Below are 144,179 nucleotides of genomic sequence, written 5' to 3'. Positions count from 1 at the left end.
AGGGTCACATCCCATAAGAGATGATATAAATTATATCGTGGAGCTCTCTGGGTAGGGAGAGATCCTCCTTCTAGGTGACTTCAATGCATGTACATGGAACAAATAGGTAGGCTTACAAACAAGTAACTAGACTTTGGCTTAGACCCCCTCAACATACCAGCGATGGGCCTAATAGAGCTTGGGATAGTGAGGCACTCAGAGGATGCATCGTATCTGGTAGGGTATGGGTGACATTTACTAAAGATGGGAGCAGTATACAACCTAATAATATATAAAGAGCTTCAGATATGGTTGTATTTCATAATATCTAGTTTCTTGGATCCTTAGTGCTTTAACAATGCACTTGGCAATGAGGCATTGTTACATGTACGAATAGAAATCATAAATAATACAAAGTGTTGTTTCATTTATCGTTAAGATTTTTTAAATTAAGTCTGCACCTCTAGATTGATGGCTCTCTATGGTCTATGAATGATAAAGTGATAAATATTTGTAATTTTAAATCTGTGTGGATATTTGTATATCTCTATTGTGCAGAGAGAGAGTGTGTGAGAGAGGATAGCAATTAGAGCGTGTAAGAGAGACTGAGAGAGAGAGAGAGAGAGAGAGAGAGAGAGAGAGAGAGAGAGAGAGTGCAATAAGTGACACAAATAATGCACCTGGTCATGAGACAGAGTTAGATCTATGAAGAGAGAGAGAGAGAGAGAGAGAGAGAGAGAGAGAGCAATTAGGGACACAAATAATGCACCTGGCTACCATGAGACATTGTTAGATGTATGAATAGAGAGAGAGATATATTATGAGAGAGAGAGAGAGAGAGAGAGAGAGAGAGAGAGAGTAGTCAGGGACACAAAGGGAGGGAAAGAGACAGAGGGAGGGGGAGGGGCACAAAGGGAGACAGAGAGAGTTAAGATTGCATTTATTCATTTGCACCTCTAAGTTGAGAAATAGAAAAATACAAAAGTTAATTAAGGTCTTTGAGAGACTATGAGATTGAAAAAAAAAACCAAATACAATTGATCCAAAGGGTGGATCTGCTAACAAAATACAAAAAGTGTATATGTAAAATCAATGTCCATGACAATGGAGACAGGAACAGAAAGAGGGAGATGGAGAGTGGGATAGAGAGAGAGAGAGGTAGAGAATGGGAAGAGAGAGAGAGTTAAGATTGCATTTATTCATTTGCACCTCTAAGTTGAGAAAGAGAAAAATAAGAAAGTTAAATAAGGTCTTTGAGAGACTATGAGATTGAAAAAAAACCGAGATACAACTGATCCAAAGGGTGGAGCCACTAACAAAATACAAAAAGTGTATATGTAAAATCAATGTCCATGACATAGATAGCTAAGGGCAACATGGCAACAAGATGACCATCGGGTGTTAGAGAGAGAGAGAGAGAGAGAGAGAGAGAGAGAGCAAGGGAGAGAGGGGGAGCAAGAGAGGGAGAGAGAGAGAGAGAGAGAGAGAGAGAGAGAGAGAGAGAGAGAGAGAGCAATGAGGGACACAAAGGAAGGGAAAGAAAGAAAGATATATTAACATCCTTGAAAGACCTTGTGGGTCTATGAGAGAGAGAGAGAGAGAGAGAGAGAGAGAGGGAGATAGCCAAGGGCAACGAGATAGAGAGAGAGAGAGAGAGAGAGAGAGAGAGAGAGAACCTTTCCAAAGAAAAAATAATAAATATAAAAATATTGTAATTAAGAGCATTTTTAAGGGCAATGCCCATTTATAAAGTACACTTCTAAGTTCATTTTCACATTTTCAGTTTCCCACTCTTGAGTAACCTTGCATCTCATAGCCTCCTCTTTCGTCTTCTGGAGCATCCTCCTACACTCATGGCTTCCCCTAGAGAGGCTTTTGACTAGTGGATTTCATCCACTAATTCCCATGCCTTTGCAGATCAAGTTTATCCTATCTTCTACAAGGCATTCCATCTTTAGTCACACTTGGGAGCTCTCCTTCTTGCTGATAATCCCTCTCTTCAATTTTTTGATAAAGTTATCCATGGGCAATCTATTGCGATTGCTAACTCCCCTCACCAATGGGTTTCATTGGATATTTTGAGATCTTTTGACCAGAGTGCTAACTTCAAGTAGACACTAGGTAGGGCCATGGATAATGTCCCTATCTCTCTCCGTGAGTACGCTATTCCCATCGGGGATGATTCATCTTCCCCAATTCATTTGATCGAGAGAGATGCAACCCTTACCATTCTCCTTGCAACTAGCAAGTTTGAGGAGGATGTTGGCGAGTAGCCCAAGGGTCCTGCATCCACAAGTGGTGGAGCAGATCCATCAACAAGTGGTGGAGGAGATGACCTAAACCTAGACCTGGAGCCTGAGGAGCATACTATTAGCCTAGCTAAGGAGCAAGTTGAAAGCGAGTTCATCTTATCTTCATATTTGACTCGTGCATATCCATCCTCTACCTATAATCCAAATGAGGAAGCAACCAAGCCACACCTTGCCTCAGTTGATCCAATCAGGATTGAGGATGAGGAATACCTTACCCTATTGGAAGTGATGGAAAAAACCAGTCTTTGAGAGGATGAGGTGCTATGTCGACTCTCGAATGACACTTTTGATGTGTCATTGACTTTGATGCTCCAGTCAATCCAACAATCGATGAGATTGCACACTTTGATGACTCGAGCCTCACCGATCTAGTCAATCCAACAATCCAACTAACACAGAAGGCAATCAAAGATGCCGCACCAGTCAATCCAACAATCCAACTAACACAGAAGGCAATCAAAGATGCTCCAGTCAATCCAACAATCCAACTAACACAGAAGGCAATCAAAGATGCCGCACCAGAGTACGACATGTCTGATGAGCAGTTCATGAATTTGCAGAGGGAATTGTTCGGGGAGAGAGATGACGAATCTAGCACCTCAAGCCAACATGAAGTTCAAGACCAACCACAAAAGGGAGTCTAGTTGGACACTATAGCTAATGCACTCTGTGATGAGGCAGAAAAGGTATGTAGCTTTGCTAGCTTCATCATGTGATTCAAAATCATCGGTATAATTCTAGGTTCCATTTTCGCAACAAAAATCATTACTTTTTCTTCAATTGGTAGGGAATAAAAAATAGGGTTTAGGGTTTAGAGGAGAAAACCCAACCAAATTTTATGATTTTAAACCCAGGACATCTTGCCCCTACCACTCCATCTCTGGAAATACTTGGGGTTATGGTTTTGTAATTTAGGAAAAAAATATTTTAAAAAAAAACAATTTGGGAGGCTACTGACACCCTAGCAACCATGTGCATCATTTTCAAGCAAAAAAACCCCCTGAAAACCCTAAATTTGACATCATGCGACCAGAGCTAGTTTAAGGGTTTAGGGTACAAAACCTAACCAAATGTTATGATTTTAAGCCCAAGACATCCTGCCATTCTCACTTGCCCCTGCCACTTGCCCTTGCCACTCCATTTGTGGAAAAAATTAGGGTTATGGTTTTGTAACATAGGGAAAGTAACAGGTTTGTGTTTTTTATTCAGGCCACATGAAATACAATTAGTTTTAGGGAATAAAAATTAGGGTTTAGGGTACAAAACCCAACAAAATTTTATGATTTTAAACCTAGGACATCTTGCCAATGCCACTTGCCCCTTACACATGCCCTTGCCACTCCATTTGTGTAAACAATTAGGGTTATGGTTTTTTCACAGATGAAAAATACTATCTTTAAAAAATCATATTTGGGAGGCCACTGAGACCCTAGCAACCAGAAACTGCAGAAACTGGGCTCTGGTTATATGATGTCGGATTTTGGGCTTGCAGGGGATTTGTTTGCATAAAATTGATGCACATGGTTGCTAGGGCCTCAGTGGCCTCCCAAATATGATTTTTTAAAGAGATTATTTTTCATTTGTGAAAACCCTTATTCTTATTAATTCTTGAAAAATGATATTTTATTAGTTTATATAACCTTTGGGTTTTGATGTAATATGTTGGTTGCAGGATATCTTATGGGTTGATGAGTATACCGAATGAAGGGGTGGAACCAGAGGGTCTTTTGGTGGGGGATGGCTTTGATCGGCCACTACATCAACAAAGTGGCTCAACACATTTTGGTGTTCCATCGACAATTATCACTGGATGGAAAGATGAACATCATGAAGTTCAGGGTCCTTAGTCGGATGGTGAAGATGAGGCCCATCCATCTTACTGCAGATCGTGTTGTTCTGATTAGGCATAGTGTAGCTTTATTTTTGTTCTCGAACACGCGATCCGGTCCTCTCCATAGTATTATAGCTATTGTAGGGCTAGCTGGCATTACAGATCCCTAGGCTATAGAGAATGAAATTGTGCAGCCCTCTCTACTTTAGCAAGCAAAAAAGGGATCTGAGCCAAGCAGGAAGAAGCATAGACTAGAGTAGCTTATGCATTCAAGCTTTGATAATCTTTGTGATACTTCTCTATGTCAACAAATACCATTTTCAAATTATTTTATCTTCCCAATATAGAACATTGTTTCCTTTTCTATGTTAAGTAAAATTGAGTATTATTTCCTTTTGCATGTTCTATTGAGATTTGATGTTTATTATTTCATTTTGCTATTGTATATGTCATTAGAAAGTCTATCGTAAGTAAATTGAGATTGCATGTAACTCAATTAATAGATTGCAAATACACTAAAAATAAATTTGAGATTGCACATGCAAAGACAATTCTAAAAAAGACATTTTATTATATTGATGCTCGTAGGTAGAGTACAAGGTCGATGCCCATAGGTAGAGTACAAGATAGATGCCCGTAGGCAAAGTACAAGGCAGAGCATACAAAATCCCTAAGTGCCCTTGGGCTTCCTATGGATGGCAGCGAGCTGGGTGTCATCCATGAGGTCTACTAGGTGGCCTCAGCTGCATGCTGCATGGCAAGCAAGGCATCTCTAGAAATACACTAGGGAGCCTCCACAACTCCGTGCCTATAAAATCGGGATGTTGGGCTAAGGTTGAGGTCCTGCATGACCTCGCATACCACCCTTGCGAAGCTCGCCATCGAGATGAGCAGATTGATGGACTTCTGAAACTTTTTTATCTCCCGAAGTGCCACCGTCCTCTAAATCTATACCGCCTCACTGGAGGAGGGCTTCTTTGCCCTTGATGTGGAGGGCCTCTTCCTGGATGTTATGGGCCTCTTTGCCATGTACTTGGAGCTCGGGCACCTCTCCCCCGTTGGTGGACCCTGATTGTCTATTCTCACCTTGGTCCTCTGTTCTGTCCTTCATTGTTCCTCTTCCTCATGCTCCTCCTCTGTGCTTTATGATTCATCCATCTCTACATAAGGATCTTCTTGTGCCTTCCTCTATCCCTCCTCTTGTGCCTTCCTCTATCCCTCTTGCTCCCTATCTGGCTTCCAGATTGGCAATTTCTCCCTTCGACAAGGATCATTGGGGGGAGAGGGGGGGAGGCTATCACTCTCTGTCTCTGAGTCTGGAGGTGGGCTGGCTTTGCCAATCTCCATGATGCCTTGATCTTGGGCCTGGCCATGGGGGATGGAGAGAATGCACGAGAGAAAGGGTGAGGGTGCGAGAGATAGGGTGGAAATGAGGTGGAAATGTCAGGGGCAACTGGGAGGTGGTGTGGGAGTGGAGAGCTCTTTAAACAATGAAATAAAAATGAGGGCGCATTCTTTTATATAGGGCCCAAAACCCTAAATTTTAAAAATACTTGTTTCAATAAAAACCCTAAAAAAGTAAAATTAGTGCAATCTTGAGCTAAATACTTATAATTAACATCCAATAACACAAAATTTCTCATTTATACTGCAACTCATGTCCATTATATGTCCGCTTTACTACAAATTGCATAACTAAAATTACAAAGAAATTTTGAAACTTATGCATGGGCATCCACATTGGAAGAGTCAACACCATCATTTTCATCTATCTCCACCCAAATGTGCCCTTATCTATGATGATGGGTTGCATGCCACCTTGCATGATTCTGTCTTGCATTCGATGACTTGTATATTCTTCTTCGACGTTCCACGTTAACATCTTGCACTGCATGGGACACTAAGGACTCTTTGAATGCTAGTGTTGTAGCTGCTCTTATTTCCATATGCCTGTACCACCATTGAACCAATTGAACCATTGGGCTTGAATTAGTTCTACCACCCTTGTGTTGGGTCGCTCTATTATATGCACAATGTATTTGCCAAGCAATCTTTCCATGCCCTGAGTGGACCACACTCCAATGCTTCCATAATTCCATGCCATGTATGGTGCATGAGCATATAAAATGTGCTTCCAAATAGAAAAACAAATCAATAAATATAGGACCATTCAATATGCACATCTCAATGTCCAAGTTAAAGATTACCATGTACTGTGTGAAATGATTCTTTCCCCAAGCTATCTCCATATTCCAGCTAAAGTCATTCATAGCATTAATGAAACACTATGCATCATCTTCTTTGAATCTTTTCTTTTGTAGTAAAGGTACCAAGCTATCAAGAGCTAACCACACTCGCATCTTTTCCAGTCTTTTTTGTCTGTTCCCCCCTCGTTCACAACAAGCATTGTGTAACTTTCTCCTTACAACAAACTCATTAGCACGTTTGAGCTTGTCATTCTTCTTCTTTGTAGAAAGGAATTTTAAAGCCTTGACACCACCAAAGCTTGGCTTACAAGGAACATTGCCTGTTTTTCCAGATCTTTTCTCATCTTTTGTAATCTTTACTTGCCCAGAGTGTAGTCCCATATTTGAAAGAACCTTTTCAATTCTTGCAATCATCCTCTCACTCTCTTGTTGGGGCTTTAAGTTATATGCATCAATGATGTACAGATACACCAACTTTTCAATTATTCTCACAATAGCATGAAGCGCACAAATGTGTACTTGCTCAAGAGGAATTTCAAGAATTGGGCTCCATGATGGACCTTTCCCTGGAGCATCCCTATCTGGTGCCTTAGTTTGATCTATCTCTACAAGTTCAGAGGCCCATTGCTTTCGATTCTTTTTACCACCCTTTGCAGATACTCTCATTTGCATGCACAGTGGACAAGGATGGCTTGTATTTGCTCATGTGCCACATTAAACTTGTATTTGCTCATGTGCCACATTAAACATACATTTAATAGTCTTGAGGTTAGCAGCTAGATGCCATTCTACATAGTAGGATCCATAGCCCTCAACTTCAAGTAGCTCACCATTGTTATGACCTTTGATCACACTTGGGATATCAGTTTGGTCAAAAAACCACTTGAGTATTGAATGTGACTCTTTCGGCACCTGGAAAAAAAACTCACATGTTATGTCAAAATATTCTAAGTGTTTTTGCATTATTGCATTAAAATTCAAATTTCCATCATACCTCAAAGGCAGCCAACCACCAAATCTACTGTTTTGATTGCACACTGAATTGTCTTGCATCATTAAGCTCAACTTCAAGGTCCAGTATTCTATTCATCATTGTCAAACTAACTCTTTCTAATTTTTGACCTTTGACCACCTCACTTTCATCAAGTTTTAGTATAATCTTTGGAGTACCATTGCATTCCTCCATAGGCATATCATAAAACTTCACCATGGCTTGCAGAACTCTTCGAACATCCATCATAAAGTTATTGTTGACTGTCAATTCCATTTCTTTAGACTCTCTAGCCTTTGTTTTCAAAGTTAGTGTACTACATACATGTTGGGGCTCACCGACTAAATCAAGTATGCCTAAATTGAGTGCATGCCTGGCCTTATCAACATTAGTCGATTTAGGAACCGAGGCTTTAACTTTTTCTCCCACAGAAAGACAAGTTGTTTTTAAGCTCTTAAATATGAGCCGATGTGCCCCTGTAGTATCACAAACTCCTTGTGCACTAGTTGCATTGAAATGCTCCACAACTTTGTTCATTGACTCAGATGTTATCTCTGATTTTAGACTTTTGAATTTTGGATGTTGTATAACAGACTCCAACATTTTTTTTGTAAACACTTCACCCATAGCACCATAGTGTTCATCATGGATAGACATGAGTTCTGAAACACTCCTACAAGCTCTCACTCGACACTTCCAGTGACCACTTTTCTTGGATATTTCATCCATTGGATGCAATTTCCTCTTACATGCATGCGTCTTTCCATTTTTTACCATGCATCATGCATAAGTGTTAAAAAAAATGCATTGGTGTTCTTCTATCATATATGTATCTATCTTACAGGTATGCTACTTTGTAAAGTAATTAATGAGAAAAAGATAAAAGGTTCACATATTCTCATGTGGGTCGAATATCATCTGCATGGTTGGGCATGCATATTTCCTTGTTTATGCATATTTCAAAAATATGTATTAGTGTGCTTCTACCATATATGTGTGTGTCTGATGGGCATGATACTTCGAAGAGGAATTGAATTGATTAATTTCCATACACTCAAAAAATTGATACTCAAAAAAATTTCCATTATACTTTGAAGAGGAATTAAATTGATTAATTTCCATACACTCAAAAAATGTTATGTGGGTTGGATATCATTGACATTGTATTAGCAAAAAGGAATCAAATTCATGGAGCTACTTTAAGTGTGAGGATGCTCCATCGCTCTAGAAACACTGTGTAAGGAAGGATGTGTGAATGTGTTTCCAAAGAAAAAAGTTTGGAAAGAAACCCAAAATTGTGAATGTGTTAGCAAGTAGAAAATAAGTCAAGCATGTGCAAAGTATAAGTGAACATACCTATTCTACTTCTGTCTCAGTAATCTTTGTTTGGCCTTGGAAAGATAGTGTTTGGGGAGTTTGGGATGATCCTAGATACAATCGAGGACAACAATTTGATGTAGAGAGGGGGAGTCCCCTGACAGGCCTTGGAAGTAATACATAGTGAGAGGATTATCAATTAGGGGTATAGGAGTGGTAACAGACTGGTGGTAGGACTAAGTGAATTTTGATTGAGTGAAGGCTTAAAATGACGAGAGCACAAGTGAAATGAGCCTAGTTTTTTCCACAAGAGCATCAACATAAATGCGCCCAAAAAAATAAAGAAATAAAAAAGCATTTAAAAAGTTTGAGTCTAGATTTGTAACTTATATTGACACTTTGTATATCTTTTTTAAACTCTTATTTTGACATTGTTACCTTTGTTTTGAACATTTTCATCAATGTTTATATCAACATTTATAAGTAAATAACCTATATGTTTGATTTCATTCTGAATTGGACGTTAATACCTTAGTCTGTCTCAAGGACACGACTATCTCTGGCATCTTACCCCCATTTTGGTTTTATTTTGATTTGTAGAGACATACATTTTAAGAAATGTCATCATTTTTAAAACTTGACCCCGCCTAAGTAATAAATTCAGGTGCATCATTGGCATGTCAAGCTACATTGACCCGAATGGAAGAAAACTTACTAGTAAGAATTTAGAAGATAGTGAAACCAAGCAACCTACTAATTCTCTTCCCATCTATAATTACAAAGTCTCATATTTTAGTACACGTCATCATTTTCAAATCCATACCCCACCTAGGCACAAGATTGGGGTGTACAAGGGCAAGTTAGCCTAAGTTAATCCAAATGGAACAAAAGATGGTAACTATTTGTAGGATATCTCAACCAAGAATCGTATGCAACAAGTTTCTATTCTTGGTTTTGTCTCTAATTAGGCATTTATTTCCATCAAAGATAACTCTAAAACTTTTATCTATCCTTTTCCAAGCTGATGATAAGAGATTCTTAATAAATTTGGGGAAAAAGAGTACATCCTATACTAATTCTAAACCAATCCTCTCTATCTTGTAACATATGGATAGCTACTATTTATTTTCCTTAGATAGTAATTGGTGTATTTTTAGGTATATGAATCACATTCTTGGATCCTTCCAAAGGTCTGATGTATATAAACCATACTTTATGTTCTATCATATGACATGATACACCACTGTCAATATACCATGGGTCCTAACCTTTTTTTAATACACTGCTGACTGTGTGAAAACATTCACCTTTTGATTATATAATGCCTACATTTGTCCATCCATATTTTCAGTAATGATGTAAATGTGTTGGCCTTTCTTAGCTTAGGAGTACAATTAAAAAGATAATGAGGGTTGTCCCTCCTTACTAGTAGAGACATAATAATTGAGATAGTGTCCTTTGAAACAGTAGTCAAAATGGTATCTTGAGAACAAAAAAAACTCAAAATAACAACATATTAAAACCTCCATACTAGTAGATACACAGTAATTAAGAGAGTGCCTTCTGAGGAGCTTCTGAGACAATAGTAGTCAAAATGGCATCTTGAGAACCAAACAATGGTATCTCAATCGTAGAGTTGATAGTACAAAACTGCTAACGAGTTGCATGTTTGTTTGTATCAACTAACTGAATTGCATGTCCAGACTCCTTGAATCTAGTCCTTTATTTGTCTTCTTCCTACTAGAATACTAAGAAATGAGCATACCCTAAGGATTAGAACAACCATTGTTACAATGGCACCACATCACCACAAAATGGTCTAGATAATATTTTCCAAATAAATTCCAAGGCACCACCTTTATTACTTATCAGGACTACTATGTGTGTGTGTGTGTAGATTTAATAATCTCATCAATAAATGAGCCATACAATCGATTTAGTCATAGAATAGCTTAACAACATGAACTAGAGACAATTCAGATATTGAGAATAAATACTTGAAGAACTCAAATTAAGTTTAATTTCAAATGTATTATTACAACCAAACCCCGGTAGGGTTATAAAAAATGAGTAACACTACAAGGCATAGGACCTTTTCTGACGAAAATACCGATGCCTTTTACATTAAAAATTTTTTTCTTTATGGCGCAAACGTCGTTATTAAAGTCGTTAAAAGCGTCAAAAAAGAACCGTCGCTATATAGCGATGTGTTAAACGTCGCTATATAGCGACACTGATAATCATCGCTTTATAACGACATTGGTAAACGTCACTATATAGCGACGATTAACAAAACTAAAAAAAAGAATTAGTGGGGCTAAATAGGGCTTGCTATGGCCCTGTTTAGCCCCACTAATCCTTTTTTTTGTAATTACAAAAAAAAAAAAATTTATAACAAAATTTCCCTTGCGAAAAGGGTGATACAAAATCGCTCAAATGAAATGATCGAGCAACAAAAGCATATACATGTTGAACATATACAACACTATTTGTTACAAAATTACCCTTTCGAAAGGGTGATACAAAATTGCTCAAACGAGCGGATATACAAAATGACATACATGGCGAAGAAAATGCAAACTGCTACTACTACTACTACTACTCATCCAAATCGTCCTCGTCCTCATCCTCGTCCTCATCTTATTGGCCTGATCCTTGGTCCTAGTGAGCTGCGCCTTCTTCCTGGTCCTCGTCATGTGCGTCTGATCCCTGGCCTTGGTGATTGCTCGCCTCCGATGATGGGACACTTGAGCTTTGACCCTAAGAGTGAACCATATAAATTGAAAATTAGATTGGAACTTAAAGAATAAAACAATTTAAAAAGTGAGATTACAAGTAGGAGTAGACTTATACCGTGCGAGCAGCCACCTTAGCCCAATCGATCATCGCTCCCATTGCCTCTTGCTCAATAAACCACGGCTTTATTCCTATGCGAAATGCGCGTCGCACCTCTGCATCTGTAGGAAGACGACCCATTGCAGCTTGCTGTGGATCCAATTTATGAGAGTTAAAGTTAGCTAAAGTGCATGTAATATGTAGTAAAACAAATAGAATAATACATTAAATGAGAAGAAGCAGAATAGGGACCATCCCAAAATCTTCGAGGGTCAGAGGAGGGCTACTACTACTACTCATCCAAATCGTCCTCGTCCTCATCCTCATCCTCATCTTGTTGGCCTGATCCTTGGTCTTAGTGAGCTGCGCCTTCTTCCTGATCCTCGTCATGTGCGTTTGATCCCTGGCCTTGGTGATCGCTCGCCTCCGATGATGGGACACTTGAGCTTTGACCCTAAGAGTGAACCATATAAATTGAAAATTAGATTGAAACTTAAAGAATAAAACAATTTAAAAAGTGAGATTACAAGTAGCAGTAGACTTATACTGTGCGAGCAGCCACCTTAGCCCAATCGATCATCGCTCCCATTGCCTCTTGCTCAATAAACCACGGCTTTATTCCTATGCAAAATGCGCATCCCACCTTTGCATCTGTAGGAAGACGACCCATCGCAGCTTGCTGTGGATCCAATTTATGAGAGTTAAAGTTAGCTAAAGTGCATGTAATATGTAGTAAAACAAATAGAACAATACATTCAATGAGAAGAAGTAGACTTACCATGGTTGCCTCGAATGCCAACCATCTGCCTGCAGCAAAGTGCGAAGTACCTACGATGTCCAGCCATCTCTTTGCAGCCCTCCTCTGACCCTCGAAGATTTCGGGATGGTCCCTATTCTGCTTCTTGAAGAACTTCCAATCAGCTTTATCTGCCCAGCTGGGTTTAGCCAACCCCTTTGTGATGGAAGTATGCAAGGTTGATCTACGATGCTTCAAGACCAAACCCATGCGCTCTCGCATATAATCCTCATTAAACTCCCAATTTGGCGGGTTAGGGTATTTTTGTTTTAATTCATTGATGACCGCCTACTTCTTTTAGTCATCTTGATACCGCCAATTGGTAGCAATGCCGCTCTTGAAGTGATGGCTCATCAACCGCCTCATGGTGGCCATCATTGCTTTGCCCTTTCTATCTTCTATTATCTCTCCGACAGCTGTGATTTGATAGGAGAGATCCCCTGATGAGTAAGGAGGACTGATGGTAGCAGAGTCAGGAGTGGAAGCTATGCGAGCACTTCTGGAGCGAGGAGTAGCAATGGGAGTAGGAGAGGGCAAGGGACCTGACTGATACTGTGTCTCCGGACCAAGTGGAGACTCGTAGGAATATGAGTGTGCTGACTCGTCTACATCTCCCGAGTCAGCACAACATAAGCTGCCCTTCCTACTCTTCCTTCCCTTACGAGAGGCATGCATAGGTGATGACCCCTCGATCGAAGGGGCATGAGGGACGGCTGGGCAATACGTCCAGCCGTCAGTGTAGGGGAGGGAATTGCTGAGGTCCTCTGAGATAGCAGAGAGAAGAATCTCGCTGCCTCCTCATTGCTCATTTGCGCTACAAACTCGTCGGGACTCTCGACAAAGCCATGCACAACTAGCAAAAAAGTTCCCCGAGGGGTAGTCGCAGTGCTACGTCCGAGAAGAGTCGGACCAGGGGTAGTTACAGTGCTAGGTCCGAGAGGAGTCAGTCCTCGGCATAGTCTCCTGAGAGGAATCAAAGTCCTCTGGAGCATATAGATCGTGAGCTCTCCTCTTGCGAGGCTGTCCGTACTCGTCGGATGTGCGACGTGATCCCATGTCTAACATAGACACAAACACGAAAACAAAAAACAAAAAACAAACATAAGCATAGGCATAGGCATAGGCATAGGCAAAGGAAAAGAGGAAGAAGAGGGAAAGGAAAGGAGGAGACATATGCATGATAAGCATAAGCATAAGAGACGGAGACATATGCTCATGCTATGCTTATGCATGAGCATAAGAGAAGGGGGAAAGGAAAGAGAGATTGGAAAAGGGGAAAGAGGGAAAGAAAGAGAGAAGAAGAGGGAAAGGAAAGAGGGAAAAAGAGACATATGCTCATGCTTATGCATGAGCACATGTCTACTTCTCTTATGCTCATCTCATGCTCATGCATAAGCATAAGCATGAGCATATGCTCATGCTTATGCTTATGCATGAGTATAAGAGAAGGGGGAAAGAGAGAAGAAGAGGGAAAGGAAAGAGGGAAAAAGAGGGAAAGAATGAGAGAAGAAGAGGGAAAGGAAAGAGGGAAAGAAGAGGAAGAAGAGGGAGAGACGAGGAAGAAGAGAGAAAGAAGAGGAAGAAGAAAAGAGGAAGAAGAGGAGCATATGTCTGCTTCTCTTACACATATGCTCATGCTTATGCTTATGCATGAGCATAAGAACATGAGCATGAAAGAGGGAAAAGAGGGGGAAAAGAGGAGAAGAGAGAAGAAAAGGGAAAGGAAAGAGAGATTGGAAAAGAGGAAAGAGGGAAAGAACGAGAGAAGAAGAGGGAAAGTAAAGAGGAAAAAGAGACATATGCTCATGCTTATGCATGAGCATATGTCTACTTCTCTTATGCTCATGCATAAGCATAAACATGAGCATATGCTCATGCTCATGCTCATGCTTATGCATGAGCATAAGAGAAGGGGGAAAGAGAGAAGAAGAGGGAAAGGAAAGAGGGAAAGAGGGAAAGGAAAGAGGGAAAGGAAAGAGGGAAAGGAGGGAAAGAAAGAGAGAAGGAGAGGGAAAGGAAAGAGGGAAAGAGAGAAGAAGAGGGAAAGGAAAGAGGGAAAAAGAGGAAAAGAGAGAAGAAGAGGGAAAGGAAAGAGAGATTGAAAAATGAGAAAGAGGGAAAGAAAGAGAGAAGAAGAGGGAAAGTAAAGAGGGAAAAAGAGACATATGTCTACTTCTCTTATGCTCATGCATAAGCATAAGCATGAGCATATGCTCATACTTATGCTTATGCATGAGCATAAGAGAAGGGGGAAAGAAAGAAGAAGAGGGAAAGGAAAGAGGGAAAAAGAGGGAAAGAAAGAGAGAAGAAGAGGGAAAGAGGGAAAGTAAAGAGGGAAAAAGAGACATATGCTCATGCTTATGCATGAGCATATGTCTACTTCTCTTATGCTCATGCATAAGCATAAGCATGAGCATATGCTCATGATTATGCTTATGTGTGAGCATAAGAGAAGGGGGAAAGAGAGAAGAAGAGGGAAAGGAAAGAGGGAAAAAGAGGGAAAGAAAGAGAGAAGAAGAGGGAAAGGAAAGAGGGAAAGAGAGAAGAAGAGGGAAAGGAAAGAGGGAAAAAGAGGAAAAGAGAGAAGAAGAGGGAAAGGAAAGAGAGATTGAAAAATGAGAAAGAGGGAAAGAAAGAGAGAAGAAGAGGGAAAGTAAAGAGGGAAAAAGAGACATATGCTCATGCTTATGCATGAGCATATGTCTACTTCTCTTATGCTTATGCATGAGCATAAGAGAAGGGGGAAAGAGAGAAGAAGAGGGAAAGGAAAGAGGGAAAAAGAGGGAAAGAAAGAGAGAAGAAGAGGGAAAATAAAGAGGGAAAAAGAGACATGCTCATGCTTATGCATGAGCATATGTCTACTTCTCTTATGCATGATCATAAGAGAAGGGGGAAAGAGAGAAGAAGAGAAAAAGGAAAGAGGGAAAAAGAGGAAAAGAAAGAGAGAAGAAGAGGGAAAGGAAAGAGGGAAAGAGAGAAGAAGAGGGAAAGGAAAGAGGGAAAAAGAGGAAAAGAGAGAAGAAGAGGGAAAGGAAAGAGAGATTGAAAAATGAGAAAGAGGGAAAGAAAGAGAGAAGAAGAGGGAAAGTAAAGAGGGAAAAAGAGACATATGCTCAGCATATGTCTACTTCTCTTATGCTCATGCATAAGCATAAGCATGAGCATATGCTCATGCTTATGCTTATGCATGAGCATAAGAGAAGGGGGAAAGAGAGAAGAAGAGGGAAAGGAAAGAGGGAAAAAGAGGGAAAGAAAGAGAGAAGAAGAGGGAAAGGAAAGAGGGAAAGAGAGAAGAAGAGGGAAAGGAAAGAGGGAAAAAGAGGAAAAGAGAGAAGAAGAGGGAAAGAAAGAGAGAAGAAGAGGGAAAGAAAAGAGGGAAAAAGAGGAGGAAAGAGATTGAAAGATTGAAGGAGAGAAGAAGGAAAGGAGGGAAAGAAGAGGAGAGAAGAGGGAAAGAAGAGGAAACAGAGGGGAAGAGAGGGTTCCTACAATGCTAGCTGCAGGCCAATGCAAATAACAAAAATAACAAATGGAAAAAAGAGGAAGCATTTACCTGAAATAGTACGTCCTGCTCGGTGTTGTGGACTAGCCCTACAAAAGAGAGGAAACATACCATTTTTTAAATAAGATGTTAGAGGAAGGAGGAGATTACAAAAGTAACTTCTTGAAAGGAGGAGATTGAGGAGACAAGGAGAAAGAGAAGGAAGAGAAATACAAAAAAGGGAAAGAGGAGGTGAGTCTTCTTTCTTTCTTTCTTGAAATCTCGTTTTTTGTTTCAATCCTTTGAAAACAAGCATGAAAACTAGTTTATAGGTTTAGCTATACAAGGAGAAGCACTCACAAAACTAAAGCTAACAAACAAATAACCTACATTGTTGAAATAGACTCACCTCTTGAAAAACTTCCTTTCAAGAAACCAAAGAGTGAGAAGGGTAGAGAGGGAGCACAAGAGCTAGGAGAAGGGTGAGGAGTGGAGAATAGAGTGGGAGGTTGTCGAAAATAGGTGGGAGGTCATTGGAAATAGGTGGGAGGAGAGATTGCCTTGTTTACTTGAAAGATTAGAGAGTGCTAAAGAAAGCACCGCGCATAGCTTTGGGTTTCGGTTTTAACCCACAGCGTCGCTATATAGCGACATTTTTAATTTAAAGTGTCGCTATATAGCGACAAAAACAGAGCAAAACATCGCTATATAGCGACGCTTTAAGACACTTTTTGTTCTAAGTTGAAGGGAAGCTCATAGATGCTATTTTATAATTGTTAATATATTTTCTTGCAACTTATGTTGTGATTTTATAAGTGTAGATGGAAGGGACGAGTGGAAGCTCGTCCGATGATGCGCCAACGCTCGGGAGCACAAAGTGGCTTACGGAGAGGTTATACTGTCATTACACTCATTGCAAGCGAGAAGTACGACATCAACGTCATATTATCATGCACCACTTGCGGATGTATGGGGAGGAGCCCGAACCAGTATCCATCATTGGTGTTGCACGTGTTGATGGACTATCAGTAAGTCAAAGCTATTTAAGTTCGCAGTCTTATTGGATACCAGGAAATACAAGATCTTATATTTACATGAAATCTTAAAATAGGATGAGGAGGCTGATGAGGGTATGCATATACCTTCACACTTTGAGCAAGACTATAGTCTCCCAGATGATGACGAGGGTATGGTCGACATGATGGATTTTATTTTTAGGGGCACTACATCCCATGTACATGTGATGTCAGAGTCTGAGGTCAAAATGCGAGAGTTACAATCAACACAATTGTACGAGGGCGCTAGGATGTCTAAACTACATGCTTGTCTCTCAATCTTGAATCTGCAAGTAAAGTATGGGTGGTCGGATACAAGTGTCTCGGGCTTAATGAGGTTAGCTCTTGCATTAATTTGACTCATTATTTGGATATTGTTTGTTTTGAGAATCATCATGTTTGTTTTGAATTTGGATAGTGTATACTAAATCATCATTGTTCAAAGCCTATGTATGTTTAAATTGTCATAGGTTGCTCCAAAAGATGTTGCCTGCACCAAATACCATGCCTGCATCAAGAGATGAAGCGAAAAAGATGCTAACAACGGTGGGTATGGATTATGATACCATCCATGCTTGCCATAATGATTGTATTCTCTTTCGTCGTGAGCATGGAGATTTGGCTAGTTGTCCAAAGTGTGGGGAACAATGATATAGAGATGACTTGCAGGGTGAGCAGATACCAGTAAAGGTCTTGAGACACTTTCCCATCATTGCAAGAATACAACACATGTTTCGATGCAAATCCATAGCAGAGTTGATGACATGGCATGCATCTCATCGGTCCAACAATGACACATTGAGGATTCCCACAGATTGTGCAACTTGGAAGCACATAGATAATCAGTGGCTGGACTTTGCGAGGGAGCCACGCAACTTACATCTTGGGCTTGCCATGGACGGCGTGAATCCTTTCGGGTTACGCTCGACATCTTGGTCGACATGGCCTATAGTCATGGTGAATTACAATATCCCACCATGGCTAACAATAAAAAAGGGACACCTCATGCTTGCACTACTTGTGCCAGGAAAGTACAAGGCAAAAAATATGGACGTGTACATGGCACCTTTGATAGAGGAGTTACATATATTATGGAGAGGAGTGCAGGTCTTTGATATTTCCAGAGCTCATAGACATACCAATGATATTTTGGTCAGGGGTATCTTGATGTGGACCATGCATGACTACCCAGGATATTGAGAGTGCGCAGGTACGTGGTTGTGTCTCTACATGTATAATGAGGGATTATACTTTTATGACTCTCTTTCGCACGCATGTCTTATACTAACACATTCATGCACGCATGCAGGACTTGTTACAAGTGGGTACATGCTTGTCCTGTTTGTGGACCGGGTTTGGAATCGCTTGCAAGCTACTGCAAACATATGAGGAAGAAGGTCATGCTCGATACCTTCCGCTCGACCATCTCGCACGTGGAGGTCAGCTTGATCCACCACCATCATATTTGAAGGCAAGTGACTGGATTCAAGCTTGGAGGGCGAATGGAGAGGAACCTCCTCCTGGTATGAAGAGGCTATCGATCATCACGAGCTTCCTTATTGGGGTCAGTTACAAATCAATCATCTCTTGGATCCCATGCATATCTTCAAGAATGTGGGGGCTACTATTTGGGCACACTTGGTTGGTTCCAAAGACTCGAGAGGAGTGCGAGAAGACTTGCATGCTATGAATAGGATGTCTCGTTTATGGCCCCAAGTGCATGCTTCGGGAAAAGTTGTCCTCCCGAAAGCAACGTGGATCCTCTCTACGAGGGAGGAGGCAGCGATCAAGGTAGACATTGCCTCTTTTCAAACACCGACAGGGTACATGCGTTGCTTGAAAGGAGTATTTTCAAAGGACAATAACCTTAGTGGGCTCAAGTCCCATGATTGGCACAAGGTCTTACAGGTATTCTAAGCAGAATTAGTGTACCGATAATCGTGATGCATTAGCGTAATTATGATTATGTTATATTGTTGACATGACTTCTTTGTTGCTTTGATAGTTCATCCTCCCAATTACAATAAACGGGTGCTTACAAGAAGATGTTAGAAATGCTATATTCAAGATCTGTGGTATTGTGAGGTATGCTTACTATCAAATCGCATTGATTGCATTTTCTTCAATTTAAGTTGATTAATCTGTAGACTGATTATGAAAATATCTTACATGGACATGTGAAATAGGTGGATATCTCAAAAAGAGATCTCCATATCGAGCATCGAGAAGGCTAGGTTGGAATCCATCGAAGCCGTATGCTTGCTTGAGAAGCACTTTCCCTCGAGCATTATGACAACTCAAGTCCACTTGCTTGTGCACATAGTTGATGAGGTGGCTATTGCAGGTACCGTTCATAGTCGATGAATGTTTTTTCTCAAGCAGTTTATGAAAACTTTAAAGGGATTTGTAAGACAAAGAGCAAGACCAGAAGCAAGCATGGCAGAGTGATGGCTTGTGCAAGAGTCATTAGTTTATATCACAGAGTTTCTTGCATCCACAGATCCCGATATGCCGCAAGCTTGGCATGACAAGGATGATGATCGCATCGTTGGCGAGGTTCCCCAAGGAAAAGAGATTGAAAGAAAGATGAGCAAAGAGCAAATGGAGAAATTCAATAAGTTCTGTATCCTCAATAGCCCTGAGATGCAGAAGTGGATTGAGAGATATGAAGTGGCCAAAGCAGAAAGAATAAATGCAAGGATGAGATTCAGAGTAATGTACAGGTGATCGCAACCATATCCATGGGATCTGGCTCTTCTCCCCACTCACATGTCACTTGATTGGCTACAACTGGCTCTATGTAAAGCCGAACGCGACGGAGAGATAATAAACGAGCGCGAGTGAGAGTTATCATCTGGATGTATGGTGCATGTAAGTTTCTTACCTCTTGACATAATTAAGTAATTATTTGTGGCAATATACGCTATAAAATAGATGCATCTTCATTGTTTTAATGATGCTCTTTTACAGTACAAAAAGTACAGTGCATTATTATCATATGGACGACATTTTCACGTGGAACGCATCGATTCAAAGAGAGTCACGTATGAATGTGGAGTCATGGCTAACTTCACACAAGATAGCCGAGCAAGTGCTTCGGATACCAATCTTCTCTCCTCACAGTTGGATTATTGTGGAACCATATGCGACATCTATGAAGTTGATTTCAGACAATTTAGTATGTTCATTCTTGATGTAAAATGGTTTAGAACTTTTTACAACGGTCCCCATGCGACAGTGAGAAAAGATAGTAGCGGTTTCTTTGCAATAGACTCCACCAAACATTGGACCGATGAAAGTGATACTTTTTTCTTCCCGAGCAGTGTGAGTAGGTGCATACTAATGATTTAATTAATCGAAGCTTTCGCTTTTAAAGATCCATTGATACATGTACTTGAGCATAATTTCATATATATAATTGACGACATTTGGCACCCATCTTCAATATAGGTGGTTTTTCATCCGGATCGTTCTGATCCAAGATGGTGGTACGTGATCCAAGTTGCACCACAAAGTAAGCAAATTTTTGAAGATAGAGATGTGGATATGGAGATGCCACTACCAATGCCGGATCCAATTGATCCTAATGAATCTAGTGAAGAAGATGAAAATCGCAATATGAGCCAAGAGGAAGATGCGCATAATGACATCGCACGGGAGGAAGATGGAGATCATGATATTGAGGAAGAAGACAACGATCATCAAGAATCACCACACTTTATTGAAGAAGATGATCAAGTACTTTTAGGTGAATGTACGATGCTAGAGTATGATGATGATATAGGAGATCAACTCGGTATAGAGTTGGAGATAGACTTGTTTGGCACCTTAGACTTGGCTCAAGATGAAACAGTTGATGTAAATGCTCTTCATTGATTTTTTTCATCTCAAACTTGGACATGAATATATGAGCTTCAAAGGCTTGATGTACATGCTCTCATATTTTTATTCTCTATGAGATCAAACATGTATGAAAATTAAAAAAATTGTCATTGGAAAAAACTAACTTTTAAGGCCTACTCATATAAACCTCTCTGGAAAACATCACTATAAAATAGTATCTCAGTGTCGCTATATAGCGACACTCATAAGTTGCTATATAGCAACTTTTGTAATAGTCACTATATAGCTACGTTTATCTAATGTCACTATATAGCGACGCTTTACAGGACGCACTTTTCATACTGACGATTAGCACCCCGCTCGTGCTAAACGTCGGTACGTAAACGTCGCAATAGGGTCCGTGTGTAGTAGTGTAAATAAGTGTCAAATCCGTCAGGTAGTCCAAGCTCCAAGTCCTAGTCCTGGTCCACTTACCGGCTACTACCATTTAAATAAAACAATATGTTAGAACAGTATAGCTTAATTTGGGTAGACAGGTAATGCATGTTTCCCCTAGCTTGTTATCGCTTTACCTAGGAACCAAAACATCCCTCCAGATTCTAGCATATAAAAGTATACTGATTTCACAAAGGAAAGCACTAATAAATAATGCATTAACTCAATTTTAAAGGAAATTTACCAATAGATTAAAGGTGCATTTAAAGGAATAAATTAATTAAAGAAGATATTAATTTAAAAAAATTTGTGTGTGTGTGTGTATATTTTTACTTATCCAAATGTGTGTGTGTGTGTATGTGTGTGTGTGTGTGTGTGTGGCCCACCCCCAACCCAGAGGGCAAGACCACATGGACCAAGTGGGGAGTAAGCTCACCATGTGGAACTTACTCCCCACCTAATAGAATGCTAAGTGACTTTTGTACAGTAGAAATGGATAAGTATGATCAGTGGAAAAGTGTTTTTATAAGTGTTGGATACTCCAAATTCACAAGAGGTTCGATCCAATGTTTTTGCACAAGAAATCAATAGTTAGAAATCAAAGGAAAGTGTAGCCATTACTAAACTGAAAGCTGATTGTATGGTACTAGCTCGACTAAGGGCTAGTTGGGAGATCAATGTGTGTGTGTACATTTAATAATCCCATCTATAAATGAACCATACAATCAACTCAGTCATAGAATAGCTTAATAACATTGACTAGAAATAATTCAGATATGGAGAATAAATACTTGAAGAACTCAAATTAAGTTTAATTTCAAATGTATTATTACAATCAAACCCTACTAAAATACAAAAATGGAGTAAATAAGTGTCTAATCTATCAGGTAGTTGAGGCTCCAAGGTCAAGGTCCATTTACTTGCCACCATCCAAATAAACCATATATTAGAACAATATAGCTTAATTTGGGTAGACAAGTAATGCATGTTTCCCCTAGCTTGTTATCACTTTACCTAGAAACCAGAACATCCCTCCAGATTCTAGCATATAAAATATAATGATTTCACAAAGGAAAGCACTAATAAATAATGCATTAACTCAGTTTTAATGGAAATGTACCAATAGATTAAAGTTGCATTTGAAGGAGTATATTAATTAAAGAAGAAATTAATTTATAAAGTTTTTATATAAGTGTGTGTGTGTGTGTGTGTGAGTACAAATCTTTCTTTAAATGATATAAATCATTGTCATTAAAAAATAATGAAACTAATGTTTTTATAAAAAAAAGAAACGGACAAATGCATTAAGAGACAAAAGAAGGAGGGGTTACAAAATTTGGTCCAAAGGGGATCTGGATGCTTGGGACTTGCACTTCGTGCAGCATTACACTAGGAGACGATGGATTTCTAGGAGGTGTGACTAACCACTAGATCCTACCTATGGTGGCTAAGATGCTAAAGTCACATAGGTAGAGGGCCACCCCTGTAGAGATCACCAAGCCCTTATACCCTTCCACTATTGGATGTTTGAAAATGGACCGATTCCTTGCCTCCCATGCCGCCAAGAAGACAGCATCTCTAATCAGAGGCCACGCAGTTGCAAGCATGGAGGGCAACTTGAATAGCTCGCCCAGTAGTGCCGATCTCCAATGCAGGCCTATGGTAAATTTGTGCATCAATCTCGAGGCCCGAATCGCCTTCTCAAGCTTAAACCATCTCTCCTTCACAATAGGACACCCCTAAAAGAGGTGGTGGACCCTGTCTCTAGATCTTTGTTACTGAAGGTGCATGTGGGATTGGCATGTAGTCTGCAGAACCATGTGTCACTTGAAATGCAAATACAAATACTCGAAATATTTGCCTTGTCATAGAAACTAGATGTTGAGTTAGCTTTAGTATTCTAACATCCTTGGGACTTGTCATGGGTAGTGAATGTGTGTGGTTACACACAATGACAATACAAAATCATATATAAAAGAGACAATGCCTTCGTTGCTTAGCTGTGTCTTCTTTAGTCTTCTTTAATATAGTCACTTTATGACACTAATAAATATAAAGTCCCTTAAGGTACTATTTTTTGCCTGACCCATGGGAAGGTCTAATTGGGGGTTCCACTTTGAGAAGTAAAAAATGTTCATTTTTAGAAATTCTCATTTGGATTTTTATGATTGGGCTAACTTTCACTTGCTATTTGTATCCCTGTCTCTCTCCCCCCCCCCCTTCTCTCTCTCTCTCTCTCTCTCTCTCTCTCTCTCTCTCTCTCTCCTTCTTTCTCCCCCCCTCTCTCTCTCTTTTCTTCTTCTTCTCCCCCCCTCTCTCTCTCTCTCTCTCTCTCCCCTTCTTCTTCTTCTTCTTCTTCTTTCTTCTCTCTCTCTCTCTCTCTCTCTCTCTCTCTCTCTCTCTCTCTTAGCTTTCAATTCGCCCCTTTTTCGCACTACATCTAAGGCAAGCCACATGAATGAAATTCATCTTGTTTAATATTGGCCTTTTGCACAAAAATAAATAAAGATATAGGCATTTACCTCAATTTTTGGAGGTCATGTAAAACATACGCATGCTCATGTGATGTAAAATATCTAGTAAGGTTGAGTTGGCTTGAGAGGGAGCAATAGGTATGCCGTCCTCCTTTCAACTTTTAAAGAGAGTGCATGATCTAAGAGATATCTAGTGAGGTTGAGTTGGCTTGAGAAATAGGCATGATGTCCTCCTTTAAACTCTTAAAGAGAGTGCATGATGGTTGTGAACTTTGTTGGGAGCTCCTTTGGAGTGTGCTCCAATGAGAGTTCTTTGGGGGAATTGAAGGAGATAGAGTCTCATTGGGAGAATTAAATCCAAGCTTTGGTATTTGTGTTGATGAGCAAGAGATTCAAGCTTCCCTTAAAGCATTGGCATTTGTGTAACTCGATGAGCAAGAGATTCAAGCTCCCTTAAAGCATTTGAATTTCAATTTAAGCATAGGCAAGAGAGGATCATCACCTTGTACTCTCTCTCACACGGAGATCGAATCTCTCTTAAGCATTTGAATCTCAATTTAAGCAAAGGCTAGAGAGGAGCATCAGCTTGTACTCTCTCTCACGCACACAGATCCCATGGGTGATGAAGGAAGCGTCATTGTCAATGGTCATCCACACAAATTGGGCAACGAAGGGCAACGAAGTTGAGAAATTTTATTGTAGAAGCAAAGCCACCGTCTTCGTCTTGGGCTCTTGGCTGGCCGCTTGAATGGCATTCACGCACCCTTCTACGCTCCTGATGAGTCCTCACGGCGATGGCCTCTCGCCCTTTAGCACCGCCGCCGACCACGAAATAACCCTTGTCTTCGAGACCCAGAATCAATTCAAACTTCCCGGCACGAGATGCTAGCTCTCGCGTGTACCTCACGGCAGATTCCTGTTTCCCCAGTCAGTCCGGTCGTCCGGTTCTATATTGCTGCGACCCAAATCTCCTCAGAACGATTAAAAATCCTTTAGGATTCGTCGGGAAGTCTTTTCGGAAGGGCCCTCCTGTTCGGCAACTTAAAGGCACAGGCCGGACGTTCTTTAAGATCCTGGACGGCCGCTTCCAGGCCCCAGCAGATTGAGCAGAATACGCTCCGGAATCCTAGTCAGGAGAGTACGAAACTACGAATAAAACACTCGCAATGGCACCGCCAGAGCGATTAAATGCGGGGCTTCTCCTGCGGTACAAAATGAGCTAGAGAAGCCAAAATATGAATGCTGCATCCGAGATGGACAGATTACGAAGCGCTCGAGCTAAGTACGGAGGCTGCAGATCAGAAGAAGAAGCATAGTTTCAAGTTTCAACTTTCAAATTTTAACTTTAACTGGATGAAGGATCAGAACTGCAACAGTGCAACTTCACTGCCAACGCAGAAGAATGAATGAAAGCTGGGGAGATTGGAATGTGGCCGTTGAACGTTGAAAACGGAACGAGGAAAGGCCAAAGGAGATTAATGGCGATGCCGGGCGTGCTACCGGGCGTGCTATTGTCGTTACAGATGGCGTGATTAGAGAGATAATAGGAGGCTTAAAACAGGCATGTTTAAGTGTTAATCCAGACGGCGTGTCTTTGGCTGTCATGTACAAAAGTGGCCGGGAATATAGCGGCGGCGAGCGTTTACTGGCCAATTTGGCCCCCCTTCCCCCCGAAGTTGCTGGATTCGTGCGCCGCTAAATCTGGCCATGCATCGCCACAAATTTAGATTTCAACAGCGTGGCTTCAACCTTCCGTGGTATTCTACATTGCCACGTGGCATACCTATTAGAGGTGGTTCTCGCGTTCGCATATTTGCCAAGATATATATGTTTGTGTAGAGCAGGCTCCCCTTCATTTACCCAGGACAAAAAACGGGCATATATGTGCTCGGTTCTTGTAGAGCCAAAACTTCGCTCTTCGAGTCAGCATTATGGGGCTACACTTGACTGTAGCTCTCTGATTTGGTGTTGGATTACCCAACCGCCAAAATTTATTACTATTGCCGTCCCTCATAGCATTTTCTCTGGCCTGGCCCATCGTGGGAACCACCTCTTACAAACTCACTTTAACCTTGCTCTAACTAAGAGCATGATGACACGTAGATCAAGATAACCCATAGGAGCTTGAAAAATGGCTTGGCTTCTAAGGCCACGCATGCAATAAGGGTGGGCTAAGCACTCTCAAGACATGCCTATCCCTCATCAATCAATTCGATCTTTCACCTTCAGGTCAACACGCTCTAACGTTGCTAAGATGATATGCACCGATTCTCCCTCCCCTTTCCGAAGCATGGGCATGATGTGCAACCATTCTAAGCTCTAGATGATCATGCTCTAATCTTGCACTTGGCCTCATGAATGTTTTGTCCTTTTCCACCTTGTGGGGCAAGATTGGAGTCTAGCCTCATGAATTCTTCTGCTCATTCCACCTTCTTGCCAAGAGTTGCATTCCTTGCATACGCATAGATATATGTCTCAATGTTTTAGTTTTCTTTAACAAATCTCATTTTTTGACGGAAAAACCATTTTGCCTTTAACATTTAGAGGATTATTCTCATGTATTGTGCAAGGAGCCTCACCTAGCAATTAGCATTAGCATTAGCATTGGTCTTTTAAAGAATGTTCTCCCACACTAAGCAAGAAGCCTCACCTACAAAAAAGCGATATCCAACGATTATTGGCTCGTTATTCTTAGTCATAGCTATATGGGGTGCTATCATGTCAAAATCCTATTGCACCGATCTTTTGCAAACATGGAACAAAATCACTCTAAGATAGCGAGCCTTCTCATTATTCGCACTTCGAGTTATGGGGCACTATCATGCCACAATCCTATTGCGACGATTTTCTCGCAAAAATGGAGCAAAATCACTCTACGATAGCCCTTCCTGTTGAGTAAAGGGTGGCAACTGCAATGTGGTTGCTATGTGTTCTCAAGCCGTCGAGCTAACCAAGATTTTCCATGTAGCTTCAAGCAAAGTGATGCTTTTCCTCTAATGCAATTTTTTAAAGCCCCAATTGATCATGCTCTTAGCAACTGCTTTGGCAGACGGGTGACGATAGTGAGATCTTTTGTTTGTGAAGTTGTTTTACAAGATTTTGGTAGCCTATTTTCGAGAAATTACCATAATATAGTGGACAGAGGCATTTTTTGGGGATGTGTTTCAAAGGAATGTGCCATGGAGAAAGGCTTTTGGCTAGAATGGCCTTATTGTATGCTTTTTGGTGGTTTTTTTTTAAATTCAAGGAAATTTCATCGTGTGCCTTTTTGGGAGTTGTATGAACACATCAATGCATGGGAATTGGAAATGCAACTTGTGTGTGGGAGTGTGTTCGATAGAAGGTGTACTTGGGTGAGGTGACATGTCACATAGCTTGATTGGGGCTTGATTTTGTTTCGTGTCTTATGGTTCAAGGCTACTTGAACTAAGCGTAAGGTAACTATAATAAAGTACAATGAGGGAAACCTTGCCTGAATTGCATGTAGATGTATTACAATCTTAGTGATGGATGTTGGATGGATGATTGGTAGTTACTTGTGAATGATCAATGGGAGGACGTTTGTATATTTTGCTACGTAAAGGCTATTTGAAATTTGATGCTTTAGGGGTTGAAGCAAAATAATATGAATGCTTATGGGCATCCTTGACATAGAGAGAGAGAGAGAGAGAGAGAGAGAGAGAGAGAGAGAGATGATGAAGATCATGATGAGACCAAATTCTACCTCTGGGATCATCAAGTATTGATTCTAGTGTGAGAGTAGAAGCCTTTTTGGTTATTAGTGTTACCTTGTGGGCATTCTTTATAAGAGAGAGAGAGAGAGAGAGATGAGAAGATAATGAAGATGATGATGAGACAAATTCTACCTATGGAACCATCAAGAATTGATTGTAGTGTGAGAGTAGAAGCCTTTTTGGTTATTAGTGTTGCCATGAAGTCTGGTAGTTTCCATAAGTGGGGAAATAGATGCAGCCTTCGCATTTCCTTAGTGATTGAAATCAATGCTGTTAGGGGGGGGTGTCTATAAAGTAGCAACTAACAAAAAAAAGCAAGGAAAAATACTTTGAGAACATAGAAAACACACTTGGGAAAATCACACGAGACATTTCCAACTAGAGAATCTCCTTTCCCCAAGAGGGAGAGGGCTAAAAGACGAGTAGTGGCACCATGTCTCAAGACTTAGTGAAACACAAGGGGAGTGAGAATGAAAGCAAAGCATTCAAGGGCACACGAGGAGAGCTACAAGGACCTTGAATGTCTAAACAGGTGGCAACTTCTACATCAAAGAGTGTAAAAAACAAGGCGTGAAGGGGCCAAGGAAGGCAACCAACCAACCAACCAACCAAACGCGTCATGGGGACCGTGAGAAAATATATATAGAAAGGGCCATTTATCTATCCAGAACTAGTGCTTCCGGGGCAGAAACTCTGCTATAAAGAAAACAGAAAAGGGATGGATTGCTCCTGGGTTCTAGTGATGGGAATCAAAGAGTGCCCCCATGATCCATCTATCTCTCTCATTCTTGTGTGTGTGTGCAGTCACTTGTTGGCATTCAATAATCCTGTTGGGCTCAACAGTCTGTGCCGTTGCAATTGGCCCCCTCATCAGCATCGTCTCCTGACACGGCAAGTGCTCCTTCTCTGCCAGATTTTCACTTCCGAGGATGGAGATGATGAGCTAAAACGAGCTCAGCCCACTATACTAGTACTTCATTAGAAGGAGCTTAGTTTACTTGACAGTTCATTGTTCACAGCGTTCACACTTAAATTCCAAGCGTAACTAAGTGTTGACAGTGTCCACACTTAAATCCAATGTCCCTGGCAGCAACGTTCACACTTAAATTCCAAGCTGCAGCTCCCCCCTCCATAGCCACTCGAAGTCTCAAGCAACCTCCAAGCATAGCCACTTGAGCTGAACTGAGCTAGAGCTTTATCTAGCGGCCATAGTCTCTTTGAGATAGAGCTTCATCTAGCTGCTCCTCCATAGCCACTCGAGCTGAGCTATAGAGCATCATCTAGCTGCAGAGGAGCTAGAGCTTCATCTATATAGCTGCTCCTCCATAGCCTCTTGAGCTTCATCTAGCTGCTCCGCCATAGCCACTTGAGCTCAGCTCAGTTCAGCTACACTTCATCTCGCCAGTTACAGCTAACTCCTCCATCCATCCTCCTTTTTCCCTGTCATTATTAACTCCTCCTAAAACTAACTTCTCCTCTCTCAAAGTTGTTCCTCCCCATCATCCTTCTCTCAGTACCCACGTAGTTGCCTTCCCATTCATTGCTTCCCCACCCCCTCCTCCTATATACCCCTCCCTCCACCTCCCCTCCCCTTGCTTAGCCTCCCTCCCCTCCCCTAGGCCTTCACACCTTTCCTCCCCATCACCTCCCTCGAATTAAGAAGGTTTCTCTCACCTGCTCCTTCCCTTCCACCCCTCTCCAGCCGCACCTCTCCTTTACTCCCCATGGATCTTCTTTGCGGAGAGGAAATCAGTTGGAGCCCCTGGAGAATCCTTCGGCCGCCCTGCGATGAAAGCCCTTCCCCTAATGAATCTCCCAGTAATTGCAGCCACGATTTCTTCACTAACTCCTTTGTAACTATCGAGGAGGATGAAGTAGATCTTCTGCTAGAGAAAGAAGCCCAATACTTGCCGCACGACCATTACTTAGCTGAGTTGCGATTATCAAGCTCCATATGCGATGCAAGGTCTAGAGCAATCCGGTGGCTAGTAGAGGTAAGAAGATTCCAGCTTTAAATTAACCATGGGTGCTACATTCAGATGATTAGTACCCCGAACATTCTTGCATCTCGCACATCATTGTTGATACGCCAATTAATTCCAACCTTGTGCCCTGTCTCCTCAGACTCAAAGCAGCTTCAATTTTAGCAGCGTGACGATTGCATTGGCTGTTAATTACCTCGATCGCTACCTGGCCAGGAATCTTTCCAAGGTAGTACCATCGTGCCGTGCAGAATGTTACATGTCAATCCTCTACTGTAGTCGGAATATACATGTAATAACGATTCCACGTTCATTACTTTGCAGGTATGGACAACGTGGATGCTTGAATTACTATCGGTCGCTTGCCTTTCCATAGCTGCAAAAATGGAGGAGGTTGTGGTTCCCCAGCTTGTTGATTTACAGGTATAAACGTTAATTTCAAACATCTCAAGCCAGCTGAAGGCTCTAGGTTTTTTCCGGATGCTAACATGCAATTTCATTTTACTGCAGATTGGTGCTATGGAGAACGCGTTTGACTCAGCAACCGTCCAACGGATGGAAATGATAGTCCTGAGCACGCTGGAGTGGAAGCTCAGATCGGTCACAGCCTTCTCGTTTGTAGAATTGGCATTGTACGGATTGAACGTAAACGAGAATCTGCAACGAACTCTATTCGCGCGAACATCCGAGCTGATTATCGGAGCTCTTATAGGTTAGGAATATTGCACCAATGCTCCTTGCTGGTGTATCGCATCGATGACCTTGCTCCAACGCGCGCTGTGCCAGTCCATCCTGAATTGAAAATTTTAAATTTTTCCTTTCACAGAAGCCAAGTTTCTCGACTTTCGTCCGTCCGTGCTTGCCGCCACGGCAATGTACTGTGCGTTGGAAGAATTCGTTCCCTCGCAGGTGGAGAATCTAAAAGCAACTGCAGCGAAAACTATATTTCAAAATGACGTGAGTCTTACCCAAGCATGTTACTAGTGATCACAGTTCAAGGTAGTCTTGTGCCCGTCGACTGAAATAACATTGCACTAAATTGTTTTGGTGTTCCACTACTACAGGAGAGGTTTTCGTGCTGTCATAAGTTGTTGGAGGAACTGGTTATAGATCCGATGCCCGGTACCTCAACCCCATCATCAAAATTGCCACTCAGTCCCGTCACTACGGTTGAAGCTACGACGCCGGAGGAGAAATCAGACGATATCTGCGGAGGTTTCACGAGATATGTCGTGGATTCTATGTACCAATCAAGTAGCGGCAGCGACTCAGACGCTAGCTATCTCTGTGTTTGCACGTACACAGCTGCAAGGAAAAGAAAATGGGAAATGGAGATTTAGATCATGTTACCAACGGGAGCGCTTGCACCTCGATGAGGCTGATGGGCAAATTTTGTGCATAGGGAGATCAAACAGTGATGCTTCAAAAGTCTAATTGGAACAGAACGGGACCCATTCCGAACTCCCTAAACCCATGTAAAAAGTATGTCGGATCTGGGATGCAGATCGCGCTAGCATCTGCATACGATAAACCCGAATTCTGTCGAATGCGTCACAGAAATATCTGCGAAGTTTTCCTGCGCTTAAATGGCAGGAAGCCTGTCATACAACTTAGTTTTGCATCAATGCAGTCTTTTTACTTAAGCGGCACGCTGATTAATTAAGCGAAGAGCTAGTAAGCTACCCGGCTTGTTGACTGCATGAAGCGATGGTAGAAAGCTTGTAAACGAGCTGCGGTGGTAGCTAATTCGGGGACTTCCTTCTTTGAGGAAAGATTTCATGTATTGTCGTTACGACAAGTATTCAAAATGGAGTCCAAATTCTTTCGTCTGAGTCTTCTGTTCGCAGCGTCGTTAACGCGTCGTTGAAGTGCTTATGATAATCGCAGCTGTTTTAAACGAAAGTATAAATGTATGTATATCCATGGAGGACATATATGGATGTGCAAAATTCAACTAATCCAAACTATTCCATAGCCAAAACGAGTTGGAAACAGGTTGTCAATTGCGAGTGCCGAGTTCGCAAACTTTTGAAGGGACAGGAAAGAAAGGGAAGCAGGAGCGGACTGACCTCAGTGGCAAGTACAGGCTTGGGCACGTATTTTAAGGGAGGATCCGTGAGCAGCGAAGAATTCTAGATAAGATTTTGCCGGTGAGCAGGAAAACCAACAAAGCCGATGATGTAGACCATCGTTTCTCACATTGAATTTGCGATGCGCGAATGGGAAGCGTTAATACTGAGACTGAGAAGATCTGAATCCTCGTTGGGCGCAGCACTGCGCATTGAATTGGTCTAATCTTTGGGAGAAGAGCGGAAATGAAGTACTGGTGATTCTTGATTACAGTAATGTCTCTCTGAACTTTGAAGGTGTTGGATCGCGATGAGCGCTGTTATTAATACTCCAAAACTGAAGCCCCGTTCGTTGTCAACTTCGAAGCCTTCTTTCCGGCATCATTTTTATCAACCCATTGGAACTTGGCACTAGGAAAACACATTATTGTTCACAAAACAACACATCACAACACTTGGATTTCAAATTTTTTGAAGTACAGCATTTGTAGATTTTTTGCCTAAATTTAAAAGATTTTACACACTTCACGAAATATTTTTACTTGTGAAAATGAAGATTCTTGCCTCCTCCTTCCCTCTAGTGAGCAAGTCTAAAGAGTGCGGCCACATGCAATGCCAAAATGAGAGAACGTAGATTCTGAGTTCAGGAGTCTCGCCACATGCACTGATCATCCTTTTAAATTTTGCCTTGATGGCCATCTAGTTTGGGAATAGCAATATGGAGGGTGAACAGAGGTGGCATAAACCCCCCGTTATGAGACCTTGTAAGTTGCATCGATCAGTATGCCTTGCAAGTTTCCTTCCCACACCCACAGCCGTTTCTTGATCATGTGGCCAGGAGCTCAAATTCTTTGTCAATTTGAAAACGGAGCTGCTCGAGCTATTACTAAAGGTTTTGGTGGATTTTAGCGGTCCATGTGGTCGTGCTCTAAGCATGTTGCTAGATTTATAGGGTACGTCCTTATATTTTTCCACAAACATATAAGCTTATATGATTCAACCACAATTGAAATCATATTTATTTTAAACTTGATATGACGATGGTGACTTTGTTGCTTGAACCAAATCTCACCATTGCACATTTTTCGAAGATTCTTTGGTATGTGTTTTTACTTTCTTCCAAAGTCTAAGCTTGGTCTAATTACTCTCTAATTATGACATTTTCTTCTTAACTATTAAGCCATGCATTGAGTCTTAAATAGCGCTTGACAATCTAGATTGAGTAACCCCCATGGTTGCACATAGTTTTGGCCTCAATCAATTTGGATTCTCTTATAGGGGCCACTCTCAACTTAATAACTCTCCTAATGGTATGCTATCAATGTTGAATTCCTAGTGATAACTTTTGAATATCAAGTTGGGAGGAAGGGGGATTTATCCTGTAGCACTTGGTGAAGGAAAATGATATAATTGACCAAATAATGGCGGCAACCAAGTCAATTGATTTATATTCTTCCATAGTGAGGCTTCCTAATATACCCTCCAAGAATAGATCATTGTTCCACTTGACACAAGTTGTCCCGGCAACCAAGTCAATTGATTTATATTCTTCCATAGTGAGGCTTCCTAATATACCCTCCAAGAATAGATCATTGTTCCACTTGACACAAGTTGTCCCTCATAAGTAGTCAAAATTGCATGTCTAAGTATGGAATTGCAACAAAAATGGATCTTATATCTGCTCATTTTCACGTGGCTATAAAGTTTTGTGTGCATTGGATACCAATTGGAATAGTGGGAGGAAGGGGGATTTATCACATAGCACTTGGTGAAGTGGCATCAACCAAGTCAATTGATTTATATTCTTCGATAGTGAGGCTTCCTAATATACCCTCTAAGAATCAATCATTGTTCCACTTGACGAATTATTGCTAGTAAGTAGTCAAAATTGCATGTTTGAGTATGGAATTGGAACAAAAATGGATCTTATATTTGGTCATTTTCATGTGACTATAAAGTTTCATGTGCATTGGACACCAATTGGAATAGTGGGCAATCAAAATGGTCCATTTTTGTACATGTGGGTGCCTCTATGTAGAAAAGATAAGCATAGGTGGATCATTCCTGCATGTCTAAATGTAATTTGAATCACACGTTGCACAACTCATTCATTGGTCATTTGAATGTATTTGTAAGGTCTCATGCACATTAGACACCGATTGGAAGGGGACAGGGAATCAAAGTGGCCCATTTTTCTATGTGCGGGTGCCTCCATATAAGAAAAAGGTAGAATGTTGCCAAACATCCAAGTATCTGATTATTACCAAACTTGCAAACTCTTATTTCTAATGATTTAGATTCTCTTGCAAAGTTTCATGTGCATAAAAAAATGGAACGGTGGGAAATCAGAATGGCCCATTTTGTACGTGTCAACACCACCATGCAGGAAACACATGCATCTGTAGACCATAACCACAATGTCAAAGTATCCAACTGGATGTAAATTTGTATGGCTCTTATTGATAGTAAATTTCATGAGTTTTCAAAGTTTCACGTATATTAAACAATGATTGGAAGGAAAGGAAACCAAAATGCCCAATTCTTGCACATGCAGGTGCATATATGTACAAAAATTATGCATTGGTCAACCGTTGTTGCATATTAAAGCATCAGCTTGGTACCAAAGTTCATAAAAATATTATTCATAATCACTTACATTTGCTTACATAGTCTCATTGGCATTAGACATCGATTGGAAGGGTGGGAAGTCAAAATGCCCAACTTTTTTATGTAGCAGGGAGAGAGGAGGCCCTAGGTGTAAGAAAAATACACATTGGTCAATTATTGCTGCATATCCTAGTTGTTAGAATTATTAATATATTCTAGGAAGTGGCCAATGTAATGTAATAAGTGAGTTAGGGGCACTTTTCCCTCTTAGAGGTTTTCCCCCTAACCACAGTCTAATCTCTAACACGGTTAGTGATTAGATAGGGTCTTGTCACTCAGACAAAACCCTTATCTCTATCCTTGTACACACACTTCATTCACTTTAGTTCAGTTAACATTTGGGAGTGAACTATGTTCAGCTCACTCCATCTTGCTTTCAGGTCATTTGCCCTCTTTTGTATGCAATTTCCCACAAGAAATTGGGGGATTTGCATTTGGGTTGCAATTTTGCAGGAAAAAGAGCATTTTGGAAGTTTGTAGTTCTGGACTCGGTACGAGTCAATTTGCAAACTTTTGCCACTTTTTGCAGATTCTATTTGCAGATTTTTAGGCATTCAACAGAGCATTGAAGTGCATTTTGAGCCTTTGATAGTTGTGGACAGTATTTGTCACTGTGGGCAGATTTTCTTTGCAGATTTTACTTGTGCATTTTACATCCCACGAAGGGATTTTACTTGGTCAGTTTGCTGTGTTTTTTAGATTATTTGGTGAAAATGGTTCAGAACAACCCCCAGGAGGATAAGCTGGATGGCACCAACTACTCCTTGTGGAGTTTCATGGTTCGCAATATCTTGGTTGGCAGACATCTTTGGGATTATGTCAATGGAGATGAAGCAAGACCAGATACAATGGCTACACCTATCACTCCTACAGCTGCAAGCAGGGGTAGAGGTACAAATGCAGCACAAGTAGTTAGAGCACCTGCTCTAGGAGCTCCCACAGTAGAACAGAATAGATGGGACTCTAGAGATGCACAAGCTCTTTCAGTAATTTCTCTTTCTGTCAAGAGGTTCATTATACCTCACATTCAGTCATGCAAGACATCTATGGTAGCTTGGGAGATACTAGAGAGTATGTTTGCAGCAAGAAATGATAAGATAAGCAGAAAAAGAAGGGCATCTGCTATTATTGCAAGAAGCTAGGTCATTATATAGGAGAATGCAAGAAGCGCATAGCCAAAGAGAAGAAAAGGGATTCCAGTATGGCTGTGTCAGATGCATCAACTCCACATTCTCATGATGGGGGAGATGTTGCAACCAACTTTGTGGAAGAGCACTATGCCTTTCTATCTTGCACTTCAGATGTTTCAGTGGTTAGTTTAGATGCTACAGCCACTAATGATGATGACCCATATGCTTTTTTGACTTGCAACTATGATCCTTCAAAGGATGCATGCTCGTTCAGTGTCAGTGAGACACTGAATACTTGGTATTTTGATAGCGGTGCTTCAAAGCACATCACTTCCAAGAAGAGTCTGTTTGTATCTCTGCATCCTCCACTCACCAAAAAGAAGGTGACTTATGCGAATAATTCTTCTTATTCAGTGTGTGATATCTACGGTCCAAACTATCCAATAATATTAGTAAAAAAATGTGCATACCTATTCATCATGATGAGGTAGCACAAATATATCTAATAAGGTCATCCCAAAATTTGGCTGATAAGTTGAATCTATGGCCAAAAAACCATTCGAATCTTTGTTTAATCCCCTCCACTCAAAACTTTGAACCATTTCACATCCACAAATGTGTTCGCTTCTAAAAAGCTCACTTTCATAATAGCTTCTAATGGTTCCACCATAACTTAGCTCACTTTTCAATAAAAACATGTTCAATTATCAAAAGCTCAATTTCATGATAGCTTGTATGGTTCCTACATAATCCAACTCACTTTCCACTATTTGGGTATCCCTTGCACTAGCTCCCTCTCTTGGGAGAAGCTTGCCACGACTCCTCTGGGTTAAAGTGGCACTCATGTGACACATTACATTGAATAAAATATATTGAACATGAAATCAAAATAATAGTTAGTGTTTCAAAGAAATCAATGCTATTTTCAACTTCTCATCATTAGAACCATAAAAGGAGGAGACCATAATTTTTGTGAAGATCACAGCCCTTGATAATCTATCATTCCCTACTAGTCACAATTTGTCTCTTCTAATAGGCCTCTATAATTGCATTTTGGAGGCATGCAGTTTTGCATTTCTGGGTAATAGATATAAATCTTCTAGGTATGTAGCATCTCTATTGCTTCTTGTAAAAGCTTTTCTTCCTTTCATTTTCTTTTTGCCTCTTCGTATCTTTTGATCCATTCCTCCATCTACTCGTAGTTTTAAAGAAAAAATGTGTTCACCTTTAACTCCATTACAACACTCACTTTCTTCACATGCATTTCCCTTGCGCCATGTTTCCTTCAACTTTTCAATCATCCCTATCAACCCAAAGTTGAGCTACTAAGGGATTCCATTGCATGAGGCACTCTGTGACATGAAACATTGATTCTTGTACCAACAAACCTTTTAACATTGTACCTTCTAGGTATGCCTTTTGCTTCACAAACCCTTTCAACACTTTCATGAAATGCTCAAGAAGAACATCTATCGACTCTACACATTTTTTGTGTATGCCAAGCGATCCACTAGATGGACAACTAGATGTGGCTGGGTAACTTTAGGCATCATTGGGTGGTACCATTTTTTTGTTTTTTAGGTGGAAATAAGAAAACTACTTGTAGGATAATTATTGTTTTAAACTTGTGTGACTTAAAGTCTTAAAACTACTTTATGGATAGAACTCTTAAAAAGTCCTAAGTATATTTAATAACAATTTATCTACTACTCTTACAATTAATGATATTGTTTGCCACCAAAAGTAGAGTCTATGACTCTAATTTTTGGTACCACCTAATCATGCTTTTACCTAGCTGAATATTCAGGATGCCTATTGCAAATGCTTCCTCCATCAAACATACTACTCCGATGTCTTGCATTGACATGATTGATGGATTTGCAATAATGTTTGATGACATGCACCTAAAATATCCTCAAGATATTCAAAAATGCAATTATGTATATGGAAGGAAACAAATTCACTTCAATGGTGGAGCATGATTTTTGGATGCACACCTCACAAAATTGCAAAGCTTGTTGATGGCACTCTTCCTCTCTTAAGCAACCTTGAAGTGCTATTGGAAACACATATTGTTGCAAAGACAATGTATTAATATATATACAATGGATATTATTTAGATGTGCTTATGCCATGATAATATGAAATGCACCAAGTAGATTATAACTGGCCAGAGTTTAAAGATGAATCTCACCATTTACATCTTGGAATGGCTATGGATTGTGTAAATCCCTTTGGATGCCAATCCACATCTCGGTCTACATGGCCAGTGATAGTTGTAAACTGCAATATTCCTTTGTGGCTTACTATAAAGAAAGGACATCTCATGCCAACCCTAATAGTTCCAAGCAAGCATAAGGTGAAGATTGCACCATTGGTGGATTAGCTTCAAACTTTATGGCATGGCACTCAAGTGTATGTTATCTCATGACCCATCGATGAAAGAGACCAATAATATAGGGGAATTTGTTGTGGACCATAAACTCTCCTAGGTTGCATGATTGTATAGATCTAAAAGTGCAAAGACACTATGCTTGCCTATTTTGTGAACATAGTTTGCAGAGTTTCTAATCTGCACATCTTGGAACATTGGTGTACAAAATCCTAAAAATATCTTCATATGGATCATCCCTACCATGTCCATGGTTCATTTGATGAGCTTGATATGATAGAAGCACCTTCAATGATGAATGTAGAGGATTGGTGGCATGATCCCAACATGCCAACACCTTCACATGGCATGGAAAGGATTTCTATTTTCTACACCCCTCCTTATTGGAAACATTTAAAAGTAAAATATCTTTTGGATCTGATATACTTATTAAAAAATGTTTCTAAAAGCCTATAATAGCATACGGTAGGAGAAACTGAGAATTGGAAGCAAGAGCGGACTTGGGGTCATTGGAGTAAAGAGGATAATGTGGCCAATAGAGGTGAATGGAAAAGTGAAGTTGCCAAAGGCACCATGCGTATTTACTCCAATCGAAGATAGGTGTGATTGTGAGCATGAAAAACCCAACAAGGTACATGCATTCTTTAAAAGATGCTCCTAGTATTGGCAAAAGACTAACTAGTCTAAAGTCAGAAGAGTAACTGCTCTAAAGTCAGAAGATGCTTTTACTATTGAAAAAAGACTAACTAGTCTAAAGTCACACGATTGACACAAGATGTGATCCATCAATAATCAATAGTTATATAAATGCTTGCAAGTATAACATCTCTTTTTAAAGAGTCTAATGACTTCACTTGCCTTTGAATTTTTATGTTAGAGCATGGTTGGGCATGCTCTTTACAATAATCATGTGCTTAGTCAAATGAGCTTTAAATATAATCACCTTAGTTTATCATCATTATCATGTGTTGTTGGATGTGGTTTGCACCCCTAGGAGCTATAACTTTTCTTTAAGTTATGGATATACAATGGGCTAAGAAATTGAGTTAGACCATAGAAATTCCTATCTCTATTAGTTTCTATGATTAAAATATATACAAGGGCCCATTATTATCAAAGACATTTTAGAACTAGACACATTATTATCCTATGGTTCCATGTGCCATTAGTCACTTAAACCTCACAAGCTTTGCATAGGGAAGTAACCATATAGAGTGGACTAAGTTTTTGCCTCATGAATGCCACACACATTGTGGCATGTGCAATGCCCCACCATTGGAATTCATTTAGCCATTAAAAACCTTTTACTGATTATGCCATATTACAAGTGAAGCATGAAAATTTTTATAGGTAAGATTTTAAGATGGCTTAATGAGGATTAGTCGATGATTAGTAAGGATACAACTCTGCATGGAGGAGGATCAATGGATCTTTCTTGCAATGACACCCTTGGATTGAATTTTTTTTCAACCCAACATGTGCCTTTCAAAGTATATTCAAATACCCTAAGCATTGATATAACCACTGTGGCACAGTAACCAAATACCCTAAGCATATTCAAATACCCTAAGTATATTCAAATACCCTAAGCATTGATATAACTGCCATGGCACAATAATCATTGATATGGCTCTAGTATAATTGTCAATAATACCATCACGAAAGCCATCAAGAGACATTCTAGATTATATTTTTGATGCTTATATTGATGCTATTAAGTTTCTTATTCTTGCATTGAAGTAATTATCGTCAATGGTATTGTCCTAAAAGGTGTAACTAAACCACCGCAATGTCATGGTGCTTTGTTTGCTCTCCCTTTAACTCCCATTTGGGAAACTAGTTGTTTCCTACCCACACTCCATCCTCTCCATGCTTAATCTAGGAAAATGCATTTAAGGTCGGGCTCTTACACTCCAAAGAACACAAGAGGTAAGCTTGTTTTGTGTGGATTTTTTTTTCATTCCTTGTTTTCGCATCCACCTTCCTTCTCTTCCTTATACTCTTCTTTCTCCCCTCCTTTTTTTTTCTTTTGTTTCTTGTGTACCCATCCACCTTCCTTCTCCGTTGTTCTCTTCTTTCTCCCCTTCTTTTTTCCTCCTTCTCCCCCCTCTTCCTTCCTTTTTTCTCCTCCTTTCTCCTTCTTTCTCCCCTCTTTCTCTTGCTTGCTCAGCTCTCCTTCTCCCCCCCCTTTTTCACCTCCCTCTTTCTCTCCCTCCTTTGTCATCCCTTTTTCCCTCTTTTCCCCCCCTCTCTCTCCTTCTTTCTCCCCCTTCTAATTTTCCCATTTCCCCTATCTTGCTTTTAAATTTCTCTCACATTACCTTTTCCTCTCTTCCTCCCCCCTTCCTCCCCTCTTTCTTTCTCCCCCTTCTAAATTTCCAATTGCCCCCCATCTCCCTTCTAAACTTCCCATTTTCCCCTATTATCTCCTGCTTTCTTTCCCCTTTGTCCCCTCCTTTTGTCCCATCCCTTTCCTCCCTCTTTTTCCCCCCTTTGATCCCCCCTTCTTTCTCCCCCTTCTAAATCTCCCATTTTCTTCCATCCCCCTTCTAAGTTCCATTTTCTCTCATCCCTCCCATTCCCTTCTAAATTCCCCTCATGTCCATTTCCCGCCTCTTTCCCCCCATTTTCTCCCCTATTTCTTTCTCCCCATTCTAAAATTTCCCATTTCCTCCTCTTTCATTTGTCACCCCTTTTTCCATTAGGGGAGAATTGGGGTTTCAAAAGGACCTCATCAGGAATGGATTAGGGAATGCTTAGTGGGCTAATGCAAGGGGCTTGGAGGGTCCCAAAGAGGCCTAACCAGCCCAACCTAGGTGGGTTAAGCCCACATTTGAGCCCACCTCTCCCCCCATCAATGAGGGGAGGGGGCCACTTTTTGAAATTTGAATTTCAAATTTCGAATCTCCCTCCCTCCCTCTCTCTCCCTCCCTCCCTCCTCCCTCCTCCCTCCTCCCTCCCTCCCTCCCTCTCTCCCTCCCTCCCTCCTCCTCCTCCCTCTCCCTCTCCCTCCCTCCCCCTCCCTCCTCCTCTCCCCTCCTCCGTCTTGCTCCTCCTCCTCCCTCCTCCCTCTCCCCTCCTCCTCCTCCTTCTGGCTCCTCCTCCCTCCTTCCTCTCCCCTCCTTCTCCAGTTGCCTAGGCTCCCTCTCCTCTGCTCCTCCCTCCTATAGAATCTCTCCCCTCCTCCTCCCTCCTGTAGCATCTCTCCCCTCCTCCTCCCTTCTATAGCAGCTCCTTCCCTCCCTTCTACACCTATCGCCCTACTTCCTCCTCCTCTTCCTCTTGGCCTCATCTGCTTCTCCTCCTCCCTCTTCCTTACTACTCTCTCCCTCTCACTGCTCTATCTTTTCTAGCTCTCCCCTACATTTTAGCATGCATCACTGATACCTCTCTTTGAGTACTCATGGCACCATTCGAGGACATATCCAACAAGTACCATGTGAACCTACAACTGGAGGTAGAATATGCAAGCACACGCTCTTTGGGATATAGTGGAACTCCTCAAAGTGTGCTCCACAGTCTTCGATTGCAAGGGAAGAAGCATCTTGACCTTTGGGTGGATGGAAACTTGTATCCTTTAGACCTTGCCACCCAAAAGAGTCCTCATTTTCATACAGTGCATGATGTTGTTCGGTTTGTTGGCAAGGGACATGCTGGATTGCTCGGTTATTGCAATCGATTGAATCAGACATTGGCTATGCAAGCAAGCGAGGTGCAGAGAGCCCAAGCAGAAGAACTTGCACATTTGGGAAATATTACTATTGTGGCAATGCATAATAGTATGTAGGATCTCCAATTGCAAATCAAAGAACTCAGTGACAAAGCACATGCACTGGACTTGGAGCGACATGAATTGGAAGAATCAATCTAGAAGCTCGCTGAAAGCAAACACGATTTGGAAAGATCTATCTATGGCCAAGTTCAACATGCTGTGGAGAAGGAACGAGAAAAGTCCATAGAACGAGTACAGAAGTTGAAGGGAACACATTTGGGACTGAAGGAGAGGAAAAGACAATTGCAATCTATGGATGCATTGTCAACCAATTGTGGTGCCCGAAAGAGGAGAATACAGATTGCAAGGTTAGTTCCCCAAATTTTCAATGCAATATCTTACTCCAAAATATTTGTGGTGTTACATTCTTTCCACTAAGACTCATTTGTACTCTACTTTAGGAATTTCATGGAGGATGTGATGGGAACAATGGAAATGGATGATAGTGATCCTTCATATATTCTAAGAAGTTTAATAAAGCCAAGTGATGTCATGGAAGTGTTGAAGGACCCTAGACAAAAAGGGCTACATAAACAAGTTGCTAGAGAGGTAATGAAGGATTTCAAGGGCTTCATCCAAGCAAAGGAGTGCTTGGAGCTTGTGATGTTGATGGCATAAGTCATGAAGCCTTACTACTCTGTTTTTAAAATTTTCAAGTCTGCTATGGAGGAAAAGTATAAGATATCTACAATGCCATTGCCAACACCGTGGTCTGTAAGGCTTGCACGTCAAGAAACAAACCAATGTGCTAGAGAAAAGCTTAGAGGATACCATTGTGTAAGTGGTACAATGACTTGGAAGAGTAAAAAGAAATCTGGCAAGTGTTCTTTGAGATGACTACTTTCAATAATGTTTACGTAGATGTAGAGAATTTGCAGAGAGCCATGGTCAAATTCTATGGGATGAGAGAAGGTAAGAGAAATTCCCTCTTTGCATTCAACTTTATTTCTTCTGATTTCTATATCCTTACTGTATTTCTCTTTCATTGTACAAATGGCACGCTAGTATTTGTTATAAAAATGGATGAAGCTCAGTTGGTAAAAGAGCACAAGCTAGAGAGGGTGAGCATTTGTATTATGAACGACATCTTGCATTTTGCTCAAGGGGATGAGGAAGTTGAGCATGGTTTCTCAGTCCAATCTAAGAAGGACATATGGTGGCTTGCAACCTTTGAGACCCCAAAGGAGTGCCACGAGACATTAAAGTGGGTTTTGGAGAGAACCGGCATCTCGTCGATTATTCGAAGACAAGAGGCAAGGCAAACATTAATAGTGGATGGGCATGGAACGTTTCAAGTTGAGTCGCATCTAGCTGGTGATTTGAAGACCCTCAAGTGCTTGTACGGTTGTGATACAAGTGCAGATGCAAAATGGACATGCTTGTATTGCACCCTCTCAAAAGATGCAAAAGGGAAGCCTACATTGGGAAAATGGCATCCTTTCTTGCAACCAAAGTGCAGCCCCTAATCATCACAAAAAGGATCCTAAGTGGGACCCCATTATACCAATTCCATTGGATCGGGTACACGTGTGTACTTTGCATGCTGAACTGCGTATACTTGATAAGTTACTCTATCTCCATCTAGTTTATGCTTGGAATTTGAGGCCATAGCAAGTATCTGCACAATGCATTGCAAAAGCTGAAGAACTACTCTCACTAATGGGACTTCACAGAGGCAATGTGAAGCTTAAGCAGGACAAGAAACAATCAGGAAAGACACAAAATCTTCCTGCTAAAGTCTCCATGGGTGGAGGAAAGGCAAGGAGGTACTTGTCCAACCACAATGCTGATAAAGAAAAGCATACATTGGCTCAAAGTACCCTAGGTTGGGAGTACTGGAAAGCTTTGTGTGAGTGCACCACAAATCAAGCTTCACATCCACGAATTGCTACTTTGAGAGCAAAACTGTGGACAAAGCTTGATGCATTTATAAAGTTGCTTAGACAAGGTCAAATAGATGAGCTTTATTATGAGAGATTTAGGACAGCATTGGAAGAATTCATATCATTGATGGCAGAAGCATGGGGGGAGTCACATATTACACATTACATGGTAATCCTCCTTAGGTTGAAATTTTGTGCTTTAAACTTGAGTCAGTTCATGTTTCTAATACAATGTTTTTCTTTACAGCATATTCTTTACGCACATGCACCATGGTTTATGGAGCAATGGGACTCTCTGTCCATTTGGAATACTCAAGGAATGGAGAAATCACACTACAAAGCAAAGGCAACATACTTCAAGAATACAAGGCATGGGGGTGGTATTGCGCAAAGCAATGCACTACACGAAATGTTCGATTGGTTTTATAGATGTCTAGAGGCCAGGACTCTCAAGCGTGATAAGGTAGAGATCTCAAGTCTCGCAAAAGCAGTTCAACATGTCAAGAAGACAAGGAGATGTGCTGCTTGGAAGTCCTCAATAGGGAGCCAAGGGGTTGCACTTTGGTTGCAACATAGAGTCAAACATTAGAGGCGCTAGGTCCTAAAAGAGCCCCAAATGTAAAATGTTTGATGAATAAAGTTAACACTATTTTGAGTCAATTATAGATTCCAAAATTCACAAATTTGTTTGGAAATTGCAGAATTGCATGTGCGACATGGCAAGGCGAAGGGGTGAGTGGGTTGGGAGGGAGGGTGGTGAAGATTAAGTATTACCGAACTGGCAACAAAAGACTGGACGGGAGGGGGTGCACTCAGAAAACCCTAATTTAAAAGAAAAACCCTGAAGTGCTTTAAAAAAGACTATATAAAGCACTTCAAAACCCTAAATTCCCTCATTTCTATGGCACGAGTTAAACAAACTGCTAGACCCAGTGGATGCCATTTAGATGCTACCCGTTGTCCTCCAACACACTACAAGCCCCAATGGCCAAGAGGGCAATGATCAATAGGGATCTGAAGGTGGTTCTCATCATTAGGAGTCCAAGCAATGCGAATCCCCACCATCCGACTCTCATGGGGGATCCCAGGGATCTCAGCACCATGAGGAATCCCAGCATCATGAAGGATCCAAGCATGATTAGGGGTCCTCTCAGTCCTTCCACACAACTAACCATGGAAGTAGAGAGGTCTCCCAAGAGGGGCAAAATAGCCCAATCAATCCTGATCAACTGCCCCTTCCTCCTCCTGGGGTCCTGGCATGGAGCATCTAGACCAACAAGGGGAGCAAGAAAGACAAAGAGAGGAGATGGGAAGATTACAGGGGCCACAACAAGAGGAAGTATTTGGTGGGCTCACACATATAATGAACCTTGGCCCCAATCCTCCAACCAAGCAAACCGCACGGAAGAGCACCATCAACCCTCTGTGCCTTGATATTATCAGATATGAGGAGCCTCTAGTACGAGCTGAGTAAGAGCCTCAGCCTGCTATCTCACAGCCTCATGAAAAGGAAAAGAGATCAAGGACAAAGCAGACCCCTAGGCACAACAAGCCACCTCAAAGGACCCACCAGACACAAGAAGAGGAGTCTGAAGAGGTGGTTGCAAGGGAGGAGAGGCAAAAGAAGTTCAAAGCGAACAAGCGACCATGGAGCCATGTCCAAAGGCCAGTGCAGGGTCCCCCAAAGATTAAGAGGTGCAAAAAATTAGGCATGAAGGCACTTCAAGAGATCCGCAAGTTCCAAACCACTGTGGACAATCTCATTCCCTATGCACCCTTCCAACATGTTGTACGTGAAATAGCACAGCATTACAAGGGTGATGTGCATTTCACTTCAGGCACTATGGGAGCAATTTAGGAGGCAACGGAGCAGATGACAGTAGGTCTTTTTAAAGACGTGGACTTATGTGCTATCCATGCCAAAAGAGTAACAGTGATGGACAAGGACCTTGCACTCGCCAAGCGCATCCACTCTGATCCCTCCCTTAGGCCCTAGATGTTGTTTAAGTTCATTTGGTGTAACTTGAATCATTTTGTAAATCTCTGCCCTTTGAGGCCAATGAATAAAAGATATTTTTATGTTCTATTACTGCTCCCATGTTATTATACATGTTACATGATGCTTTCCATCAGTTTATGCAAGTTCAGTGTGAATTTGAGTGGTCAAATGATATTTTTTCACCATGGTGCAGAAGGCAAATTTGTTCGGCATTGCACGGGGAGCTTAGAAATGCTAGGATCAAATAGGCCCCATACGTGCCATAGCGGGTTTTAGCATTTCTGGGCTCCTCGCGTGATGCCGAACACATATGCCTCTGGCCCTTTTGCTTGGCTAAAGTAATGTGCCAATGAGTGATCTCGGCCGAAGCTACTGCGAACAAGGCATTGCCGAGATGAGAATAGGTCGACCTCAAATGCCTCCTGTAACAGTCCAACATTACATTAGAATTCCATTAAAGAAAAAGTATACCAAGAGAGAAGAGACTCATAGTTTCTTACCACTATGGAGTCGTCATGCTCAATCCCTTCCTCTTTGTCAATGAGGATGGATCCAAAGGCCTCCTGTTGTCTGGATGAGATGTGGAGGCTTCTTCTGGAACATCAGGTAGGTTGGAGTAGATTGATGTCTTTGCATCTTTGATTTGGGCCAATGTTAAAGCAAGAACCTCTTCTATTGAATCATCTACTCTCAAAAACCGAGGTTCTTGCATAGTCGTGTCCACCTCGTATATCCACACAGGACACTAAGAGCTTCATCTTTCCGGAAACCAAACATAACCTCTATGTCATGGAGAAAGAGGTATTGTTCTCCATCGAGAAGAAGGGAAGCAAGAAACCATATCATTGTTGCGGGGTCAACAGAGGTGGTGCCCAAGGTGGATGGAATTTGAGAAGTTCAGGAGGTCGCTGGAGCACTTCCAGGGGCCAATGCAGCTTCTTGCTCCTCAGCTTCTTCATCTATGGCTCTTCATTGTAGATGTTGGGCTCATCTACAGAAATAAGAGGATCAGGCAAAGGCAGGGTCAACAAGGCTTGAGGTCAAAGCCTCCTCTTCCATTTGTCCCTCCTGAAGAAGGAAAATAAAGGTCATTTCCTAGGATAGGAACCTCTTTCTTGTGTTTCCAACAACTCCACATGCTAGGAGGTCATCAGTGTCCACCTCCCTAAACCCTAGGGGTGTGAGATGGGCTTAAAAGCGATCTAAACGCTTCAAAAACCTGGGTTATTGATTGAACAAGTACTTCAAATAATTAATTGGGACCCATCTTTTTGTAGACTCATCAAGTTGATATGCAAAACTCACGATGTAGTCATGCATGTACTTTGATGAGGTCTTCAAAATCATCTCGGGCTCCGAACTAGGTGCCTAGGACATCTATGCTCTTATCAAAGACTGGAAATAACTCCTCCTCTCTATCAATTAATGGAGTACGGGAGATGAAATCATGGAAGGCAGACCTAGCAAAATCCACGGTAGTTTAGTAGCTAGGAGAACTATGGCTATGATAGTGAAACTTTGAAACTAAAGTAACTTTATAACCTATATATACCCAAATGTTCTAAATATAAAAAATAAAAAGAATTATAAATTTTTGGGGAAAAAATTGACATTGACATGAAAGAAAACCATTCAAAACATCAAAATTAATTGCACCACTGTTAATTGGAAAATGTCAAAATCCATAATTGTTCCATCCCACATTGTTTACAATCTTCAATATTGCAGGAGGGATAAAAGTGGCACTATACACGAGCTTCTCTGCACGCTTTCCTACCTTTTCACCATTTAAGGTAAAGTGAAAGGACTCATACATGCCATCCTCCATGACCAATAGGTGTTCCCGCACGTCCCTGAGAGTCCACTGTGATGCGACAGTCACATTCTTGACATCTCCTAAATGAGAACCAATACATAAACTTACCCCTGTATTATCATCGTTGTTAGAGTCAAGGGGGAGCCAATTGCCACCTATTTTCTTCCAGTGCCTATATTGGAAAGCAAAATATAACATTTGGCAGGAGATGTGGTACTTGACAACCACATTGTCCCTACATACATGGCATTGAAACAGATCACCCTTTTGTTCACCTGACCTGCTTCCCCAATTCACCCCAAGCAACTCCTCAAGGGCATTCTCATGTAGGCACTTGCATGACCACATGGTTTTTGTTCTATGCATCTAAAAACAAGAAGCAAAAATGTGCAGAGGCATAAACCAAGACAACCTTACCCATTTAGAGCCAAATGTAAACTTCATGGCCATGCCCACATCCTTTGCAATCTTTTCCTTGTATGATTGCATTGTTCTTGTGTCCACCATGCTGCAATCCATGTCTTCAAGTTGTGGTGTTGCAATGCATTGAACATGGCCATAGCCTAATGAGTAATGTACTTGGCATTAAACCAATAGATATTTCTTTGTTTCAAAGCAGAGGACTTCTCTTTAGCATGCATTTGCCTTCCTAAATCCTCATGAATGACAGTAAACTTACCTAAGAAGCACTCGACTAGTTCCCACTCCTCAAAGTCTGAAGGAAATACATCTGCTATGCACAAGTGCTATTTCAAAATACAATTTCAAACTGACTTTAAAAAAAATACAATTTCAAACTGACTCATTACACTTCAAAATCTTACACAAAATGCAGACTTACAATGCGATGGTATTGTCGATTGATTGCTTGATGGAGGAAGGCACATGTCCTTCCCCATGTAGATGTGTTGCACCTTTGCAAGCAATCCTTTCTTCCCAAGCTTGAACTTCATGATGCGGCCCTTTCATTCATGCAAAAGATCACCTCTTTTGCTCTTCGGAAGCTTATGTGGACACTTGGCAGATCCTCTCATGACTATCCAATCATTCAAGCTGTAGGTGCAAGGCACCCATTCACCCAGTGCATTTTTGCTAATGTGGGACACAGAGTACATGTATGGTCTCCTCACCATGCTTGCACAGAGGTCACAACAGTAATAGTGGACTAGAAAGTGCAGCTTGGAGGGAGAGAGTAGCTCCGATAGAGGGAGAGAGAGGAAGGTATAGAGGGTGTAACTAAAGGTTGAGAGAAGCTCCAAGAGGTGCTGTAGCTAGGAATGGAGGGAGAAAGAGTAGAGGGGGATGAGCACCTGCTTCAGGAGGTGTTGTAGCTAGGAATGGAGGGAGAAAGAGCACAGGGGGATGAGCAGCCACTACAGGAGGTACTGTAGCTAGGAATGGAGGAAGAAAGAGCAGAGGGGAATGAGCAGCTACTACTATAGGAGGTGCTGTAGCTAGGAATGGAGAGAGAATGAGCAGCTACTACAAGAGATGCTAGAGAGGGAGAAACATAGTGGACCAGAGCAGGAGGGGGTAGAGAAGATGCCAAATGAGTTCCCACGTTTGAAAAATGGAGGGAGAATGGAGCTGGACCAGAGAAGAGGAGGGGGCAGGCCTGTAACAAGCTGAGAGGGGGGGGAAAGTCACCCAAAAGGGCCCACCACCTCTTGAATGACTTGTAGGTTTGTTTGGGGGAGGTGCATATGGGAGAAGGGTCAAGCATGGGTTGAGGGGGGGGGATGGTTTGAGTGGTCCTCGGTGTAAGAGGAGTAGCCAATAGGGGCTGTTTGTAGGTCTGCCCACCCTCCACCTCAACATGGCATTGCCCCACAAGGAGCACTCCCATTGGTACACCTCAAATACCTCACTAATCCCTTGAAATTAGGAAACACTAATTGGGGGCCCTTTGGAGACCCCAATTCTCCCCTAATGACTACTAAATTTCCCTCCCCTTGCCTCTCCCATTTCCCTTTTCTTGCATCCCCCCCCCAAATCCCCTTTCCCTTTCCTAACCCCCCATTTTCCTCTCTTCCCTATCCCACCCATTTCCCTCTCATTCCCATCCCATCCCTCCCATTGCATCATCGGTTGTAGCTCTCTTCTTCTCAATGGCAGTTTTTTTTTAATGTTGAAATGGGAGATAGTATTTTTTAGAATATCTATTTCTCACTAGGATTGCCTTTGTTTCTGAATCATATCTTCAAGATGGCATCTAGTCGGAGTTGCACAAGTAGGAGTGATTGTGGTGGTAAGCATCTATCTAGTGGGACCAATGGATTATCAAAGAAAACATTTTTGCTTTTTGATAGAGTGACAAAGCTATGTTGCAATCTCAACCCCCGTCAGAAAGAACAAATCATATGGGAGATATATTAAGAGCATGAGAGGTCTAAGAGCATGTGGTTTCAATATCTACCATAGCTAAGGCATCACAAGCATTAGGTGTAGGAGTCACATCTCCTATCATACTAGCACCACTTCTTCACATGGATTAGGTGCTATCCAACAGTCATATGATGGTGTTGTCCCTCGTAATAACGATGATGCCTCTATTCATTGTTCCACTGATGGTGATGGAGGACTCATTATGGATTCAAGTGGGAATATCATACTTTCACAAATGTGACGATTATGCTATATGGAATTATAAGAAGTCATGATGGAGTCTAGGTCACAAGAGAGGGGAAAAAGGAATAATATCCTCTAATGTTACATGAGGAGTTTTTTATGCTTGAGTATCTCACATTTGACTCGGGGTGGATGCTAAACAACTAGTTAGATTGCTTGAAAGATTGGAAGGAGGTGAATTAAAAGGCCACAAGAGAGTCACAACTAGTAAAGCCTACTCATTGTCATAAGAATAGTTGGAATAAGGTTAGGGATGAAGTAAGGAACACCCTTGACAAGCACCAATAGAATCGTGAAGCTGCAAATGCTTGCATCAAAAAAGTGGGGCAACCTTACTTTGGATTGGGGGGCAAAGCACAATTTATGGACAACTTGTAAGAGTATCTTTTCTTCCTTCTTTGTACATCTTTTTCCACTTTCTTTTTCTTACAACAAGGATGCTAAAACCACTCACAATTAGAATGCTTCATCTATTCCACTAAGACTCTCTTGTTGAAGCACTACTATGATACCATTAAGATGACTCTCTCTTCAAGCTAGCTACCATGATAATCTCCATCAAACCAAAGAACCGCCATCTAAAGCTCAATACTTGAGCATACATAGGTCATAGGAAAATTCTATGGCCCCGCTAGATATGTGCATCCCATACCATGGTCCTTAAGAGAGGCATTAGAGTAGCTTGTTAGTCTACCATGCCTATGGCCAAGATCCACAATCTAGGTATTGATTAATGGATTCACATGTCCCAGGCACTCATGCCAATATGTAGCCTAGGCCATGGCTAAATACAACATGAATTCTTTTCAACTCTTAGACGTTTAATCCATATGGTATTCCTTAACCTCTAGGGAATCCTAATAGCCTTGCCTGCTAAGGTCTCTCCTAACCCAAGGGCTAGCTAAGGTCTCTCCTATCCCTAGGGCTAGCTATTAGCAAAAGGCATACCAAAGGTGGGGGATGGGGTTGAGAAGAAGATGATGGTGATGGTGCAATCATGTTGATGAGAGTGGGAATGATCTGATGGTGCTAGAGAAGGTGGCCATGTTGGTGGTGGTAGTGGCGGGTGATGGCATTCTAGGTGGAGCTCTAGGTATAGGACAAGGAAAAGGTAGAGGTGGAGCTGGAGCTGGAGCTAGAGGTGGAGGTGGAGGAGCTCTAGGTATAGGACAAGGAAAAGGTAGAGGTGGAGCTGGAGGTGGAGGTGGAGGAGCCTCATATAGTATGTGTTGTGCCATGTCAAGAATGTCAATTATTTTGCATAGGACATGTTGAGATCTTGCACATTTCAAGGACATCGAGCTATGCATATCTTTGATTGCATAAGAAAATCAAACCATCATATTTGAATAGTGGCTTGAGGTGCATCACAACATGTGTGTTATGTACATATGTGATTGGTTCAAGACACTTGATCTAGTCAAGCAATATCTAGATGTTCATCTTGGAGACAATCATCCAATGTTACACAAAGGGACTGCTAGTCAAACTTTGAGATCAAATCCATTTGTGATGTGCTTTATGTGAGCTTTATGTCACGTGACTTGTCATCAATCTATTGTCAGCTCTACAATGTTGAGCTTAAGATTTGGGCTCTCTTCTATGACAACAAGGGATTGGTAACGTACTGATCTAACTTCCAAATGGTGATATTTAGTCTATTTGTGATCTTCTTTATGTGCCAGGACTTGCCAAAAAATCTACTCTTAGTTCTAAAATGTTGATCTTAAGATTTGTGATGTGCTTCATATGTCGTGACTTGTCATGAATCTATTGTCAGTTTCACAATGCTGATCTTAAAATTTGGGCTCTCTTGTATGATAACAAGGGATTGGTAACATATTGATCTAACTTCCAAATGGTATTGAATCTAATTTTGATGATATTATTTATGTGCCTGGACTTGCCAAAAATCTATTGTTAGTTTGTTGATCAAAAGAGTCAATCCCTCTTCAATGGTTGAGCAATGGCATTTTTTCCAAGTTGTCAGTTGCACCTCGAGATAGCAAGCATGCATGCTTGAACATATAAACTCTCAATTGTGGCACTATAGGTATGTAAATCTTCAATGGACTCCCATCTATTAAAGAGGAAGAGGATGCCACAATGGGAAACAACATAGATAGTCTTTCCCAATAATTAGGCCACTAAAGCAAGAGGCAATTAGAACTCATGTACAATGACATTGTAGGGTAGATGACAAATTGAAGAGTGATTCTTGTGGTTAAGGATGAGTCAATAGCATGGTCATTATCCATGTAAATATAGTGGGAGATATGTGTATATATATGTTGTATACATCATGTAGATGGCTAGGAATATGGTGAGCTCTAGAAGGGACCTAAATCATAGTGGGAATACTTCTTATGGACTCAAGACCTTAATCATAGTGTGAATAGTCGTTATGTACTCAGGACAACCCATATTAGGGTTAAATGTATATTGTAGCATGTCCTTTTTGTTACTAAGAACGAGTGTACATTTGTATAGCCAACAAGTTGGTGTCTCTTCCTCCCTCTTCATTGTGTTTATAGAGTGTGTGAACTATGTGTTCACTTAAACATGTTTTCAGACCATGTGTTTATAGAGTATGTGAGATATGTGTTCACTTAAACGTGTTTTCATACCATGTTTCAACATTGACATCATTGGCTGTCACTTTCTTGTCACTAAATAGGTCTTTACTCCGTGAATGGTATTGATACTTAAATATAAATATTAGTACCCTACACACACACACACATGTCACATACACACACACACACACACGTATAGATACATACATACATTTTATATACATATATATATATATATATATATATATAATATTGTATGTATGTATGTACATTTATGTATACATACACACACACACACACACAACAAAGCCTTTTGATGAAGGTCTTTACTCCGTGAATGATATTGATATTTAAATATAAATATTAGTACCCTACACACACACATGCACACACACACACACACACACGCACGCACACATATAGATACATATATACAATATATATATATATATAGTATGTACTTATGTACATTTATGTATACGTACACACACACGCGCATGCACGTGCACGCACACACACACACAATAAAGCCTTTTGATGAAGGGAAACCATCCAACTAATAGGAAAAACATCATTGCTATGTTGCTATCTAGCACAAGTAGTTTCCCTATAAACCCTATACAATTCTACTAGTTACTTAGCTAGCAGTATTGGAAAGTTATCTAGAACTACTAGCTAGCTTAGCAGCACTAGTATTGGCTTTGTATAATTGCTACCTATATATGTAGTAATGCATGGAAATTTATATAAACAACACTGAGCTATCTAGCATTGCTCACTAGATATTTAGCAATGCTAGCTTGTAATCTACATTGCTAATCATTATTCATAAATGCTATTCGATAATCTACAAATGAAGTTAGCTATCTGGCACTCTTAGTCAGTAATATAGCCCTAGTAGCTACCTATTTAGCAATACTGGTTAACTACTTAGCACCACTTCTTACACATCACCAATTCTAGCTACAGAGCAACTACATAGCAAGCTAGAATTGCTGTAACCTAGATAGCGATTCTCCTTAGCTATGTAGAATTGCTATTTAGCTATGTGGCCATGATAAATATCTATATGGAAGTACTAGCTAGCTATGTAGAAATGCTAGCTAGCTATCTATCATTGCTATTGAGATATATAGAACTACTGGTTAGATGTCTAGATGTTGGTTAGCTCTTATGTTGGCTATCTATCGTCTCTAACAAACTATATGTAAAAATACTAATTAACTATCTTGTTGTGTGTGATAACTATCTAATACTACTAGCTAGCTATCTCGTAGTGCATTTTATTGATATCTAGTATGTAAAGACTAGCTAGGAGCTAGCTAGCTACTTCAAACTTTTAGTAGGCTATCTAGCACTAGTTTTGAGTACTTGGCACTACCTTTTTCAACTACCACTAACACAAGCACCTATCATGCTAGCACTTCAAAGCACAAATTCAAGTCAAGATGAAGACGATGTGCAAATATACCTTTTTACAGTGCATTCTTGTGTTTGTAGTATGTCATTCTTAACTAGCTTATCACTTCTTCCCATACAAACTTAGAATAGCCAAAATGAACATAGTGCCCCCAAGCATGGCATGTGTAGAGAATAAAACTCAACTAGCTAAGATTTTCAAACGTCTTGGTTGAAGGCCTGCACACTAAATAATGCAACTAAAACTAATGGAGGGGAGAAGGCAATAATACAAGAAGTGTCATAAGGTTTTCGTGCCCTAATGTATGAGCTACTTCCTTTAGCATCATCTCATCTCATGGCACGTCACAAGAAAAAATCAAACGTTAGAACTTGCAACTAATAGATTTGCAAAAAGTATAGCTTATAGAATTCATACTATTATTCACAATTTAATATTTGTTGTTTTTTTGTTATATAAAACAAACATTGATTTTCCCAATGAATATGTATTTTCATCTTTATTTTGTGTTGCAATTGGATTTTTTGACCTTGTCATCAAGTCTCTAAATACATTATAGTGAATATAAGTTCAAATTGCAATGGAGATAGTTTCATCGTTGTATCTCCCTCTCCCTTTACCCAATGTAGCTTTGCACAGCTCATTAAGGTCATCACAAGTGATGACAAATCCAATCTTTGCATCTATAATCTATAATTTAAAATCAAATATTCAACCTTGTAGTTCATTGACATGGTTAGCAATCTATTGGGTGGTAGATTGACCACCCATTGTGATATCTTTGCCATGGCTCTATGGCTATCTTGCTTCCTGAAATCGTGTCCCTTTAAATTAGTCCATAATAAAACTTTGGTAGTCATGTTTCCTTGCTACTTTACAATCATCAACATAGCTTGGAACATTGTGCCTATGCCATCTTGCAAAGAAGGGGACTTGCATCTTCAATGCAAGCCCTTCATGAAGGCAATTCCCATTTTGTAATTTGTCGTAGTCTTGTGATATTCATTGTAATGTAGTGCAAATAAGTCTCTCTAGAATTTGGGTCTCACCATATTTTGATTTATTTATAATCCTTGCTTTGGAGGTGGGAAAGTCACACATCATGCACCACTTCTCTATATGTATATCTAATTTCTATGGTTTGTTCCAATTAGACTCAGCCCATGACCTAGATGGGAACTCTATAGTAGTGATGAACTATCTTATGAACCACCTTAGTATCCCTCCACCCCTTCTATCCCTATTTATCCACTTGCATTGCTTATGGGACTGAATGTGAGTTGAGCTATATGTATATATATGTCTATGTGTCTACACATACATACATGCATGCATGCATCCATACATACATACATACATGCATGCATGCATGCATGTGTACATACATACATGCATGCATGCATCCATGCATGCATACATACACACACACATAGGTATATATATAGATATAGTGGGGCACCCGTGGGGTATCTATTCTAAGTAGAGAAATAAAGGGAGAGACATGAAGGTATCTATGGTATCCTAGTTTGCCAAATCCTTGTCCTTAACATATGCAGAGTCATAGGTGGGTTACTAACTTACTACCCTCTCCTAACAATGGTTGGGATGGATAGTCTAACTTTGTCCCAAAAGCCAACCAATCTGATCCTCCACTCAATGGCATCCAAGACCCCATCATTTTTGGGACCATTCTTGCCACACTTTGACTCCATCTATAGTGACCCACCTGACCCCATATTGGTAAGGTAGATCAAAGTCTCGATGTATGAAGAAAACTCTAAGTGGGATCCCTATCCTGGAAAATTAAGTGGCACGTGGGGCCTTCTTAACCGTGTCTAACCGTGTTATTGAAATGGAGGGATTTGTTAGGAGCAATGCAATAATGAAGCAACAATGCAAGAAGTGGAATGTGTAAAATACACAATACAAAAAGCACGCAAAATGGAAGAGACAAAGAGACACCGATATAAGTGGTTCACCCTGTGTGGGCTACATCCATGGAGAAACAGCCAGTCCTGCATCTTTCTTACCCAGCGAGTGAGAAGATACAGGATATAGGATATCCAACGAGTGAGCCACACCCTTATCTTACAATTTTGACCACACAACTCATAAGCAACTAACGCACCAATTTTCATGTATTTTTGGCTTCAGGGGCCGCTTCCCTCAAACCCCCACCAAGGGGGGCCTAATGCATGTCGTTTGGCCCCCCTTGTCACCCCTGGTGATACTCTAGGGGGGCATTGTGCCCCCCCCCTTCATGGAATGGGTATAAGCATGCCTGGGTCCAAAGCACAGCCAAAAAACAATCTCTAAAAAGAATATCAGGCTCCACATACAACAATCTCCCACTTAGAGACTGATCATAGTAACTCCACTATTACTACGCTCATTGAAATTCTTTGGATCTAGTTGTCCCTCATATTGTTCCTCATTCTTGAAGACCAATTGAAATTGAGCAAGAACTCAACTTCTTTCTAGATTACCACCTTAGTCAACATGTCTACGCGATTCTGGCTAGTGTATATTTTTTCCAACTTCAACTGTCCATCCTCCAATATAGATCGGATGAGATGATATCTAAGCTGTATATGTTTGGTTCTTGAATGGAAGGCTGAATTATTTGCAAGGTGAATAGCACTCTAGCTATCATTGTACAAGCTGCAATTTTCTTGCTTCTTCCCAAGTTTCTCCATAAACCACTACAACCAAATCATCTCTTTACTAGCCTCTGTAACTGTAACACATTTTTCTTCTATTATAGAAAGTGCAACCACCTTTTGCAACTTTACGGCCATCCAATGTTCTTTACCTAGATTATTCATAAATTTGCTCACAACTCCCACTACATGTGCAATATCTAGCCTTGTGCATACTATTGCATACATCAAGCTACCAATTGCTAATGCATATGGAACCCTTGACATATAGTCAATCTCCTTTAGTCTTGGGACACATATCCTTGCATAATATGAAATGATTAGCCAAAGGTATAGAAACATGTTTTGCATTTCGTATTTCAAACCTTCCCAACACCTTTTCATTGTACTCACTCTGAGACAATGTCAACTTGCAGTTTTTCCTATCTCTTGTTAATCTCATGTCAAGGATTTGCTTTGTAGCACCTAAATCATTCACTGCAAAAGTATGAGAAAAGTATTTGCTGACTTCCTCTTGAGCACATTTATATGCTACATGTTAGAGCCTCCAATAAGCATGTCATCAACATAAAATAACAAGGTCATGTTGTCTAGTTTCTAAGAGTAAACACAATGGTCTGAATGACATTTACTAAAGCTTTCTTCTACCATAAACCTGTCAAACTTCAAATACCACTGCCTTGGAGCCTGCTTTAAACCCTACTTGCTTTTCTTCAACCTGCATACCAATTCCTCCTTTCCTTTGACCTCATATCCATGTGGCTCTTGAATGTAAATGTCTTCCTCTAGATCCCCATGAAGAAAAGATGTCTTCACATCTAATTGTTCAAGATGCTAGTCTTCTACATCCACAAGACTCAAAATAGTTCTGATGGAAATCATTTTAACAACATGAGAGAATATTTTATCAAAGTCTATACCTTTCTTCTGTGCAAACCCCTTTACAACAAGCCTTGCCTTGTACCTCCTTTTTCCTCCATCTTCTTCCTTCACCCTGTAGACCCATTTATTCCACAATGCTATTTTCCCATAGGCAAGCAAACCAAATCTCAAGTCTGGTTTTGTAGAAAAGAGTCCATTTCCTCTTTGGTGCCTTGCTCCCACTCCTTTTTGGATTCTATCTGTATTGCTTCTTCATACGTTTCTGGTTCATGAGAATCAATGAACAAAACATAATTGAAAGAAGGAGAAAATCACACTTACCCTCGTAGACCTTCTAAGTGCACCTAGAGGGTTTTGAGGTTCTTACTACTACTGCACATTCTCATTTTCTGCAACCTTTGGAATTTCATCAAGAGTTGTGTTTTCTGTGTCTACATTTTCTTTCTTCCTTTTTGCAAGTGATCTTTATACATAACAGTCTCATTGAATACATCTTTGCTCCCAATGATTTTCTTACTTTCATAATTCCACAGACGATAACCAAACTCACTACCTCCATATCCAATAGAGATGCACTTCTTGGATTTTGCCTCAACCTTTGTTCTCAATTCCTTATCAACATGGACAAATGCTTCAAAACCAAAAACCTTTTGAAAAGAATAGTTAGCCTTCGCTTCCGACAGACTCTCAAGGGCAGCAAACATGCGGATAAGGTGTGTCATAAGAAACGCGTCTGAATCGACCCCACTTCTTACAAGGCGGCGATGTACTTATGTCCATGCCTCTTTTGGAATGCCTCCATCTAAGGAACTTGAAGGCGATCTGTTTATCAAGTAAACAACTGTATTCAATGCTTCAGTCCAAAGCTATAAGCGCAACCTTGTGTGTCGTTTCATGCTCCTTGCATGCTCCATGATTGTTCTGTTCATCCTCTCTGACCTTCTTGTGGTGTTCTTGGAGTTGTCTTCTCTCTATGAATTCCAACAGTAACTATCAAAGTCTTTGCTACAGTTTTCACCTCCATTATCATATCTGAGAGCCTTCAACTTCTTTCCTACCTCATTCTCAGCCAAATCTTTCCATTTCTTGAAAGTTTCAAAGACATCAGATTTTATTTGAATGCAATAAACCCAAGTTTTTCTAGTTGCATCGTCAATAAAAGTAACATAATAGTGAGAACCACCAAGAGATGATACATCAGTAGGACCCCATACATCTGTATGCATAAGCTCTAACTTTTCTCTCTTCTTTTCTTTCCTAACTCTGAGAAATCTGACTCTCTTATGAAAAACACACTTCTCACAAAAATCCAAATCAACCTACTTCAAACCTGGCAATAGCAAAGAATCTACATCCCCTTCTCACTCATGTGTCCAAGCCTATGATGCCAAAGAGTTGTATCTGCTCCTGTAGAAGCTAAAGAAATAGAGGAGTAAGCATTACCAGTACATAAATACAATGTACCTACCTTGGGTCTTTTTGCTATTACCATTGACCCTTTTGTGACCTTCCATAGATTTCTTGCAAACGTGGTTGTGCAACCTCCCTACAGCCTTCATCATACAATTGTCCTTCTGAAATTAAGTATCTTTTTAAATAAAGAACATGCCTTACCTCCTTCAACAACCATTGGTTTCCAATTTGTAATTTTATCAACACCTTGCCCTTTCCAGCAACCCTCAATGCCCTAAATGAACAACTCTAAAATCACCTTGAGCATAGTCTTGGAAATATTTCCTATGAGGTATACCATGAAATGAAGCCCCTAAGTCCACTACCCATGCACCAATGATAGTATCTAATAAAAGAATTAAGGCATCTTGCAACACACTACCTGCTACATTGTTTCCTATATATTCTCTTGTTGCCCATCTCCTTCCTTTTTCTTTCCTGACCAACAACCTTTCTTTAGGTGTCCTTCTTCCCACAATGCCAGCACTCCAGGTCCCTTTGGATTTGGATTTACTTCTTCTTGACTTGTTGTGATGTCATGGTCTCTTTCCTCTCTCCCTTTGTCTTCCCTATTCTCAAGAGTCAAAGAATTACCTGATGTTTCACCTATGCTTTTCCGTTGCATTTCCTCGCTAAGGAGAACACCACCAACATCATCAACAATAAAGTGTTTGACCTAGAAACATAGTTACTCACATCCATGACCAAGCTATCCCAACTTTCTAGCAATGAGCACAAAATCAAGAGAGCTTGAACCTCATCCCTCAAAGTTTACTCCTACAAATCTTAGTTGGCTTGTATTTGTATTGAACTAATTCAAATGATCAACTAGATTCGTATTGAACTGATGCAAATGATCAGCTAGTTCAAGAACGTTGAAAGCCACTGATGCTTCCAAACACAGTCGTATCGTTCCTAGAGACTTTCTATCAAGAACCTCCTAGTCTCTAGCTAGCATACTCGTAGGCTTCTTTGCGATCCGACCTAATGTCAAGAAAAGGTCATTCTGGTACAGATAATCCTCAAACTACATCTTCTAATGTTGGTAGTTCTTGCCATTGAACTTATTGATTTTTAACTTGCCTTCTTCTGTCATTGCTCCCACTCAAACTAGGAACCTCCTTTTGATATACGAGTCAATGAGCATTGCTCAAACAAACACTCCAATACTAATTGTTAGAAGCAACTCGATAACGGAGCAACAATGGGAGAAGTAGAATGTGTAAAATACACAATACAAAAAGTGTGCATAATGGAAGAGACAAAGAGACACCGATATACGTGGTTCACCTAGTGTGGGCTAATCCATGGAGAAACAACTAGTCTTGTGTCTTTCTTATCTGGCAAGTGAGAAGATACAAGATACAAGCAATATATCCATTGTTCTCCTGCTATGTAAGCCACACCCTGATCTTACAATTTTGGCCACACAACTCATAAGCAACTAATGCACCAATTTTCATGTATTTTTGGCTTCGTGGAACCCCCCGATGATGTTTTAAGGGAGGCGTTGCCCCACCCTAACCCCCCCCCCTTCATGGAATGGGTATAAGCACACCTGGGTCCAAACATGGCCAAAAAAGAATCTCTAAAAACATACAACTGGATTAAAGAGAGAGACTATTTGAAGAAGGAAGAGATACTTTGCATAATTGAAACAAGCACATTGTAAGGGGTGTTAGCTTCTTTAGGAACAAATAGTGCATTAAGTAGAGACCTAAATGCAGAGAGAAGAAGAAGAAAGAGAGCATACTAGATAGATGGAAGAAAATAAGAGCAAAGTTTATATGTCAGTTGCTAGGGGGAGATCACAAGGATAAGTGGCTTGCATCAGTTAGTGAGAAAGTTTCACGAGGAATCACCACATATAAACCTTATATATCACATGCATACAAGGCCTACTTTTTAAATCCCTTATCTATCGATATTGTATGATTAAAATGGAGAGAGAAGAAGAAGAAAGAGAGCATACAAGATGGACTGAAGAAAATAACATTGAGTTTGTATGTTAATAGCTAGGGGGAGCTCACAAGGATAAGTAGCTTGCATTAGCTAATGAGAAAGTTTCACAAGAAGTCACCACATATAAATTCTATACATCACATGCATACAAGGCCTACTTTTTAAATCTATCAGTATCATATTATTAAAAGACACCATTGATCTATAAACATCTATAAGTTTTTTTGGGACTATTTTTCATAATGCCCTTTTGTAAATGCCATTTTGCTAAAAACATGATTTGAAAATACCTTCCATTGAATACATGTGATACTCACATTTTTTCCATGTGACCCCCCAAAGGAAAGTTTGCTAACAAATGTTTCAAAAGTGATAGTGGGATGAATTTTAAAATGTAACAAAATCTTTAAGGCATGCATGTTTTGATGGTATATACAATGGTATCTTTGTAGTCATTATATTGCTTACCAATTTTACATGAATTGCTATTTTAGTGCTTTTTAATGTTCTTATTAGCACTATTAAGGATTCATCTTACCATGCATTCACCCCACTAGTGAGTGCCAAATAATAACATGTAGTTTTGCTTTCCTTAATTGCTAGTTTTGCAACCTATGAGACAAATTTTATAAGATTGCAGGTGCATTTACCCAACTAGTCAATGATCCCTCTGTGGCTTTTGTCCCTTCCCTCCAACCATGGCATCATGCCTAAGTCAAAATCATGAAGGCTATATGAAAAGCCCATTAAAAAGGGGGATTCTTCGACTTGTACTCATATATAGGAAGATCAAAACTTTCAAGGAAAGGAATACGATCTAAGGCGAGTGAGGCATAAGAATTGCAAAAGTCCACTCAGTTATATCCATTATTGGAGATGTAGTTGAGCACTGTGTCTAAGTCAAAATCACGAGGGCTATATGGAAAGGGGGATTGTTTGACTTGTAGTCATATATAACCTTTTAAGAAAAGGCATATGATCTAAGGAAAATGAGGCACAAGCATTGCAAAGGTCCACTCAACTATTGGAGATGCAGTTGAGGGGACCTATTGGAGATATATAATTATTATATTTGAGCTACTCTAAAGTATAGCGGGGTATTGTCCATTAGTCCTAATAGAGGAAGTTGGGCCTCGTTATTAAGATATTAATAATATTATTTTGACACAAAGTTTAGCCAATGAGAATCTCGTCTTACATGTGACTTGTCCTTACACTTCTTGACATCCAAATTTTGTCTCAATAGGTCTCTCGCAACATGTTCTTATCACAAAACGGCTATGCATGTAGGTTGAGCCATGTTTGAAGCCAAATGGAGCTAGATAGGCCTTGATTCCTACTTTCTTTAGCAATGAAGGTTCCTTTTCCCTACCTTCCCATACCCTTAAGTGACATGAGACAAAGAAAGATTTATTGATGTTTGCAAAAACAAAAAGGCAAAAATTTGAAATACATCATGCCATGCATGTCATCTCCATCCTACATATCATGAATGAAAGAATACTGAAACAATACTAAAAATACATATCGCTCACGAAAATTGGCTAGGAGCCACGATGTTTGTGAGATGTGTCGGAGATCTATAGTTGTCATCCATCGTTTTGATTCATGGATGCCTTTTGTGAAGGCCATGCCATAGTCTATCATGAGCTAGTCTGTCATTCTAAGCTCATCCATGAAGTGCTCTCATATAGAATTTCTTACAGGATAAACACATAAGGAATGTGATTCATCAAAGGCATCCATCTACTGAACATATACTTGCCACAAATCACCCCTAATGGCCTGGGGGACCTCTTTTTGTGTCAAGCATAGAGGAGGTACATCCAAGGAGCAATAGTCTGGGGCTGCATAGAGGATGAGACAGGCCTCCATTATGACCATGGTCTACTGAACCACCTCTATCATGCTATACCCTTGAACCTTACCAAGGTACACGATGATAAAAAATGAGATATGTATATACATGCCAAAACATATGGAAATATGATATCATGTGGGCTACGCCTCTATCCTGGATGTTAGGAGAGCATCATGACTTGTTTTTCTCAAATCTAACCATCTTAGACCCTATGAGATACACCCCTTGCACATAAGGATGATAGCCTCATTAGAGAGTCAAAGAGGTGTGATTTTGTATGCAAAAGTGGGCCTTAAAATACTATCTCTCTAGTCTTGCTACTAAAGCATGTCCTTTAGTCAATTTAGCAAAGGTACTAGTTTCATGCAGAACCAAGTTTTATAGGTAATGCATCCTAGGTACATGCAAAAAGTGAGCCTCAAAACACTATCTCTACAGTCTCATGAATGAAGCATGTCCTATAGTGAATCTAGCCTGAGCTACCAATTTCACGTAAACTAGGTTCTTGTGATAGTGCATCCTAGGTACATGTAAACCTAGATAGTCTCAACTTGCACCTCGATGAGCTAGTGTTGAAGACCGTAATCTCGATCTTGCCAACATTGACCTTCATGTCTATCACATGTAAAGCTACCAAAACTCTATAGGCTTGTCCGCTATGTCTCATTTTCCTACCCAATGAGCTCATGCATTTGCTTGAACCAAATGAGCAAGCATCAAACTTCCAAGGTCAAAAAAAGGAGGAAGTTATTGTTTTGTTTCAATTAGCCTTTAAAGCTAGTGATAGATTGACCCCTATTTTCCTCACCTTCATCACTTGACAAGCATAAGTTGTTTCAATCACTTTGAATCAATATTAGGGGAGATTGGCTATGCATTAGCATTCAGATAGCTCTTCTGATTGCAACTTCTTAGCTTCAACTTCCTATAACTGCTACATGCTTCTTTCTAACTTTTGCATTTTAGACTTCTTCACAAGTATATGTGTCTACAAGTATGGACTACATTATGTGATCCTCTTATTCTCTCTTCCAAACATTTGCAAGGCTCGCTTTCTTGATTTTAAGATCGTTTCTCCTAATGTATTGAGAATTTCACCATAGCATGAATTGCATATTTGAAGACCATTGCTTTTGAAATGCCTACCAATTGAACTTTCTAGATTTTAAGATTGTTTCTCCTACTATATTGAGAACTTCACCATAACATGGGTTGCTTATTTGAAGACTGTTGCTTTTGAGATGCCTACTAATTGAGCTTTAGTGGAATCTCTAAGGATGGGCTAAGGATCTACTTAGTGGAATCTCTAAGGATGGGCTAAGGGTCTACTTAGTTTCCTCAATAAGGCCAAGACCACCTAAGTCGCAAATGATCAACAAAGGCATATCATTTGAGACATAACCAGACACTAGCCTCCATGCAATCTACCTCCATTGCACTCATTGCACCCAAAGCTTTTCTCCAAATCTCTCAACCTACAAATCCATCCATGACTCCTTACCTCGATGAGCTTGTCACTATCCAAGAGAAGAAGCATTTTACTAAGTACTCCGAAGCACCATCAAGCCGAGAAGACAATCACCCAAGACACAACCCATGTTGGGAGCACTCGTGATACACAAAAAATGTCACTAGCAAGTGTGGCATTATAGGAAATGCCACCACCACCATACCACAACAAGTTAAGGACCAAAAGCATCACATAGAGCTTGCGAAATCAAACTAAAAAGGAAGAACTCTTTCCCAAAGAATATTGCATTGTAAACTTGAGGTAAAGTCACACTCCAAAGCCAAGCATCTCTTAAGCCCATCATAGGACAATAGCCATTTGTATATTCTAAATTTGAACAAAACATCACACATCATAGTGCTTCTTACCAACTCTAGCCTCAAGAGCAAGACTAAAATGAGAGAGAGTGCATGCACCTAGGGAACTCTCATATTGCACATGTGAAAGCCTCCAAGTAAATACCCCTTTTGAGCCTTTTGAGAGGCAACCACGATGAAGCAAAAAGTCATAGGAGCCTTTGAAATAGGTGCATCAAATGAGCCAATTTAGAGAAACAAGATGAATTCATTCATGTGGCTTGCTGGAGATGGTGCACGAAAAAGCGGGCAAATTGAAAGGTGAGAGAGACAGAAGAAGAAGAAGAAAAGAAGAGAGAGAGAGAGAGAGAGAGAGAGAGAGAGAGAGAGAGAGAGAGAGAGAGAGAGAGAGGGGGGGCGGGGGGGGAGAAAAAGATTGGCTTAGTGATGGAGGCAAACTTAACTTCCACATGAGCAGAGTGGCAGGGGTTCAAATCCCAATCAGTGCAATTCGCGCCTTTTTCTTTTGCTCGCCCAAGTAGTTGGGCGGCCAACAAGGGCCGCCCATCTTTTTTCTTTCTCCATGTCCAGGCCCGACTTATCCATTGGACCATGTCAGACTACGAACCTGCCCACCATTTTTCATCAATGTCCGTCGAGGTGGTGTGAACCCACCCTTAGTCCTCCCTTGTGAAAGGGAAAATCGCCACCATTTCCTCCTTGTTTTTCTTTTCTTTTTATTTCGGGTAAGCCCAGTGAATGACATTCACCAACTTTCACTTTCTACTCTCTCTCTCTCTCTCGCCCCCCCCCCCCTGGCTCTCCAATTCATCTTCTCCCCCCTTGCCCTTGCCCTTGCCCCCGCCCTCTCTCTCTCTCTCTCTCTCTCTCTCTCTGCGCTTTCAGCCCTCTTTTCCATGCCATGCATCCAATTCGTTTTTGTTTTGTATGATTCTAATCATTCAACTTGTTCAATAGAGAGAGAGGGGGGCATCTTTGAAAATTTGTGAGGGTAGAGAGAGTTGCTTGTAGGCGTGGACTTCGTGTTAAGCGATGCCATGGATTTGAAAAATGGGAGTTTGAGGCACTTTTCCAATCAATTTCTGTCAAACGCACAAAACCCATCAACCAATTTTTGTGTTTCTACCACCACCCACCTCACCCAATGGCTCCTCTCTCTTTGAATCCCAGCCCCAACCACCCTTCCCCTGCTAATTTGGCTCTCCTCCTTCCCTGCCCCTCTTCCCATGTCGCTCGCTTTGCGGTTTCCATCCCCTCCTTATCCTCCAAGCTGCGCCCCGCCGTGGCCTCTTCCCGGCCAGATGATTACTCGGATGAATCCTCAAAGGACCGGAGCATCCAGTTGTATGGACAAATTGAAAGGTATGTCTACTTTCACCATTCTCATTTGGGTTCACATTAAAACATTCTCCGCTATAACGCGTTCGTCACATAGAGGACACGGCTTAGAGCAGCGTTGGAGGCAGAATAAGCATGCCGACATGGGATCGAATATCAGAATCGATTATCTCCTATCGTTGCAAAACGAAAATTCTGGATATTGATAACAGTCACGTAACGGAGGTGTCAGAACGCCACCTGACATTTAGGCTTCATTCCCACCTTGATAGACCAGCTAAACAGAGAGCTTATAGAATTCACGTAGTTGATAAAAACAATTTGGCTCGGCCTTAAATGAGAGAGATGTACTCAATCCGGTGGCAGTGTGCCGTATTCAGGAAATTTTTTGGACCAGAAGAGACAAAAATATTTTACCACCCTTTTGTAATAGGAGGTAAGACCTATAATAAGATCATGGAAGATTTTTGCAGTTTGTACTACAAATCAGCTTTACATTCTTAAATAGCTACTTTGAGAGCAAAGGTGTGGGTACTGGACCCTCTGAAACAATGTTGTGATCTATCACCCACAAAGGTCTTCAAAATAGCCGAGGAAGACCAGTCAATGCTATGAGCAATCTACCATTGGTCCCTCCTTTGATGGCTGCATGAATTCTAATGACTATCTTCCTGCAGTAGGAGAGCCTCTAAAGTCTCTTCTTTGGAGCTAGCTGTGAAATCCTGCTCTAGGTGCCTAATAATCAAGGTGGGCCTTTGTCCTTTGTCCCTAATGTGCCGTTCAGATTTGCTTACAAGTCTCAAACATCTCTCCCTTTACATCCAACCTATAGTGTATGGCTATCTATATGGCCCCTCCTTGCTATGTGAGCTGGCCTAGGACAATCCCAGTTGTAAGTATCACTAAATCCTTAATATCTCTGGGTAACCTTCCTCAACAAGATGACAGTGGAGAAGATTCAGTTGAAAAAAACTTGCCGTGTTCCACGGCTCAAGCTCTGGAGTGAGGCCCTCATGTTGAACTTTTCACTAGAGCATGGCACTTTCTCTGGATCAATAATGCCAAATCCAGATCTCTGGTTAGGACCTCTAGCTCAAGTGTCAGAGATGCCATCAGATCCTGCCCAAAGGGAGTTTTGGATCACCTCCAAGCTCTCTTATATTCCCCTGATGAAGGCACCTACATGATGCTATATACTAGCATGTGGTTAGAACAACCTAGTTTACCACCAATGCTCTACCTGCAAGCGAGAGCATCTAGTAGCTTGCAATGCAAGCTCTCCAAAACCGGGCCAACATGGTGCTGCTATGTTGCACCTAAGAGCCCAAGTATCTCTTGGTTTAACTTCTAGGGATCCTAGGGAAACTTAAAAGGTCTCTACCAATCATGGAGAACACTTTGGGTTGTGTGAAAGGCAACGGCCTTGTGCTAATTATGGTCCAGGCACCTAACAGTCGACAACATCAAGAAAATGCAAATTCCATCCAAATGCGAGACGGCTCCCTTTACAAACAAAGCTGTGTCATAAGCAAACCTCCAGTTAAATGGTCATCAGCAAATCTCAAGTTAAGCGGGTCTCAATCTTACCATATCATTAGCTGCAAAAACCAAGGCTAGACTCCTGCCTAAGATAGTACCTTAGAGCCTTTGCTACAAAAGAAATGAGGAAGGGAGCCAAGAGGCATCCTTGAGGAACGGGTATAGAGAGGGGAAGCATCCCTATATGATCCCATATGAGAAGCTGGTTTGTATTGCATGAGTAGAGGGCAAGAATACCCTCGATCCAATGCTCTCCTACACAGGGTAAAGGCCTACTTTACCTGGTTGTAGGCCCTTCTCAAAGTCCGGAAGGATGGCGAGAGGCTTTGGGCTAATGCGGAACCCAATCATGGCCTCCCCAAAGGTGAAGGATGCTACGTTCCTAAATTAAATTCCTTCGTCTCATATACAAGGTTGGGAAGAGCAGGTAGATGCAAAAACCTCTAAAAGAGAGGTTTTTATGGATATTGAGAACTTGGGGGATGAGACAAATTCATCAATGGGACTATGGGGGCATCATCTCTACATCAAATCCCTCTTGAAAAGGGAGGTGGGGTGGAGTTTAAGAATTGCCATAAAAGGATGGGATGAGGCTATCTGTCCTATACGCTTCTGCTGTGACAAGCCTTCAGAGCCTCCAAACACTTCATCATCTTCGGAGTAATCACAGTGGAAACCTAGGAGCAAATCTCCTCCACGTGGAGCGTGGAGAGCTTTGTTGAGAACATGTGGCTGTAGGAGGTGGTTGGCACCTCTTGAAGATTGCCACACATCTGGCCATCCTCATCCCCTACGTCTAGTAGCTGAATGCCTTTTTGACCGTACAGTTGAGCCCAATCACATGAGAGAAGTGTATTGTATTCATGCTGTCTCCTTGACCGTACAGTTGAGCCCAATCACATGAGAGAAGTGTATTGTATTCATGCTATCTCCTTGCTGCATCCACAAGGTATGAGATGAGTGGAATGAATATTCCACATGACCTGCCTAGACGATGGAAAGATCCACTCGTGCCTGTTACTATTACTCAGAGAACCAAGTGGATACCGGCTTGTGATACTTGAGTCTCTCCAAGTATGCTGTTGGAAAGAAACTTCTGGGGGGAGGCAGTACAGACCGTTTGGCCTGTTCACATACCCAGTCTGTGAACATTTCACAGTCGGTCAGCAGATAAACGAAGCCCTTTCCCTCATTCAGATCCATCAGCTCTAGCAGCAGTAGCAGAAGTTCCAGTATCCCGAGCAGCAGCTCAGCACTTTGCCCAGCAGCGCCTTGAGCCAGCAGCAGAAGGCAGTTCCCTCAGCCTCTCCAGCAGCCCTCCATCTTTCCTCAGCAACCCCTACAGTCAGCATAGCTTCTTCTCACCCCATCCTATAATGGGCACAGTTCCCCACCATTAGCTGCAGTCCAGATGCAGCCAGCAACAACTCAGCCCTATAGATCTAAGACCAAGATGACACAGTTCAGCCTCTTCAATAAGGACCAACAGTTGTATGCCATGGATATCTGGTGATTGCCAGGTCCAAACCTAGGTCCAAAACTAAGAATAAAGATAGTTGTTAGCATAACTAACAGTGCAACAAATGATGTGATGTCTTTCATCTATGTTCACAGATCTCATTCCCTCGCCTCAGTTAGCATCCACGCTTCTGCACCCGAGTGTGTGAGTAGCACTTACCTGCTACACCTATAAAAGGAGGGCCTTGGCCACTCCTCACATCATCCCAATGAAGGCTTTCCATCAGTCCATGCAAGAGGAGGGAGGAACAGCCCCTTGCAGCCTTATATTTCAGTCAATTCAGCCTTCTTGGCGGTAGAATTCGTAGCTGCTTTGCTGAGTGTTTGTAACCTTCCTTTGGCAACTTTCCCACAAGTTTACTGAGTTCTTGTTTGCCTCATTCTCTGCCGTGTATATATTTTGCCGTAGGCTCTTTCTTAAGCTTGTTTGTTCACCATTTGGGTGAAAGAAAGAAAGAAAGAAAGTTTATTAAAGTCTCCGGAAGAGATCGGAGAGATCGGAGAGAGTTAAGTGATCCTTCCGCTGTGTAAGGGGGAGTTTGATTGAGTATGCATTTGCTTTTTAAGTTAGGAAGTAATTTTACATATTTGTTTCAAGAGGTACATAAGTGTAAAAGGTTCATTTAGTTTTTTATGTTTATAATCTTTCATTCCTACATGAGAGAGCGTGAGAAAGAGAGAAAGAGAGAGAGAGAGATTTTATTCCTGTTTTTTGGTCGATTTTGTTTCTTGATTTGTTTGTTTATTTTTGCTTAGTCACCTTTTTCCTTTCTTTTTATTTCTTGTTTTCTTTCTCTTTTGCTTATTTGACGCATTTTAGTAAGCACTGGGTTTGCCCAAGAGACTCCGTGGGTCTTTAGAAACCCAGTATAGCTGCTTATGCTTGGGCACTGATAACGACACAAGTGTTTCTTTGCTTGCTAAGTATGTCTTCCTTTTGTTTTTCAAAATTTTTTGTTACTCCTTTTTTCTTCTCTTTCGTTTTCTCTTTTAGCCTGTCATCATCAGTAAGCCCATCAATCTCGAGCATCAATGTGGTAAATTGAGAGATGTAACAGCCTGTTTGCTGCAATTGTCGTAGTTGTGAACGGCCATGCAAATCTGCATTGGCAGGCACAAACTGCGTTCAAATTACATGCTCAAAATGATCCATCTCTACAGTGGAATACACTGCGTTGTATTCAATGAGACAGCTAGTCTATCTTCTTGTTGTCTAGAAGGTCAACCGTATTGAAGTAAGATTGCATTTTTGCAAGCCACTGATCAAAGGTTTGGCAGTTTCTTTGATGAGTGTAGACTTTTAGGAGTTTTATTTCATGTCTTTTCGATTTTAAAGCTTGCAAGAGATGATATAGAACACTGAGTGCCGGGTTCTTTACCATTGGGATGATGGTGTCATCTTTGGTTCCTAGTAGAGGCACGGCGTCGCTGCAAACTGAACTGACTCTACATCTGAATGTATGCATTTGTGAAACTGGGCCACTAAAGTAGCCATGCTCTGCTGGGGCTGCTGAATCTGCTGCTATGTGAGCATCTACTGATAGTTCCAGATCACTTGTGCGAGGGGAAGTCGAAGTACTGCATCTTATATCAAGGCTCAACCCACTGATGTTTGAAAAGCTAGCATTTCATCGAGGTAATTGTGACTTGTGTATACCAAATGGATTATCAATGTCAAAGGTTCTATTTGACATGGTTCTAACCAACAATAATAACCACAACTCAGCTAGCTCATCTCATTCTTCAAAGAATGGCTCCCGTTCCATATTAAAAAGTAGTCTTTATGACAATCCTTCCCGGTTATGAAAGCCATCTTCTGGTCCCACAACAAAAGCATTTTAAGGATCATTTTTCTCTTGGAATCCTCCTTAGCAGCATAGTAATGACCAACATAATTACGTTAAAGGCATAGCTACAAGATTGTCAAAGAACATTTGATCTTCTTCCAAATGGATTTATACCATTTATTCTAGCCCTAAATGACCCAAACAAAATTTCAACATGGAACTGAGTACAAATACTCAACGAGATGATGCAACACCACTTTAAGGAAAGAAACAATTCGAATTGCTAAAGCCTAACACCATTAAAATGAGCTTTGCCAGCACTCTAGAATTTTGCAACACATGTTTTGTGCTTATAGGTAACTTTTCGGGGCACCTCAGTTACCTTCCTGATCAACAGTGGCTACTTTCTTGCCAACTCCTTTGGTGAGGCATCGTCTCTTGCACACATATGTCATGAAACCAAATGATCTTGCTGATAGGTGCTACATAGGATCACATCATCCACACAACCTTCTATGTTCATGCAGTGAGTTTGAGCTTCTGAGGTGCTATGCCTAGAGCTACTGGACAGGGGCTTCTTCGTTCAGTGAGGAGAGCTTTTCTATATCGTGGCTAGAGAGCAAATCCCCCCTTTTATGCCAGCCATTCCCAAACTAAGCAAGGATATGAATCATCCAATTAGTAGGGCATCATTGGCTTCAATAACAGTAAGAGATGTTTTCTTAGCCTCATCCCTAGGTTTCAATCTGTAGCACCAAGACTAGTCTTGGCAGGTACATACATGTAATCAGTAGATCAATATCGTTTTTATTTTTTGGGGAGAAGGGTCTAGGATTTTCCTTGTTGATTGCACAGCATGTATCCCACTTTGCAAAGAAAGGAACCTTCTATTAATGCTTGAAAAAACCTCATACAAAACAGCAGCCCCGAAGGTGCTGAGTATGGAAAAAACCAGATAAAGGCTGAAAGAAGAAACCAGCCTTTTCCAGAGAAACCCAGCTCACTGCCTAGGGAATCTTTGGTACAGGGGCTAACAGCCAAGTAGGGGGACTATACAACCAGCAAATCCCTCGTAGAGTGAAGGTGTAGAAAACTCTTGGAGGCCAAGCCTTGCAGAAATGTGTACGCCTCGCAACAACGGCCAGCCAAAAGAAGTAGGAGATCTTCCTTGGCCGCAAACTGGACCAAAGGCGAGTCCAAAACTTGGAACGGACCTCCTGGGCCACCCAATGCCTCTCTCTTGAAGGGGTCCACGTCGAAGTGTGCCTCCTGCAGACTCGGGTGGTATAAGAAAAGAAGGGCACCTCGTCCACTTGCTTCGTGGGGCTGACCTGGAAGGCTAAAACCACTCTTGTGGATCCCATTGGACCTCCCTCAAGGGCCTACCTTCCCAAAGCCAAAGGCGCCCTGGGGGCATCCTACTGTAGAATGCTGGGGGGATCAATGTGCCACTCCTTCTCCAAAAGGCCCACAACTCTGATCATCTGCTAATGAATCCCATTCGGGCTCCCGTCCATCTCTGGTCTCTCTCAGTGAGTGCCTGAAGCAAGCCTCCAGGCCCTACGCAAAAGAAATCGGGCTGATTGTTACCGACTCGGGCTCTAGTATTCCTCGTGCCGTCCGATCTTGCCCAAAGGAAATTCCGAACCAAACATCGGAGTTGTCCAATGCACCCTCTGTGAAAACACCAGCAAGAGGCAATGTACCATGCCGTGGCAAGAAGGACTCGGTTTGCCACTAAGGCATGGCCCGCAAGGGAGAGTTTGGTCGAGCTCCAGTAGAGAATATTGCGCCAAACACTCTTAAGGACCGGGGTGATTTGCTGCTTTGCTGTAATATCAATACCCACTTGGCATCCGAGTTATCTCGCTGTCTGGCCCCGCGGTATCCAGCAAAAGCCAAAGGTACTCCCCCACTCTCGAATCTTCTATGTCTCGTCAGAGCTTGTGAAGAAACCGATGGATTTTGTCTAGTTGATCCGTGGACCCGAGGCCTCGCAATAGATAGCCAGGGCTCCGCTAACTCTCTCCAAGCTCGCTGTGGTGCCCTCTATGTACAAGGTTGTCATCTGCAAACTCTGAGTCTAGATTAGAACCCAATCTCCTTTCGCCACTGCTATCCTTTTCCAGCTACCGTCCACATTCACGGTATTGAAAACTTCTACACATGAGATTAGTGGGATAGGTCTTTGCGGCAAAGAGATACTTTGTACATCCACATCTTCGCCAGGTAGAGCGACAGACCGCTTCCTAGTGGCACGACTAAAGTTTTTGGTTGCCATTTGAAATCCTCATCCTTTTACCGGCGAAGTTAAAGAAACACACACTAAAATAGTAAGACATTAGTGAACGAAACTGAGAACATCAAAGAGAGAATGGAATGGCTCATCGTGGTGAAAGTAGAGGAATGGCGCCGGAGAACAAGGGAAAGTGGATGGTTATTTTGGGTCACCACGTGGGAAGATTTCAAAATGGAGCTCTGTTTCGATTTTGGGTCCACATCTCTTGATACGATAGGCAAACCGTAAAAGAATAAAAAACAAATCCTATCACTAATGCCACACGCTTGTAACAACATAAAGTACTATTTTCTTTTTCATATTTTTGCCTTTTTTTGTAAAATTTCTACGTTACATTGGCCTTCTCCTCATTGGTTAAGAGACATTTTTTTGAAACCCTAAAAGGCCCCAAATGAGCTCCCTTTTTTCCTAATTTTCCCTCCTGACTTATCCCGATCAGCACCAAGACAAAGACCAAAGGCCACTCCTTCCACCTCACCCTCTGAGCTGGACTCCTTGGAGCTACACCCTGTCTCTTCTTCTTCATTGGTTAACGAACTTTCTGATGTTAAAGACTCCTCCTTAGCTCCTTCTGTCTAATTGGGAGCCTCAACCCTGTGAGGCCCGCCACGTGCAATCTCAAGTAGTAGCCCAATGCCTCTGCCACAAAAAGGAAAAGAAAGGGAGCTAGGGGACAGCCCTGACGGACCGAGTGAGAGAGAGGAAAGGCCTCGCCCGTGTGTCCACCAACAAGCATGTGACTAGAGCTCCCCCATAAAGTGCAGAGACGACTCTAATCCATTTGTCCGAGAAACCCAACCTCTGCATAGTGCCCTCTAGGAAAGACTACTCCACCTTGTCGGAAGCCTTCTTGAAATCCAAGAGAAGGATGGTCCCTGGCCCAATCGACTGCCTCCCAGAACATGAAAATGTTGTCCAAGATGCTGCGCTCCTGAACAAAGCCAGTTTGCTTGTCATGGATGATGTCGGTGAGATGAGGCCACAACCGCAAAGTCGAGACCTTAGCGAGGAGATGGTATGCAGTGTCAAGTAGGGCGATCGGTCTCCACTACCAGTGTCTGACCTATCTCCCCGTTTCTGGATCAATCAAATCCACCCCCTGCTCAGGGACTACTGGGGAAGGGAGCCCATGTTGAAGATCTCCTAGCAGGCTAAGCGGAAAGGGGTGGAAATGATCTCCCAAAAGTTTCGAAAGAAGGCCGGAGTCGAGCCATCTTCGCTAGGACACTTCTGGGTTGGGAGGGCCTCGAGGGCTTCCCATAGCTCCTCATCCGTGCAAGGCTCATCCAGACTCCTGCACAACTCTCGAGAGACTACCGTCGGAACGTGGTTCCAAACTAGCTCACAGGCCACAAGGCAAGCTGGAGTCACCCTCTCCGCCTGAAAGAGCTGGCTGTAGAAAACCGTGGTCAGCTCTAGAACCTCCTATGGATCGGTGTGCATAATGCCTTGCGGATTGGTAATTGCTGTGGCTGCGTGCCTGCCGATCAAGGTCCAGTGGTCTGAAAGAACTGCTTCGTCATCCTATCCCCTTGTTGTACCCAATGGGCCCGGGTGGAGTGGTAGGAGAACCCAGCTTGCCGAACCTCCATGTCCAAGAGCTCAAGGCACGCACTCTCATATCTGTCACTAAGCCACTGGGATCCTAGGTCCTGCCCCTTGAGCCTCTCTATGGAGGCAAGGTCTCGTCGCAGTGCACGATCGCGCTTGCCACTCACGAAGCCCAGCCCTTGCAAGGTGCTGATTCAAGTTGCTGCCAAATCTCTGCCATAACCTGCTGAATCGCCTCATCTTGTGGGAGGTCCTCTGGAATGTGGACCCCCTTTTGGGGAAGACCCCGGAGGGGCTGCTCTAGGTAGAGTACTACTGGAGAGTGGTCTGACATCGTGGTGCTTGCTAGAATGCTTGTAGAGCCGCCTCTATGGAGTGCCCAGTCCCCAACGTAGAAGCAATCTAGCCTCTTAAGCAATCCATTAGGTCTCCTCTGGCCGAATGAGAAGAGGAGGCTGCTAGGTATCTTGCTGAACTCTGGCTTTCGCCACGGGTCTCTGCCACTGATCGTGAAGATGAACTGTTCCCATTTGCTCCACTCTGCTGCTGGCATCTTAGAGAAATAGGCACCACCCTACTTGTCCTCCCCAAACTCCAAGTTGTTGAAGTCTCCTCTAACTATCCAGGAGTCAACATCTGGAAGACACTCTGTCAACCTCCTCCAAAAGGCTGGATGGTGCTGTCTGCATGCCGGGGCATACACATTCAGGATCCCAATCCTGGACTCTCCCATCTTGACACCCATCCAAACTGCCCGCCTTGCGGTAAGCTCACCCTGATCATAGACCTCCGGGGCCACCGCCTGTGAGACTGAGATGCAGACCCCTCCGCTCCGTCCTACGACATGGGACCACACCTCCAGGCCTCTCCTTGGAAGAAGGTGGTGTCACCGTCTGATGTCTAATGTTGAGAACATGTGCTCTTGTATCAAAAGGAAGTCCACTGCTTGCCCTACCACTGCCCTTTGTAACTCTTGCCTAAGGATCAGGTACTACGGTTGACTACGAGCGCGGTCGTGGAGCCTGTGCATGTTCCAACTCACTATGGTCCAGCTCATGAGGACGGGGAAGCAAAAAACAAGGCTCTCCTATGAGTGGGTGCCTGTTCAAGAAAAACTGCCTTTTGTGACTTTGAAGGGGGTTTGGGGGGCGAGTAGTCCGTGTCCATACGTCGGCATACTAGGGTGAACACCGGCACCAGCTCTATGCCAATCTCCTGTGCCCACTTCATCATGAAGGCGACTTCCACTATGAACAAATCAGCACACTTCTGGAGTGGCCAGTAGTATGCATGATCAATCTTTGCCTCAGGTGGCAATCTAATAACCCCTACTGCCAAACCATACATCAGCTTCTCTGTGGGGAGAGACCCCAACCGAGAGCAGCCCCTGATCATATGGTTCTATGAGGCTCAGGCACGACTGTCGGTCTTACGATGCAGGTCAGTCCTACAAGATCAGCCAGCAATCTCCATGGGACCTCACCCCAGTACAGGTTGAGGAGAGGTGCTCTCTGTTTCAGCAGCGTGATCAAGCCTATAACAAGGGGAAGTAGTAGTCTGAGATGGGCTTCTTCTTACAAGCCCCCGTCGGGTATCATCCCCCCCCCTCCTGCTAGGGAGGTAGGGTCTATGAGACTCAGATCTCCGAGACCCTCTCCTGCACCATTTGGAACTGTAATGGTACCTTATGGTTAGAAGCAGGGAACTGACATAGTCTTTTACCCAGAGACACATCAGAGTCCAGAGCGCCCACTACCAGTAGTCAACAGGTAGGTCTACCAGAGCTAGGTATCCTGTCGATAGGCTGAAATATGATGGATTTACAGCCATTCACTATGCCTATAGGCTGGAATTGGAAGAGGAACCTGAGGAGATAGTCACAGACGAAAGGACAGAGAGTGAGACAGAGGAAGAGAGCATCTCATCAGAGGAAGAGAGTCAGTTGTCTTCACTGCTGAAGGAATCGGATGCGTATAGTGTTGATGATGTAGGGGAGCTGGAAATCATTACACTTGTTATGAATGGAGGCTTGTCAGTTGCTATGGAGGAGGGTGTTGCTCAACCAGATCTGTGTGAGGTGGCAGAGGAGAGCCCGAGTGAAGGGGTTGCTGCCATAGATGGCAGAAAGGTCGAGAGCCCATTGAAGGCAGCTAAGGATAAGTGTGTGTGTGTAGTGATAGATGATGATCATGCTCCAGTGTTGTGTGATGATGTGCATATGCTGGCTGGTCATGTTGCAGCAGAGTTATGCAGCCACTTGAAAACAAGGCTTGGAAGGAGTACATGGCTGAACTATGATTGTGCATATTGAAGGGGCTGAGATTTTAGATTCAACAAGTGAGAAAGAGAGAAGTGAAACTAGCAGTGAAGATGAGAGCTCAATCTTGTTTGATAGTGATGAAGCTGATGTGGCTATTACTGATAAAGTAAAAGATCTGCAGTTAAAACTCTTAATTTGGGTGGAACTAGCAAGTGTTGATTGTGTGCATGCGAACTTTGATGTGTATGATGAGGTTAAGATTTAGTGTTTACAGGATGATGGTGATTCAGAATATGAGCTGAATTGCATTCTTGAGGATGATATGTTAGCATTGATCTCTTCGGAAAAGAATGTAAACACCAGTATGCATGTTGAGCAGGATGGTAGTGATAGTGTGGTTGATGATCAGCTAGATGCTTTACTTGATGATACCCTCATGGATTTTGCATGTGTGGTTGGTAATGACAAGAAAATGTGTACTTTTCATGATTGTTCAGAGAATGAAGATGTCAGTGAAGACCTGATGCATAGCAAAGAGTGTGCTGACATGTTTGAGCATTCCACAAGTGGGAAGGATGTTTGTTTGCTCTTGGGTGATCTTGATAATTCATGTGATGGGTTAATTTTTGCAGCTTACAAGGTTGAGGCAATAGGGTATGTTGAAAAGTCCCTAATCATAGATTATGGGCTGGTTGTGCCTGTGAGATCCATGTGTGAGGTAGTGACCTCAAAAGATATGGCTCATGTGAAGCTGAGCAAGACTCATGATACAAGTGTGATGGCTAATAGCCAGTGAAGTTGTGTGATGTCTTGGCAGGATAAGGTATGGGATCCTGGAGGCTTAGTGAGGATGTGGGTATATGGAAGGAGCCTGTGGCTACATCTATATGGTGTGTTGTTGATTCCTTTTGATCCATGGGGATGGTGGATTATGCACATCTGGCAGTGGAGGGTTCAAAGTTATCCTTTTGATCTGGAAAAAGGAAAGCAGAGGCATAAAGTACAAACTCATTTTGTTTTTGATCTAGGTGGTTTGCTGATTTTTTTGTTTTAGCTGCTGGACACGAATGTCATAGCAGAAGAAAGGGGTTGCTAGAGATGTGTGGATAAAAATGAAAAAATGTTTTTCACTTGTTGCATGCTGATGGATAGGTGCATAGCTATGTACATAGCTCATGGGTGGTGGCTTTGAGTTATGGACACCCTCATAAAGGACTCTTCACAGATGTATATATTTTCTTGAGATGGTAGATACTTCTACAGGGACTTTTAGGAAATGATAAAGTGCAGTGTAGGTTCACCAGACAATCCAGAGCATGGTATCCAGAGTGTGACGTTGTTGATTGTAGTTCTCTTGTAAATCCATTGAGTTGGGATTGTGTTCATCACATGTGGATGGTTGGTGGGGAATTAGATGCTAAATGTTTATGGCATGCATTGGTGGTACCCAAGGTTGGAATGTGGGTAGAGACCTTGGTCTAAGTTCTTGTGAAGGATTGAGAGTGGTAAAAAAGCATGGGATGACGTGGCTGATTTTTGGAGAAGAGGAGTATGCATGCAACGTGCTACGTGATGGAAGAAGAGTTTTCTAGATGGTGAGTTGGAGTTATGTGGAGAAGGTGGCTGGAGAATGATCTTGAAGGGAGCGCGTGTCGCTACTGGAGAAAAAAGCTCGTGGAGGGATTCTGGGCTGGCAGGGGGCATCATTACTACACAAGCTGAAGCGCAGGAGGAGACTGAAACCGGCCTCTAATCACTCAGAGGGCAGTGGAACTAAACCTTTAATCACTTCAGCACTTATTTACAGCTCACAAAGCATATATCACAACCATTAACCATTGCATGATCACCATTTGGCATTTACCCATTTGTTCACAAACAAAACCATTGAAAAAGGGATGGAGGCTAGAATGCCCCTGCTCGACAAACATAGACAAGTGCACCCGATTGGCCCCAAACACCGTGGCGCCCCTTTCGGTATTTCTTTATATTTCACATTGAAATGATTACAAGTTACATCTGGGAGACCTTCCTTGCAACTGAGCAAGCAGCCCCAATTCACTGAGCCTTCGCAAGGCTTTCAAGCATAGAACACCATCACATAAGTACACTTAACCCATAGGCTCAACCCAAAGGCATTCTCTTTTCCGAGTGCAATTCCATTGGTTGTCCTGATGCAATCACACTGCACCCCAGCTGCACTCTCTTTGAGTGGTTTCCAGATGGCATTCACAAAGCTTTTCAAAGCTCCAAAATAAAATCAGCAAAGTACCCAACCAAAGAAGCACTTCTGTCGCGAAGAAGTGGAAGTTCTTGGGCTCAAAAGAAGCGTGCTTCAGAGAGGAATGCATTGAGAAGGTTTTGGAGAAGTTTCATCGTTGGAAAGTCCTCCAAAACTGAGAAAAACCAGTCAACCAGTGCGTGGGACCACTCGAAATTCAACAGAAAGCTGTAGCTTCGCAAGAAGAGAGGCCCAGGAGGCTGTAGAAGCAAAGAGGTCCAGAAAAAGCCACTTTTGCAAATTCGATCAGCAAAAGAAGTGCTCACCTCTGCCCGTTCTACCAAACGCACGCAGGGAAAAGCATATCACTACGAAGGGGAGGTAGAGGGGAAGCCATCGGGCCAAACAGAAGTCGAGGAATCCAAATGGGTGAGGAGTTCTGAAGAAAAACGGAATTCAGCTGAAGGAGGCTGAAAAACCAGTCCAAAATCTCAACAAAGGGACAAGATGAAAGAGAAAGCCACACATGTGAAGTTTAGAAGGCCCAGGAAGGTCCAGGAATGGCAAAGGAGCATGTTGATGGCACTAGAGTCACCTGGAACTCTAGGGGGGCCACTGAAGGTACATGGCCCTCTAGGGGGCCCATTAAAAATGCCACATCATCATTTCCCAACAACCACTCTTTTAATTCCTTGGAATGCCTTTGGACCTAGGGATTAATTACGCTTATGTGCTAAGCACCATGCCGCGTTTAATTACACATTATTAAGCCCACGCTTGGACTTTTAAAACCAAAGTTGTCACGGTCTTGTAGTACATTAAAGTACTTAGAATTTCATGCCCCCGTGACATTACCCCTCTCTTGAAACAGCAAACCACAGTTTGCTGCCCCAAAACACAGGAGCAAGCATGAAATATACCATGAAAGAGTATATAAGAAAGCCGCAGCTATAGTATACATAGACAGTGAAAATATGGCTAGGAGAGGCATGCATCCATCCATATACACTGCTCAAAATCTATGTGATCCTCAGCGATCAATAGTCAAGATGCATCAATATCATGAAGTCTCACAGCAGAAATACTATCAGCTCAGTATCTCGGATGAAACATATAGTGTCATCAAGCGACCTCATGAAATCACGGTGAGCCCGTCTGTCCTGAGGGAGTGGAGGTGCTACCCCCCTCTCGAACACCAAGTAATGCTCCAGACGCTCGCTCTGCTAAACTACTTGTAGGAGCCTGGACCGCAGTCGGCGGCTTTAACTGGAAAGCATCAAGGTAAAGCTGCAATATCCCAGGTGAATCTGCCAGTTCACCTTCCTCCATCCATTTCACATCAAGTGATGGGTAATTTTGAAATTTTACCAAGTAGCGACGGATAACTTTACCCTTGAGCTTTCTATCTCTGTGTGCCAGAATCTGCTCTGGGACTAGAAGTTCATCCTGTTCTTCCACTTCAGGCTGTACCTTATCAGGTAAATCCTCAGGAACATCTCCATGATATTGCTTTAACAAGCTCACATGAAAGGCATTATGTATCTTCCAATGCGGAGGCAACTTCAGCCTATAAGCTACCTTGTTTATCTTTTTAGAAACCTGGAAAGGACCATAGTAACGCATGTTCAGCTTTGTGTACAACCTTTCCTTGCCTTTCTTATTTTTCAGCCTTGCCTTCTGAAAACGCAGCAAAACCCAATCACCTTCTGTGAATACCAATTCCCTGCGGTGCTTATCTGCTGCTCTTTTCTGCTTGTCCCGACTTCTTTGCAAGGCATATTTGATCTTCTTGTAAGCCTCTTCAAGGCTTTCCACAAAACAATTAGCTTCGAAGATTTTCTCTTTCGTATGCAAAATGAGAGGTATCTTCCTGGCACCTTCCACTATTTCAAAAGGTGCTTTACCTGTGGATGTGTGCACCCTGTTATTGTAAGCATATTCCAGCAAAGGCAAATAATGCTTCCATTTGCTTTTGTGGTCTGAGACATAGCTTTTAAACATATCCAAGATGGTAGAGTTTTCTTGCTCTGATTGTCCATCGGAACAAGGGTGAAAAGATGACGAAAAATTCAGCGTAGTGCCCATATTTTCAAACAGCCCTCTCCAAAAGAGGCGGGTCATCCTCGGATCTCTATCACTGATTATGGATTCAGGCATCCCATGATACTTGAAGACATGCTGCAGAAACAATTTGGCCATTTGATCTGCTGCAATTTTCTTTCTTATTGGCACAAAGTGGGCTTGTTTGCTAAACCTGACAAATTATTGTCCACAATCTATCATGTCCAGTAGGAGTACGTGGAAGATCAAACACAAAATCCATAGTTATGCTTTGCCATGGTCTATCCGGAATTGGCAAAGGGTGTAACAACCCAGGTGCCTTCTGCCTGTCAAACTTTACTTTTTGACAAACCATGCATGTTCTCACATATTTTTCCACATCTTTCCTCAAAGATGGCCAATAAAAGTATTGCTCCATTGCTGTAATTGTTGCTGTAATATGGAGGAGCATGACTTTCCATTATGAATTTCTTTCGCATCTGATCAGTGGTGGCAGAGTCGTCCATGCATCAAAATAAAACCCTCTTTCAACATATAGTGATCATGCTTGTAAGAGCTCAATGGCAGCAAAACATCCCAAAACCTCTGGGTGTAATCATCAAGATTATTGCAAAGTTTGTATGACAAGTCATGCTAGTGTGAAAGTACTTCCACTTTTCTAGATGGTGAGTTGGAGTTACGTGGAGAAGGTGGCTGGGGAATGATCCTGAAGGGAGCACGCGTCGCTACTGGAGAAAAAAGCTCGTGGAGGGATTCTGGACTGGCAGGGAGCATCACTACTACACAAGGTGAAGCACAGGAGGAGACGGGAGGCTGGTGAGCTCTGGGGAGGAGAGCTCGTAGGCACGGGGGTAGTGAAGGCAGTCTAAGTAGAGTATGTGGGGAAATCCGGCTGGGAGGGGTTTTGGATTGCGGTTGGAAGCACTTTGGTAGGGGGAGAGCATATACCATGAGAAAAAGAGAAGCTGTGTGATGGCGCTGCTTTCCAGTGGCCTATTGCTTTACTGGGAGATCCTGGGTTAGGGAGGTGTGCAAGCATGCAAAAGAAGGTCGTGAGACTCTCTGCTGTGAGTTTTTTGAACGGGAGTTTGGCTATTACCTTGGAAGCACCTGGACGGTGGAGGCATCGCTACTACACGAGTTGGAGAGACCTTGGCTACGAGGAGCTTTGGGAGTTGGGGCGTCGTTAGTATGCAAGCCAGGGAGATCCTTGGACGATGCGGGTGGTGCAATAAGAGCGCAGGCTGGTCATCACGTGGACTGATGGATGGTGAAGGCTTCTGAAGGGCGAGGTGGCGGCTGTGAGGTGGAAAACCTTGAAAGAGGCGGGAGCTTCATCAGCTCTATGATCAAGAAGAAAAGGAGGTCAGCTAGCTGTAGCAAGCTGAGGGGGTATTTTCGTTGTAAATGAACCAGAGGTGGTTCTACAAGGAGTTAGTAAGTTTGTGAGTTGCAGCAAGCACTGTGTCTTGTATATATAGTCGTGGTTCTATTGTAGATGGCCACAAGAATAAGAGAAAGGGATACAAAACGCGACCAAGGTGGCTAAGAAGAGAGAAGAAGTCCCATGCTCGATTTGCAGGAGTAGATGACTCGTCTCCAGCCCGTATTGTTGCCTTTTGACGAGCTCGTGTGTATGCTTGATGTTGTGGAAAGCCGTTCATGAATCTTGCTATGGTTCAAAGGCAGTTCGACTTTGGGTAATGAGAGTTGATAGCTCACTTCATGCTGTTCAGTGCCGGGGGATTGTGTGAGATTTTAGCAACTGATGGTGTTCTAGTGTGGGCTTCTCTCACAAGTTATCAGTGGTTGGTCGTGCTGAGAAGGCAGATGGTGTCTTGCCTTTACATTGAGTTTATTGTAATTCTCTAAGGCAGTGGGATGCTGATAGAAGGTATCTGAGTCCTTATGGGCAGTGGTGTGTGAGTGGAAGAGAAACTGCAATTATGGATGATCATGTGAAGGAGGCGGGCTGCATCATTACTAGTGCTTGTTGATGATCTTTGGGAAAGATATAATAAGATTTTTGACCGTGGTCACTTTGTGGGTGGTTGTCCGGTGAGTTGTGGGATTGGATGCATTATGAATCTGAATGCTTTGTGAGTTATTGAGGGAAGTTCAGAAGGAGAGCTTGTGTTGAGCTGTGTAATCCACTGGGTTGTTTAGGTTGTTTGGCGCCGGAGGAAATGTGGTGAGTGTATGAATTGAGTATAAAGGGGTATAGAGACAAGGATGTCAAATGAATGCCTTTTACCTTCTGATAGTGTTATTTAGTTGTTTTAAATGTGGATGAGGGTGGCTGTGACAACGGATTAGGCTCTACTGCTTTTGTCCATCCACCGTTGTTGGGGGGGGGGTTCTCCAACCAGGGGCTCTTGTAGCTGCTCCTTCGCGGGTGTCTCTCGAAGTGCTCTCTCTCTCTCTCTCCCCCTCTCTCCCCCCCCCCCCTCCGTCTAGCCCGTTGCCTACGCCAGTTTGCTTGTTTTTTTTTTCTTTTTTACCTAGTCTATTCTCCCTCGGAAGGTGTCACCCAAGAGGTTTGAGACTCCTACTGCTCCTGTCCAAGGGGGTGCTGGGCCCTGGCCTGCTAACTCTACCTACCCTGCGGAGTGGGGGGAGAGGAGCCCTGCCTTGGCCAGGGGGCAGTCTCTGACTAAATGACCCATATGCCTGCAACACAGACATTGGCCTGGTAACCCATAATCTCCACTCTCTGACAAAGTGTATCCCCCTCAAGGGTCTCGAGAAGGATCAACTTTGGGAGGGACTCTGGACTCCCAACCACCAATCTGATGCTGGGGACTCCGTCATATGCTACCACTGATGCTGCCAAATCTGGCGGGGACTCCATCACCGTGCCAAACGATCTACGAATGGAAGGGAGGATGGCTCTGTATTCCTTTGGGAGCCCTAGGAAGCGGAGTGTCATCGGGAATTGGGGAACATGGTGTGTCGTGTCCATGTCCTCCACTGTAAAGCCATGGTACCAATGGAAGAGGTACACCAAATGCAGGCTAAGGAGGATGGGGCTCTGCTCCACAAGTGTCAAGGCGGTAGCGGGGAGCTCATCTGGATGAGGGAGACGCCTCTTCCGTAGATGGTGACCTCCCGAATGTGGTCGCCCTCTAGTGCCAAGCTCACCTAGATCCACTCTCACTTGTCTCCTTGTGGGTGTGAGGCCCACAATTCTGCCCATGGCTACCTTGTCCTAGAGGGACTGAACTGCATGCTGCACTTGTTGCTTGTCGGCTAGTGAAAGAATGACCTTAACAGCTGTGGGATTCGAGGGTGCTGCCATAGAGCCCCTGTGGCCAAGACCAAGGGTCACCACCAAGACTTTCTTTCTTCGAACAAGCACAAAAACTCCCACGTACAAGAAGGGGAAAAGAAAAAGAAAGGCCACCTAGATGGTGGGCAGGGAAGCTGCCTCACTCCCAAGAAAGGCTAGGGAGAGCCCTTGAAGAAAGAGGCACCTCGAAGAAGACCCAGCGACCCAAACCCGAACACACTCAGGGCCTCAAGGACGATGGAGGAGTCGAGAGAGGGTTGCAAGGCTGCAAGGAGATCCTTGAAAAAGAAATAAAGGGCCCAGCCTGCTTCCTGGGACTGTACCTGCCCACAAATGGGCTTTGAGCAGCACGGGTTGCTCACTAAAGCAACACAGAAGAAAGAAGGGCGTGGGAGGAGGGCGAGAAGGGAGGGAGGAGGAGAAGAATGAAGACGAGGAGGAGACAGGGGAGAGGAAGGAGGCGGAGAAGGGGTGGGATGCAGGCGGGAAGGTGGCGGGGGAGGAGGAGGGAGGGGAGGCGGAGAAGGAGGGCAAAATGGAGGTGGAGAGGTGGTGGGGGAGGAGGCAGAGAGAAGGTGGGGGGATGGCGTGGGGAGGAGGCGAGAGATGGTGGGGAGAGGAGGTGGGAGATGGCGGGGAGAGGAGGCAGAGAGATGGCGGGGGAAGGAGGGGGGAGATGTTGGGGAGAGGAGGGGAGGAAGGAGGCGGGAGAAGGCAAGGAGAAGAGGCGGGGAAGGAGGTGGAAGATGCGGGGAAAGGAGGAGGCAGAAGAGGGCTGGAGAGAGGAGGGAGGAGGGAGAAGGCGGAGAGGGTGGGCAACGGGAGCAGCCAAAGCTTTGCAAATACGATTGTGGCAATTTTTGCATGTATCCCACTTTTGGTCACATAGACTAGTTTGGTTTTTAGGACTCTTTGATCTTTGCTTCTTACCTTTGTTTTGTAATTGAAGTAAAGATTTGTAAGGTAGGGTGTATTCAACCCTTATGAAGTTATACAATGTATTCTGTGTTGGGCTAATACATACTTTTGGTTTTTTGAAGCTCTCCTTTGTGATCATTGCTTAAGCATGTTATGATTTCAATACCATAATTAGTTTTATAATGCACAACATGAACGTAAAATTCAGTGTGGGCTTCTTTGCTTTTAGGAAGCATGTCATGTTTCTTGGGGCAGTTATTTTTTGCAATCACTCTTTTTGTGTATAATGGTAGTGTGATTTATTTGATAAAATTTATCAAAGTTTCTTGTATCATGCAAAACTAGAAAAGGAGCAATCACTATGTTGAAATGTAATTATTTTGTTCTCCACATTTTGTGATCAGGGTTTTCACGGATGTTGCAAAGAGAACACAAGGTACTGCAGGGGATGCAGGTGATTGGAAAGAAGTTGAGGTGAACATAGTGTACCTTCTTATCACCTTTTCTTTTCAAACATCAGGAAACCTATAGGCACACGTGATGAGCATAAATTTTGACTTCCCAGAACATGATGGGTTTGGCACCTTTGGTTTGTAATTGTCCACATCTTCATATATTTGTAAAGCGGTACTCAATTGAATACTTTTTCTTGTTATTTTTGCATTCTTAATCCATTGCATATTATTTTTAAAAATGTTCTTTGTTTTTGAATGTGTATGTTTCTGTAATGTATGCGGGTCATTCAGTTAGGACAGGTGTTTTACTGCTTGCTGGCCTTACCCTGTTTTCCTGGTTTTATTTTTTAATATTTGACTTGGACTGCTCCAGGATTTTAATGACATGAAGCATTTGCGTAGGTATTGATGGGGAATTACTCATTAAGTTGTGTTCAGTTAGCACATTCACTAGCTTTTTTAGTTAGCCTTTCACATCTTTCCTTATTACAGTAGTTAATTGGTTAAGTCCTCTCGCTTTGTCAGCATAGAGATATTGCAGTTTGGTACTTGGTTTCATAGGATTGGTAGATCGCCTTTTTGTCATTGCTGGGTTGTGAGAGCACATAGAGTTGTAGTATCTGTGGTCCATACACAGGATAACATCCTTTGGAAAGGATCCTTAATTTTTAAAATTTTATTATATCATGAAATACACTTCTGTTAAGCATGAAAGAAATAGCAGAGACATGGCATTTCCAGACAGAATCCTGGCTCTTATTAGGTTTTCCATTTGCTCATACTTTTCATGCTCCGCATGATGTATCTATGCCTTGGATTTCTTCTCAAAGCCGACTTATCGCAATGAGGAAAAGGTGCAAAAGTTATCCAAAAAGACACTCATAAAATTTCTCTGGAAAAGGTCCAGTGATTGCCACCTTTTCTTCTCCCATTTTTGTTTGAGGGCAATAATCCATGAGTCAAGAGAGAAGTACATTGGGTTTGAGAAGACCAACCTTACGTCCCCCAATCAAAATAAAATTTAGAGGGTGTAATGATACCATGTCCAACCACAAGGGGAAGAAAAGAATCTGAAATTGAACCTCCCTAGTGCCCAAAGCAGGAGACGAAAGGTATGATCAAAAAGCTGTTTACCTGACTTTGCACAAGCTTTAACATCTCCTTATTCCATGGAGAAGGACTTTGATGAATGCCTCATGTAAAAGTCGGTGTAATCCCAGAATAGTGTCTAGCTCCCCTATCATTTAAGGCAAATATGTAGTTTGTTGAACAAACTGAGGTAAAGCTGCAGGGATTTTCATAACTTTCTATGGATTAATCAGTATACTCAGCTATTGATAAGTTTCTTTGCCCGAGATATCTATACTTGTCCCACGCTGTAGAAGCCTCATCTAGTGGTAGAATATGTTTTGGAACTCTAGTTTGAAATTTTGCCAGGTATCTAGAGTCGCACAATCCTTCTGGTGTTTAATCCACCATCTATCTGCAGCTTCCATAAACATGTGAATGGCTTCTCGGATTATCATTATGTCATTATGGACTTCACAAATAGAGAACGCCTCATCTTATTTGTTGAAGCCACTCTTCGATGAAATACGAGTTCTTGTCAAACATCCTTTCCATATATCTCCATTCTATTATTTTCTATATTAAAAAGGAAGTTTATCTTAATATGCATTAATTTTCAAAAACCCTAAAATCGGATAAATGTCCAATGTTGTTGCCTAGGTATTGTGAACCATTCCTAATACTAAAGCTCGAAAGATTTTGTAGGAATAGTTTACCACTGCCTACACTCCTCAACAGAATGGCATGGCAAAGTGGAAGAACATACATCTAATTGAGGCAGCCAGGTCTATGCTCAACGCATGGGTATGCCAAACATCTTTTGGCAGAATCAGTCTTTATAGCTGCAGATGTGCGTTGAAGAACACTACACCCTATGAGACTTGGTAAAAAAGGAGGTGCAGTGTCATTCATTTGAGAGTTTTTGGCTATATCTGTTATACAATGTTTTAAAACAACAAAGGCAGAAGTTGGACTATAAAGCAGAAAAATGTATTTTCATTAGGTCTAGTGAGCAAAGCAAAGGGAGATTACAAATGTAACCCTCATGATGCATGTGTTGGATAATGATGACCTTAGAGTTTTACCCAAGCAGGCAAGACAAGCATGTGCATTGAAGGAATGCCATGAGATAGGGAATGTATGCTATTGTTAAGAATGACACTTGGAAACTTGAGGACCTTCCAGGGGAAAACTGTGGCAGGATGCAATTGGATGTACAAAAGTACAAGGCAACACTACTTGCCTAAGGGTACTCCTAGAACGAAGGGGTAAACTTCAAAGAGACTTTTCACTAGTGATAAAGTCTACTACCATGAGAATAATGCTTTCCATGGCAACACATTTCTTATGGCCTTTATGGTAGATGGATCAAAAGATCCTTTTTCAATGGCGATTTGGATGAGGAGTTTGATATGGATTAGCGACCTCACTTTGTGCAGAAGGGCCAAGAACAAAAGCTTGCAAGATCCACAAATCACTTCTGGGCTTAAGCAAGGGCCCGGGTTGTGGTACAGAAAGATAGATGCCTCATCAATAGGTTTGGCATGAAAAGTACCATGTGGTTAATCAGTTCAAGTTACAGCAGTATTGCACGTTCACGGTAATGACAAACAGGGTAGCAGTCCCAAGGCTAGCATATAGTTCTAACTGTATGTTGTTCCCTTCAATGGATGCAGGTATCAAGCCAGAACTTTGGAGCATTGAATGGATATGATGTGTCCAATTTTCGCTTCTTTCAGATTGCTGCTCCTCTTTGTCATATTCTAACTCATGCAAATTGTTATCTGGATTAGAAGTCCCTTTATGTGAAAAATGTACTTCCACTGTTATACACAAGTTCTCCTTATGTGTTTTACAGAGTGTTTGTTTAGGACTACAGTTTGTTTCTGAAATTGTTCATAGTACATCAGTATGTACTCTTGATTCTACTTTATAGAACTTTAGTTGAACAGGAGATTGGATTAATCTCCAAAGATTGGCATAGTCCATTATGGCCCGGAGATATCATTCCACCCACTCAGTTTGTTCGTCATCTTGGTTACCCTTTGGGGTGGGAACTCACTCGCCGATAACAAACTGATTGGGTTTTGGCTAAGCTTCGAAAAAAGCTTTAGTATTGGAAACTGGCAACCTGGCCTTTGCACGTTCGTCTTCGAATAGTGCAGTCCATCCTTGTGGTATATATTCAAATTTACTTGCCATTGATCATGTTCACTAAGGCAGATCTTACGTCTTTTATATCTGTCTTTATGGAAATCTTCTGGCGATCCAAACATGGCAAAAAAAGTCTCAGGCTGCTTTCGATGCATCACATTTGTTCTCCCAAGATGCATGGTGGATTGAACATCACGGATATTCATGTGCATATTCTTGCCCACAGGAGGAAAATGTGCTGCAATTTCTGCAAGGTGATCAGCCTTGGGCTCTTATGATTAGGACTCTGGTCACTCATATCAGTATCTTTGCGTTTGGTGATTGGCAACTCGATCACTAGGATTTCTTTTTTGGCTACACTGATGGCACTTTGCCTGGCTACCCTTTCGTCTCCCGCTTGCTTCTTGACTGGAAGCCTGTTCTTTCTCATTTGGAATGGAATGGACGGCAATCTTTGCTTGGGAATTCTTTGAGAGCTGAAAGCATTCACTGGTCGAAAGTCTTTCAGCCTCCCTTGGCTTTACAAAAACCTCGACGTTCCTACTTTGTCTCGTTTCAAAGCATCACCTCGGTTGCTGATGCTATAGATGATGCTAGTATTGTGCTCTCCTTTTCTCTAGCAACCACTACATATGGATTGGGCTCTCATTATCGTCCTTTGTGGCGACAAATTACTTCTATGCTTTCGTCTTTTGTTTCGATTCCTCCTTTGGAACTCTAAGACCGGTTGGAAGATTGGACTTTGACTTCTCTAGGGTTCTTTTCTCGTCCTTTGCGGCTATCTCAGATTACTGTATCTGCATTGTATAAAATCTTTTTGCCTCAACCTTGGGTTTCAGAGAGAGGTGATTCTGTTTGGCGAACGCATCGCCCAACCAAGTGGTGGAGGAAAAGATTACAGCAACTTTGGGCCTATAAAGTACCGCTTCGGCAACAGGTTTTCTTTTGGCGAGTTCTTTTGGGAGTGCTTCCATCTGGACAGCTATTAGCTCATCGACACATTGCTCTTGCACTTTGCCACAGATGTTCTGCTTCTTCGGAGACAGTGCCTCACTTGTTTTTGCATTGTCCGTGCTCTCATGAGTTTTTTGATCTACTTCGACAGCGCCTGCGAGCGAGATTCCCATCTGTTCCGTTTGGGAAGTTCTTCTGGCTATTTGGGTTTCATCCATCCAGACCGGAGTTTCATCTTTTCTTCGTTTGGGTTCACTACTGGGCACTATGGACTTTATGGACATATAGGAATTGTAAAGTCTTTGGTGATCCTACTTTCTCTCTGTTTGGCTTTTTTAGGCATTCTCTACAGCAATCTTTCTTTGATTGCTTGCACACCCGCTGCATAGATCATGAGGTCTTTTTGGCATATACTGAAATTTTCAGTTGATGTAATTGTAGCACCTTATTTTGAGGTTGCTACTCATATAATATAATCAAAAGATTTCACCAAAAAAAAAAAAAAAGTGTGTGTGTGTGTGTGTGTGTGTGTGATGTTCTTATTTTCTCTGGTCCAAAGGAATATGCCATGTGAATGATGTGCTAGATGCTGCTGGTATGGTGATTTTTTTCCTACAGTTGTCAGGTAGTATGCTTTGGGGCAGCGTTATAGGCCTTTATGGTTTTTATTATCACAATTGCTCCATGACTTTCAGCCAATACCTCATCTTGAGATTGTTGACCACCTGGAGGATTGAGTTCTTCAATCGGTTGATCATGTTCGCCGAGCACTACCATTAGCTAATATCACGGTTGCTGCATCTTTGTACATGACATGTATCTAGTCTATAATGCGCACTTCAAGGTGGTGGAGGAAAAGATTGCAGCACATTTGGGCCTCCCAACTTCCTCTTTGGCAAAAGTTTTTCTTGTGGCATGTTTTCCTTGGATTTCTTCCTTATGGACAGATTTTGGCTCCTCGTCATATTGCTTCTGCCACTTGTCAATGATGTCGCTCCTTGAGGGAGTCTATGCCTCATCTCGTTGGGCGTTGCCCAGGTTCTCTGATTTCTTACTTTTCGTAGCAAAGGCTCCAGGCTCGTTTTCCCATGCTTGCTTTGGCAAGCAATTTTGGCTATTTGGTTTTCATCCTATAAGGCAGGGATATGATCTTCTCTTTTGTTGGATTCGTTATTGGGCGCTATGGACCCTATGGAAAGACCGCAATCACCGGGTCTTTGGTGATCCCTCATTAGCTAAGTATCAGGACTGTTGCGCATCTTTATGGCAATCATTTTATGATTGTCTACAGGCATGGAATCTGGATTATTCTACCTTCTTGTCATATAATGCTATCTTTTGATGTTTGTAATTGGCTGTCCCTCTCTTTGGGACTGATTTTTGTAATATAATGACAAGGATTTCACCCCAAAAAAAAAGTGTGTGTGCGCGCGTGTGTGTGAGAGAGAGAGAGAGAGAGAATTGAGAGCAAGAATCAAAGAGAGGGAGAGCACACTTGCATGATTGGAAATCCCAGTATTGATTTTGTGAGGCATGTATGCAGGGTGCATGGGTCATAAGGCCTAGAAACATTTCTCCTCTTGCTGTGGTACACTTTACTGGTGGTGTGTTCGTAGGTGCTGCTCCCCAGCTAACATATCGACTTTTTCTCGAGCGGCTTGCAGAGAGGTGCTCCCCCGGGAGAGAGACATTTTCTTTGTGGGGAATGTACTTTTAGCATGTTCCACCCCCTGATTCTTTTTAGCTTTAATGAAGTGTTGATGACCTACTCTAATTTCAAGGCTGTAAGATCATCGTTTTCAGTTGAACCAATTAATAAGTCAAGATTTCCTTTGTTCCAGTTTCTTATTGATACAGTCTTGGTTCCCTGATGTACGTTTATTATCACGTTGCTACTTTTTATGCTCATTGGCTTTCATTCTACCCAGTTGTCTTGTACTAGAAAGTTGTTCCCAATAGGCAGAGACTGTGCCTTATTTGTAAGTTGTAACTATAGCTAAACCATATTTTGCCCTAAAGCTATCAATTCTTACCAGATTCTTTTTGTCTGCTGCTGTCTGATTTCACATATCCTGGTCCTTATTTTTGTATGTTGGTCATGTTGTCTCTGTTTATACTCATTCTCTTTGTTCTCATACTTCTTCTATATATGTTGTCTTTTTATTTTTGGCTTACTACTACACCCTTTGTCCTGGCTTTGCTTTATGCATACTTGTAATTCCGGACAATCCACCTTTATGTATGCAAAGGTCCTAATTGGTACTATTGTAGCATGCAAGTTTTGTCATGATCAATGTGTGTCACTACAGAGCATTTGAATGATTGGGGTTACCAGACCTTGCCATCAGGTGGTATGTCTTTTGCATTGATGTTGCAGCTTAATTGCTTAAGTTATGGGATATTTTTTTAAAGAGATCACAGCTTGAAATTGCATTTCTCCATACTGGCACAGTTTATGCTCTCTCCTTTTGTATGCATGGTAGGCTGAAGGTGTTTGGATTTTACGGTCAGGCTAAACTCTTATCACTCCTTACAGAGGTTTTTTAGTTATTGCAACACCATTTGCTAGTGGGTTTGACCATCTGCGAATTGCTGACGAAGTGCAATTCAAGTTTGACCGCTGCATCAGGGTCATCCGCGATGCTAATGTGAGCTGATTTCTGGTCCTCATTGTGATACTCTTTCATTCCTTTTTTTGGGGGGGAGGGGGAGGGAGTGGGGCGAAAGGATTGTTTCGCTAATGAAGATTGAAATTATGGATTTGTATCCTGTAAAAATTTCATTTGGTCTTGTACCAAAATATCATGTTCTCACAACACTCCACTCACCATCTAGGGCTATCGATGTCCATAAAGCTGAATACAGATATGTCCTTGATTGTGCATGCGCTTGACATAACCTGCAGCATGTCTTGAAAGTCTATATTAAAGAATGCAGGGTAGACTCTTATATAAGATCGACTGGCTTTTGCTGATTGGATAGTTTTAGGAGATGTCTTATAGTGATAGATAAATTCATATTTTTTAAATTCATGTAAGTTTTCTTTGCTGTCCCCAATTTGAAAGTAGTACAAGGCTGAGTTGCTCCCTAGCTGTACAGGGAATGTATCTTAGTAAACCTTCCAAAGCCCACCAACTTGTCTGCTAACAAATCAACAGATCACATGTGTAAATTCCCCCAAACCTTGAAAACCATATTCAAATAATGAAGTCATACGTACCAGCAGAACATGTCAACTGTCACTCTGTTTGAGAGCAAAAACAAACTTTAGTGTTAGTAGTTCACCACAACGATGTTACCCATTTGTCGTGTTGTCGCAATTATATGCGCTACTGATTTGTCACACTGCTTTGGGGACCTAGGATTAGTTCTAACTGTCCTAGCTGTTCTAACTAGGCACTACTAGGCCTTAGGGTCACTAACCCCACTAAAAAATGACCACTGCCTTACTCCTATCTTGCTAACCCAAGGCATCCCCCTAGGGGTAATATTACATCATACTATCATTGATGTAATTATATGCATTACTGTTTGGAAATTGAAGTCTGGAGAGACCAAGATAAAATGTTCACAATTTGGCTTGATATCGTGGAGCAGTAAGAAATAAAGTTCTATTGCTATATCTTTCAGAAGCTGAATATAGAGCATCTACAAATATAGCCTGTGAGGCTCTTTGGTTGAGAAGGATCTTTATTGATACTTGTTCTTTTCTAAAGGATCAAACTCGACTATTTACTGATAACCAGAGCTCTAGCAAACTTGACAAGGGTTCTGTATTTCATTAAGGTGCAACATCACTTTATATGTGAAAAGATTTGAGCAATGAAATTGAACTGTATATTATTCGACGACGAAAGATCAAATGGCAGATATCGTTAACCAACCGTCTTGCCAGGTAAGCAAGAAACATTTTCCAGCACCATGTGTATAAAGCCTAATCCATTGCAGTGTTGGAAAAGTTAGTGATGAACTATGGAATTATTCCATTAAATCATCCTTGGGATGTTAGTATAATTAAAGTGGTATCCTAATCTTAGGTGCTACATTGGGTCACTCATTATGTTTTTCTGTGAATAGTGGTTAGATATTTTTAAGGGGTCACATGATGTGGCATAACCCCACATATAAATGGATGGAGGGGATGAGCGTCATATGGCATCATTCTACTGGTCTAACTCATGTGGCTTTGCCACATTTCACAGACGCAAAGCATTCACCATGACACTAACTCGAGAGCCTTGCTCCAGACTTGGCACACCAGGTCTGGACCCTGGCAGATTTGCAGCCAACCCGCTGCTGACCCCTACGCCTACTACTGACCTGAACCTGTACACCAGACTGTTCCACCCCCTTTCAGGCCTATAAATAGCCCATAAGGCCTGTGTATTGCAGCTTTCTGCTGGGGTCTTCTAGCCATATGGCTGGGCCACGATCTGCAGCCCACATAGCTGCCATTTTGCTGCTAATGCAGCTCTTGCAGATCCCCACGTGGCATCCTTCTTTCTTCTCTCAGATCAGAGTAAATGGCAGCTTTTTTTTCCCCATGTGGCAGCCCTGTTTTTCCTTCCTATGGTGCAGATCTCTCCCCCCCCGCCCCCCCCCATGTCTTCCTTATATGGTGTCTCACCGGTAAGGAGGTGACTCCTAAATCCCAACAGTCACACCCCAACATACCTGTGGTCTTGTTGGATTTCTCCTTTTGTACCTCAACCCTTGTTTTATGTGATGAGACTCAGAATTGATCTATAGCAATGCTCACGACAACATATATATCAAGGTAGCCTGCTCTTGGAGCACCTTTGTCATTTGTATGATGTGTAAAGCTATTGCCTCATAGGAAGCTCTATGCTGAGAGGATTGGCACACATGCTAGAAGCCTTGTAACAGCTTGGCCTTGGAGTAGGCTCATAGACATTGTCGTTAGTCTGAGCAAGGACCTGTGGAATGGTACCACCAGTTTTACCTATTGTAGATCCTATCTAGAGTTATGCTAAAACTCAATATGTGGGGGTAATTTAGTACATGAAGACTATGATTGGGTTGTAACTCTCCATCCCATCCCTTTAGGTCACGTTTCTAATTATGTGTTTGTTGCATGTAAAGGCAATTGCCTTCGTATTTAAGATTACAATGGGACAATCAAGTTGCAGTTACGTTAAGACCTTAATTTAGGGGTTCGACTCAATGCATAAAGCATGTGGCTGGATTATACGCTGTCAGCCCATCCTTGCAGGCCTTGTTTATAGTTATGTGCTAGCCTTTGTCACCGCTAAGTCTGCTCTTGACCTTCGGAGTTCTTGGTGCAGACACCTTTCTATAAATGGATGCCCGTGTGGGTGTGTGTAGATATGTGCGTATATGTGAGAGCATCTGTTTATTGTGGCCTACACCCACCATTGGGTGCTCATGATATCTATGGAGATGTCATTGTAACTGGTCCCTGCTATGCATTATGAAGTTTATGGCTTTCAACTTTGTGGGTGACCAGCATAAGGTTAAAACTGCACTATTTGTTTTGTTTCTAGAGGGCAAGTTTTGGCATGTTTCTGGATTCACCTGCATGCGCGCATGTGTGTGCAATGATTTGGAGACGGGTAGTCGAGAAAGAATCTCTTAAGCGGTTGTCCTGAGTAAACAGGTTGGATTTCTCAAGAGATTTTGCAATATATTGCAGATTTGTCCCACTAAATGCTCTATTATAGCTATACAGAATTATGGATTATGCTTGTGGAGCAGAAAGCATGGAAAAGTCTGCACATAGAGCAGAGAATATACAGAGGAGGCTGTAATTGATTAGACGTCCTTGAGCCGCGTAACTGGATTTTTACATTCACTTTTATGTATGTTTTCGGACACAGATAGACTATGATAATGATTGACTACCTTTTGCCTGTCTGTTCGTATGCTTCTGCTTTGCATCAGTTTGCGCTTTTTTATCTGTTCGTATGGTACATTTTTCTAGGTTCTATGAGCTTCCTGACTTTGAGCTGGTGGTTGATTTTGCAATGGAATGCACACATTACAGATTGAAAATCTTCCTACGTTTGGAGTAGGTCACTCTATGGGGGCTCTGATGCAGCTTCTGATAGGTAATTCTTTTACTCACGCTTTTTTGTGATTGTCCTTCTGTACTGTTATCTGCTGTTGCTTCTGTTGAAAATGCCATAGTTTTTTTGGAGCTCAGGACGATAGATCATAATATTTTTTGTGTCACTTTTTGATTATATCAGTTTTAATGTCTTTCTACACTAGTTTTTGTAGATCTTAGCTTGCTGAGTATTGAAGGCATTTCAGCCCAAGGCTGGATGCATGCAAGGATCTGTGATGTTGGACCTTTCTTTTTGAGATGTTCACAGGTTTTCTGTAAGTTGCTTCCAGGGGCAAGATATGCTGTTCAGCGGGCTGGCAATGTTCTCATATCTTTTAACAACAAGGTTAATATTATTAATACTGCTTGATGGACTTCTTCTGGATTTAAAAGTGCCTGCAGTATGTGCTGATGCTTTATGCAGTTAAGCATGAAGAGCAAGAGGCTGTATGTGTATGATTGTGAGGCAAAGGTCCTGTGAGCAACTAGGATGTACAAAACTAAAACAACAAAGACAATGTTCAGACCAATTTTCGAATTTCTAATGTTTATGATATTATAGAATGCCGCCAAAGTTTTTCATCACAATCAAATAAAAACAGGATCAAAAAGGAAATTGGCTGTTTAACTGATTGAATCTATTAAGGAACCTTTTGTGAGGAACTACTCAATTTCTTAGCCGAGGGTGTGTTTTGCAAAATCTGAGTGCTAGCCTTCTTCTTGCATGGGTCTACCCTCAATACATGGATCCCTGACAGAAACGGAATACAAATTATGCATGTTTTTTTGTTTCTGTGCATGCACGCTCATGACATTTTTACAGTAAGAAGTTGTCTATTCCATTCAAAAGGAATTAAACCAGAGGTGGGAGGGTGAGAACTCTCTAGAATATTAATAAACAACCATGGGGGGGTCTATAATGGCACATCATCCCAACTGGAGTGACATGAAAAAACAAAGAATAATTACAACTCCTCACGAAGGCTAACAATCCCTCTCGAACAGCTGGGTAGGGGTCCCAGTGCCTCTTTCCCACTGACTCTGGATACTAGAAATGAGATCAGTCCAAATGGAAGCCAGTCTATCAGTGGCAGTAGTTGTGTGTCCACCAATGACCTGAGCACATCGCGAACATAGAAACCACTTCCCAAGCCGACCCTGGTGTGAGGAAGGCAGTGGGTCCTGAGCCAGGGTGGGGAATAAGAACAAATCCTGAGGCTCCTGGTGCTCAGATATGTAAGGGCTGCGTGTATAAGGCCTCTGCATGAAGAAGGCATGGTCACCTACCCCTAACTCATATAGAGAAGAGGCACTAAACCCTCTGGCCCAAGCTACTCCCCACGTCAGAGCAAAAGACTTAGAGATAATGTGTGAGAATAATCTGAAAACTCCTGTCCAACATAGAGGCAACTGGAATACCTCTATGAATACATAGTGAAAGAAAGTATGAGACTTTCTTGGCCCTATTGATCCCCCAAAAATCCTCAATAGATGATGCTCTGAAATCCCCTGTGCCTACTAGTATTGAACAACTGTGGGTAAATGATGGGCGGATCGTGAAAGAATGGAATATGGGAATCTGGAGCAGTGGAAGCTGGCTAGGACCATTCCACTGGATCCCAGTCCAACTCAGCAAAAGGTCTCCCCTGAAAATTCCAAAGCGTTCACCTGGGCTCAGCTGCTACTGTAAGATGGGACATGTCTGATGACCAGGCACTCCCCAGGCATCCTAGAACTCTGATCCTCTGCCAATGTAAAACCTTCTTATCCAACGACTGGGGGAGTCTGTGAGAGGTGTCTGAGGGGAAGTATGAGAAAGGGCTCATCCTCCTCTCACTCCTAAACATGTGCCCTGCTCGCTGAAACGCCTTGACCATCTGAACTCAGTCTGAGGGTAGTGAGGATCAAGAAGGGTCTCTCTCCAAGCCTGCAGAATGGGTCTCCTGATTTGGAGTCCTAGTACCAGCAATCTAGGGAAGCGGTTCATATGTGTGAGTGATGATCTCCTCTATGATCTTCTGACCTCCACTGAACTAATTACCAATACTAGACAATCCTTGAGAGCGCCATCATGCCAATTTGGATCTCAATAGAGGGTTAAGAAAAAGAGGCTGCCTGGCTTCGGTGATGGTCCACCAAGAAAATCTAACCAATACTCCCTGACCACTACCCCAGCTGCTCGTGGTGCACACTGAAGAATACCATGAAGCAAGAATTGCTTCCATGGCTAGTCCCCCGGGGGGTCAAGCCTCTAACAAGAAGCTTGACTAGGAGTGCCCTCCTGTGAAGCTTGAGATCAAGAATCCCTAGTTCACCCGATGATGAAGGAAGAGTGATAGTGTCCCGAGATACTTTGGCTCTGGTATCCATTTGAGCCATCCCCTCCACTCCATTGAGTCATACCTGTCACTCTAGCTCCGGTATCCATTGAGCCATACCTGTCTAATGCTATCGGCATGGAAACACCAACAAGAGGCTACATGCCAGAAGCACTTGGTTGAGCACCGTTGCTCACCAGCGAAGGAAAGTCTAGTGGTGCTTTATTACACTAACTTCCTTCTTTCCAACACAAGTGCAAACTACTGAGCTAGAGACACATGACCCCAACCTGAAAGCCAAGATTGCTAGTGAAAGTGCCTCTGGGAACCCAAATGAAATCTCTACCACGATTGTTTCCTTATCTTGGTCAGTGCCCTTCGCTCCCTCGTGTTCTTCTCTTACCACGAGGTCTTCTTTACCTTCTTTGAGACTTTGTGACTGTCAAGATTTGTCACAATCCTTTCTTCCCATCTTTTCCAAAGCTCTTTTATCTTTGTCAAGTCTACAAGACATATGCTCTAATCTTCCACCTGTTTGATTGGCTCTTAGCTTGACTATCTAAATCTACCCACCTTCCCCCTTCCATTCCCCTAAAGAAAAGTACCAGTGTTAAACGTGAAAGCAATACATAGAGTCGAGTGTGCACGAGGCATTGAGAGAAAGCTAGCTGTTCTACAACTTGATTCATGAAGTCCCATCTTATGACTTATGGTACCGTGCCATGGTGGTCTATATAACTAATGGATTCCTTGTTCTGTGAATATTTACAAAACGGCTACAAGCCTCCCATGTATCAATGGTCTCCTATAGCCATCTATACATACCTTCCTTCCAAATGCAAAAAAGTATAGAATTACACTTGCCCACTGTAACTCTCTCAAGGGTAGATCTAGTTGTCTGCTATCTCATTGTGCTTGGCTGATATTTGCGTCCTATGCCCAAGCACTTGATCACAGACCTTTGGATGCTAAATAAGGGCTGACACTCTATCTCCCTGCATTGAGGGTAAGTGTGAATGAGACCAACTGATTTAATCATGCACCATACCTTTTTCATATCTTGGTTGGTGTATCCTCCAAGCTATTCTTCCTTTGGCATGTCTCATTCTTCCACTACATGGTCATTCCTTCGTTTATGCACTCAAATAGAATTGCATACGGCCTGGTGAACATCTTATGAGGATTATCCTGTATCCTCACCTCACTCTGAGGGGGTGTTCTGATAGGACTGCTTTTCCCTGTCCAGATCATAATGTGGTGCACTGTATATGCACTGGCAATGTGGCATCATTTTCTTATTAAGGTCTTGAATGTTGCATAGAGAAACCTTGATTATACATGCTAAGATGTCTTTAGAGGTGCCTATGGCAGGTAAGGAGAACTACCTCGTTGGGTCTTAAGAGGCATGCTCTTCCGAAATGGGCAGGTTGCCTTGAGTTTCCTAAAGATCTGTCTTTTGTTGATGTCCTTGCTGAGACAAAGTGTAATATAAAAATGGTTAACTATTTGAACTTTGTACATCAAAGTGGTGTCTTTAAAACACTGGCTGTCATATGGATTACTTCAGAAATTTATATCATATTTTAGTGATTTTACAACTATAATTGAAGGCGGTTTTCTTTGATTGATACAATGTGCATTTTCATCCACTGTGTAGCTCAGAACAAGAGTAACTCTGTTCTTGTAACTGCAGGAAGCAAGCAGAGCGATCCCACTTTTTTCACCTGTGATTGTTCCTATGGCCCAAAACTTAGGTCCTCTCCTCAGCCAATTAATGGACTCGCCAACTGTGCGATACGGAGTAAGTGTGAAGGCATTCTGTTGCAACTCTGATGTCCTTTATCTAACATTGTTTGGCATATATAAGCATTGCTAGATTATTACCATGGAGATTGCAATTTGCTTTTTACACTAAATACCTCTGTATCGGAAGAGTCTAGGTAGACCTGAGTTTAATTTATTGCCAAATGTTCTGATTTCAAGCTGAATTTATGCATTTAATGATAATATGTGCCATGATTAAAAAGGCTTGACATCCTACCGAAAAGTGTGTTTTGAAATGAAGGATTTTTCATTTTCTTTGTAAGGGTGCAAGATTATCACTACAACTTTCTGTACTTGTTGTATAGCTTAAATAATGTAGTTATGGTTAGCGTTTGCAGTTTAGAGCATCTTATTGTCCCTGAATGGTAATGCCTCAAGAAAATTTGTTCAAGTCATACAATTCAAAAGCACTTATTCTATATATAGTTGTGGGGATTGTCTATTAATGGAAGATGGAGTGACATAGCACAAACAATTCCATTGGTGAGTTTACATATTCAAACAAATGATGGATAAACATAGCCTTTTTTGAAGTGGAGGGTTGTACTACTGTCACTTGACACACCTTTGATTTCACTGGGACAATAACTTTCTACTCATAGTGGCAATTCACTCAAATGTTGAAACTCTGTTTCTGGAAGTTCTGCAACGGCTACTAAGGATTCAAATGTCAAGGCAAGTCTGAATGCAGGCTAGAGGCTATGCAAAAGGTCACTGCATGACAGCTTTATAGTAAATGAAGATCTTTTTTTTGGGGTGTATGTGTGTACAACTTTAAGCTTTCTGTCCTCATTGTATAGTCTAAATAATGTAGTCAAACAAAAGCACATGTTATATATATAGCTGTGGGGATTGTTATTAATGGAAGATGGGAATGACATAGCAGAAACAATTCCACTGGAGAGTTTGCATATTCGAACAAAATGATTGGTAAGCATATCACGTATTTATATGGTTGTTTAGTCAGCAGCTGCACATACAAAAGAAGGGCCATTTTAGAGCAGCCTCTAAAAGATTTTGCAGGCATTGCAGACCTTATTATATTCTCCCATCCCTCTTTGTCTATTCTTTCAGGCCTTGGAGCTAACTGGCAAGAATTTTCCACGGACACATCTACTCATTATAATGGTGTGGTAAAGAGGTGACTAGTGAAAAAAACATGTGGAGAGCTGGTGTTGAGAGAAACTGAGGACATGTAGAGTTGAGAAATGCTCACAGTGGGCTATGAATTCCAAGATAATGTGTTGGAACACTAAGGAGAGGCACCTAAGATGTCTTTTCCTCTTGGGAGAGGGAAGTCAAGCAGCTGCACTCACAAGAAAAGAGCCACTTTAGAGCGGCCTCTAAAAGGCAGACATTTGCAGTCATTATTATTTTCTCCCATCTCCTGTTTCTGTATTCTTTCATGCCTTGGAGCTAACTGGCAAGAATTTTCTGCCCACACATCAGCTCATTGATTATAATGTTGTGGTAAAGAAGTGAATAGTGAAAATAACACGTGGAGAGCTGCTGTCAAGAGAAACTGAGGCCATATTGAATTGAGAAATGCTTATAGTGGGCTATGAATTCCAAGATAATGTGTTGGAACGCTAAGGAGGCACCTAAGATGTATTTTTCTCTTGGGAGACGAAAGTCAAGCAGCTGCACTCACAAGAGAAGGGCCACTTTAGAGGGCCTCTAAAAGATTTTCTACACATTGCGATCCTTATTATTTTCTCCCATCTCCTCTTTGTGTATTCTTTCTCCTTTCTCCTCTCTTGTCAAATATTACACTGAGAGCTTCACTGAATTGAGTACTCTGCTTGTTTGTGAGGCGGGTCTTACAGGCATTAAGAACGACCTCTTGTGCTGGAATTGGACATGCAAAGGTGCTATACTGGTGAGGGATAAGATACAATCTGACCAAACAAGACAGGAGGCTAGAGTGCCATTGGAGATGCAAGAGAAAAAAAAGAAAGAAAGAATTGTTAATGTCTGTGGAAGGCCAAAAAGGCTGATGAGATCAAGTCTGAAGTATATCATTAGGGGAAATAACCATGTACGGGAACTAGAGGGCCTATCTGCAATCACTTTGTGCTTTTTAATGACTTGGACCAAAGAATTTGCAGTATTATCTCGCAGACTTTTTCAAGATGCTCATAGATGCATGTTGGAATGGAGATTGCATGAATGAGAATTTGCAAAACTTGATAGATTGCTCAATAAAGAGTAATAACAAAGAGATAAACACAATTTGGCATTTGCAGAACTTTTTAAACTTACACTGAGATTGAGGGGCTAAGATGCCCCCTCCCCCCCCGCCCCCCCTTTATCCTTGCTCAAATGGAGATACAAGACCAGGGTGCAATGCACCTTACAAACTAGACTCAAACTTTGGACATGGACACAGACAGTAGAACAACTGGGCTCACTCCAAAGATTACTCAAGAGCTGATCCTAGTGGGAACTGGTCTCCAGGCGCACCTTGATCTGCAAGGAAGATGCGTGCATAATCACACTTCATCCCAATGAACAAATCTCAGATTCAGACTCCCCTTCCACTTTTGCTCCTGGGTTGTGGAGCCCTTGGTGCAGTTGCAGCCCCTCTTGCTGAGATCTTGGGGCTGGAGAGAGAAAAACTGAGAAAAAGCGATGCAGGCTAGAGAGAGAAAGCCTTATAATGGAGAAATGGTTTGGAGAGAGAGTGCTGATGCTGCTCCGAGGCAAGGGAAGAGAAAGAGGTGCTGCTGCTTCTCCACAAGTGAAGAGAGGGGAAGATTTCTGCAGCCTGAACTGTAGATAGAGAAAGTGCTGTTGTAGAGAGAGAAGCCTGGCAGAAAGAAAGAAAGAAAGAAATTTTATTAAATTTTGCTAAAGACCGATGGATCTATAAGACTGAAGGAAAACCTGATACAGTTAGCAAAAGGGTGGCACTACTAAGCGAGCATCCTAACCCATGCTAGAAAACTTGTAAACATAGTCAGTGATATCATAATACATTTCCACTAAAAAAAAACCTAAGCAGCCATCCTGGCATCATCATCCTCATGTGGAGACACAGTCTGAACCAATACAATACAGTAGGCATATAGAACATCAAGATACACCCGGCGGTAGACTAGGCAATGCAAGCAGGAAGCCAGTAATGGATCGTTGTCTGCTATCTGGATGAGTAACCTGTCGTGTCCCGCTAGCCGCTACTCGGCGTTTGACGAGCGCCACTGTAACCCTGGTCGGCTGCATCCCAAGCCTGAAGAAAGAGGAGATGTCAGTGAGTGTGATCTGTGCGTCTGTCCTCTTCTTGGTGTGTCATGTCTCGGTCTCAGGGTCTCTGCCTCTGCTGCTAACTATGACAGCAACCTGCTCTGCTTGGAAGAACTCTGTGATCGTACTCTGTGTCACCTGGCTTCACATCGTATCCACTTGCTTGGTAATTTTTCTTTTAGATTTATATTTGATATGTTTTGCAAAAGAATAAAATGTTTTTCCTAATGTTCAGTTAGGTACATGGGGGCAAGGTCTAGTATTTGAAGGTGGACCCCCTTTGTTGGAGTTACGGGCATCAGTGTCCCACAAAGTTATGACCTCCTTTAGGAGGAACATTGGAAATCACACTCCACCTGAGTACCCGATTTATGGGACCAATCAAATGCACAGATTGTATACCGACCTAGCAACCATTTAGGAGAATGTCTCCAGGCTTGGGGTGTGCGCCTGGAAGCATGCCAAGGAAACATGGAGATACAAGATAAGACGACAAACTAGTAAGCTCCGTTATGGCTCATTTGTGACTTTAGTATGTCATTGGATAGTAGAAGCTGTTAGGTACCCGACAGTGAAATCAGAATTGAATTTTGACCACTTTTTTTTTAAGGGTTTTTGGGTGACGTGGCATACTGACATGGCAGCCTTGACATGTGGCATAGCCACATGGCAGCTCATGGGACACATGGCAGCCTGTGGGGACATGTGAAGAGCCATGCATGGACTATGGCACCACTTGTCACTGCAGGAACTGGGATGCGTCAATTTTACGAGCAAAAACCTATGAGCAGTTTTATCCGAGCATGCTTTTCAAGAGATTTAAAAACTTGTATTTCTTTAGGAAACATGGTTTTAACACTTTTATTTTCACTAGAACTAGATCCCTTTATCATAAAATATACAAAATAGTCGCTCATTCAATTTTACATAACATAAATTTTCTTATTCATTGACATCCTTTGTACCCATGTTATTACCTTTTAAAAGTGTTGAAAAATAATTTGTTTAAGAAACATCCCTCATAATCACTCTCAATGTAATAATATTATACATATGTAATTACTTATTAAACACATTTATATCAATATGACAAGATATTTCTAGTGTTTTAATAGTATAAATAACAAGATATTTATGAATATGCTTCTAAAGATGTTTAAATTACTATAAATAATTACTAACTTGGACTTATATATCACTCTTATAAAGTACATGTAATATTTAATACTATATATGCAAGATTTTCCAAAATATAGCCCCATAGATGTACTCAAATGGGGTTTTCTGATCAATTTGAGTGGTTGAATGACTATATTTGGACATTGTATGTGAAAGGGGTTTCGCTGGCGAAACTACCTTGATGGCTTGATTCAATGAGGTTTCTTTGTAGAAATCCTTTCATGAAGCTAGGTTGAGAGAGCGTTTTCAATGTCACCCCCTATTAGGTAAAAGTTGGAAGAAGGATCATAAGGGAATTTTCATAGAGAAGTCTACTCTACATGTGGGTTTCTTCAAAATCGATCCCATTCTATTACTCACCATTCACAAAGATTCTTGTAAAGATTTGTGCATAAAATAGGCATTGCTATAATACTTTGCATACTAAGTGAAACTATGTTGTCTTGTGATCTATTTTTGCCATATTTTTACATAGTTGGAATCTTTTTTTTCCCCACTCGGATGCTCGGAAGATTTCACTTGGAAAATGCTCGTCCCCCGGGAACTACAGCCCACCAAAATCCAAGCCCCCATTCTTAATTGGGCAGAGGGTGGGCTGAGCCTATAAAAGAAGGCCTTTCCCCACAAAAAATCCAATGTCCAATGTAGTCCCTCCTCCTCTCCCTTGATGTAGCAGCCCTCCTCCAGCCTTTGGGGTTCAGCCAGCTCCTCTCCAGCATCTTCTCTCTCTACTGCAGCACACACTCCCTCTACAGTTTCATCTACTCTTCTTCAAGGATCTGCCCCTTCTCAGCATTTCTAGAGCAGCAGCAGCTTCCCCTGTCCTTCTCCTAGTGTGTGAGCAGAAAGAGCACCCTTCTCTCTCTTGCTGTAGGCTTTCTCTCTCTACTGCAGCGCTTTCTCTCTCTAACACAGTAATTTTCTCTCTCTACAGTTCCAGCCCTACCCCATGCAGAAAACAGCCTCTCTCTGCACCTCTAGAACTGCAGCAGTATCCCCTTTTCATCTCTCAGCTTGGGGGCAGCCACAACACACTCTCTCTCTAAAAGTATAACCCCTTTCTGGCCCCTCAACCCTATTGCAATCTCATTTTGTTGTCAGAAATTATTAAGCTGTGTAAATCTGAATCCAGCCTCCTCTGCAGTCTCTAATACTACAACATTTATATGTGTGAGCAATTTGAAACAGTTTCTATTAAAAAAAGCTGTGAGACTCCATTGTCTAAAGTGATAAAAGCATAGAGTAGTTTACACTTTGGGATGGGCCGGGCACGGTCCCCTGCTCCTGTCTCCTTGATCTGATGAGACAATCTCTATGCTGGACCGCCTCGTGAATAAAAGCTGCCAGGCATCTCTGGTATGGGTATAAGAGGGGCCCTCGAACCCGTCTTTGAAAAGGCAATGGTATCGTCCACAAATCTCATTGTAGACTTCGCAACGAAAAAGCTATTGCACCACCTAGAGGGCTTGAGAGGTTGCCCCAAGATGGGGGAGGGAAGAGGGCTGCTGCGCCAAGGAGGGAGGAGGGCTGAATTGGACGTGGGAATTTTGTAGCAAATGAGGGAGGGGGCTGGCTTCTCTTATAGGACCAGCCCACCATCTGCCCAAGATGGCAAGTTTGTGGGGGCTGAGCTGTCCCAAGTTAGGCAACTTTTCCAACCCACCCTGGCCCCCACACTTGTCCCCATCTCTCTTGCCACTTGTCCCTTCCCATTGCCAAGTGTCTGGGCCAGCTGTCCCTGCTGCCAGCTCAGACTGCAGCCTGCAGCCTGCCACGTGGCAGCCTAAAACCCTAAAAAATCAAACTTGTCAGAATTGAATTCTGATTTCACTTATGGGTTTCTAGTAGGTAGTCCTAGACATTGACCTATTCTAAAGTGATTTTTGAGTTTGATTGACCTCAACTAAGAGGCTTATTCGTTTGTCGTCTTATCTTGTATCTCCATGCCTCTTGGCATGTTTCCTGGCTCACACCGGAGTCCCTGAGAACATTCTCTTGGATGGTTGCTAGGTCGGTCTGCAATCTGTGCATTTGATTGGTCCCAAAAATGGGGACTCAAGTGGGATGTGATTTTCTGAAGTCCCTCTCAAGGAGAGGGCATCACTCTTGTGGGTCACTAATGCCCATAACCCCAAGCAAGGGGTCCCACCCTCAAATGCTAGACCAAGCCCCATGATCTAACTGAACTGTAGGAAAATATTCGCCTTCTTTTGCAAAGCATGTTGTTGGAAATATTTTTAAATACATTGAATTTCAAAAGAAAAATTCCTTGTTCTTGTTAGAAATGACCCAACAGAGGGTACACACAGCAGAAGACTGATAGTAATGCCCAGGAGCTCACACAGTGTGATGTGGGGTGTGGAATCACTAACTTTTTAACTTCTGTGCATAGATGTGCAAGCCAGTAAATAGACAATGCTCAGAGAAACATAGAAGCAACACTTTATATTTCCGTCCATCCAGAAACTAGGACAAGATACAAGACCAAAAGGTTCTTCAACTACAAGCTTGGCACTTCTAGATCTCTAAGCCCACGTGCTCCACCTCGAGCATATGTAGACTCTCTGTCTAGATCCCTTCCACCTTGCTGTCCGGAAGCCAGCCTAGGTGGGCAACACCTTGAGCTCAGTCTGCGAGCCTCCTTCTCCTCCTGGGTGTAGGTCCAAGGGTAGGCCTGTGGCTGCTACTGTCTGCTCCCCAATTGCTTCTGCAAGTGATGCTGAATGAGGGCTGGAGGCCCTCCTTTTATAGGGCACAAGGCCTGCCCCAAAAACCGACCAGCAGCCTGAATCTGGCCAACCCAATCAGGCCGACCAGGCTGCTATAAAATCGCCCTAAAAGGGCTCACTTAACCATTTAACATTTCCATCTCACACGTTCGTGAAACTGGTGCACATTCCACCATGAATGATGAAAATAGGCGGTCGTAAACTTGACATCTCCAATTTGTTGGATGTCGTGGCAAATAGTCCATATTGGTGCTGCAATGGGCTAGAGACACCACCCGTTCCAAGCTATCTTGTAAGCCCAGGGTATCAGCTTTGAAACGATCACTTCTTGCCTTTGAAATACATGGTTCCAATGCAAGTGATCCGAATCCATGCCAAATGAGATGACGAGCTTCTTGAGCCTTGGTGTATGTGGTGATAACATGAACTCATGCATGGCTATGTAATATAAGGCGCATAGCACATGGACTACCATTACCATAGCATGTGCTTCACTTGGTGCTTTAGCTGAAGTTTGAAAAGAAGAAGGGTTCCCTCTTCCGTCCTAGCAGCGGCATACAAGGTTCAGAACTATGCACTGCCCCGATCATGTCGCCACTTCCCAACCAAAGAACAATATCCAGGGCGTGGGGTAGTCATGTGAAACTTGCATGTATTGTTCACGAGCCTAGGCACCGAAATTTTGCAGGGAACTTTTATCCTAGTTTAAAAAGGGTTGGGGTCCTATACTAAGAAAAGAAACGGTTGAAGCAAAAAGGTCATAGAACAATGAGTGATAGGCAAACCCCCAGAAGTGGGCTAGAAAGGAGGGGATTTAGCAGAAAGAGTCTGAGAGGAGGCTTTGGCAAAAAGAGGCTATGAAGGGGGGGCTTTGTAGGAAAAGTCTAGGAGAGAAAAACTGTGTTGTTGTGATGGATTTGAAGGTGCGGTGGGTCCATCACTTAGTCAAGAGGAGAAGGGAAAAATGAAGAATGTACTAGTGTTATCAATGTACCAGGATAGACTTGAGCAAGCTGGCTCTTAGGGAGGGGTTGTGTTGCCACTACTAGGGAGTTGGATGATAAGTGCACTACTTCTCCCCCTAGAGGATTTGATGAACCCGGATCAATGCAGGGGTGCCCTAGGGGAAAGGACCTCATCTATGGTAGGTGCCAAGGGGGAGGCCAAACTTTGCAAGGACTCTTCACCTCTTTGCTCCTAGTTAGGTGCCAATGACGGGTTAGTGTCAATCTAATCCTTGGCCATTGTCGCCTTCGAGCCCTTCTTGCCTTACGTTCTTGGTCACATATTGCTCCATATTCTACTTAGTGGGGCAGCTGTTGGGGTTGGAACCCAAGGGCTTCTAGTCGAGGAGGGAAATAGGGCTATTGACAAAGGTGATCCTCCCCCCTTCCATGAGGGAAGACATCTTGGGAAGTAAGAGCAAGCCTTGGCCAATTGGCCAAGCTAAACATTATCCTATTAGACTTGCTACCACCACCTATTGTTGTAGATCTCCTCACCTAGAGTCTCCAGCAGGATTTCTTGAGGGGAGCCATCCAAGTCCTCTACGATCATGCATTTCTTCATCCATGAGCATTTAAGCCGTCGTCGTGGGGGTCTCCATACAAGGTTGAAGTGTGTCCCTGCTCAAAATAAAAATGTCCTATTTTTGGGGACAATCTGTGAAACCCCAGGGGATTAGGAAACATGGCACATGATGCTTGTCCATATCATCTGTTTTAAATTCACGGTACTAGGGGATAGCTAATACTAGGGAACAGCAAAAACCAAAGTCTAAACCCAAATAGACTAGGTTCCGTGGGAGTAGGAGCTGAGCGACCGTCGTTGAAGTGAGGTGGAGTTAGGAAAACTCTATGCCCATACATGGTAGTGTTCATGATATGGTCTCCCTTTAAAACTAGCCTGAACTTGACGCATTGAAGGGGTGCGGCCAACATTGCACAATTGCATTGTCATGTAACTCCTGGACTGCATGCTCAACATGATAATACAATTCTATAGCTACATCATGTTCTTGTCCTTGAGGGAAAAGGGGTATTTAGATAGGAAGGTTGATCGATATTCTTCATGATTCTATAGCTATAAATGTTGATGGGTTGACCTAGAGAGTCCTAGGCTCCCCCCCCGCCCCGGAAAGAGATTTTTATCAGATATGACCAAATACATTAAAAAACAGCAAATCTGTCATGATGAACAAAGCACCTAAAGGATAATTACAAATAATCTGGCTAAAAATGACAGTGATGAAGCCAGTCAAGTGCATCAAAAAGTTTAGTCCTCCATGCTCCCACTACCTCATGAAGCCAGCTCTTCAAGAGGAACCTTGATTCTGATCTGGTGGCCACAAGAGTATGTAAAATGTCATGCCATATGATATGGAGAGTCTGGATTGGATCAGTTTGGCAGCATCAATGGCCTCTTTGCATTTGGATCTCCACATCTGCCAGGATGTCAGAAAGGCATGCCACCAGGATGTCAAAAAGGCATGCAGCCAATGGAGGAGTGACACCTGAAGGAGTAGGAGGCACGCATCCAAGCAAATAACCTGGGGGAGAACCCTATGAACCCTGAGTGCAATATCTGCATCTAGGTAGCGCCTATGCCAGGCGCAATGGCAGTGCAAAGGCTGCTCCACAATGGCGGGCTGGGGCAGCAGCTCCATGCGAGACTGCTGAGTGTGCTTCTCTCTATCCGCAACGACCTTCTTGGTGCTCAACAACGCAGGGCGACTCAACGCGGCTTCATAGCGCCGTCACCACCAAGCTTCTTTAAGGCTTCAAACAATTAAAGTCTGAGCTGTGAAAAGAAGGAGCGGGCAGGGGCAGAAGAGGCTGCTCAAGGCTCTAGGGAAGGCTTTCAATGGCTTCTTTAACAGACTGTACTATAAATCCTGGGAGCTTTGGAGGACCTCTTGTGAATGAGTTTGGAGAGGTTGTGCGTAATGACCTACTAAAGGAGAAGGCTAATCAAAAGGTAGTCCAAAATCTCTTCATTCAAGCTACAACTACTTGTAAAGACTAAATGATTTCATTTTAGTCTCTCCAAAACGAGCATCTAAATCTAGCTAATAGGGCAACACACCAATCTTTATATTTATTTCTGCAGACAGTTATGGAGATCCCACAGGAAGAGATAGGTTTCTAAGTTTTTTTGTCTCTTCCAGCATGGAGGTATTGCTGTGAGCCTGTGGAGGGGAGCTTTTGGAGCAGACACCCATTGTCCACGATGCCTTAGAGATATTGAGTCCATTCAGTACCACCTTTGGAATGGCTGAGAGACCCAATGGGTCTGGCAAAGTATTGCTCTTTTGCTTGGCAGGATTTTGAAAGGTGATTTTTTCATCAATCAGGGATTAGGTGCCTCGCTTATACAGTCCGGACGATGGATGCACGATAAGGGAGCTGCAATTTGCATAGGCGCTGTTCAAGGAGCAGCTGCCCTTCAATCTTGCAGCAGCCCAGAGAAGTTTCGACATTCACTACCCAGTTCACGGGTGTCGCGTGAGAATGGAAGGGAAGGTACCAAGAGAGAGGCTTTGATGTTGCTCGTTGCTGACCCTGGTCGCCTCTCGCCCATCGCTGCCATCTTTGCGTGACTCTCCCGTGGCTACCTTGGAGGCTGCTTCAACGTTGCTGCTGCTCCCATATCTCCTCCCTCTATCGCGTTGTTGTCGTGCAGCCTCTAGCTGTTGCCACGCCTCCAAGAAGGGTGATTCGTGGAGTTGATTCGGCTGCTGGTACTGATTCGTGGAGCTGGGGCGTAGAAGACTTTGTGGAGGTAGAGATCGTCGCCGTCCGTCGCCTCTCCATCGCTCTGCAGAAGTTGAGGTGGCTGGTTAGGGTAATCCTGGTTAACTTAACTATAGTTAGTTAACCATGGGTTGGTTGACCTTGGTTAGTTGAACCAGTACCCAGTTAGCCTAACCCTGGTCCAGTTAGCTTGACCTAATCAGACCAGTTTGGTTAGGGTAACCAAATTGGGATCAGTCCAGCTACTCTGGTTAGAGCTTAGTTACGGACTAACCAAACCAGAGCCAATTAGTCTAGTTAGTGTAACCAATCGGTTACTCATCCAGTTACTATCCCAAAAAAACAAAAAAAGAGGAGGAAAGAAGAGATAGTTACAGAGTCAGTTTTTGCCTTCAGATTCCACCCATCTATCAATCTTTTTACTGTCAGAAAATTTGAGATTTGCTGAGTATAAAAGTTGCACGCCTTTAAAAGGGCAAGGCAGCTTCTGCTTCACAGCTGTAGCACTACTTACAGATTTGAGCCTTTCTTCCTTTTCAGGCAGCGAGCTCTTCGTGTTTGTTTCTCGAGAGAATTGACCTTGATAGCGACCCTTGGTCTGGCAAGAAGGGCTCACATGGCAGCACCTTCGACCCCCACTGTGGTTAAGATTATGCTCTCTCCGGAAGACAAGCGGCAGGTCAAGTGTGAAATAGAGGCTCTGCAGGACAGGGCCCAAGTGGGTCGCATTGTTGGGCTCACCTCGTCAAGGAAACAGGTTAGGGATTGGCTTCAGGCGAGCTTAGCCCTAGAGGCTGATCACATCCAGGAGGTTACGATCTATGGGAGAGGAGTCTTCCTCATGCAGTTGAACTCCCCCGACACCACAGCCTCCCTTGTCGAGCAGAGCCCTATTCTACTAGGCCCTCATGTTGTCTACCTCCTTCCTTGGTACCATGGCTTCACAATCGAGGACATGGATTCGACTCATCACATGCCACGATTCCCAGTGACGCTTCGCTTCTTGGGGCTTCCGAAGGAGTACAGATCTATTCTTCCTTCCATAGGGAATTGTTTTGGCACAGTTCTAGCATCTCCGCTACAGACAACGGCTTCAGTAGTGGTAGACGATGGGGTCCCCCGCCTCCGGGTTATCGAAGAGCATCCAGAGTCCCTCCCAGAGGAGATCCTCCTGGAGACCTTAGATGGAGGCGAGTTCAAACAGCGTGTGGACATCTCTGGCTTGCCCGAGCAGTGTCTTCGGTACAGACAGATGGGTCACCTGGCACGGGACTGTTTGGTGGGCAGGGCCCCTTACCAGAGATAGGAGCATACGGAGGCTCAGCGCCGTCCGTCAGCCAAGCCTCAGCAGACTCAGACACCTTGGGTCGAGCCCTCCCAAGGGGCTTGGACCAAGGTGGAGAAAAAGAAGCCCTCCAAATCAGCTCGAAAAAACAAAAGGAGAGTCAAACTTAGAGAGTGCAAGAAGGCGCAAACTTCTTCTTCCCAAGAAAAGGGAAGGGGAATGGAGAGGTGCCAGCGGAGTCCCTGAACCAGACACAGATGGAGGAGGAGACCTTTTTCGATCTCCCCTCGGACCCGCCGGTAGAGTACCTAAGTTCCCGTCCAGCGGGAGTCTGGAGCCCCAGTAGAGTCGGCTCCGGAGGTTCCTCTACCTCCCCCGCCCCCTCCTCCCAAGGTCGCCCCCCTGATCCCGCCCCCCCTCCCCCCAACTGCTGTTACTCTCACCTCCCACCCCTGCCGCCTCTCCTTCTCGCCCTCCCCCCGACCCCTTACAGTAACCTCCTCCCCCCCCGCCCGCCTCCCGTCCTTCCTCGTCTCGGCCTATGGGCAAGGGGGTGCATGAGCACTCTTCGATGCAGCCCAGCCCTGGCTCTGCCTCCTCACAGTCAGGGTCATCGGGGCCCTTTTCTCAACTTCGAGGTCCTAAGCCCCGCCTTGGTCATCCTTTGCCCAGAGAGTTTTGGAGGCTAGGACCGTGGAACTACCTAGAGATTTCGGACAGATACCCGCTTGCTCTAGAGGTGCCAGTCCTAATTTTACAGCCCCGAAAAGGGGGTTCCATAGGAGTGTACAGCTCTCGCACTCGTCCCTTCTAGGGATTTCACTTCTCAACTAGTGGGGAGGTGCAGTGGATCCCCACGGTGTTTGATCTAATGATGGGGCAGCAGATGTTCAGCATGATGGAGGAGTGGCTAGGCCTGCAGGGGAGGGAACTATGGGTCTCCCATGGGAAGACCACCACTTTTCAGTTGGGTTTTTCTACAGATAGACGGGACTTGCGAGCAGCTATTTGTGTGCTTCGCCTAGGTCCTAAGGTTCAGCTTAAGCAGGCATCATACTGGACGCTACAACAATGCACGGATAGGCTTGGAGTCGAGGCCTCTTTCTTGGAGCAGTGGGCCATCAAGGTAGGCATCGAACCAGTTTTTGATGGGATATCTCAAGGTGTATGCCTCAGGCACACCTTGGTTTCTATGTGTGAGTGCTAGAGGCACAGTTAGGTGCCCATAAGCACAGTTAGGTGGTGGAAAGCCACATAGGATGATTGAGAGAATCTAGGAGCAGATTGAGGAGATGATTGTGGAGCTCTGAAGTCATCAGTGATGTCAGTGAGCATGTATGAGGTGCCTACAAAAGGACCTCACTCTTCTTCATTCCATAATGCAAGTATTCTGAGTTTGTGTCCACTCTACTCTTTCTTTTCAGTTTACCAACATGGTATCAGAGCCATTTGATTCCCCTTGAGCCCATTTCTGCCACATCATCTTCTTCTTCTTCATCTTCTTGTTCCCCATTTTCCTCCTTCTTCCCAAAATCTTTGAGGGCTTGGTTCTCCGCCTACAAACGACCATTGCCCAAACCCTCTGAGCTGCAAACTCCTCTGGTATGGGCAAACTTCCAGCTGCAAGCTTTCTTGGAAATTGCGACTGTACGTGAAATGCCAACACTTACACTGATCGACGAAAATCCGCGCAATTCCGCCTGTGTACCTATCTATCTGCAAATTCCTTCCAGCCCGTGTTGGATGATACTGAGGGCAAGCTGCTGGTGAAATTTGAGCAGCAATGGCTGCATATTCAAGGAGAAATCAGTGAAAAACCAGTCGACTTTGAAGGGGCAAGCTATGGAGTTCTGACGCGTTTTTGCGCCTTCTCTTCCCAGAGGACCTTTTGTGGTATATGAGCTCTCTTTTGCCTCAGAAACCCCCTTTTCCTTTGCTCTGAAGAATAAGCTACAAGCTCTCCAAGTTCAGTCTTTTGGTTTTGACAGTTTTGACAAGTTTTTGAAGAAGATGCGACATAAGATGCTATTCTAGCATTTCTGGTTTTTTGAAACTTTCACAAGTGTAGCTTCAGTTGTGCTTTGAATTGCTATACCTGGTTTTGATTGGAAAGTTCTCATTTTAAGCCACCTCTATGAAACATGTAAGAAAAAGCATCATTGATTGAATATTGGTCACTAGTCTTTGCTACATTAAGTGCTTATATTTTGGAAGCCTTTCAGTTATTTTTTGCCTTGTAAGAGAGAAAGACACTGCCCAATATCTGGGTTAGACCCTCTCATGGCTACCCTATTGAATCTAGAGAAGTTCAATGGAAAGGGCTTCCACACATGGCAGATGAAGGTGAAATTTGCATTGATGAGGGAGAACCTCTGGGGACTTGTCAAACCGACTCCAACCGCTTCTTCTACAGCCTCCAATGCTGGAGAATCCTCAACTCCGACACACCCAGCAAGGGATCCCGCTAGAGAGGAGAAAGCATATGGTATCATTGCTCTTGCTTTAGGAGATGATTATATTCACCACATCTCTGACGTCTCCTTCAGAAGCTTGGCAGAAGCTTGACATGATTTTTGGTGCTAGCTCTCACATCTCTAAATTATCACTTAAATCTCTTTCTTTGAATTGAAGATGGTTAGTGGCACTACTTTGGCAGCTCATGTCAACTATATGCGGAGTCTTATGACTCAACTAGCTTCTATCAACTCTCCTATTACTCCAGATGATGCTATGGCAGTGTTACTTAAGAGTATGCCTGAAGATTATGATCACATAATTACCACTTTGAAAAATCTTCCTAATCCTAATCTTGAAGGTATTATCTCTGCTCTCCAAGAAGAAGAAAGGCATATGGAGCTTAGGAAAGGCAATGACACTGTTTATGCTGTAAAAGTCGAGAAGGGCAAGTTTACCCTTTGCAATCACTGTGGAAAGACAAATCACCTTTCAAAGGACTGCTTCAAAATTAATCCATGCAAACACTGTGGCAAGAACAACCATAATGAGAAGTTTTGCAGAGCCAAAGCAAAGACAGAAAATGCAAATCTACTTTCAGTTGATGAGCCTCCACAAGATGAGGCATCCTTTGAAGATTATGCATTTTAAATCATCTCTATGTATGCTCTAGATCTCTCTTTTTATGTTAAGGTACTCAGCCAGGATAGTCCTCCAAAATGAATGAAATAAATTATTGTGTTTTGTGTGTTTTGTAAACACCTCTGGTCACCTTATGATGTAGGCCATGTGTATGTTTTGCTCCATGGTACCTCCTGCAGACATTGTGTGCATGTACCTACAGGGGAGATAACCATTGGAAGGTCTTTTTTGTATCCCTTTTGTTTACCTTACACCCATGGGAACCCTTGCTAGCTTGAGATCCTAGCCATTGATAGATCCATGACCACCATGAGATGGCATGAGACACCTTGTGCTAGCTGTATCCTTGACATAGCTTGAGGCATTCCCTTGAGGGGGGGTTTGATGGGATATCTCAAGGTGTATGCCTCAGGCACACCTTGGTTTCTATGTGTGAGTGCTAGAGGCACAGTTAGGTGCCCATAAGCACAGTTAGGTGGTGGAAAGCCACATAGGATGATTGAGAGAATCTAGGAGCAGATTGAGGAGATGATTGTGGAGCTCTGAAGTCATCAGTGATGTCAGTGAGCATGTATGAGGTGCCTACAAAAGGACCTCACTCTTCTTCATTCCATAATGCAAGTATTCTGAGTTTGTGTCCACTCTACTTCAGTTTACCAATAGTTTTGCCATTAGTTCGGCGTCGAGTGGATTTGGACTTCTCCCCCTCCAAACCACCGACGAAGTCACAGAAGTCAAGAGGTTGTAGTGCAGGCTCCTTTACATAGGAGAGCCTTGTTTTCCACCCCCTTGCCTCCCCATGAGTTGGACCATAGTGAGTTGGAACATGCACGGACTCCACGATCGGGCACGTCAGCAACCCCAACACTTGTTACTTCGCCAGGAGTTACAGAGAGCAATGGTTGGCAAGGCAATGAATTTCATTTTGGTACTAGAGCATATGTTTCGTGCCTCGGACATCAAACATAGACGCCACCTCCTTCTTGGGAGAGGCTCGGGGATCTGGTCTCCTACAGTGGGAAGGAGTGGAGGGGTTTGCATTCAGTCTCGCAGGCGGTTACATAAGAGGTGTATAACCAAGGGGAGCTCGTTACAGGTAGAGTAGTCTGGATGGGATTACGGATGGGAGATTCCAGGATTGGGATCCTGAACGTGTATGCCCCAGCTTGTAGACAACAGCATCCAGCCTTCTGGAGGCGCTTGACCGATTGTCTCCCGGATGTAGACTCGTGGATTGTTGGAGGGGACTTCAACAATCTTGAGTTCGGAGAAGACAAACAAGGGGGTGCTTCTTTCTCCAAGATGCCCACGGCGGAGAAGAGTACTTGGGAGCAGTTTATCTTTTCGGTCTGCGGCAAGGACCCCTAGAGGGAGGCTGAGCTCTCTAGGACCCCTAGCAGTCTTAGTTTCTCCTTTGGCCAGCGCCGGCATGATGGATTGCTTGAGAGGTTGGATAGGTTCTACGTTGGAGATTGGGCCATGCATAGAGGTGGTTCCACGGGCATTCTTGCAGGGACTACCCTCTCAGACCACTCGTCAATTGTGCTTCATTTGGAGCAGCCCCGTCGAGGCCTCCCACAGAGGGGGGTTCGCATCCCAGATGCGTTGATGCAGGAGGAGGAGGAGGAGGTGCATCAGGTCATATCGGAGATTTGGCAGCAACCAGAGGACACTCCGGAGGGTGGCTAGGCATCCTGGACAGCTGAGGCGATTCAGAGGAGCAGTGAGGAGCTCCGCACCTAGGCTCTCCGCCGTCGTTTTTCCCTTCAGGAGAGAGAGGCGTGACTTAGTCTCCATTGAGTGTCTCAGGGAGCAGGACACAGAGTCCCAGTGGCTTGCTGACAGATATGAGTGTGCACGTCTAGAGCTTCAGGACACGGAGTTGAGGAGGGTCGAGTATTCTTACCATTCCGCTTGTGCTCGTTGGGTACAGTAGGAGGATAGGATGAGCCACCAGTTCTTTCAAGCCACGGGGCCTAGGTCGGCAGGTGCCCAGTTGCAGAGAGTCAGAGACTGAGAGACGCTAGCAGCAGGGTGGTTTCGGACCCTCATGAGATTATGGAGTTGGCTTCGGATTTCTATCGACACCTTTTCAGGCTGAGGAGTCGTCCCCCCAGGTGCGGGAGGCCTGCGAGGCGGTATGGGAGCATATCCCAGTTGTGGTCTCTCAAGGCGTGAGTAGCCAGTTGGATTCTCCCTTCACAGATGACGAGCTTCGGGAAGCTCTAAGGGCACTTCCGACTCAGAAGTGCCCAGGGGAGGATGGGCTGTCCCTGGTCTGCTTCAGTAGCTTTTGGCCCTTTGTGCACACCCCTCTTCAGCTGGCCTTTCAAGAGATCTTTGGCTCAGAAGCACTCCCACCGTCCCTGAGCAGAGGCTGGATTTGTTTGATCTTGTTTGATCCCGAAGGGAGGGGACCACTCGGACATTCAACAGTGGAAACCGATCACTCTGCTAGACACCGCATACAAGATCTTAGCCAAGGTCTTGAGTTTGCAGCTACGATCCCATCTAGTCGACATCATCCACGACACACAGGCAAGTTTTGTCCAAGAGCGTAGCATCCTCGACAATATCTTCACCTTTTGGGAGGTGTTGGATTGGGCCAGGGAGGAGGCGCATCCCCTTGCGATCCTGCTACTGGATTTTGAGAAGGCCTACGATCGGGTAGAGTGGTCCTTCTTGGAGGGGACGATACAAAGATTAGGCTTCTCAGATAGGTGGATCAGAGGGGTCTCTGCCTTGTATGCAGGGAGTTCCAGTTAGATGTTGATTGGTGGGTTCACCGGGGGGGCCTTCCCACTCACCTGCTCCGTGAGACAAGGCTGCCCACTGGCTCCCTTCCTCTTTCTTTTTGTCACGGAGGCATTGGGCTATTTCTTGAGGTCGCAGACGGTTGGCCTCAGAGAGATGAGGCTACCGATCAGACAGGAGGAGAAGCTTCTGGACTCGGAGTTCGCAGATGATACGGCCTTGTATGTGGAGGGTTCAGAGGAGAGCCTGGATGCGGGCAGGGGGCCTCTTGAGGTTTATTGCACCGCCTCAGGGGCAAGGATCAACTGGGGCAAATCAGTCGGTTTTCTTTCAGGGACTGAGGAGTCCCAGGAGATTCTTCGATGGGGCGCATTGGTAGGCTTCAGGTGGATCCTGAGTGGCCAGTCGGCGAGGTGCTTGGGATGCCGTGTGGGCATTGACATCTTCGCAGAGCAGCAGATAGCCACAATCCTTGAGAGCATGAGGCGCAAGCTTCTTTACTGGAGCTCAGCCAAACTCTCTCTGGCAAGCAGGGCCTTGGTGGCTGACCAGGTCCTGTTGGCCACAGCTTGGTACATAGCCTCTTGCTGGTGTTTTCACAGGGGTTGCATGGACAGTTGAGACGCTTGGTGCGTAACTTCCTTTGGGCAGGATCAGGTGGCACTCGCAACACCAGAGCTAGAGTTGCATGGCAGACAGTGATACTACCATAGCCATAGGGAGGCCTAGGCATTATAGATCCAGAGATGCAGAGCAGAGCCCTGTTGGGCAAGTTGATAGTCAGGGGTCTCACTCCAGGCATGGAGCCCTGGAAACTTCTCCTGCAGAGTCAGTTTGCAGGAATTTCCCTAGTATAGGGAAAAGCACGGTTTGAGATATATGCCTGTGTCAAATGCCTGGTACTGCGTGCATGTGGGATTGTAGGTATTCCCTAGTATAGGGAATTGTGTCAGAGTGTCAGTACACTGAATTGTGTCAAATTATAAATACAGTTTCTAGCGGTGTTTTAATATTATTTATTATATATTTAAAAAAAAACCAAAACAAAACAAAACACCCATTGAACTGAATGGAAGCAGAAGAAGGAGCTTCCAGGAGAGACCCTGGTGAATCAGGAGTCCAGCCGACCTAGCAGGTGTCGCACCGAGTAGCTCACACCTTATCTGGCAGGATTGCATTGCTGGAGGATGTCTCTTAGGGCTGCAGTAGTCCGCCCGGTCCCACATCATAGAACCGCGCACTTGTTGGGGCTGGCGATTGTGGGCACAACTGAATCCTCAGAGGTACACCCGTCCTAGAGAATTGTCCTAGCCAATGTGTCGGAGTGAAAACCTGCAGTCTCTCCCTCCAAGAGTTCGGAATAGGTGCCTCTATCTCCACCATCCTTTGGCCGGCCCCTTTCAGATGAGAAAGGACCTCCAATCGTGCCTTTGCCTATGTTGGGAGTCTAGACCATGTCTGCAGGGAGCGAGCCGGGCCGCTGTCCCACTGTGCCCTGCCAATGTGTAGCCGCTGCCCTAGCATCAAACCATCTTGGTCTCTGACCTCCGGGTGCCAGATAAGCGACTGGCGTGCAAACTCCTCTGTGTACCAGGGGTTGACTCGGATGAGACCCCCTAAGATCCGTTGCCAGACCCTCAAGAGACTCCTCATCAAGCGTAAGCCCTTCCCCATGAGAGAGGCCTCCGAAAAGATTCACCTGTGGGACGGCTACCACTGACCACCTATGCGGGGGGTGTTCCTGGATCACACGGGATCAAGAGATGGACGGGATGTTAGTCCAGGTGGGTTGGCAGAGGGTCAGAGTAGTGGGACGTTTGGGCAAGGAGTGGTCGATTGACCCTTCTTGCATCATAGACCTAGATGCCCCCCGTTGGAGACTGTGGTTATGAGAGGGACGCCCTCTCAACGAGATACAGTGGGACCCCGGAGAGTGGTTATGGCCGGTCAGAGCAGGTCTCTCAGAGAGAGTGGAGGAGGTGCCTTTCTTCTCGTACACCACACGGATAGGACATCACATCCAGATGGACGCAATGGCGTGGACCCCTTCGCGGGAGAGACACTGGAGTGTGCAGCAAGTGCCCGAGGAGGTTAGATCTAGATTTTGGGCCCCCCTGTGGCTTGAGCAGATGCGGGTGGATGGCAGCTGCCACAAATGTATAGTCGGAGCTATGGAGACTATTCCTCACTACTTATGGAGCTGCCCAGTAGCTCAGAGGATCTGGCTCGGAGTGCTTCGTATTGTGGCAGGGCGTCAGAGCACGCAGAGAGATTTCACGTGGGGTATGGCAGCTTGGCTTACAGAGGGGGGCCACGCCTTCTCCATAGACACAATCTCGCCAACTTACCGGATATAGGGTCGAAGCATTCACAGCATTGAGCTTCACTTGGCTACCCCCCCCTCTCACCATCCCCCTTAGTCGAGAGAAGATAGTGTCTGGGAAACGGTGGCCAACATCACGGCCTGGAACATCTGGGAGGCCTGTTGCAGCTGGGTCATGGGCCAACACCATGTTCCTCCGACGGCTACATTGGTTGCCATTTGGCAGGATATCATTTATATGCTGCGATCCATTTGGGAGCGCGGCGTTCCAGGCTCTCGAGCTACCGACGATAGGCGGGCACGTTTCTGCAAGGCTTGGCCTGTAGGTGTATTTAATGATCTCACGCCGCGAGGGATTCGCTGGCTGTATAGTCCACCACCGTGGTTGTTAGCCCCTGTTACAGAGAATCCCTAGGCAGTGAGCTGGGATCTCTGGCAACAGACGGGTTTTCTTTCAGCCCGTTTTGTTTTTTGCCACGATTGGCACCTTCCCGGTTTTGCCAATTTGTATGGTTGGATTTTAAGCATTAATAGAAGTTCCTTTTCTTTGTTGAAAAAAAAAAAGCCTTCTCCTTTAGTGCTAGCCTTCGTCATGGCTGAGTCTGCCCACCTCCGGAGTGCCGACAGAAACTCAGCACAAAGACTTGGTATAAATGGGTGGGTGTGTGGATTTGTATGTGTGAGAGCATATGTTTATACTATGGTCTACACCCACTGTGGGGCACTGATGACGTTAGTGGGGATGTCATAGTAGCTAGCCCGTGCTATGCGTGATGGAGTTTATGGTCTTCAACCTTACGAGTGGCTATCATGAGATTGAAACTGCACTCGTGTTTTTAGAGGATGAGTTTGGGCATGTTCTTGGACTCATCCAGATATGTGAGAGTGGTGACATCAAATCTCTCCTAGAGTGCTCTCCTTTGAGAGACCACTGCATATCCCAAATCAGTATCTCATGGCATTCTAGACTGTGTAATCAATATACTTCAAGGGGCAACGACGTCAACCCAAGGTCAATCCTTATTTTTGGTCAATACATAAGAAGATTCGTGTGTTCCTTTGATTGCCTTAATTACTATATGAATCTTCTTTCCCATTTCTGTTTTCCATTAACTTGCTGCTTCAAAGTTGTCCCCACCTCAATGCAATGCAATCCACCTCACGTGATAATAAACATATCTGTTTATGGGATTTTATTTCAAATACAATAATTCATATTTCAAATAAACAATTCATAATAAACATATCTGTTTATGGGATTTTCTTTGAGGGAAATATGAACTGTGATAATGGCCTAGAGTCTCGTGTCACGGGGCAACATGACATGGTAGTTACATGAAATTCCCTGTTTGTAAATGAATGCAAAATTCGTTAGGTGAATACATGCATAGTAATATAGATTAACAGGATGAATTGAAGATAAGAAATCACTGCTCTGGTCTTGAAAATTTCCATTGTTTCTAATGGTACATTTGAAGGGATTTTCATGCCCTAACAACAAGTTGCTAATCTGCCCCTTTTTTTTTTGTTTCACTGTCTTGTGCAGGCAGAGATTGCTATCAAAAACTTACAGAATGTGAGCCCTCCTTTCTTGAAGCAAGTGCTTCCTTTGGTGGAACAACTCCCTCCTTTGTACATGGATCTTGCAAATGGCAAAGATAGCTTCATACCTCACCCTGATGAGACTCGCCAATTGGTGAGTCAATGCATTCACCATCTGTACTTAGATGCTGCATTGAGTGTTGAATAAACACACACTTATTTTCTGTACTTGCCATGTTGTGGACCATGGTGACGATATTGTGAACAACAAAGTGCATAGCTAAATATTCAATGACAGCCATCTCACCTGATTGTGGATTATATGTAAGTAATTACATGTTCATGAAGGCATTATTTTCCTTTTTGCTTGTGCCAAGATGGCCAATTGTTAAAAGTCCTCGGTTGTCTCATTCATCATATGTAGAACTGATCCAATTATTATCGTCAAATCCGATTCTTCAATTGTTTCCTCAAAGCCCCAATTAAGATCCTCCCGGTTCACTGGTTTGTGCATTCGAAATCTCTCCATAAGGTACTTCATGCATGGAGTCACGTGGTAAAGCATCACGTGCTACTCCTACCTCGTCATCAACTTCAACATCATGGATCTCCTTAAAACACTCCTCATCATGCAATTTAGACTCTACAAAAATTTTCGCTTGCTTAATCAAGATCAAGTTTCCTTTACTACACATAATTTGAAAAGATATACCCCTGTCAAAGGCATCCAACTCACAGCCTGGCACTCGCAGTACATCCATTGCATCAAGAGGCATATCAATACAAGAAAATTCCACCCTTTGCTCTTGCATTGGAATTGCTAAACAGACTCTTTGTCAAACACATCAACATCGAAGAGTGAGAAGGCCTCTGCTCTTCATTATCATCCTCATCGTCCTTACACCTTGTTTGCACTGGCACTACCTCTTCATCAATATGGGGTTGATATGGCTCATGCCCACCCCCTTTTCGGCCTTCAGCATCTATGGGAATCCCTTCCCGTAAATCAGCCATGATTGTCTTTGCCTCCTATATTTGGCTGCATGAATGCATCCCAAGCATCTGCCTTGCCATCATACAATTCTGCATCCATCAATGAATGGTCTTCTTCTTGTTCTGAAATGTAGATCAGTAACTTCCCCTCTTCATTAGCATCGACATCAGCCTCATCTTCAGCATGCATGCCTGGTTCTTCTTTAATAAGTTCCTTGATATTTTCCTCTGCATCAACGATCTTAAACCCTACCACATCGTCTAAGAGCTTTGCATGACCTTCGGGTAAAGAAAAGTTATTCTAAGCATAGTGAATCTTGGGTCTCATCAACATGAGCTAACTCTTTAGAGCCATCAGAAGTTCTCTCATTTGCATAGACACCCTCAAGCACGCTTGGCTCCCCTTCATCACTACCGGCTTGGTATGCTCCCTCATCCACACACTCAGATCCTGACATTTCCTCGGAAACTTCTCCACTAACCTTGGTGAATGAACTTGCATCACATATCGTTGGAGATGATAAAAAGTCTTTGTGCTTAGCTTGAACACAACTTGACACATCATCTTGACTCTACTTCACTTCATTGTATGCAATACATTCTTTCCATCAATGACTTTGAGAGACGTTATGTCGAAAGGAATTCTAGTGCTTGGTGCATACAGTGACATAGACCTATCCCAGGAAAGTTTACTAGGCTTTGGTGTAAAAGATCTCTTCTTGTGTAAACTAGGAACATTAATCAAACATAGTTGACTCTTTGGAATGTGCAATTTCAACAGCTTCATCAAACCAACAAGGATTCTTCAACTCCACCTTCAATCTGAGATCTGGCATGAGTCCAGCAACAAATCTCTCAATCGGGTGGGAATTTTGGATGTAGAGAAGCCCTCCATTCCTGCCATAGCTCAAGAAAGCGAGTCAAGTAGTGGTCAACTTCCTGATTGTGCGCTTGCTAGTAGTTGTACAACTCCTTCCAAATCCCATTAGGATCCCTTGCATATGCATATTGGCCCAAAAACACAGTTCTTACCTCTTGGTATTCAGCATCCCAAGTTTGGGTTCCCAACATATCTTGAACAAAACTCTGAAACCATATCCTCGCTTCACCTTGTAGACAATAGCCTAGGATTTGCAACAAAACTCGTGGTCTATCTTTGCCATTTAGCAGCGCTGTGAACTCGAAGTCTTTGATAGATTGAGAAGCATCCAGATTAGGCAGCCCAAGAAACTTGAGGAAATCTCGGGCCATCTCGCTCTTGCACCAACAGCTACATACATGACGTGAGTACTTTTCCTCAATCACCAAGAATTCCTAAGGAAACTCCTCGCTGGGGGCTCCAAAACAGTGATGAGAGAAATCAGAGGACCGTGGGTGACATCTGTAGCAACTTTCAACACAAAGACACAATTTCCCTTCTTGGCAGCTGTTTTGTGCGTCTTTTGTTCATGGAGAAAGGGCTGTGGGGGGTTGTGTCTGGTACAGAAGAGAGACCTACTAACAATGAGGAGAAAAAGCAAGCTTGGGAGCTTAAGGATGAAAAAGCTTTAGGGCTTCTTGGACGTGCCTTATTTTGACATTTCCAGGACGGCTGCCCAAAACTAGAACATCCTTGAAACTTTGTTTGGGTCGAGTGAAAATTTCCAAAATAATATCAAAGCAAGAATTATTCTCTTTGCAAATGGGAGAAGGAGATTCCTTAGCTACTCACTGCAAAGGATGCGGGCAATTATGAGCAGCTTCAAGATTTAAATGTTCGGGTAGATAGTGATGATGCAAAACCAATTTTACTTACAAAACTTCCACCTAAGTACTCCGAGATTGTCACCATACTTAAGGCTGAGTTCTGATGCACTTGGTTTTCATGATGTTCTATCCATGCTTCTGAGTGAAGAAAGGAGGGGAGATTAACATGGCAGGTACAAGTGAATCAGCTTTTACAATTAAAGATAAGGGAAAAGGCAAAGAAGAAAGATCTGGTTTTTGAATATTGTGGCAGAGGAGGACACATAGAGAAATATTGCCACAAAAGAGCATTTGATGTGAAGCAGAAAGAATCAAATAAGAAGGCCTGCATTGTGGAAGAGCCAGGACAAGGGGATAAATTTGCAACCTTTGCACAGACAAAAGTAATTGACTTGGAGAAGGGAAATGCCTATACTTTTTAGTGCCACACACTTTCAGCTAGTAGTAGTAAGAGTTGGTTATGACATTGGAATTTCCTCTGTCTTTTTGTTTGCATTAGTGGCAATTTTGGTTTGCAACCCCTCGGTTTTCATGACTTTGTGTGGATCTCGCGTGACCTCTTTATATGCTTGGACTATCTCTGTTCAGGATTATGCATGTGTGTCATCTCCGCCTATTTGGAGCTTTGAATCTTTTTCGTCTATCAGCCTTTGTGGCCAGAGTGTTAGGAAATATTGTGAGCAGATGCAATAATCCCCATAGGGATGAGCATCTACTATTGTGTGAGGTGAGAGCTTGTGTGTAAGAGATTTTCTTATTAAGTCATTTCGACTCGTGTGTGGTCTATGTGCGATTGTAGACCTCACACAATTGTTAGCACATTGTATTCTTTTAGCATTACATTGGGGAGAGGTAGCCCTCATCTTTTATCAGAGCATGGCAAGAATTTAGAGGAAAGCTAGATACCCCTAGCTATGTACCCTCTATGATAATTTGGTGAAACGGTATATACCACTTCAATGGTTTTCTTTTCTTTTCTTTCCATACATGCTTCGTAAGAGGATGACTTTATGAAGCTTGATAACATAAACGGTATAGTCTATAGCTCTGAAGCTTGATACATGGTATAGTCAAGATATAAAGACAAAGGAACTTCTCCCTAGCGTAGTAAAGCAATCCCCCCTTATTTCCAAGATACTAACAGAAAACTTTCTTTTTTTTACAAGAATGAAAGGTATTTAGCATTATTGAGGTCCATCCACAAGAACAAGAACATTCCATCCTGCAAGATATCACAATATCTCTTTATAAAGGTATGGTCTTGTCGCTCCTACCTTTGGGAAGTGAGGCACCCTAGGGGAACGTGCAATCATTCAATCTACAATATGATCGTGACAAAACAAAGTATGACAATCCTTTGTAGCTGCCAACAAGATTCCACAGCTTATGAGACCAAAGGCAGGCCATGCATCCCTCTGCAATAAAGTGGAATCTAACTTTTGGGGTCATTTTGAAGACCTTGAGGATATATATCATAATGCTTGCTGAAACTTCATTCAAATTTCTTTCTTGATAGAGAACCTTAACTCATTTTCTTTCTTGGCTTGGTTGTATATCGAATTGTCCATTGGTTGTCCCATAGCGTTGAGATATTGATTGTAACGTCCTTTAATATTTTTAATATTGTTTTAGGAATGCTATTGCCCTGGATTTTACTTAAAAGTTTGTTGTGTTTCTTTTGTTCTAGGGATCCTTAACTAACTATACTTCCTTGCCTGGTTAAAATAGGGAGATTAAGCACAACATCCTTTATTTTCTTGAACAGTCTTTAGAGATGCTATTACCTTGAATATGAATTGAGAAATTCATCAGTCAATAAAGGTAGTTCATATTTTGCAATTCTTAAAGTGTGTCCTCATCGGTTTGAGTGTTCCAAATGTGAATTAGTATGCATACTTGTTCTCATGATGATGTGTAGTGGTTTCCTCATGTAAATAATAGAATGTCTGCATACATGTGCTTGCAGATAAAGTCATATTATGGAGTTCGAAGAAATCTCTTAATAAAGTTCAAAAATGATGAGATAGATGAAACACCAGTTCTAGCGCAAACATTGAGTTTTGAATCTGCAGTCAGCTCTTTTCTTGATATGTCTATTCGAACGCTACCTGGAGATCACGCAAGGCCTTTGCAACAGGTGCGCTTTGTGTTTGAAAACAATCTTTTAATATCTCCTTGGTGTCCCTTATTCTTCAATATGCCAATTTCTTCAGTTGATTTCATCTTTTGGGTCCCTAGCAACCTAGTTGGTTGTCAAACGGAGAGATGAGGGAAAGCCAACCTTTTTCAAATTGTAAAATGCTGTTAATTCTAGGAGGGAGAGTCTAGTGCTGATTGCTATAGGACCCCTTTAAGATGTGCATTTGTTTAAAGGAAGGCACAATTAGTAGTAGACCCAATTCAAATAGAGAAGCATGTATGGAAATTCTCCATTGTGAGGACCACAGTTTTATTGAGAGAGGTACATGGCGAGTATACACACAATGTGATTCTCAATATGAGGTATGATCTACTTGCAAGAAACAGAAAAAACACATTCTCCAAATTTGAATTAACATTTTGATACAGGGGTAATAGAATACAAGAAGCTACTCCATGAATACAGTCACATTACATAAAAGCTTCCAAAATCAAGAATTTTGAGATTTGCCTTTATCCTTAAGTCTGAAAAAAAGTGATTTTCAAATCAAGTATCTAGATTCTAGTATGACATGTGACATCAATTTATAAAAGGAAAGTTTAAAGCTCAATACTAACAGAAAAACTTAGAATTTAAAATCTAGATACTAGAATCACATGACGTTGCATGTTATACAAAGCTCAAATACTAATAACGATAGAAAAGGATGAAGTTTGAAATATTCCACATTGTAGTATGGCAAAGCTTAAACTGAACACATAAATAGGTATCTAAAGCTTTGAAGAGTGATACAAAATCGTGACAGAAGTCAAATCTGTGCATTTTATGAGAGCCAAGCACTATGTCAACATCCTTAGCCTCTTTGTGTGTTCTAACCATCTTTATCATCTAGAGGATCCTCCTCTTGGAATGATTCATTTTATTGAATTATCCCCCACTCCATCACAATTGGGGATAGAAAGAACGAAAGAAAGAAAGATTATTAAAGTCTTCGGAAGACCGATGGGTTTATGAGATTGTGAGAAATCTGATACAACAAGCTGAAGGGGTGGAGCTACTAAAACGAGCATCATCACCGATGCTACATGCTACATTGTCATAAAAACATCAGTACTACATAGTGATAACATCAATGTCATCATCATCATCATCATCATTATATCACATTAAATCTAATGTCAAGTGTGGTTTGGTACAGCAAATACTAGAGGTCCCTAGAAAGGAACTTGTGAGGGACCCAGTGGCTGGTGGGACTGTGGTGGTATAAGATTATAGATAGAACGCTGGAAGTTATCTATGGGTGTGGTCCAGCGTGGCCTCCTGGCGGTAGCACTACATCTGACAAGGGCCACGATAACTCTTATAGGTCGTGCCCCGGTCCTAAATATGGAAGGGATGTCTCCAAGCATGATCTGTGCATCTGTCCTCTATCGGGTGTGCCGTGTCGCTGGCGCTGGATCTCTATCTCGTCGACTACCCATGGAATGGTGGTGCGTGTGATCTCTCTGGAAGAAGTCTATGATCATGCTCTGAGATGAGTCTGCCTGTGTGACCCATCCCTATCTCTGTAATCTGGGTAAGCGCTCTCGATGCCTAGCTGCTTCATGGATGAAGGCGGCTAGGCATCTCTAATCTAGATAAGAAAGGAATTGGGAGAGCAGTCCGAAGCTATATCTGAAGAGAGTAACCAATGATCTTTGTAGAAGTTGAGCTTCACTAGGAGCTCACTCGATGCCAACGAGGTCCTGAATGCATGTAGTTGTAGAAAGTCCTCGCGTATGACCTAGTTGACCTTATTGTTGGGTGTGGTAGGCAATGGAAACTCAGAAAAAGAGTGATAGAAGGCCAAAAACGAGCTGCTGTATTGAAACTATTGCAAGTACAACTGAGGAGGCTCAAGGAAGAGCCAACATAACAAAACCCTAGGGCTAACTTCCCTAACTGGACTAAGTGTCCTAACTGACCTAGATGGTACATGAACTAATTGTACCAATAGTCCTAACTGACTAGAACTAGGCCTACAAGGCACATACCAAGGAATAAGTGGCATCTATGGATAGCCCATAGACATGGCTCAGGATACCTTAATATCTAATGTCATGGTTGCACATGTTCGTCTCGTAGGGATATAGCAACCTATGACTGTACAGAGTACAACAGATCAAGTTACAAAAGGTACTAAGTTTAAAGCTTGCCGAAAAGCCTCAAACTTGGTCGAGGTAGAGCCTTCGTAAAAAGATCTGCCAAGTTGTCTTCAGTGGGAACATAAGACAACTCAATATCACCTGCTGATAATCACTCTCTGACATAGTGATAGTGAACCTCAATATGCTTTATGCGAGCATGGAAAATTAGATTCCGTGCAACTGCGAAAGCACTCTGACTATCAGTGAAGATGACTGTAGGAGCAGTCTGGCATGTGCCATGCACAAAGATGTGCAAGTAGCTTCTAAAGCCAAACACACTCCACTGTAGCTGTAAAAGCTGCTTCGTATTCAGCTTCACAGCTAGAAGTAGCAACTGTACTCAGAAACACATGAAGTACCAAGCATAAAATAGTTGCCACTGTGTGACACACGAGTGCCCGAACAACCAGCACAATCACTTTCAATGAATCCATGCATGACAAGTGAAGTATCAGCCCCATAAAGAAGGCCTAAATGCTGAGTGCCTTTGGGATATCTGAAATCATGCTTCACGGCATGCCAATGGTGAATAGATGGGCTGTGCGTATATCTACTCAACTGTGAGACAACATACTGTAGATCAGGTCTCGTATGGCATAGGTAAATCAAACAACCAACTGCTCAAACTGAAAAGGCTGCAAAAGCTGCCCAATGTACTTGGATTGTGACATCAAAACACCCCCCTCAAATTGGATGCCTAGATAGTAATGCAAAAGACCAAGATCAGACATAGCAAATGTCTGCTGCAAATCAAGTTTAAAATCTGCAATTTGCTGAGCATGTGTCCCAGTCACAAGCATATCATCCACATAAAGGACTAAAATCAGCAAATCTGTCCCACGCTTGCGGATGTAAAGGGTAGCCTCTGTAGGGCTGTTCTTAAAGCCAAGTGTGAGCAAATGAGTATGAATCCTCGAATACCAAGCCCGAGGTGCCTGCTTCAATCCATAGAGGGCCTTTTTCAAGCGGCATACCTTGCTTTCAGAACCTTCAACCTGAAATCCAGGACGTTGGGAAACATAGACCTCTTCCTGCAAATGCCCATGAAGGAAAGCTGTCTTACTATCAAGCTGATGTATCTGCCAATGAAAGTGGGCAGCAAATGCAATAACAGCAGAATAATAAATGCAGCCAAAAACTGTCCGTACAACTGGCACGAGCCCCGAGGTGAACTGAAATGCTGAAAAAAGCCTGTAAACTTCAAAGATTGCCATAGTCGAAAACCAACCAACTGGCAAATGTGTTAAGGCTCTTAGGTCATATAAAGGGGGAGAATGTAACTCAACAAAATTCATTGAATTCTAGAAAGAGAAAGGAATTAGACAATGCATTACTTCTCATACTCTCGAGTTAAACAGTATTGTTAAGCGCATGAACTATATATTAGGAGAGAAAACTAGTATGCTTAAAGCTGGAAATATACCTATCTATCTATGAGCTCAAGCAACAAACACAGCTACACACCTCCATAATCGGAGTCTAACCTAGGCTTTCCTAAATAAAACTCCCGAAGAGGTATTTACAAGTGTAATGTTTAACATTATTATGCAGTTGTACGGCTTATGTACACATCTTGAGGAAAGAAAGGTCATCATAATGAAATAAAGGGATATTGATTGGCTACAATGATGGTCACAAGGTCTTCAAGATTTAGAACCATGAAGCGAGAAAGATATTATTACTTGGGATATAATCTTTGATAGAGAAAGTATCGATTATACTTCACAATAAGCTATGTCATTATATCTTGCCATTGAGCAAGTGAAGGAGAAGAAAGATGCATTTGGTTTATCAATTGTGTTCACTATATGCACATAGTGCATTTTACATTCTTACCCCATCTTAGTTCCCACTTTTAAATTACACTCCGTAAGTAGAGTGTGGAGTTACATCGTTTGACTTTTCTTATGCAGGAGCAAAAACCTAAATGGTTTTATGAACCTATCGAAGAAGGTCAAGTGATAGAAAAACCGTCGACAATTGAGAATGCACTCAGGAAATCTATTAAGGGAAGAAGAGCTTCCGACACACTTATTGTGATTCATACTTTAATAACAAAAGCAAAGATATATTTGAGCTTGAGCGATATGTAGCACCTGCAGCACTTGGTTGGGTTCCGGTTCGTACACAGCCTCCACCGTCAGTTTAGGAGGCTACCATCCTCAACTCCACCTTCTTAGTCTCCCATTCTGGTTGTTCCTAGTGTTGCACCTCACGCAGTCCAAGACACGTTAGCCTCAGTTGCAGCCCCGGTTGCAGCTTCTGACCCGGATGCATTGGTTGCCCCTCTCCCCGTCACAATGGTAGCCCCTCTCCCTAACCATGCACATTCTCTGGTTGGAGGGGCTGCTGCAGCTTTTCAGACATAGGGTTCTCATGAGCAATCTTCAGCTCCCCTCTTGGATAGAGGAAAGGGGGTTGGGTACCCCGTTGATCCACTTCCCTCTAAAGGGATCCTCCGCACCCCTGTGTCATGTATGATTCAGAGGAACTCCTTTTTAGCCCTCGCAAATTTCTCCAAGGAGGACTTTGTGCCCTCTACTTTTGGTGAGACAATGATTAGGATTCCTGTTGACAGGGTGTCTTCTTCTTCAAGTGGCAAGGTGTTTTCTCCTATTGATTTTTCGTCGCTTGGTTCCATCCCTCGCTCTTTGAGCAAGAGGTCTTCCCCGGTTGAGGGGTTTCTTTCCGCCACTAGGTCGGTAAGATGTTTCATTGTACATCCTCCCGCCGATGAGGATTGTTAGCTGGAACATACAGGGCCTTGGGGGCGTCCCTCATCATCGCCGCAAACAACTGATTAGGAATCAGCTTCATCCAAGTGTTACTGGTGGCTCTATTGATGTTTTACTCTTGCCAGAGCACAAATTGGATGCCAATGATTGTACAAAGTCAGGCAAGCTACTTTCAGGTCACACCTTTTGGTACTAGAGGAGGTACTTTTATTTCGGTTTCGGATTCTTTTCTCCCCTCGGTTGTCGGACATGGTGTGATCTTACCCTCTAGAGCCCAGTGGGTTCTTCTTCTTCAGGTGGCAGGTGTTTTCTCCTGTTGATTTTCCACTACTTGGTTCCATCCCTCGCTCTTTGAGCAGGAGGTCTTCCCCGGTTGAGGGGTTTCTTTCCGCCACTAGGTCGGGTAAGATGTTACATTTTACATCCTCCCGCCGATGAGGATTGTTAGCTGGAACATACAGGGCCTTGGTGGCATCCCTCATCATCGTCGCAGACAGCTGATTAGGAATCAGCTTCATCCAAGTGTTATTGGTGGCTCTATTGATGTTTTACTCTTGCCAGAGCACAAACTAGATGCCAATGATTGTACAAAGTCAGGCAAGCTACTTTCAGGTCACACCTTTTGGTACTAGGGGAGGTACTTTTATTTCAGTTTTGGATTCTTTTCTCCCCTCGGTTGTCGGACATGGTGTGATCTTACCCTCTAGAGCCCAGTGGGTTCTTCTTTTGATTGGGGGTCGCAAGGTTGGACTCCTTAACCTTTACGCCCCCGATAACAAAGGAGATCATGTACTTTTTTGGAAGGAGTTGCTCTCCTAGGACCCCATTGCAGATTCATGGGTCATAGGAGGGGACTTCAACATGGTAGAGTTACCCTCAGATGAAAAAGGAGGTAGAGAGGGTGGCATCCATTCATTGGAGAGGACAGCTTGGGATGCCTTCCTCTTCAATTTCAGTGGTAGAGATGTTTGGCTTGACAATGCTTTTTACACTCAGTCACAGTCACTCATGTTTTCTTGGTCAAACAGGAGGCCGCACATGCCTATCCATGCACGGATTGATCGGTTTTATGTTGATGATTGGACCTTGGATAGAGGAGGATCAGTTTGCATTGCCCCTGGGGTTTCCACTTTGGATCACTTTCCGGTGGTTCTGATGGTTTTCGAGCCGCATTTGAGAGGACGGTCTACCATCATTAGGATTCCTGATACCTTTACGCAGAGGAGGACCTCTCAAAGGCAGCTTTGCAGATCTAGGTTTCTCATGTCCACGGTGGAGTGCCCTCCCCTTCACATATGGCAGCAGCCCTCCCTGATATTAGCGACTTTTATCATCTAGTTGCAAGTACCGGGAGACATGCGAGAGATTGGGATTCAACAGCAGTTGGTAGCTTTGCAAAGGGAAGAGCAGAAGAGGCCACGATGCTTGGATTCAGGAGTGCCTTACCGTAGCATAGAGCTCATTAGCAGATTTTGTTGGATCAAAGAGCAGAGTTTGCCTTTTATGCACGAGAGTCCTTCTAGATATAGATGTGCGGTAGAGTCAATAAGCAATTCTTCTCTACTCATGGCCCCAGACATAGTAGAGAGAGTGTCTCTCAGCTTATTTACTCAAAAGGAGTTTTGCAGTCAGATTCAAATGCCATCATGCGCATAGTTATAGATTTTTATGCCTCCCTTCTTTCAGCAGATCATGGTAGTGTGGCTGCAGGTGATGCCAGACAGGTCATTTGGCACTGTATCCCTAGGTTGGTGAGTACAGATATGAGTCTCTCTCTTGACGCACCTTTTACCAATCTAGAATTCAAGAGTGCTCTTCTTGCCCTTCATAAGGGTAAATGCCCAGGTTCCGATGGGCTTACACCCTTCTTTTTCTTGACCTTTTGGGATATGATTGGGGATCACATCACCTCAGACCTACAGGGCGTATGGGACTCCGATGAGATGCCTGGCTCACTTGTAGAGGGTCTCACACATTTAATCCCAAAAGGGAGGTGCAAAAATTTAGTGTTGCAGTGGAGACCCATCACTCTATTGGGCACTTCTTACAAAATCCTGGCGAAAGCAATCTACCTACGGCTGCATCCCTTGCTCCCTGATCTTATTCATGATACGCAAACAGGGTTTGTTCATGGTAGAAGCATTTTTTATGATATATTCTCCTATTGGGAAGCTTTTGAGTGGGCCATGCAGAGCAATCAAAAGCTTGCAATTCTACTTCTGGACTTTGTAAAATCCTATGACAGGGTAGATTGGGACTTCTTGGAGGGCACCCTTCATCACTTTGGATTTTCAAATGCATGGTTCAGAGGGGTCTCAGCCTTATACAGGTCAGCTCACAACCTTCATCACTTTGGATTTTCAAATGCATGGTTCAGAGGGGTCTCAGCCTTATACAGGTCAGCTCACAACCAAGTGCTCATAGGAGGGGTTAGGGGAGACGGTTTCAGATTTTCAGATCAGTCCGTCAAGGATGCCCTCTTGCCACTTTTCTTTTCCTCTTTGTGGCTGAGGCTATGAGCATTTTTCTTAGGTCTTGAGCTAATATTCTTGGGCTCAGACTTCCACTCAGATTGGAAGAGGATCTCGTGGATTACGAGTGAGCGGATGACACTGCTATCTTCTTGGAGGCCTCTCCTTGGACTCTCACTTCCTTCAGGACAGCTTTGGATTTGTTTTGTATTGTAGCAGGTGCTCACATCAATTGGAACAAGTCCGATGGCTTTTGGATCTGTGATGATGACACTACAGATTGGGGGGCTGATTTGGATTTCACATGGGGGTGTGTCAGTTAGATACCTAGGATGCCAGTATCTCTTCTTCGCAACAATTTGCTCCTATGTTGGAGACCATTAGGAGGAAACTCCTTTTCTGGAGTTCAGCTAGACAGGACCTTGCATCCAGAGTGGTGGTTGTGAACTAGGTTTTGCTGGCCACATAGTGATATGTGTGCTCTTGTTGGTGCAATTCGAGAGATTGTATCACTCAGCTCATAAGGCCTATCATGATTTTTTTATGGAGCGGGCTAGATAGCACTACAGACACTATTGCCAGTGTAGCTTGGGATACCTTGATCTTTCGCACACAGGAGGGGGTCTAAACATCATAGATCCAGACTTGCAATGCAGGGCCTTGCTTTGCAAGTTTGTGGTTAGAGGACTTATGCCTGGGGATGAGCCTTGGAAAAAATTCTTCATTCACGGTATTCAAGCTTGCAGCCCCTCCTCAAGGGGAGATTGGATGGACAGCACCAAATGGATCTTCACCTCAGCCCGTCTCAGATCTCCTTCCTCCCTGCTTATGGTTGCGATTCTGAAGGCTTGGGCCAGCTTCAGAAGTACCCTTCAAAGAGTTCCTCCCTCCTTTGTCAAAGAGATTGATAGGCAGCCAATTATGTGGAATGACAGTATACTTGATTAACATGGTAGGCAGCTTGGTATGTCTCACTATATGCAGTAGTCCAAGTGGGAGGGAGGCCTTGCCGCCTCTGTAGGTTCTTGGAAAGCCTTCAAGAGGCTTCCAGAGGTTCGTCAACAGCAAACAATTAGTCACCTCAGAGGAAGTGCAGGGAGGATACTTCAAATTGATGCAGTCCTTCCCCTTGATTGGGTGGATGTAGATGACAAGCCCGTTGTTTGTTCCGTGTGGACGGGGGCTTTCTTGAGGACAGGCATTCCTCTCCAGGTTATAGCTTTTTTGGGAGCAAACGAGGATTCCTTGCTTTTTTGTGTACAGGCAGGTGGCAGGCTGGTTATTTCTTCAGAGGATATTCCTTTGGGCATGCCTTTTCAGCCTGTCAAGATCATAGGCTTTTTGGGTGAGGGCAAGGACTCTACATGGAATATTGATCCAAGCCCTCGTCTCTCTCTTTCGGGTGCTTGGAGGTTGTGGCTCTTTGGAGAAGTCCTCTTAAAGTTTCTTCAATGGGACCCTAGAGAGTGGGAATGAATTGTTGCAGGACACTAAGAGAAGAGCCTTTCTTTTTTTGGTTACACAGTCAGTAACACTAGCAAGTTCCAGATCAGCTGTAGAGGTTGGAGATCTTCCAAAGCCCCTCACTGGGAAAGTTATCAGGTTTCCATTGATTTGCAAAGGGTCTTCTGGCGCAGGCTTTGGAGATCCCGAAGAAATAGAAAGGTCACTCCATTTTTTTAGCTTTCTATTCATGGAGGGATTGCAGTGAATAGGTGGAGGTCTAGATTTGAGGCAGAGCCCACTTGTCCTAGGTGCTCGTTTGTTGATGAGTTGATTCGTCATTGTCTATAGGACTGCAAGCATGCGAGAGCCGTTTGGATGGGAATTGCTAGGGTCCTCAGTACTTTTGCTCCTTCTCGTTTCTTCATGACGTTGAGGGCTAGATGCACGGAGGCCTTAGACGGATCTCAAGTCCATTTCTCGCACCTCTCACTGTAGATGTAAATGAAGATATCATATAGACAAACTAGCACATATTTGATAGCATTGGCTGCAATATCTTATTCATCGATGCTTGAAAGGTGGCCAAGGCATTAGCCAATCCAAAACGTTGGATTCATATAGGCTTCTTTCCTTAGGTGAGGCTGTCTTGCACACATCACCCTCTTTCAAGCGTGTTCCACCAGGCTCTAGGAATATGGTATGGTCAACATCTCTTGCCCTCAAGCAAGTGCAATGTGGCCCAAATTGCTTCAAAATACAAATAGGCCAAAGGGCACTCTATCGGGTTTGATTTGTATGTTATGAAATGCAATGACCTTTGACATGCTTATGAGCCATATAGCAAGGAATTGCATGGAAAAAGAACCAATACAAAATTGTAATTAGTGTTGGATTTATTAAAAGATTTTTGCACATGCACAAATTGGAAGTAGTTGATTCTAAAAGCAAATGTTGCATATTAATGTCCTTCATGAGTGGAACACTGCCTCTCTTGCATTGTATATAATGCACTTTCCTTCTTGATTTCTTTGGCCAATCGTCTTGATAGTAATTAATGATATTTTTTGTGTTTTGAGACCCTACAATATTGGGCTAATCAGAGTCCTGGCATTTATTTATAGTTGCATTTATAGAAACCTTGCAATGCCCTTGTGTGCAAAGCAAAGAATAATGTTTTCCAACACTAAACTGCCCTAGAGATTTGATCCACAATCTGCTCCATATCCAATGCAAATAGATCTCTTGCGAATGAGTAATCATGTTGGAGTTGCATCCATGCATCTTGGCAACACAGCTTGGTTCATGTGTTGTACATTAGCAAAACTCAACTCTCACCCCATGGTCAATCTAACTGGCTGCTATTTTCTCTTCTTGCAAGGTCTTTGTCTTGATGAAACTATGGATACTCAACTCTCTTGCTTCTCCAATATTTATGTGCCCTCTCCCTCTCTAACTGCAGCTCCCTATTCTCTACCACGCTCTCTTTCCCCCTTCTCCCTAATTGAGCTAGTAGCCATATTGACTGTTTCCAATAGACAGACATGATAAGGTAAAGAGTAGAGGATGAGGATGGGACTTGGGAGTAGGGCAGGCCAAGAGGAGGTAGGAGTGGCTGAACAGCAGCAGGGTGAGCAAAGAGGGGTGGAGAGGGCAAGAAACTGAAGGGGGTGGGGGTAGGCTTGGGAGCAGCAAAGGGGTTACCAAGGGACCACCACAAACATATTCTGCAATCTTTGGAAATTTTTTCTTTCATGGTAAAGATCCATTCAAGCAATCTATGAAAGTGCATTGGCTGCTGTTTTTGAACTTGTGCATACAGTTGCAAAATGTTGCTTTTATTTTGCAGGTATTGCCACTTGTTCCGCCAGCCATGGCAGATGCTGTCTCAAGAGGAAGTGAAATTCTGGCAAGCTTAGCAGCAGGAACTCCTTGGGCTTCAGTGGCAAGGGATGTTGGACAGACATTTGGAGCAGACTTGCCAGCACAAGGCTTGCGACAACAAATTTTAGAAGATATAGAATTGCTTGTCGACGAAGTAGCAACATGGATGCTGGCATCAATTAAGTAGCTTTAACATTCCAAAACTTTCTAAATTAATTTGTAAAATCAATTCTTTGTTCTGTAAGTTCATTCACATGCTCGTTCTTGTATATTATTATTCATATGAGCACCATATTTTTTGTACATTAGTGTAAATTTATATTGAGTTAAGTATAGCTCAGTATTATAAACCAGACTTGTGTCTAAAGTGTGATCTTGTGAATAGAGTATACAAGTCTTGCAATAAGAAACCAAGTGATTCAAAGTAATTCTGGAGTATATCAGAATATATAGAGCTGTCTACGAATTTCAAATTTCAAATTTTGACTTGTATGTATATGAAAAACTTGGGCTCGATTTTATAGGAAAAAATTATATATGATTTTGACTTTTTTGGGGGTAATTGATTGATCCTCTAGTGCAAATTACCCTTACAAGTAGCACTGTATTATGTCTCACACTTACTGTGCGCGTTATATTTTTAGGGGTTTTCATGTATGTTCAGGGAATTTTCCAGTGGACGTTAATAGACTTTCTTTCTTTCTCCCTTCTGTTAAGCTAGCATTCAATAGTGTATTATTACATGTGGGAGTTATATTTATGGCTAGATTTTATTGAAGATCTAGTAAGAATATTTGTGAATAAGAAAGCAATTATTGAAGTTCTTCCAACCAAGGTAAGGTTTATCTTCAGTGTTCTACATGCTGTTGAATTTAATAATAATCTGTGTTGCTTGTAAGTATCCTAGTGATGGTAACATGGCACGTTGTACAGTCTAGGGCTATCTTTTGTATCGTATTTCTTCTTAAACAGTTTTGTACTTGATTGTGAGTCGTTGACTTCATTTGCTAACATTGAAAAAAGCTCAGATGCTGGTATGGATTATAATTTACCCTCAATGTTGTACCTTGAAAATCCATGCAATCCTCGTGACCAGTCTATAACATAAATATGGCTTATACTAAAAGGGTATCATGAAGGAAACCATCGTGTTGTTGCATTCTTTTCTCTCTTTTTGTTTTTTGGGTGGCATTCTTGTTGGTGGACGTACGAGCAATCTTTTTCTAGATTGGCCTCGGCTCACAAGGTATAAAGTCTCTTTAAGAAAAAATGATGTCCACATGTCGGTTGTAAAAACCGGTCTCATAATTTTTGTCATTGAGTGTTGTATTCTAAAGATAGGTGACTTTGTCAATTGAATTGTAAGTGTGATAGTAGTCAAGTGTTTATATACACAGAAATGTTGTTCACATGTCAAGGTAAATTTTTAGTCATTAGTAGCCTCGGCTTGATGACAATCATGATTTCTTTCAATAATGATTGGTTTATTGTACAAGTGATATCTAACTTGAAATTATATTGTGTTGAATTGTACAAAAGCAACTTGGTTTTTCATTAATGTGGTTACAAAAGGTTGATGCATCTCTTAAAGGATACAATTTTTCATTAATGTGGTTACAAAAGGTTGATGCAACCAATTATATTGAGCCACAAAAAGGAAACCACAACAATTGTGCCATTTGGTAGTGCATCATACCTAAGTTATAGTTGTGAGATAATGTTTCATAGGTATTCCATAAACACTCTGCCATTTTGAGAATTGGTCTATCAAGATAAATAAAGCCTTAGACAAAAAGGGATGGGAGGTGCATACTAAGGGCCTTAGCGCATGGATGGAGCGAGCATGGGTTTAGGATGAGAATCCTTTTTTCATCATTACTCCCATCCTAAACCAAGTGGTCTAGGATGGGTTTAGGATGGAAATAACCACTTTTTCTCCCATCTTGAACCATGCTCTCAAGACCTTGGCAACTAGAATGGGATCCTCGTTCTTCATACTTGACTCTCAAAATATTAATTTTAAGTCATACGTATAATGGTATAACAAACCCCTTGTAGCAACCCACCAAACATGAAGCAATAGAGGCAAACCCATTGGAGCTACCCATTCAAGATTTTGCAACTTATTTGAATCACAATGTCGTGTGTGTTGCTAGAATTGGATTCATGGGTCGACTTTTGCATTGGGTGGCTCCTCATGGAATGGAAGCAACTCTCTTGGCTCTAATCCCCATTTTTCAATTTGCATAGTATTTCCTCTCATGTTCCTAGTACCTAAGATCTAGGGTAAAGGATGATTGGACTTCACACCTTATCCATCTAGGTTTATGAATATTAATTGGTTGACTTCTTTTACACAGTCTGTATATTGTAACATAATTATATGGTCACATGTGTATTTGAGAAGGCAACCCATCATCACGTGTCCAAGCTCAACCATCAATAAACACATTGGTATTCAAAAAAACACCATAGTATTGTATTCAATCAAATAATGTATTCAAAGCAGAATTTATACAAAGATTTGAGTGGGCCCCAATCTAGTAAAACAAGTCAAAACAAAATCATTATGTGTGCATATAGCCCGAGATCAAGAGCTATGATAGGTAGAAGAAGAAGTAAACACATCTCGTTGCAAACTAGAATAACAATGATGGAGAAAGAATGATGTAAAACATAAATCGGTGCTATTTACACAGGATAAATCAGGCCCGAAGATCCATCAATACACTCAAAAGCCATAACATACCGTGTGAGGAGACTGGGCTATCAGATGTAAAAGTGTGAACAATGACAACAGAGAGCGGCAAAGAAGACATGTCAATTTCTCTATCTTTGAGTTAGGCGATGCACTCTTGTATCGTCACACAGGCAAGGAGACACTCTTGTATAACATAACATCACCACTGATAAGTTCAATTAGGGCCAATGCACATGCAACAAAAAACACACCTCTAGTTGCTAATAGTTACGTTCACACTTACTCGCCAATTATGCGACGCCGATGCACCTTTGGTGCTCAATTTGATGCCAATTTGAAGAGCGCCATTTTTGGTCCACCCAATAGTGCCTTGACATTTGGCACTACCATTGCATTGAATTTTCTTCTTGCTCTACTCCAGTTGATGAAAAATGGCGAGTTACAACTCAGTATCTCAAACAACTCACCACTACAGTAGTCAGACGAACTCTACCACTCGTATTAAATGCCACCATCTAGTTCATGCAAGATAAATTCAAATAATTGGAGTTGATAATCAAAGTCACAGTAGTTGACCATTTTTTGTAAATTCAAGGCAAGGGAAAAGCATCATCAAATACCAATGTGTTGACGAACATTGCTTCCCAAATTCACTTGAACTACATGCTCCTCTTTGTGTTGCTTGGAGCTACTGTTCACGGATTTTATAGCATAGGGTTGTCGGGTTGTTTTGTAATTCATCTCCTTCACCCCCTCTCCAAATCTTTATTATCAACGTATGTGGAAGTTTGTAGGTAAAGTGGTAGTTTCTTCTTCTTTTGTTAAAACAAAATAATAATATTATGCCTCACTTTTACGTAATGTCAACCTTATAAGCTCTCCAAAAAATGTATGTGCAGGCATTTGTTAAACATCCTTGTATAATGTTAGACTACACAAAATTGTTTGATATAAAATGTGATACAATACAAGTCAAAACCTACACACACAATAAATGTCACAATTCAAGTCAAAATCTACACACACACATACAAATTCAAGATTCTAGCTCAATGAGATGAAACCTAAAATAGCTATGTATAAATTATGGCGAGCAACAAAATGCAATAAAATGCCACTTATTTTTTTATTGATTTGCATAAATTGAAGAGCCAAATAGAGTTTGACTTATAAAATGGTTTTTACCTTATAGTATGGGTTTCATGATGTGAAGCTCTCTAACAACATTACATTTTGTCCATGTTCTATTCCATCGTAATTTTAGTACTCGAAGAGAGAGAGGTCAGCTTAGTGAGTTCGCAAACATTCACAGTTTATGTCCTGATGCAAGTTAGGAGTTGGTTGAGTAAGACGACGCGGATAGCTAAATAAGTGGTTTGGTCTCTTTGGCTTGATTTCAATTGGAAGCACAATTGCCACAAGGCCATAAGGATTGATCAAAATTTTGCAAAAATATTGGCTATGACTAAAATCTTAAGTGTGTATGAGGGCTAACTTATGGCTTACTATATATGGCTTCATGGTGGCTTACTAGTAGCTGAGCATAGAGGCTAGCAAAGACCCAGCTAAAACAAGCTAAAGGTGGCTATTTAGCAGAGCATAGGATAGATGGCTATAGCAAGCTATTCAAATAAGCATGGGGATTGGCAAAAATCACTAGTTGTTTTTGGCTATTAGCAAGTTGTGTAGCTGAGCATAGGGGGATGGTGAATAGCTAGCTATGTAGGCTAAAGGTTGGTTGCATAGTTAAACATTTGGTTATTTAAGGTATCACTGCTTAAGATGGAGAAGAGGGTAGAGAATAGCTCTACTTTGCAGTAGGCAAGGAGAGTAGAGCAAAAGAAGGCTCATAGCAAAGGGCTTCAAGGAGGAGGGCCGGATAGGTGTAAAGGAACATTGAGCCCTCCCCCTGCTTGTATAGCCCTAACATCAAGAAGGGGGAGCAAAGGAAGCTAAGCAACGATGGTTGATAGAGACCTTGAAAAAATGATTATCTTTATCTAATGCCTTTAAGAGCTTATCAGGTATATCTAAACTGAATCATAATAATGCCAAAGAATAATAGTCTTATATTGATCATTAAAACTCTAAAGAAATTATGGAGTAAAACATGGCCACTGTCGATTTCCCAGTCAATATGGTAACTATCCATTCCTAGAAAGCGCTCATGTGTAATGTATATTGCTGACACAACATGAGGGGTGTAAAATGAGTTGCAACCTGCTTTGTGTACTCATTTAGGTAACTTGAAGAAGTATCAAGTTGCAAGTACTAAATGGGGGTAAAGGACTAAGACCATTGTAAGTACCAAATGGGGGTAAAGGACTAAGTCCATTGTATAACCAAAAAGGAGTAAGCAACTTTCCAAATCATAGTCACAACCTTTTGAACAACATATCTCATAAGCCATATATAAAAGGAGACACATCCCACCACATGTCTCAATTCACTGTAAACTCATAAAAGCAAGTTTTATATGTGTAGAAAAAACTATGGGATGTTTCAATCGAGCCAAACTCAAGTGTGTATATAGTCGCCTTACAACCTATTACCTCACTTGTGGAGGAACATGTTGAGTTCTCTTGAAGCTAATTTTGCACAAGCCAACATGTGAGTTGCAAGGTACATGAGTGGAAAATGGTGAATGCCCATGCTACTCCAATTTCCTCTTTCCATGGAAGATCAATTCACAATATTGTAGCATATCTATTCAAGCAATAAGTCTACTATAAGGAGGGCTTATCATCAACATCAAATCCGAATTGCATAAAATTTTCATTCTCATCTTTCCCATGAAGAAAAATGTAGGATTTCAATTCTCCATACATAGCAAGTCTTGCAAGAGAGTACAATTGAAATACAAAAAATCATCACGGGTACGAGGATCTTTGCTTAAGTTCAAATTGGATGGTTGTCATGGATGTAGTGCCCCTCTTTCGGAAGGCATGGGAGAACCGCTATGAGAATTTTCGCAACCCCTTCCCTTTAGAGAGGACTCAACAATTGTTTTCAATAACCAAGATGGTAAACATCAATCCCTCCTATGTTTTATGGCAGTGTAGCACCATAGACCTGCTCCAGCACATGGCATTGATACAATCTATGAGCTAGCCATCCATCCAACGTCTTTGCTCCTAGACTGTCCAAGTCATACTTTCTTGGGCTTTGTGTCATAAAGCGCTTCAATATCAGGAGTAATATCTAGCAAATAGTGTCCTCGAGAAAGAAGGCTACACTTGATTGTATTTTTTATTATGGAATCCCTTTTATTGGTTTTGGGGAGAAGGAGTCGATACATTTTTGTGGAATGCCAACCATCGACCACCAAGCATTACCAATCATTTTGTGCTCACATATAAAACTAAAAATAAACCTCATGAGGCACAATATTAGCATGCTCATGCTTGTCTGTCAGTAGAGTCTACCCATTATGTATGTGCTTTATGAACTTATTCTGAATCTTCCAATACCATATCCAAAATCCTTTGTCCATAGGAGAATGTGCATTCCCCACAAGTGTGTATTTCTTGTGTCCGATGACATTGAGTAATTTCTTGCCATAATATAGATATTCATCATGTACATTTGTTTACCATTCCACGAATATAGTCTTTTCGAGGATCCTAGTAATGGAGCCCCAATACCTAGCATCATCAAGTATCCTTCTTATCATAACCTTGAAACATATATTACACATTTGATTGTGCACATACTAGTGTTCAGCACCATATAATGATTAGCTTCATATGTAAGCATAGCTATGGAATGCAAAAATACCTCGGGGAGACATATCAATATTTAAAAGGCATCTAATCTATAAAATCAAAACTAGTTCACATAATCTTGAGGTAGATAGGGGTAGGTGGGCAAGACCCAGGATCCCCAGAGAGGAAACAAATTGCAAAATCTACCCCACAAGGGAGTTAGAAAATGAGCAGCATGTAAACCTAAGATGTAGATCTTATGCACACATTAGAGAATGTTATGAGGTTAATAGAGATAATCTGGAAAATCTGCTAGAGAAACCAGCCAAAAAGCTAGCAAGCTAGTTGAAACATATTGTGGAA

The 144,179-nt window shown here is 42.6% G+C and overlaps 2 protein-coding genes across 2 annotated transcripts; both read left to right on the top strand.

Moving 5' to 3' along the window:
• Positions 1-28,467: 28,467 nt before the first annotated feature.
• Positions 28,468-31,023, top strand: LOC147901214 (cyclin-D2-2-like). Its single transcript, XM_087376278.1, has 6 exons — positions 28,468-29,284; positions 29,415-29,501; positions 29,597-29,695; positions 29,783-29,984; positions 30,099-30,229; positions 30,337-31,023. The coding sequence occupies exons 1-6, from the start codon at positions 29,015-29,017 to the stop codon at positions 30,610-30,612; spliced, it is 1,065 nt and encodes a 354-aa protein (XP_087232404.1). The 5' UTR covers positions 28,468-29,014; the 3' UTR covers positions 30,613-31,023.
• A 34,291-nt stretch (positions 31,024-65,314) lies between these two features.
• LOC147901213 (Gut esterase (DUF1350)) lies at positions 65,315-137,825 on the top strand. Its single transcript, XM_087375813.1, has 10 exons — positions 65,315-65,630; positions 85,454-85,523; positions 91,224-91,348; positions 92,217-92,328; positions 95,706-95,769; positions 96,059-96,114; positions 99,780-99,887; positions 121,818-121,967; positions 126,519-126,689; positions 137,377-137,825. The coding sequence occupies exons 1-10, from the start codon at positions 65,413-65,415 to the stop codon at positions 137,596-137,598; spliced, it is 1,296 nt and encodes a 431-aa protein (XP_087231939.1). The 5' UTR covers positions 65,315-65,412; the 3' UTR covers positions 137,599-137,825.
• The last annotated feature ends 6,354 nt before the right edge of the window (positions 137,826-144,179 follow it).

Source organism: Dipteris shenzhenensis, chromosome 6 (genome assembly GCF_047967505.1).
Source record: "Dipteris shenzhenensis isolate YYH24624 ecotype China chromosome 6, Dip_SZ_1.0, whole genome shotgun sequence".
Lineage (NCBI taxonomy): Eukaryota > Viridiplantae > Streptophyta > Polypodiopsida > Gleicheniales > Dipteridaceae > Dipteris > Dipteris shenzhenensis.
Note: the sequence above shows the minus strand (reverse complement) of the source record. Positions and strands in the feature narration are given on the sequence as shown.

Bases quoted from the DNA above. Each gene is read 5' to 3' on its own strand.
- LOC147901213 (XM_087375813.1), top strand. From the start codon at position 65,413: ATGGCTCCTCTCTCTTTGAATCCCAGCCCCAACCACCCTTCCCCTGCT. The intron at 91,349-92,216 runs GTGCTCCCCCGG...CACTCCTTACAG, and splicing joins CTCGAGCGGCTTGCAGAGAG to AGGTTTTTTAGTTATTGCAA. The intron at 95,770-96,058 runs GTAATTCTTTTA...AGTTGCTTCCAG, and splicing joins TCTGATGCAGCTTCTGATAG to GGGCAAGATATGCTGTTCAG.
- LOC147901214 (XM_087376278.1), top strand. From the start codon at position 29,015: ATGGATCTTCTTTGCGGAGAGGAAATCAGTTGGAGCCCCTGGAGAATC. The intron at 29,696-29,782 runs GTATAAACGTTA...ATTTTACTGCAG, and splicing joins CCCAGCTTGTTGATTTACAG to ATTGGTGCTATGGAGAACGC. The intron at 29,985-30,098 runs GTTAGGAATATT...TTCCTTTCACAG, and splicing joins GATTATCGGAGCTCTTATAG to AAGCCAAGTTTCTCGACTTT.